At 47.4% G+C, this 144,179-nt stretch overlaps 2 protein-coding genes across 2 annotated transcripts; one reads left to right on the top strand and one right to left on the bottom strand.

Annotated features, from left to right (window-relative positions):
* The first annotated feature begins 50,435 nt into the window (after window positions 1-50,435).
* COQ5 (coenzyme Q5, methyltransferase) lies at window positions 50,436-96,863 on the top strand. Its single transcript, XM_078667692.1, has 7 exons — window positions 50,436-50,675; window positions 72,172-72,321; window positions 72,715-72,939; window positions 74,664-74,770; window positions 84,620-84,708; window positions 86,704-86,815; window positions 96,414-96,863. The coding sequence occupies exons 1-7, from the start codon at window positions 50,513-50,515 to the stop codon at window positions 96,513-96,515; spliced, it is 948 nt and encodes a 315-aa protein (XP_078523818.1). The 5' UTR covers window positions 50,436-50,512; the 3' UTR covers window positions 96,516-96,863.
* Window positions 96,864-134,903: 38,040 nt separating this feature from the next.
* On the bottom strand, window positions 134,904-137,794 carry DYNLL1 (dynein light chain LC8-type 1). The gene is made up of 3 exons (XM_078667691.1): window positions 137,662-137,794; window positions 136,091-136,231; window positions 134,904-135,299 (listed from the first exon to the last, which is right to left on the bottom strand). Exons 2-3 carry the CDS (start codon window positions 136,220-136,222, stop codon window positions 135,162-135,164), a joined length of 270 nt encoding a protein of 89 aa, XP_078523817.1. The 5' UTR covers window positions 136,223-136,231; window positions 137,662-137,794; the 3' UTR covers window positions 134,904-135,161.
* Between the last annotated feature and the right edge of the window lie 6,385 nt (window positions 137,795-144,179).

The raw sequence follows: 144,179 nt of genomic DNA, 5'->3' as shown, positions 1-144,179 counted from the left end.
AATTTTAATTCAGGTTCAATATGATCATGATTTTGCAAGTATAGGAATAATATCTATCCCTGATTTTAGAGTTTTTGCAGCCTATCAATTAACCCCTTTCGTTGCCCAGTGTAGCATATGTTGCAGTAATCATGTGATGCCATCACCCGGGCTTTTCTTAACTCCACTCCGATGTTAGTTCTGAGTAATGGGATGATTAAAGTGTTATTAAAGAGATTAGAAGAGGGGGGGCGTGGCTAAGCACGCAATGGCGACGGACGCTACTAGGTAGAGCTCCGTAAACAGCTCCCCTTCCCTGAGCCGTTTCTCCGGCAATTTTCCCTGTGGCCGCCCGAAATTGGAGGCGGACCCCTCCGGAGCCCACCGCGGCACTCTGGGCGGACTTTCGGTCCCGGACGCCGACGGGGCCGACCCCGACCTCTCCTGCAGCCCTCCTGCGGGACTGAGCGCCACCTGGCCAGCGGAGCGACCAAGGGAGACCGAGGCTTGGGCCTAGCGTGCAGGCCCAAAAGGACTGACTGCACCGCACTGCCAGAGACCCACGGGCCGCCCACTGCCACACCGGGAGACCACACAGGAGGTCCGGAGGCCACCCCGCATTGCTGCGGGACACCTGGGGCGGAACTAGTCGGACTGCGGAACAGGCGCTCCCCGCCCATGCTGCGGCCTCCGCACGCCTGCGGCCCCGGACAGAGGTGAGGCACACCCGGGCCCCCACTTGACACGCCTGCAGCCCCGGACAGAGGTGAGGCGCACCCGGGCCCCCACTTGACACGCCCGCAGCAGCAGGGAGGCGGGGAGCGACCCAGGAGAGTCACGGGGAGTGGCGGGAGCCCCGGCCGGACGGAGGTGGGGCACACCCGGGCCCCCACTTGGCACACCCGCAGCAGCAGGGAGGCGGGGCACGACCCAGGAGAGGCACAGGGAGTGGCGGGAGCCCCGGCAGACAACAGCCCTCCCCCGGGACACCACACCGCAGCCGACGACACCCGGGGGGCCCACCAACCTCCCACAGGCACTGTGGAGTCGACGTGGAGCAGCCGCCCCCAGGCCCGACACTGAGGACTTGAGCCCCCGGCCTGGGAGTCGCGCCGAAGACGGAACGGCTGCCCCCCCCCTATACCGGGGACACACGGGGAGACCCTTGTCACCTCCTGCCTGGAGGAAAACGGGGCGCACGTGGTGGGAAGATCTGGCCTGGAAAGGTGACGCCCAGGCCCCACGGGCGCACTCGCTGCACACGCCGCCCCGGCCTCCACCACTACCGGACCGACGAAGCACAGCCTAGGGGTGGTGGGGCGTGGACCCGCCCGATGGGCCCCCCCCTGGCCGCGACGACGACAGCCCTGCTTGAAGAGGCGACTGCTGGCCTCTGACCCCCCGCCCAGGAGAGAAGCGCTTCCGGAGGTGCCACCACCGAAGTGGGCGACGACCCTGCTGGACAGACACCATCTGCACATGTCCGGGGGAGTGCGGACACGCACCGGGACGGGTGGGGACCCGTCAAAGGGGAAAACAGATAAACTGCTACACAAAATGGCCGCTGACCAATTGGCCGCGAGACTGGACAGCGTGCTGGCGGCAGTGGAACGCATGGAACAATCGCTTCAGCAGACCAGAACCTCTCTTGAGTCCAAAATAGACGGAGTCCCTGTGGACCTGACCCTCCTGCGAGACGACCACAGGAAATTATCCGATCGGACTAAGACCCTGGAAGGCGCAGTGAAGGAGATTGAACCCAAGGCCGCCCAGACGGACAGACAGGTGCAGGATCTCCTGAACAGAGTGGAGTTCCTGGAAGACAGGGCTGAGGACGCGGAAGGGAGGGCGAGACGCAACAACGTCCGACTCGTGGGGGTCCCTGAAAAATGGGAGGGGAACCACCCAGAGCGGCATGTGGAAGACTGGCTCCGGACCCTGCTGCCCGAGGGCTCGCTATCTCCCCATTTCGTTGTGGAACGCGCTCACCGAGTGCCGACAAGGCCCCATGCCACTGGCGCCAACCCGAGACCACTGATCTTCAGGATCTTGAACTATAGAGACAGGGACACGGTGCTGCGGGAAGCTCGACGTCTGGGAGACATACGTATAGAAAATGCGACAATCATGTTCTTTCCAGACTATACCGTCCAAGTCCAACGCCGGAGGCATGACTTCATGGAAGTGAAGCGGAGACTACGCACCGCAGGCCTCAAGTACTCCCTAATTTTTCCCGCCAAGCTGAGAGTGGTGGCGGGGGACAACACCTACTTATTCGGCACCCCCGAGGAGGTCAGTGAGTGGCTTGACGGGGGCACGGACGCAGCACCTAAACACTCCAGTGGAGGTGGGCCGAGACCCAGGCTGCGCGGGCCTCGGCGCCGCCGTAGGCAGAGAACCCAGCAGTCCCAGCACCAGGAGGAAGGGTCGCGCCACTCTCCCCCGGTCGACCAGATGCTCCGGGAACAGCGAGACGCACTCCGGAGGGTTTCCCAGCTGAGTAACCCACCCTCACAAGAGATGGTTTTAGACGACGGCCAAAGGACGCTACCAAGCGATGACGACGAGGCCATCTACGGGATCCCGAACTCACAGATCTCCGTCGACCTGCCTGATGTAACGCCACAAACCTCTGACCTGATTCACTGATTCCGAAGGTGAAGTTTGCGATGGTTAGGCCTTGGGGGGGGGGGCCGGCAGTGGTGGAATGGACGATGGAGTGCGGCTGGCACCTGCTACTGCCGGGGGTGTCTCCCTCCCCCCCCTGCCTGCCGTTTGAACAGTGGACACCTGGAACTGTGAGTACTGCCCTTGTGGCGCGGGTGGTTGATGGGGTGGGTCATGGGGGGGTTGCCCCTCGACATACACCCAACTCTGGTCGACCCCGTGGGCGGGTCTGGGCGAGAGGGGGTTCCTTCCGGCGGAGGCCCGCGGCCCATGGCACAGGACACTCTGCCCCACACCTGCAGAGACTCACACTGCTGAGACCACACACGACCAGAGTACTTTTGAGCACCGGAGCACGGACGGCGGCCGCCGACATCCGGCGCTGCTAGGCTCAGGGAAGGGATATGCTCTCCCTAACTAACTACATATCCTCCTTGCCGAGACTGTGCTCGGCGCACACTGCCCCTTAGACGAGTAAGGTTGTTTCTCTCACTTGAGAGCATGGACGGTGGCACGTTTTGCCACTGCCCTTTTGGTATTTTAGTGGGATACGCCCGCTGTTGGATATTGTTATTCATTGTTTTTCCTCACCCAAATGTCTTCCCGAACATTGTTGAGTGTACTGAGGGGGGGGGATACAGGAGAAATGAGAGAACGGCTGTGGGAGCGCCTGGCGGAGCTGCTGTTCGTAGAACTGTTGGGGGGGAGTGTAGGCTGCCAGCATGACTGCGATAAAGCTGTGTACCTGGAACATTAGAGGCATGCACACACCTGCGCGTAGGTATCAAATATACTCCTACCTGAAGAGACAACATGTGCAGGTCGCACTCCTGCAAGAAACACATCTGAGTGGGGCAGAGGTGGATGCGCTGCGGCGAAGATGGAGGGGACAATTGTATGCCACTGATTACTCCTCGTTTGCCCGCGGAGCGCTATTGTGGGTGAAACCGGGCACTCCCTTCACAATGTCCGAGATACACACAGACCCCGAGGGGAGGTATGTCCTGGTAAAGGGCCGCATGGACGGGCAACCAGTAGTCCTGGCGTCCATATACGCTCCCAACACTGATCAGGGTACCTTCCTGGCGCGCATCTCAGAGAAACTGGCACCTTGGCATGGAGTCCCATGGATACTGGGAGGCGACTATAATATGGTATTGGACCCTGCGAGGGACCGCTCGGTCCCGCCCAGGCCGGAGGCAGCATCCCTGGGGGCCACTAGGGCACTCACGCAGTGGGCAACACAATGGGACCTGAAAGATGCTTGGCGCGCGCACAACCCAGACGCTAGGGTGTATTCATATTACTCAGGGGCACACACGCTACATGTCCGCCTTGACAGGTACATGGTATCAACGGAACTATTGCCGCACGTTACTGACTCCCAATACCTAGGCCGGACACATTCGGACCACAACCCCCACACCCTGCACGTGGCTTGGGACCGCCCGCACCCACCCATCCCTACATGGCGGCTACAGCCTGCTTTGCTATTAGACGGCCCCTTTAGGGACTCCCTGCAGGCCTGCGCAGCGCAATACTTCGATGATAACTCGGGCACAGCGTCCTCCCCGAGAGTGGAGTGGGACGCCTTCAAGGTGGTGGTGCGGGGGCACTGCCTGAGCACTCAGGGAAGCATACAGAAAAAGTTGGAGGCGGAACTGCGCAGGGTGGAGGCGGACTTACTCCGCTGGGAGCAGGAGGCGGTGGGCGGCACGGGAGACCGACTGAGGGAGGCCCGAGCGGAACATGAAGCATTGCTGGAAAGGCTGCGACACGTCAACTTCGCGGCTCACTCGGCACGAGTACACCAATACAGTGACAAGCCCGGGAGGCTATTGGCCTGGCTGGTCAGACAGGAGAACCGCACGGAGCCAGTATCCGCCATCCGCACGGCTGAGGGAGACATAGTGTACACCCAAAATGAGATACATCAAGCGTTTGTGGGGCACTACCAGGCCCTCTACAAATCACAATTACGGGTTTCCACGGCCTACATTGCGGATTACCTTGCGGACATCCCACTGCCTTCCCTCACGGATGCGCAGAAGGGCGCTCTAGGGGCGCCATTCACCCCAGACGAACTGCGCGAGGCAATTTTCGCGTTATCCAATGGCAAATCCCCTGGCCCGGATGGACTGCCAGCCGAATTCTTTAAGGCGTGTTCGGACGTACTGATCCCGGAGATGCTCAAATTGTACAACAACGCAATTGAAGACTCGACGCTCCCGGACTCGCTCAATGAGGCGAACCTGGTCTCACTACTGAAGCCAGGCAGGGACGGTACGCACATGGGGTCTTACAGGCCGTTAGCCATGCTGAACACAGACTATAAAGTCTTCACCTCCCTCCTGGCCCGACGCTTGGCTCTGGAGGTCCAGACCCTGGTGCATGAGGATCAGAATGGCTTCATGCCGGCGAGGAGCACCTCTCGCAACCTGCGTCGCCTCTTCCGGGTTCAGGAAGCGGCCACAACACATTGGCCGAGATCAGGGTGTCTGGTCTTAGACCTGGAAAAGGCCTTTGACTCTGTGGAGTGGCCATACCTAGGGGCGGTGTTGGAAAAATTAGGTATGGGAGATGCCTTCGCGGATATGGTCGGACTGCTCTACCAGAGACCCAGTGTCCGAGTGCGGACGGGCAGGCTCCTGTCAGAGAAGGTCAGGGTGCGCAGAGGCACCCGACAGGGCTGCCCCCTATCGCCCCTCCTTTTCTCTCTGGCCATTGAACCCTTGGCGGCCTTGCTGCGGGACAGAGGAGCGGAGTGGGGGATCCCACTGGCCGATGGAATACACATGGTTTCGCTCTATGCGGATGACCTGCTGCTATATGTGCGGGACCTTACTGAGATGCCCGCCGAGCTGTCGGACATCTTCCAGACCTTTGCGGAGGTCTCGGGCCTCAGGGTCAACTGGACCAAGTCGGGCATATACTCGTTCAGCCCGGACCAGGGGGAATGCGATGTACACCTCGGAGGGACTCGGCTTACATGGTACCCAACCACGTTCAAATACCTTGGGCTACACATTTACAGAGATCCACAACACATACTGGAAGGTAATTTGACGCGTGCCATCTCCTCACTGAGAGCCCAGATGTCCTTCTGGAAGACCTTGCCGTTGAACGTGCCCAGCCGGATAGCACTGTCTAAAATGATAGCACTCCCCAGGCTACTCTACCACTTTGCGAATATCCCAACATATGTCCCCTCGCGGATATTCCGCGACCTGGAAACAATGCTTCGCGGCTTGATCTGGAACACGGGACGCCCGCGCGTGGCCCTGGCTAAGCTATATTTCCCAACAACGGAGGGTGGACTGGCAGTCCCCAACATGGAGCTATATTACCTAGCTGCACAGCTACAATGGGTGACGTACTGGCTTAACGGCACCCACCTTGCCGACACGGCCACCGCGGGTCGCCAATAGACCCACTCCCAGGTGTGCGCCCTGTTCCATCCGTTAACCAAGGGACCTCGCCCCCTACCCCTGCACATGGCTGTGGCCCGCAAGTGCTTTGTCCGTAGCCTGAAGCTGACGCAGGCCGTCAGACCATATGCCCCGGCCGTCCCACTGCTGGGCACCCCCAGGAGGAACGGGATGATAACGCCTCGCAACCTGGAACACTGGACCGCAGCCGGAGTGGAGACCATGGGCGACCTGTATGCTGACGGGGCCCTGCTTCCATTTGCGGAATTGTCGGGGAGCACAGGCCTACCGGCAGGGCAATTCTTGCTCCACGCGTCGGTACTGCGGGCATATACTGACTCCTGGGGGGACATCCAGGAGGAGCCACCGATGCATTATCTAATCCAATACCTGCATGTTATGGGCAGAGGCTCACACATAACACACTGGTTGGCACAGGCGCTTCTCATCCACACACAGAAATCCATACAGCAGATCAGGGACAAATGGGCAACCCACAGAGGGAGGGACTGGACGGATAAGGAGTGGAACCTGGTTCTAGCCGGCCCTGTGAACGTCCCCCGCAACTCCCGCTTCCGCATTATCCAGTTGTACATATTGCACCAGGCTTACTTGACACCAGATAGGATAAATAAGTATTTTGCGATCGACACTGCCGCATGTCCCAGATGTGACTTGCTGGGCGCGGACATCCTACACATGCTCTGGTACTGCCCATCTCTGGCTACATACTGGGGGGAGGTAACATCGCTCCTAACTCACTGCACGGGCCCGGAATTGCCTGACACGTGGGAGGCTTGCATCCTCGGGTTATATAAAAGGACTAAACTGAATAAAACACAAGCCCGGTTCTCGGATCTGGGCCTCATCACAGCCAAGAGACTGCTCACTAGGCACTGGAAACGGCGGGAACCACCCACCACAGCACACTGGTTCGCATCCTTCACCAATTGGGCTAGAGCGGAGGGCACAGCACTTCGCCGGGAGGAAATAGCGGGCCTAAGGCAATTCCCGATCGCGCAGCATTTGATGGCATCCTGGGGTCCTTGCAGGGGGAGGGTGCGATCAGAGGACTCACGTAGAGAAAGCTGTGCTAGACGAGCGCCGAGGGGCGATAGCATAGTAGGAGGCACCGCCATCACCATCGCGCATCGCGCCCCCCCCCCCAGCCCTAGACACCGACCACCGCGCGCGCAGGCCGCAGACACGGACAGCCACCCGCACGAGTGCTCTCCAGCAGATGTCACCTTACCACCCGTCCCCAGCTCCGAACCGTTACACCGCTCCCGTAAGTACACTCCATCCCCCCCTCCCCTTCCCCTTCTATGTTCACATGTTTGAAGTATCGGACTCCAGAGTCACAACTGTAGCCCCAGCACCCCTTCACGCCATGGCGGACAGACGCCATTAGTCGCGCCCCCGACGGCGAGTCCAGGCGCGAACGACATCTGCCACAACAACAGCTGGGCTACCCCACTTGACTGCTACTCGCGCCACTAGCCTGGCAGGCGACAGGCAAGGCACCACGACCCGCTGGAGCGGTCCCAATCCAAGTTTGCGTTTTCTTTGCGCGAGTGCTCCACTGACCCACTAATATACTGCCACACTATCAGTGTTCACTGCACCATACAGAGGGGTCTTACTTTAGCACCGTGCAAGCAGGACAAACACGACGCGGCGCAGCTGCGGAAGCGACACAGGGACATGCCGATACGAACTGTTTTGTTTCGTTTGCTGAACTCATGGTTTAGTTCTAGTAAAATTGTAAAATAAGACGTCACTTATGAAACTGTATAACTACTAAAAGGAAGTGATGTGACTGCAATATCTGAAGTTCAACCTGCCGGCGACATGAGGGGCGCAACAACACGCCCTCCTTTGCAGTCCCTCACCCTCGAGATCTACTGCCTTTTTTGCAGCCGGCCCGCTGGGTTGTAGGCTTGGCTATATGTACTGCACTTTTTTTGAATACTAATAAACGTCTTACAAAAAAAAAAAATAATAATAATTAAAGAGATTAGAAGAGTGGGCATGTGAATATTCGATACTCTCCCCATCACAGTATGGTTTTAGACAAGGTATGGGAACAATAGAGCAATGCGTGAATCTAGATCTTCTAATAGGTAAATACACCTGTGCTAAAGGAGGTAGATTGTATCTTTGCTTTGTATATCCGAGCAGTGCTTTTGATCCAGTTGATTACTCAATTCTCTGGCCAACCTTGCTTACGCTTGGTGTACTTAGATCGACCATTTGTTTTCTCGCTGGGCTGTATCAGAAGCTATCGAGCAAGGTTCGCTTTGGCTCCCAGGGTGAATCCACCATGAATGTTAACGTGAAGAGAGGCATTAGGCAAGGCTGTGTCCTTGCCCCCCTGTTGTTCTCCCTGTTTATTAAAGGAATGGAGAAGGCTCCACAAGTGGTACAAGCAGATGCCCCACGAGTTGCCGGGAACCCTATACCAGTGTTATTATATGCAGATGACTCTGCTTTACTGGGAAGGACCCCAGTGGGCTTACAGCGACTAATGAATACCTTTTGCAATTTTATTCCTGCAAGAAAATTGGTGGTTAATAAACCAAAACCTATACAATGATCTGTGAGGCTAAGTCCAAGAAATGTAGAACTTTTTATATTAATAATATCCCGGTAGCCACTGTTGACACCTTTTGTTACTTTGGTATTACTTTTGCAGGTAATTGGTCATGGTCCCACAAAACCACAAATGTCAGACCCAAGATGAACAGGAGTGCCCACGGGATCTTCAGGTTTTCAGTGAAGTTGGGCATCCAACCCATAAAAGATATGTTAGCTATATACAAGGCTAGAGTAGTTGCTATTGCTACCTATGGGGCTGGTGTGTGGGGGTTTTGTAATAGCAAGGTTCTGCAGATTGAGGAAAATTGTTTTCACAAGCACCTATTATGTTTACCTACCTCTGTTTCCACAGAGTAATGCAGTAATGTATAGGGAGGCAGGGATACAGTACTTAGCTGACCTAATTACACTACACCCCCTGCCACCCTGGCACTCTATGTGGGTCAAAGATGAGACTAGTTCCACCAAGTCAATCATCTTAGACTGCTTGTCCTTGGATATAGCGTTGTGTATTCCCTTGCTAAGCTATATTAATTTTATCTACAGCAGCCTGTTTAAGATGCCAATTCAATCTAACCCCCCCCCCTCCCCGCAGGCAACCACACTTACTAAACTGTCTATTAAAGATAAGTTCATGAATTATAGAAGGGAAGGGTAGTTTGCATGAGATCCGAGGGGGAGAAACCAACTGTCACATTTTACCAATCACTTGTGTTGGAGGAGGGCTGCCACAGCTATTTAACCAGGGTCACAAACACACTGCATCATTTTGTATTAATTAGATTTAGACTAGGTATTGTCCATCATTTAGTTGCTTCTCCCTCTTTGAAATCTTGTCCTCCAGATACGACCCCCTATCCTTGTGATGGTCAGAGCAAGCAAAGCACAATTCACTTCATGCTATTTTGTGATTTGTATTCCAATTTTAGGCGCCACTATGTAAAACCCCTCTTATTAGCGCAAAATATCAGATCGCCCATTGCAGCCCTGAAATTTATGCTTGACCTAGATGATAGCGGGTCTGTATTAATGTTTCACTTTTTATTTTTAAAAGTAATTAAGGTACACAGAAGTTAATGATGTTACAATGAAGCCCCTGTTGAGTAATAACCGTTTTTATGGAATATGGCGGAAAGCCTTTAGTTAATTTTAAGAGCACACTTTTTATATTATTATTATAGATTATAATTGTGTGCAATTGTCTTACTACCATAATCGCTATTATGGTTGTTTATACAAACCGAATAAAGTCTTTTGAACTGAACTGAGTAATGGAATTAATATTCATAGGAAGGAGAGCTGTAGATAGATGCTCTTAATCTTGACCGCTGACAACTCTGAATTGAATATGATTCCCAGATTCTGTACCTTCAGTGTTCAGCATGGTGGTTGGTGCACCAAGACTGGATGGCCATTCACAGCGCATTGAGGTAAATTCTGTTCAGCCCAGCAAATGAACCACTGATTTTGCTTCATTCGTCTAAGGAAACTTACGTTGAGTGCAAAATATGATATAGAAGGTAATGATGCTAGTCTGGTTCAGAAGCTTGTTTTGCAACTGGAAATTCATTTGGGAATTGACAGAGGTCATATGTAGATACACTTGCCACAACTCAATGAACTGTGCTACGAAGTGCACATGGAATTCAAGAACAAGCATGGCAAAGGGGATCTCTCCAGTACTCCATACGCGATGGCATGTAATTGTAATTCTGAAGCTTATAAAGCGCATGATTACACTTACCAGTGTGTCCCCGCGCTGAATAAACCGCTGAGGAACCCGTCCTGGCCTGTTCCTGTGAGGCACCCCCCTGGTGAAGCCAGGCATCCTTAGCGATTAGGGCCGGTGTGGAGACTAAGCAAGCTATTGACCAGAGTTGCAGCGTGGGACCCCATGATTAGAGTAGGCACAGTGCCGAGAATTATCGGGTCCGCGGATATTTGAGCTCAAGACCCTGCAGCGACGGGAATTGAACAATGGTCCCGGGCCAGACCTCTGCATCAGGGTCTGCCGCTCTAATCAGTGAGCCACACTCCTCCACATGTGATGATTCTGTTGACCCAATGCAGGTCAGTTGTGTTTAGTTTGAGACAAAGTATTAAATAACATTTTTTGCAGAACCCTCCGCTCCAGCCCAGCCTGCAAGTCTGCTCAGAAGGATCACATGGTCTAGTTTGTTATATGCTACTGAAAGTTCAAGGAGTATGTAGGAAAGTAGAATCTGCTTTCATGGTCACCCACACTTTTTGCTGGTGTCATTATGTCTTACTGACTAGCCTTTCTTGGATCCTGCTAATCAGGACCCCAGTCTCTGTGCTTCTTCCCTAAATTGAACATGTTGAGTACTTAGCTGCTCCCCGGAGTGGCTACTGATGTACCCCTTGTAAGTCCCTAGTATATGGTACTAAGGTACCCAGGGCATAGGTACACCAGGCATCCCCCATGGGCTGAAGCATCTGTTATGCCATCCATGAGAGACCACTCAGATTGTGACTACAGGCCTGTCATTGCAGCCTGTGTAAGCTGGTGCTTGCACTATTTATGACAGATATCATTTCCTTATTCCTGAGGTCACTGCACTTAAAACCTATAAGTCCCTCCTAAGGCAGGCCTTTCAATCCTGGAGGCAGAGTTCTCAGTAATAAGAGTGAAGGTGCCCCTGCATGAGCAGGACACCCCTACAATCTAATGAGTCCATTCTACCGGGTTGTAAGTGCATCAGTCATTACGATACATAGAGTAGCCATGTGTCATTACGCAATGGCTATCTCTAAAGTGGCCCGAACGAACCCTATCGTGTTTTGTATCAAACATGTTGGAATCATACCTCAACACCGTAAACGGTGTTGGAGGTATGGTTCCATGCACCGTAAAGCTCCTTGAGGAGGCCCTCAGTTTTCTAGAACCAGACAGTGAATTATGGCCGCTCCCAACCAGGGACACGATTCTGCCCTCCTGCTGCTGGTGACCTCCCTATCCTCGTGAGAAGAGGTCGCTCCCCCACGCTGCCTGACCACACCTCGCAGTGCTCGCTCTGGCTGCCTGGGTATCGTAGTGTGACTGCTTACATTCTGCTGATAATAGAAGTATTCACTACGCGCTCGCATTTAGCATTTGCTGATAATAGAAATATTCATCGTGCGCTCGCATTCTGCACTTTGCTAATAATTGAAGTATTCACTGTGCGCTCGCATTTTACATTTTGCTGATAATTGAAGCATTCTTTGTGCGCTTGCATTTGCTAAGTGATTTGCTGATTTAATAACTGCATCGGAGCTCGGACTGGCCGCCTGGTTAGTTGTTTGTTTATGTTGCACGGCCATTTTGTTTGTAGTGCCTCATAGCGAGGCTCCCCAGCACGCACCCCCCTCCCAGCTGCTCCTCCCTCGCCCCTCCCCCTCCTCTATCCGCATATGACAGATGCATTTCCGCGCAGCGATCGCGCCCCGGTGGCGCCGAAGGTGCGCCAAAGGTAAGCCCGTCTGCGCCCGTCCGCGCCTGGCCCGCGCTTAGCGCCGGTCCCCCTGCCCCCCCCCCCATTCCCAGCCCACCAGAGTCACATACGATGCCACAACCCTCCTCACCCTCAACCCCGGGCGCGCCCCACAATGCTGCGAAGCCACCCCAGGACGTACCCACGGTCCTTTCGCCTGCCTCTCCTGCAAGTTCAACTGTTCCAGGACCCTCACCAAACCCACCTCCTCCACACGCAGCCCTGACGCTAACCACCTAAAGTGCATCCTGCTCAACACTCGCTCGGTCCACAGACACGCAACGGAACTCTGGGACCTACTCGACACTGCCTCACCGGACATCGCCTTCCTTACTGAAACCGGGATGAACACGTCATCAGCACCCGACATCGCCATAGCCATACCGGACGGCTACAAGATTACCCGTAAAGACCGCAACAACCAAACAGGAGGAGGAATCGCCATCATCCATAAGAACACCATCAAAGTCACGACCAGCGCCGATGATACTCTTGCAACCGCCGAACATCTCCACTTTCAGATCCACACCGACCCTAGGTCCACACTTAGAGGCACCCTCATCTACAGGCCTCCAGGCACCCGCACTCAATTCAGCGATGACATCACAGACTTCATCAGCCCACATGCCCTCACCTCCGAGAACTACATCGTTTTAGGAGACTTCAACTACCACCTTGAAAACAAACATGACCGCAACACCACCGCCCTTCTGGACAACCTGGCCAATCTCGAGCTCAAACAACTCGTTGACACCCCCACCCATGTAGCCGGACACTTGATCGACCCTATCTTCACCTCCAGCAAGCACATCTCCTTCGATCGCACCACAGCCCTCCACTGGACGGACCACAGCTGTGTTCACTTCAGCTACAAAACCACCCTGACACACAACCGCCCAAAACCCATTCCTCGGAGAAACTGGAACAAAATCACTTCCGACCAACTCCTCACATCACTCAACCAAAACCCTCCCACCTTCTCATTGGACCCAAACCAAGCATCCACCAACCTCAAGCAATGGATCACCCACAGTGCTGACGAATTAGCACCCCTGAAAAAACACCAGATCAAATCAGTCAACAAAAAGGCTCCCTGGTTCAACGATGACCTAAAAAAATCCAAGAAGCTATGCCGCACTCTGGAGAAAACATGGAGAAAAAACCCGACCACAGACAACATGTCCTCCCTTAAGGCAGCCACCCGCAAACACCACCAACTGAATCGATCCGCCAAGAAATCAGCATTCAAAGATCGTCTCGACAACAACTCTCACAACAGCAAGGAACTTTTCAACATCGTCAAAGAATTCACCAACCCCACCGCAGCATCCAACGACATCACTCCATCACAAGAACTCTGCGACGCGCTATCCTCCTTCTTCTACAACAAAATTGCCGACATCCACAACAGCTTCGAGAACACTCCCAGCGTTCAACCCTCCCCACACCCCTCAGATCCAACCCTGCCAACTAACAACCTTAGCGCCTGGAACCCAATCACCACTGAAGACACCATCCGCCTAATGAACTCAATCCACTCTGGCTCGCCAACTGACCCCTGCCCCCACCACATCTTCAACAAAGCGGACTCCATCATCGCACCCCATCTCCGTGATGTCATCAACTGCTCATTCAGATCTGCCACCTTTCCAGATAGCTGGAAACACGCCGAACTCAGCGCCCTCCTGAAAAAACCCACAGCAGACCCCTCTGAACTTAAAAACTACCGGCCCATTTCCCTCCTCCCATTCCCGTCCAAAGTCATCGAGAAAGCCGTCAACAGCCAGCTCGCTGCCTTCCTTGAATCCAACAACTCCCTTGACCCTTCTCAATCCGGATTTCGAGCCAAACACAGCACCGAAACTGCCCTCATTGCAGCTACGGACGACATCCGAACTCTACTGGACAACGGTGAAACAGTGGCCCTCATTCTACTCGACCTCTCCGCCGCTTTCGACCCAGTCTCCCACAGTACCCTTATACAACGCCTCAGCAACATTGGAATACAAGGAAAAGCTTTGGACTGGATCACCTCATTCCTCGCTGGGAGAACTCAAAGAGTCCGACTTCCCCCTTTCAACTCTGAGGCCACCGAAGTCATCTGTGGTGTACCACAAGGATCTTCACTCAGTCCCACCCTCTTCAACGTTTACATGAGTCCACTTGCCTCCTTCGCGCGTCAACATAACCTTAACATCATCTCTTACGCCGACGACACCCAGTTAATCCTTTCCCTCACCAAAGACCCCAACATCGCCAAAACCAATCTTCACGAAGGTATGAAAGAAGTAGCCGAATGGATGAAACATAGCCGCCTAAAACTCAACTCAGACAAAACGGAGGTGCTCATCCTAGGATCTTCCCCCTCCGCATGGGACGACTCTTGGTGGCCTTCCGCTCTGGGAACAGCACCCACACCCACAGACCACGCACGTAACCTTGGCTTCATCCTAGACTCCTCTCTCTCGATGTCCCGACAAGTCAACGCAGTCTCATCCTCTTGCTTCAACGTAGTTTGCACTCTCAAAAAGATCTTCCGTTGGATCCCCCTGGAGACAAGAAAGACTGTCACCCACGCACTGGTCAAAAGTCGACTGGATTACGGCAACACTCTATACGCCGGAATCACAGCAAAATTACAGAAAAAACTCCAACGCTTCCAAAACGCATCAGCAAGACTCATATTAGACATCCCTCACCAAGATCACATCACCGGACACCTAAAAGACCTCCACTGGCTTCCCGTCAACAAAAGAATTACATTCCGCCTTCTCACCCACGCACACAAGGCCCTCTACAATCTAGGACCCGAATGCCTTAACACTCGCCTGTCCTTCTACAAACCCACCCGCCAACTAAGATCGTCCAATCAAGCCCGTGCCGCGGTCCCGCGCATCCGAAAATCCACCATGGGTGGCAGATCCTTCTCCTTCCTTGCCGCCAAGACCTGGAACTCACTCCCTACTCACCTCCGCCTTACTCAAAATCACATCGCCTTCAGAAAAGATCTTAAAACTTGGATATTTGACAAATAATGAACCCCTTCCCCAAGCGCCTTGAGACCCTCTGGGTGAGCAGTGCGCTATACAAATTCCAGAACTTGAACTTGAACTGCTGAGCCAAGATGGAGATAGGGAAGGCAGGACAAGAGGTTTCCTGTCACAGGGAGGTGCGGCCACATCCCAGACAGGACTTAGTGTATCGGAACAGGGTGGGGGCGCTTGCAAGCACCACTAGACAGCTTTCAAGGGCACGTTTGGTGCCCTCCTTGCATACTCCAGTTGAAACCAGTTCAGGAGCCATTGGCTCCTTGCTGTGGTATGAAACTGGACAAAGGACATAGGAGTATCCTCCCTACTGTCCAGCCCCTCCTCTGGGAGGGAACCCCTGAATAGTCCCAACCTTTTCCTTAGGGTACTGAAGGGCTTACCTGTGAGTGGGTCCCTAGATTCGTCGTGAGACAAGATTCAGATCCGAAACCACTTCATCTTCATCCGTCTGGGTACTTTGGACTTCGCTTTGGGAACCAATATTGCAACTGGGAAGACTGCTGCTGCTCCTGGTCTCATCGTCCTGCCAGTCTTCTGCGTCATCTGTGCCTATGCTCCATACAAGTTCTTCTACAGGCCTGTGGACATCCAAGACACTCGAAGGAATCTCCCTTGAAGTGAAGGAATTACTTCCCTGCATCTGCAAGCACCACAACGAAGCTGACCGGTCTGTTGTTCCTGAGCTCCTACGGACTCTGAAAGATTCAGCAACACAGGTGGTGGTTCTGCAACTCTGTTGAGGCCTGCACTGTCTTCACATCAAGTTTGAAGCCAGTATCCCTCGTTGGAACCGCAGGAGTAGTACCCCTGTGCACCACGTCAACTTGCCATTGTAAAGGCTTGTTAACTGTCTTCACCAGAGATCTTCTGGCTCCAAGAAGCTCCAGCCTCAAGAATCTCCTGCAGCCAAGCTTTTTGCCTGCACATCATCCTCTGCACCATGGGCTTCATCCTTTGGTGAGCTGCTAGAGGTCCACTTGCGACTGCTGTGCCTTCAGTCTGTGGGTCCTCTTGAGGGTCTACTTTGGCTCCAGTGGGCTCCCCTGCTTGCTCACAACCTGCTCTGACTTACCTGCTCGTGGTGAGTCACTTGGACCTTGTTGGTCCTGACACTGTACCTTTTTGACAACTACGTTGGTTGCCACGGCTTGTTAGTGCCCCTGCTAGACACTGACCTCCTGGCTCTTACATCTGATATGAGACAGCTCGTGAGCGGCTCCTGGACTTCCACGGCATCGCCTGGTCTGCACAGCTACAACTTCAAGTGCACCGTCAACTCTCCTGCATCCCAGACATCGGTGGGCATTAGTCTCCCGTGCCTCCTAGTCACTCCTAAGTGGCATAGACTCTGTCCCCTCTGCTTGCAGGTAGCTCGTATCTTGAATCCACCTTTGGGTTCCACCGGACTCTTTCACCTTCTTCGCCAGCAGCATCTTCACTGAAGTCATCCATTGTGGCCTACGGTGGTTTCCGACATCACTTTGCACCTATGCACCCGGCTTCCCTGGTGTAGATATCCTGGTTCCTGGGGTATCCATGGATGGGGTGACTCTCCAAACTTCCATCTTCCACTGGGAAGTGTCCTTTAAAACCGCAACCACAACTTACCCATTGACTTGTATTGAGCACAAGGTTGTGTTCCCACTCTGCACACATCCTCCGTGGGGTTCCTGGGTACTTATCTTGGGTGGTTCCTGGGGTCCCCGACTCTTCTAGATCTTCTGGGTCGGATCCTGACTTAAGTCATGGTTCGCATTCCACTATTTTAGTATATGGTTTGGTCTCCCCCTGGAGACCACTGTGTATTTGTGCTACTTACGTGTTCTATTATCAAAGTATAGTTTGTATTGTGATTATATCTCCGGGTTGGAGGTATTGCAATGTGTTAGTGAGTGTTTATATTTTTTTTATAACTATACTGTGTGGTTCTTTATCATTTAATCTACACCATAAGATTAAGTACTGTTAAAACAAGCTGTTTTACACTCCTTCTGGGCTAAGCTTGAAGGCTGCTTTGCACAGCTACCACTTAGAGAGCTTTCTAAGGTTGTCTAAGACCACTAAAATCACTGTATGGGTTGTCTGGATTACTGCAGTGTGCTACACTTACATAAGTGTGCACCTTATACAAAGCCAGCCTCCTACAGAGTACGAGGCTGGTTTTCTATTGCTATCTAAGGACAGCAGAACTTCTTCTTTGAGGTTGTCCGGGGCAGTTTTGCTATCCCCTGCTGGCCTGAACCCAGATTGGTGGTCATGTAAGAGGTTTGGGCAGGGAACGGAATTCCAAAGTGTTGTGGTAATTATAGCACCCCTGCGTATTTACCGTGCCAGATTTCGGAAGGTCACACCTTCCAAAATGTAGCAAGAAAGTGTCAGAAAAATGTCAAATATGCAAACTGTGGCGCATTAAGGACCTTTTCTGCATGGTAAACTCTATTTCCAAATCAAAGTGTGAAATATGGATAAGTACCACACCACGTAAATACTTCACTCCAAGGTAATGGTATTTACAGAGTATGGTAAATAGTTTACTTTTTCCAAACAGATGCCTTGATTATGAGTGCTGCGGAATTGGCTGAGGTATTTACTGCACCCCATAAACATCATTACCCCTGGTGAGGTATTTCCAAGGTGCCGTAAATACCTCCTATAAACGTGGGGGACAACATGCAGAATTAGTGATATTCGCTCCAAATTCGAAATGCATCAGAAATTACCAGGCATTTGAACTATGGTAAACTTAGGCAGGTTTGATCAGATGAAATGAACCTGGACAAAAATATGGGCTGTGGTAATGGCCATATTATTTCTAATAAATAAACAGAGGAAGGGAGGGAGAGTATTACGGAAGGATTCGTACTGCCTGAACTGGTTTACATAAACAAAAGGAATCCACCTAATAATGTCTGGAAGTGTTCCTCACAGTGGTGTGGGAGCACTTAGTGTTTTGTAAAATACCCCTCACACACCAAAAGGACCCTTGGTGTCATGCTTCATCATAGGGGTCTTCGCACCCCTCTAGCGGGATGGGGCGTGCTAAGACCTACGACTACGCGGGAGCACTTTTAGTAAATGACTATGTGGTGCATGTGAGTGTGGTATTTCTATATGTGAGTGGTGGGATTAGTGAAATAATTAAAAAGCACCTGGCTCGTGGGTTTAGGGAACACATTTTATTCACGTCCCTGGGCTGGTACTGTTAAAAGAAGTGAGAAGTGAAGTGCGAGGTGTGGACGTCGTGATTATGGACATCACCTCATGTGTGCGTCGACATGTTTCGGAGACCAAGCTCCTTCTTCAGGACGGGGGCACAACTTCCCCACCTTACTCACGTTTCACTATGTAAAAAATTGTCATTAGGTTCTTTACAAAAAGTTTATCACACCTGTTACCTATGCACCGCTCTATACATTTCGTCAGGTCAACTCTTCAGAACAGGACATAAGGAGTTTGGTGTGGAAAGCGACAAAATTCAAGTTATACCCCATGTTTAGGAAGAATCTCAGGATAGGTACTATTTTCATCCACTAACGTTCAGCCCCGGTGTATTATATTTCACCTGGTGCAATAAATATCATAACTCTATTCAGGGCACTCATAATCATGTGCATTCCTACCCTGATTACATCAGAGCTGGGGTGTTTGAAATGGGGGTCTCTTGTTGGCAATGGCTGTCCACTGTCCAAGTAGGGACCCTTCTTCCTAAGTCAGAATAAGGGGGTTACACCCTTTGATAACCCCTGCTCAACCCTGTGGTAACGTAGCACGAGTAGCTAGGCTTATCTCAGAGGCAGTGTGTAAAGCATTTATGATCATACACAGTAACACAGTGAGGAACACTACAAAGAGACACCATACAAGTAGTTATAAAAAAGAAGTATCTTTATATATAGACTTAACACTAGACCAATTACGGTAAAAAGCCACAATACTGTAAAGTAGGATTAGTCTTAAAATGCGTAAAAATAGTTCAGAGTGTGCAAATTGGTGTTCAGTTCAAGGCAGTGGTCTCTGCGATCCTTTTACTTACAAAGTACCTGGATTTTGTAGTAAAACCAACAAAATGTCGCAAACGAGCTGTAGCGATGATTTTCCTCACGCGAGGCCGGCGATGCGTTGAACCCTTGCCGCAAGGGGGGATGATGCGCTGAGCCTGTTGCGTGTGCGATCTTGTTGCGATGAAAGAAAATGGCGCTCCGCGAGGGAGCGACGTTCCGGGCGTTATGCGAGGAAAATGGGGGACACACGGCACCGCACTGCGATGATCTTGATGCGATGATCTGGGGTTAGCGAGCACTCAAAAAGCCCGCAAACGTGCGATGCGATGATCTTCGGGTGTTAGCGAGCACATTGTGGCCCACAAGCGTGCAATGCGATGGTTTCAGGTTTGAGAGCGCTCGGCAGCAGCGCGGTGATTTTTCTGATGCTCTTCAGCTGCGGCGGCTCGCAAACGGGCGATAGCGACATTTTCAGCACTCTCTTCTCTGGAGTAGAACTAGAGGCCCTGGAACTCACAGGGGCCTCAACTTCAGATAGAAATCCTCGCAGGGTGGAATCAGGAGACTGGTGGGGGAGTCAGATGTGCCTGTGAATCCAGCAGAAGGTTAGCGCTCTTCTAGCCCTTGGGTGATTGCTTTAGCAAAATAAAGTCTCTCAAAAGTCCTTTTCCCTCTTCTACCAAGTCCAGGGGGAACTACTGCAGGCCAATCCAAGAAATAGCACACAAGCACACGGACAGTTCTCTCCTGCAGAGTCCTTCAGTGAAACGGACAGAGGTTCTTCTTGATATCCAGGAGCAATACAAAACTCAGGGGTTTGGGCACAGATATTTATACCCCAAAAGTCTTTGTTGTCAAAAGTCTCTAGTCACTGAACCCAGCCAGAACCAGTTCTGCTCCGACCTGGAGCACTTTGTTTACCAGGCTGCATCCTTCCTTTCAAAAAGAGGGGGTACGCCATCAGACGCACAGTAGGAGGTGGAGCCAGCATTCACCTTGCCAGGCACAGCCCTATTTAGGTCAAGGAGTTACCCCTCCTCAGTACTCAATGCAGATCTCTCTATTCAACCCAGGTCTGATTCAGCCTGCCTTGCCCCTCAGACAGTCAATACACATAACGACAGAGCACACTGGAAGGCTTAGGCAAGAAAATAATCTACTTTCTGAAAGTGGTATTTTCAAACACAGAATATTAAAACCAACTTTGCTAAAAGATGTATTTTATTATTCTGAGCTCAGGCATACTAAACTCGAATTTCTACCATGTTCCCTGAGTCAGTTAGGACTATAAGATGTAATAGTCAGACTGCCCATTCTAGCCTAAAGAGAACAGGTAGCCTTGCAGCAGTGAAAAACAAAATGGAGGGTAATTTACTACCAGGACATGCTACACATATCAAGCCATGTCCTACCTTAGACACACAATGCACCTACTATAGGGGTGACTGACATGATGCCAAGGGAAGGTTCAGGGGCTGGGAAGTGTGGGCACTTCACAGCCAAGATGGCAGTTCTGGACTGCACACAGACACTGCAGTGGCAGGTCTGAGGTACCATTTACAAGCTGCTTCTGTGGGTGGCGCAAACCAGCACTGCAGGCCCACCAGCAGCATTTGGGTTACCAGCCCTGGTCACACACAGACCACACTACTAGGGACTAACAGGTAACTCAATTAAGCCAATCAGGGATATACCAATTCACAGTTACATTTACACAGGGAGCATTCGTGCTGTGGCACTGAATGGCAGTGGCACAGCGCCCAGAGCATCTAATACCAGCAAAAACAGAGGAGACAACAGCGAAACATGGAAGGGAGACCCACGCCAAAGGTGCTAAGTCTAACATGGAGAAGTTATGACCCCTGCACAAGCACCAGTTTCCGCAGGGGTCAGAATTATGAGTTGTATAGAGCTTCTTTCTGCCCTTAACCACTTGCACAGCCAATTGCGTTTGCAAAATATTTTCACCAATTTCCTTTTTTCAGGCTTTATTTCATGTCATTTTTCACTCCATTACTGATCCACACTTTCATTTGCGATAATTCACATCCACATGCAAGGAAATGCCAATTCCCAAATTTCTAATGCTTTTGCTGGGCCGACTCATTACTTTTAAATATGTTGTTTACATTACTAAACAGAATCTCCCCCCTAGTGTCTCTGCCAAGCAGCTCACTCTGCCATTAACGCCTCAAACTTCTTTTCACTCGATGAATAATTGTTCTACTCTGACCCCGACTGCTTCAACCCTCGATATTCTCCTTCATTTGAACAAAAGCCTCCATTTTCACCCATCCTTTTCCTCATCTTGCTTCCCTTCCCTACTCCGCCCTTCACATCGTCATCTCATACCTGCTAACAGGCAGACGTCCTCCTTACGCCATCCCAGGCAAAATCTTTCCTTTTCCTTTTTTCGTCCTTCTTGCTTTAAATTTGGCTATTGTCCCTCCTCTCCAGCAGCCCTCCCCCTCATTTCCTCATAATTATCACCTGCATCCCTTTCAGGACGTTTGGCAGAGACACTAGGGGGGAGATTCTGTTTAGTAATGTAAACAACATATTTAAAAGTAATGAGTCGGTGCGATTTAGAAGAGAGGTGTGTTTTTTAAACATGAGTTTTTTCAAACATGAGCTTTATTTATATAAGTGATTTTAGTGCACATATTTGTGGATGGAACACTAAAGTATGTTAAATTGTCATTTACAGTTTTCCCTGACGAAGGGCCCAAGAGGCCCGAAATGCATTGGACTTCAATAAACTGCTATTGATGAATTTGGCTTCAGTCGTGTTTTTGAAGAGAGGCTCGGATGGCCCAACAAAAGCATTAGAAATTTGGGAATTGGCATTTCCTTGCATGTGGATGTGAATTATCGCAAATGAAAGTGTGGATCAGTAATGGAGTGAAAAATGACATGAAATAAAGCCTGAAAAAAGGAAATTGGTGAAAATATTTTGCAAACGCAATTGGCTGTGCAAGTGGTTAAGGGCAGAAAGTGGTCCTAATATGTTGTTGTTCAGTTTAACCGTGCTTTTTGGGCTGGGCACGACGCCATTTAGCACGCAACGTAACAAATTGAAGGTTTTCAAAAAAATTAATCCATTGGAAGATAATAGAAAGGTGTGCAACCCGCACAAATATGATGTTGTATAGAGCTTACCATATTAAGTGCTTGATTACGAGTTTGGCGGGTGGGAGCTGGCCGTCATGTCACCGCCTCGCTCCCACACCGCCAAACTCCACCATCAACCGCCCGCCAGATTAGGAGTTTTCTGCTGTTCTGGTTGGCGGTGCTCTGATGGCCCAGGCGGTGAGCCTTAGAAAGGCTCTGCAATGGGAACACCAAAGCCTGTTCCTGCATGGACTGGTGCACTCCATGCCGTGCAGGAACTAGGGTTAATGCACACAGAGGGGCACTTCATCTGCCCCCCCCCCCCCCACTGCATGCACCTCCTGGCCTTGAGGCAACAGGGTGCCCTGCAGGACCCCTTAATTTTCTCAGTGCCACAGTTTTCATGGCAGGCTCACCGCCATGAACTCTGTGGCAGTGAGGAAACTCGTATTATGCTTGGTGGTGCCACAGCAGCACCCCCTGCGTATTGCGGGACTCAGACCCCTGCAAGACTGCCTTGGATCATGGCTCCCTGGCGGTAGCAGCGTTCCCATGGTGGAGCTGGAATACTCCAATGCTTTATATCTAGGCATTTCTAAAAAACTTACTGAATGATTGCAAATTGCTCAAAATGCTTCAGCCAGGTTGCCACTTAAGATTCCTAGGCATAGTTTAGTTTTTCTGAAACTTAAGGACCTTCACTGGATACCAATCTCTAAACACATTCAGTTTAAAATGCTATCACATATTCATAGAGTGCTGAACAGGGTTGGCCCTTTAGGTCTACAGAACATTATCTCCTTCTACATTACATCTAGACCTTTGAGGCAAATGAATGTGTTTATTTTGCAAACACCCAGATTCCGTTCTGTTAGAAGAGGGGTCAGTTCTGCTATCTCCCTGGGAGCTAGATTATGGAAGTGACTACTGTTGGCCCTCCATTCGATCATGGGCCATTCTCTTTTTCATAAAGGGCTTAAAACCTGGCTCTTTTATTTTTCCTTCATCTTTCCCCATGAGGCTCTCTGTCTTTGACATTAAATGGATTTTTAATCAAGTAACAGCGCCTAGAAGCCTCTCTTCTAAGAATTATGGAGCTTTATTATTTTATTTTCATTTCAATAAATATCAAATATTTGTTAAATGCTAAGAGATTTTTAGAAAATAATCAGGAAACTAAGAGGGAGATTTAGAAAAAAAATCAGGGAACTTTTTATTTCCAATTGACTTGCATATGAGTGAATGGAATTTTAAGAGGAGACATCTAAAATAACATAATGTTCTGCTAGAAAAATCAGGAGTCTTCTACCTAAATTGGGAACATTAACATGTATGAAAACACAGTGGCATCTGTTTTTTTTCAGCGGTGATAAAGTTCACATCATAAGTACAACACTCATAACCAGGGCCTGTGTCTGGAAATTCAAGGTCAAAAGATTTCCAAATCAATCTAAAGGAGACAAAGAGCATCACAAAAGTTTAAAAAGTAAGAGAGACCATGCAATGACAATTTTCTCTTCCCCCCCTATTTTACCTTTTGTGATCAATAGGTTTGCACCTTTTAGATTGCTTCGGGGATTTGTTGATCCCCAATCCTTGTTGTATGCATTGGTTAGTAGACATGTATGTCACTACTTTTGAGCATAAGATTATATATTTTTTTTTTTCACAACCGTGTTTATTAGAAGTTTAAGCAGATCATATGTACAGTCCTCCAAAATCAGGAGAACACGTCAGTGGTCTACATACAATAGAGTACAGCATAGCTTAAACGTTTAACTGGCCCCCTCCCGCACCCTTGTCCCCCCCAACAACCCTAAAATTCCCCACTACCCACCCCTTATCCCGCCCTAACCCGGTGCACGTGATCACAATCAGCTGCAGTATACATATTAAAGCAAAAATAGGCATCTTGGAGCCACCTAGGCCCGAGGTCCCTATCAGTAGACAGTCCATCATCCATGTCAATGGGGGGCTCCAAGGTCAGGTCTCTGTAGTCTGCCCACCGCTTCCAGATCTTATAATGTTTCCGGGGGCAGCCCCTGGCCTCAAACACTGGCAATTCCAACCCCATGAGGAAATCTAAGCCCGCCCTCCAGGCGCCAAGTGGGGGAGCGCGGTCACTCTTCCATGCCCTCGCCAGGTCCCGCTTGGCCACAACGAGGCCCAGTAGAAGGAGATGACGCTTATAGATGTTACCACCTAATTGATCTAGGATATGAAGAAGACCCAATCTGGGCGTACGAGGAAGATCCCACCCCAGCACCTCCGATAGGCAGTCCCACACCCCATTCCAGAACCGGGCTAGGCCCACACACGACCACACAGTATGCACCAATGTGCCTCTCTCAGTCCCGCAACGCAGGCAGTCTGGGGTAGCAATAAGGCCCGCCTTCCACAGTCTCTCTCTGGTGTAATAGGCCCGATGTAGGTACTTATACTGTATGAACCGTAATCTCACTGCTATTGCCGCCCCACGGGGGGACTCTAGTGCCTCCCTCCAGTCATCTTCATCCAGCGGACCGACATCCACCTCCCAGGAGGCCTTCAACGACATAAGGGAAGAGGAGCAGTGAGTGACCAGCGTCTGGTAAATTTTGGAGACCTTCTTATCCCCCAGATCTCCCATGAAAAGCTTAGCTTCCACGGGGCTAAACTCCGGAAGTCGGTCCAGCCCTACCAGACTCGGCGCAAGAGCATGACGGAGCTGTAGATATTTAAAAAATTGGGTCTTGGGCATGTCAAATTCAGTGCTGAGAGCTTGGAAGGATTTGAGGGTAGTCCCGGTAAGGACATGGCCAAGTGACGAGATCCCTATGGAGTCCCAGCCACCAAACCCCTGCAGCGAGGCCAGCGCAGGGAGCTGTCCGTTATTCCAAAGTGGAGTTTCGGCCGTCAGCCGACCCCACCAGCCCATGCGACGCAGCACTTGTCTCCAAATCAGGAAGACTACCTGAGTAGCCTGCGGCAGTTTCTTCCGCCGCCCGTCCGAATATAAGAGTGTATGAAGCGTGGCATCTCCCATCAGAAAATGCTCTAGGGCGTATGCCGGATCGCCATGTCCACCGTACCACCACTCGTTTAGAACCAACAAATGGGAGGCTTGGTAGTAGGACAAGATGTCCGACGTTGCGAGACCTCAACAGTACGTGGACAAAAAGCAAGTCCGCAGTGCCACTCTGGAAGCGCCCCCAGCCCATAAAAATCGGCCTAGCAATGAATTCACACGACGGAACCACTGCGGGTCCACCCTGTGTGGATGGTTTTGCAGTTGGTATAATAGTCTAGGAGTTGCCACCATCTTGAAAATTGCAGACCTGCCATAAATATTAAGGGGCATGCGCGACCATGTTTTGACGTCTGATTGAACTTTGTCCCACACCGGCTGTATATTACGCTCCCATGCAATTGCAGCAGACTCCGACAGGAAAACTCCCAGATATTTCAGTCCACCAATCGCTACTTGCAGATCCGATGCCCAAGGAGACACCTCGGACCGTCCCCCTAGCACCCAAAGAGTCGATTTGCACGGGTTGAGGTAGAGTCCCGAGACGTCACCAAAAATGCGCAGTATTTCCAAGATTCGAGGGCCTGAACGATCAAGGTCCGTCAAAAAGAAAAGGACATCATCCGCATATAGCGCGATCCTGTCTGAGAGTCCCGCCCCCCCATACAAAGCCACGAAGCTGCACATCAATGCGCACCCATGCAGCCAGTGGCTCCATGACCAATGCAAAGAGATACGGGGACAGGGGGCATCCCTGCCGGGTCCCCCTAGCAACCGGAAATCTCTCCGATATGGCTCCTGAAATACGCACCGAGGCGGTGATGTCCGTGTATAGCAGTCTGACGTATGAGACAAAAACCGGACCCAGATTGAGGCGCGGTAAAAGAGCAAAAAGGTAAGTCCAGCTGACAGAGTCAAACGCTCTGTCGATGTCCGCAAGCAGGAGTGCTGCCCGCTCCCCAGTCGCCCCCATCGCATCCACCGCCACCTGTGCACGTCTGATATTGTGTCTTGTCGCTCTACCCGGCATAAAGCCCGCCTGATCCGGGTGGACCAAGTCCACTATATACGGGAGGAGACGATTCGCCAACGCTTTAGCCAACAATTTGGCTTCAAAATTAATTAGAGATATTGGGCGATACGACTCGTGCCGGTCGGGAGGCCTGCCCGGTTTCTGGAATACTACGATCTCAGCCTGACGCCAGTCCACCGGCAAGCTACCGCACTCCAGCGCTGCTTCCAAAGCCCGCCGATAGTGCGGTCCCAGCTGCAGGTGAAATTTCTTGTAGAATTCACTGGGAAATCCACTTGGTCCGGGCGCCTTACCAGTGTTGAGTTGTCCCAGTGCATCACCCAGTTCCTCCGCTGTCAGGGGAAGGTCTAGGGCCGTCCTGGCTTCATCCGATATCGCCCGTGGGGGAAGGTCAGCTATGAACTTGTCAATTGCCTCCGGTGGGAGACCGTCCCTTGGGGCGTATTGTAACGCATAGTAGCCAGCAAAGCTCGCCGCAAGGGCAGCAGGATCTGTCATGGCAATCCCCTCGCCGTCCGTGAGGCCCGGTAGAGTGATCGGCTGTAGAGTTTGTTGACACAACCGGTGGAGCATGGTGCAGGACTTGTCGCCCCATTGGTAAACCCTGCTCCGCGTGGCCAGCCAGGCTTGTCGAGCCTCGTCCAGTAGGATCGAGGCATAGGATTGCTGCGCCTGCAGGAGCAGTCTTAACGCTACATCGCCATTGTCCTCCCTACACCGATTCTCCAATACTCCCACCTTAGCCGCAGCTGCCACCGTGGCCTCGTGGTGCTTTCGACGGGCGGCAGCACACCAGGCGATATCTACGCCCCTCAGCGTGGGCTTCATGGCCTCCCAGACCGTCACCCTATCTACACCCTCAGTCAAGTTCTCCTGCCAGTATTGGGCTATCGCTCCGCGCATGTATGTCGTATAATCTGTCTGTTGGAGATGCCACGAAGACATCCGCCAACGGAACGGCTGGTGCGACTTGCGCAGCCCGATCCGTACCACGACCGGGGAGTGGTCAGACAGCCCTCGAGGTTGAATCGCGGCCTGCTTCACCCTATCGAGGAAGGCCCCTGGTACAAACACACAGTCCAGCCGGGAGAAGGAGCCATGCACTGCTGATACATACGTGTATTCACGCGTCCTGACATGCAAATGTCTCCAGACGTCCACCCAGCCCAACCCATCAATCATTGCCTTCAGACGTGTAGGGGAGGTTGCCACTGCGGCTCCTTGTAATCTCTGTCTGTCCAGACCCACATCCACTACATCGTTCCAGTCGCCACCTATCACAGCCAAGCAGTCCGGGATCTCGGCCCACAATTCAAACAGGCGCTCTGCCAGGGACCATTGTAGAGGTGGGGGAGCATACACACTGCCAAAAACCACAGGCTCCATACCAATCATACCCTTAACAAACACATATCGACCCTGGGGGTCGAGCCAATGGCGTTCGTGAGTATAAGACAGTCGTCGATGAATGAGGATGGCTACCCCCCTCGATCCCCTGGTAAAACCTGTATGGAACACCTGGGTATATCCAAACCGTTGTAAACTCAGTACCTTCGTCCCCAACATATGCGTCTCCTGTAATAGCATGACATCTGCTGAGTCCCTCTTACCCCAGCGCAGCACTGCCCCACGCTTAATTTTATCCAGCATTCCCCTGACATTCCAACTGAGGATTCGCATGGAGCCACTAGTAGGCGCCTTCTCTTGGAAATCACCCATAGTCTCGATGGGAAAGTCTCTGAAAATCCCAGGACCCAGCCCAAGCGCCCTGTACTCCGGAAATCCTGGCAGCCAAAATCACGTGCATCCCTGTCCAACCACCCCGTGCCCCCCCCTCCCCGCCCACCAACACAACCCCCCCAAGTACCCAACCTCCGCCTATCCCCCCTCCCCCACCCCTATACCTCATGGAACACTGAAGTATCTGTCGCGGCATGAGGAGCTTCAGGCCCAAAACAGAGCGCCCAAAGCCACCCATACCAATGGATCCCACTACTCTCCCCAAATAACAGTACCTCCCCTTAGGGCCCCCCCTCGAACGTGAGAGGACTAGGCCGCCCATGGGTCAGTACCCCGAGCCCCATTGAACTTCATGTGTCCCACCGCTCAAACGGAGCGAGACAGTTCTACAACACTTACAACGCCCCTCCTGTGCCAAGCCATGTCCCAGATCTCACCTCACCAGGCGCCAGGTAATCGATCAGTGAGGCAACCACTCAGGGCCACCAGCATAAACCAGTGACGAAGTGTTGCCTGGGAAGCAAGAAAGAGGCCTCACGGCCCTCAGGTCCCAGTCCCGGATTGAGCAGTATCAGACTGTGCACCATCCAGCGGGCCACCCCCGGATCGGGAGCGTCGCCGTGACCGAGACTTCCTGTGTCTTTTACCCCTGATGGAAGATTCGCTTCTCTCCTGCGACGACCCACGCGATGCTCCGGGGTTCAAGCCCGGCTGGGCATTCGGTCGGATCCTGACCGTCTCATCGGTCCAGCTAAACACTGCCTCTGGGGTATCAAAATAGTGGGTCTTGGATTGGAAGACAACTCGGAGACGAGCCGGGTACAACAGCGAATATTGAATTTTCAGACCACGCAATTTGGCCTTCGCATCCTGAAAGGATCGGCGTTGCTGCTGCACCAGCTTAGTATAGTCTGGGAAAATCATACTCCTGTGACCCTCGAACAGCAGATCCTCCTTGGCTCTCGCTTCTCGGAGTATAGTGTCTCTGTCGTGGAAGTTGAGGATTTTAGCGATGACCGGACGTGGCCGCTCACCCACCGGCGGTTTCTGCATCAGGGCCCTATGGGCGCGCTCCACTACAAAGCAGCGCGACAGGACGTCCGGGGGAAGCCAGCTCTCCAACCAGTGCGTCAGGAACGCATCCATGGACCCCTTCTCACAGTCCTCTGGAAAGCCCACGAAGCGCAGATTGTTCCTTCGCGCTTGCCCTTCCGCATCTTCGACGCGAAGTGCCAGCCCCTTTTGGATCCTGGCCATGTCCTCCACCTTCTTCTTCAGGGCCACTACATCATCTTCCACCCCTGTAATCCGAGTTTCTGTTTCTGTGATGCGAGCAACAGCATTACGGAGGTCCTGGTGCAGCAGCATGACATCGGCTCCAACCGCACCTATCTTGGCATCAAGCATGTCTCTGGATTGTGTAATGGCGGCCATCAGGGCCGCGTTATCCGGACCCGCGCCCTGGCTGCCCCCGGAGGCCCCGGATCCCCCACTGGGTCCAGTGAATTTATCGATCGGTCCTTGCTTGGTGGAACCAGTGCCGCCCCCACCTCTCGTCATGGTTAGCAGGAACTGAGCAGACCGCTCCGCACCCGCGGTGGGCCCTTCCCCAACAGCAATCCAACAGTAGAGTCCACTCGGGGGGCCAAAGGAGACCACCGTCAAAGCCTGGAAGCTGTCTCCAGCGAGCCCCCCCAGATAACGGGCACCGCAGCTAGGTTCCGGGCGGCAAGCCCCGGCAGAAGACGTCCGTCCCCACCAGAAGTGCAAAATAGGTCTGTCTCCTCACTTGCTTAGGGTCTCCAAGGTCTAGGTCCGGACCCCCACCATAACCTGTGAACCAGGGCGCGCACAGTGTAGTCCCAATTCACCGGGAGGCCCAGCCACGTCGGGCCTCTTGGCCCCCCCGTACCCAACTCGGGTCCCAGTGCAGCATATGCAGGGCAGGCACCTGGTTCCTCCAACTGGACAGCACAGACCACCCCTCGGGCCACAAGTCTCTTCACTGCGCCTTATAAGCAGGCCCACCAGAGGGGAGGGGGGGGGGCACTCACAGTTCGTCGTGGGCTATCTGCGGATCGGCTCCCGGTCGCCACCAGGGCAGCAGGCACGTCCCTCCAGGCGCGTATGTGGGCCCCACTGGACAGCACTATATAGCGTCGATCAACCGCTCCATCCAGCACCGCTATATCAGTCCCAGCCTTCCAAATCTGAAGTGGCGCTCGACCCCCCGGCACCCCCGGCTGCACAGTGCTCGCTCCTTTGTCCAGGAGCCAATGAAAATGCTGCCCGGCGGGGATCGTCAAACTCGAGACCCCGGCGTCTCTAGGGTCAGGCAGGCCGCAGTCCCCCTCCGATGTTCCTAGAGCCTGAAGCAGAATCCAGCAGGGATTTCCCCCGTCGCGCCGCTGGTTCCAAGCGGCCCCGGGTCCAGGCAAAGGGAAGCACGCCTCAGGACTCACGCCACCAGCAAAGTCTAGCCCACCGGGCAGTCGGGCCCCAGCTGTGATCCACTCCTTCGGGCTCCCCCTGCACTCGCCCAGCGGTTTCGGGGTACTGCAACCGCCCCACCAACACCAGGGGTGAGCCGCGGCGACCCACCGTCATCCGGGCCCGGGCCAACCCGGGGTCGCGAAACTCGAGGCCCCGGCTGCTCGGGGTTCGCACAGGCCGCAGCGCCTCCACGCCGTCTTGGGGTCGCCTCAATGCACTAGGCCGCTCCACAGGGCCCCACAGTGGTTCCTCCAAGCTCCGGTGTTGCTGTCCCCGGCCGGGGAATCGCCTGACCGGCCCGACCACCGGCCGTCGGCCACCGACCCCGAAAATCGATGTCCCGGCTCCGCCCGTGGACTCCAGGCTGCACCTCGCTGCTGACGATCTCGGGTCACCGGAGCGGCAGAGGGAGCGAGTCGGCACACCGGAGAGATCTGGGTGCCACCAGGAACACTCTCCACACAGGTAGGGCAGTTAGCGGGCTCGGGGGCCAGGATAAATGACAGATTATGTCCGGGCCGGCGGGAGCTCCTCTAAGCTGCGACCGCCATCTTCGCCCTCCAAGCCACGCCCCCAAGATCATATATTTTTGAAGTTCTATGATATGACGAAAAAACAATTATAGGCCATTTAGGGAAACTTTTGGTCCCTTTTGTCAACTAATGTTTGGGTGAGTATGTGATTAAGTCTTTATTTCACTAAATGTCAGTCATGTGAGGTTACATACCACCCTAATGGCTCTTAGAACCATAGGAGCATTTTGGCATCTGAGCTGAACCTTTATGGGCTGGAAGGTGCCCCTCTTCCCCTTTAGAGACTTATCTTTTGAAAGTTGCAAGGGCCCAATATAATTTAAGGGCTACATTTAACATGCATAGTTGGTGACTGGGGGTAGAGGTGATACTGATAATGCTGGTAGTATATGCCAACAACTAGAGAGACAGGGTCTCGAAGAACACTCTCCAACCCCTAATAATATTATGTTACAACAACACGAGAGTGCCTATTGGGATACATAAAAATGCAACAGTGACAATATACTTACTTACTAAAGACTGTGATGTAAATTAACTAGTGTAAAACAGATAAGGTCGGGAAGGCCAGGGAGGAAACTAAGGAAAGAAAAAGTTATTTCTTAAAAGAACCCTCACTCACCCTAGTGGTGACATGCTTCATCATAGGGTTCCCGCGGGAGGGACCGACTGCCCCCCCTGCATGCTACGACGCCTGCAATTGCAGCGGAGCAGGAAAATGTGAAACGTTTTCTTGTGAGACAAAGTGTATTGGTGATAAATGTGCACCCCCTATAAAAATCTTACAGCCGGCGAATTCAGAGCGATACAGAGGTTACAGAATAACCCTGATATCGTGATAAAAAGCGCAGACAAAGGGGGAGGCATAGTCATCCAGGACAAGGTCGCCTACGATCACGAGTGCAGGCGTCTACTGAGCAACAATACCAACTATGTAGTGCTCAGGGAAGACCCCACTGAAAGTTTGAAAGCAGAAATAATTGAGCTGGTTATGACTGCTGAGCATGACGGGAACATCACGAAACAAGAAGCAGAATTCTTGACAGTCTCAGAGGGTAACATTCCATACTTTTATACCCTCCCGAAGACACATAAGGGGATTCTTCCTCCACCAGGAAGACCAATTGTTTCGGGCTTGGGTTCATTACTCGAACCCTTGTCAAAGTATTGTGACTTCTTTCTCAGACCTTTAATAGAGACAACAAGCACTTACATTAAGGATACTAAGAGCTTGTTGGCCCTGCTGGGATCCATTGAGTTACCTGAGGAACCTTGTCTTCTGGCTACACTGGACATCGAGAGCCTCTATACGTGCATACCTCAAGAGGCGACTATTGAGGTGATCTCTCAAACTCTGGAGGCGTGCTCTTGGGATTACAGTACTTCAAAATCCTTTGTCGTGGAATGTGCCAGGCGGCCCTGAAACGAAACTTTTTTCAATATGAGAACACCCTTTTTTTGCAAGCAACTGGTACGTCTATGGGCAGTACATTTGCCCCTAGCGTAGCAGGGTTGTATGTGTTTGATTTTGAAACCACCCATATTCTACCATTGTCTAATCCGTACTTTGCCCATATAATTTTATGGCAAAGATACATAGACGACGTGTTACTCATTTGGAAGGGGGACGATGAGTCTCTTATTTCCTTTTTTGGTTGGGTAAATGAGCGGGATCCACATCTCAGATTCACGCATGGTTTTCATCACTCTGAGGTGGTGTTTCTGGATTTTACCATCCAACGTGTGGGTAACCATTTAAAGACCAAGACTTACTCGAAACCCACCACAAAGAACAATCTGTTGCATTACACAAGCTTCCATCCTCAACCACTCAGGGAGAATTTACCATTCGGACAATACCTCCGCATCAGGAGGAATTGTAGTGATGTCACAGATTTTAAGGAACAATCAGACAAGTTGAGATGCAAACTTCAAGACAGGGGATACCCTCAACATCTTCTGACAAAGAGTTATAAAAGGGCACGCAATCAGAACCGTGAGTCCCTTTTAGAAGACCTCCCTAAAAATAACACCGATAATGTCCCTCTGACCTGCGTTACCACCTTTAATGCAGCCTCCAATATGGTGAGTCGCAGCATTAGAAAACATTGGAGGATCTTGACATCTAATAATCTGAAATGGGAGAAACCTCTGTTTTCTTATAAGAGAGCCAGGAGTCTTAAAGATTCCCTGGTACACACCCGCCCCCAGAAGTTACCAACACACCCCAGAAGTGTTCTAAATGCTTGGGGTTTACCCTCTGTATTGGGTCACTACCCATGCGGGAGTTGTAGTGTGTGCCCTTTCACTACTAGTTCCAAAACATTGGACTTGGAGTCAGGCAAAGTGTGGGAGCAAAGAAATCACACTAATTGCAACACAAGCAACGTAGTGTATCTGATAACCTGTCCTTGTGGTCTCAGATACGTGGGGATGACCAAGAGGATGGTCAAACTCCGTATCTGTGAACACAGGAGCAGCATAAGATGTGGTAAGAACAACACCAAAATGACCACACACTTTGCAGAGAACAGACATTCCCCAGATCAGATCAGCTGAACTGTGATTGAACATGTGCAAAATGGCACGGAAAAAAGACTGTTTGAAAAGGAACAGAGATGGATACATCGTTTGTCGACGCACATTGGGGGTCTTAATGATGATATTCCATGGGGAAGCATTTTAAAATAATGGCCCCTTTTTTGATTAATCATATGGTAATATCATGGTATATGTTTCTTAAGATCTTCCTGCACTGTGGGACTCTGTTACCTTATGGATAGATCGCCCATGATCGAGGGGTTTTTCAACCAGGGTCATTCATAATAGAGGAACGATTGGCTCTTAACCTGGGATTAGTATGACCCCTTTAGTTAACTGTTAGGCTGGTTTAGTGCAAGCGAAATTGCGGAAAAGGGTGGTATTATTCATTACTTATTACCATTACCAGGAAATTAGATGACTGAGTATGGAAGAGAAAAGCAAAAGAATTTTTTTTCACCATAACCGACTATTTACTGATTGGTGGAGTGTGCTGCCTAAGGGAACTACATACCATACACTTCGTTTGGAGAAGTCTCTTTACCGTAATCTGAAGTTATGATTCATTTTAATCCTTAGAATTGATTTTGTCACCCTTGGATACCAGCAGTCCTTTGAGGCACGGGCGCACCAACAGATTGCTCGCATGGACCTAGTTCAATAAAGTTCTGTCAATTGACGGAGGCTGACGTTCTAGTGCTAGCTCCCCGTGAACCGGAAGTGAGTATTCAGTGCCGCCACACGAGCCTCATACACGATGGGTTGTGATCTTATTTTATTTTCCAAATGCCGAACATGAGATTATGCCCAGAATCCTTTTGCTAATATTGCCCAAGAAAAATGTATATTGGTGATCTGACATATAACATTGGGTCTCGTCCTACGAATTTATCAGTCACGTGATCGGGTTGTAAACACGTGACCTAGGATTTCCTGTTAAGAACTGCTGGCGGGTAATGCGCTGGTAAGATCCGGACTGCAGTGACCAGAGCACTAGGTTACTGGCGGCGAGTCGCTGAGCCTGAAGTGAGTGTACAATGCAGCTGCATGAGTTTCTAAGAGGGTTTGGGGTTTGATTTTTTTCATAACCGGCCCTCTATTTTCACTCGTTTTTTTACTCTTTATTCTTCCCTGACCAGTTAGAGCACAGCGTTAAGAATCCGCCGCACTGTCAGTCCATGTGGCGAACCTGTACTACGGGTGATGTGAGTTGGCACCTTTGTATTGAGTTTACGAGATATCTGTCTCCATGGGTCCTCGGGCTCTTATTTAAGGGTACGGGTCCCGCTTTTATGACGGGGTTCCATTGATTTTATTGATGTTCAGTCGACACCTTGATAATTACATGTGCGAATTGCCATAATAGATTCAAGGCTAAAGGTTGACAATGCACAAAAAGTTTGTTTCTCCCTGCATTATCTTAATGTGATCAGTTTTTAAAAATAGAGGAATCGCTGTAAAATTAGCTCGAGTTATTACTATTTAAGTTGGGTTGACAATCTACGTAACTGTTAGGATCCTGAATTCAGGGAGGATAATGGCTATTTCCTACGTTATAAATATGCAGTATATTTATATTTGTGTATATTGTTTCACAGGTAATTTCTCCAGGCTAATTGCAGGAGTATTGACTACGGACAAACCGTGTGTTGTATAAGGAACAAAAATGTTTTCCTTGTATTTTCCTTTTCACATTTGTCTCCACGGAGTGGACACGCCTTAGTGAGTGTGGACCCCCGGGGACTATTTTTTACACTGGTCCTGAAGAAAGCTGAGCAAAAGATGCAACAAACAGCAGAAACATGTCGACCTATTGATACTTGGACACTGTGGTTCTATTAGTAAACCATCACGTGTCCCCACTGTTTTTATTGCGATCGACTGGTCCACTAATAAAGTGTGTTTTGGGCATAGTCGTGACCTTTTAACACGCACATTTATCACCAATACACTTTGTCTCACAAGAAAAAGTTTCACATTTTCCTGCTCCGCTGCAATTGCAGGCGTCGTAGCACACAGGGGGGGCAGTTGGTCCCTCCCGCGGGAACCCTATGATGAAGCATGTCACCACTAGGGTGAGTGAGGGTTCTTTTAAGAAATAACTTTTTTTCTTTCCTTAGTTTCCTCCCTGGCCTTCCCGGCCTTATCTGTTTTACACTAGTTAATTTACATCACAGTCTTTAGTAAGTAGGGATATTGTCACTGTTGCATTTTTATGTATCCCAATAGGCACTCTCGTGTTGTTGTAACAATGCTGGTAGTATGCCAGAAAAAAATGTTGCTGGGTAACCATCTTCGATGCAAGTTGATCTCACTGTAGATAATGAAGCCAACTTTGTTCTGGGGTCGATAGGTTTGCGGTTGATCAAGCTATCCAAAACTATGTTCAAAAGCCAGATTTAGCTCTGTTTGGCCCTGTATTACAACAGATTAAAAACTGTTTTAATTCCTCCCTGAATCCCCACTTAATCACCCCATGGGATCAGAAGATGCTTCTTTTTATGGGAGACAAACCTTAAACCAAGATGGATGACTTGGAAAGGTTAGAAACAGCATGCTTAGATAACCTTTCTAAAGTCCCCCATGTAAAGAAAGAAGCTCTGGCTGACACAGACCGTGTTAGAGATGAGATGAGGGTGAAACAAAAGCCTCAGATGAGGACAATGAAAGATATTGATGCACCGTGCCCAAACAGAAAAGACAGGAAGACTTTGGTGCTGGCAAAGGTCCATCTCATGACCCAGTCCCTTTATCCTCCCTTCGATGGGAAATCTTTGACCACAAGGAGATAGTCCATCCTCATTCTTCTGAATAGACTCTGTCCTCCAAGGTGGCTCTTTATGTTCAGAACAGCCTCACACAGCCCTTTACAAAAAGAGGTCTTATCAGCTCCGATTAGAATGTCCCAGACCATCTATGCAGGAACACGTAGCTCATACACTGGACATTAATCCAAACTTAATGCCATTACAGGGTAAATATATGAATCGCTATAAGAAGAGAATTAACAGACTTCTCAAGGCATTCAGGTCAAGTTCATGGACTTGGTTAGTCCCCGCTCAAAGATTGTAGATCTGGCTTACACCGACCAAGATCAGGGGCCCCCATTGATCCTGATGTGTTAGCCAGTTGGGCCCAGAAGGCAATTCACCAACTGTTCAATGTAAGGGTGCAATATCTGTTGAGAGGTGTAGATCTAGCCTCCTCAGAATTTACCCCAAACTTTGTGATTTGGCTACAAATTGAGTAGGTCAATTAGCAGCAGGTTTCCTTTTCAGAGGCTTTCATCAAGGAGGCTTTAAAGTCTGTCAATACATCCCCTTCCCTAGACAAAGTAAAGGTGGCGCTTGAAAAAGCTTTTCCGACTCACCTTTTTTTCCAGAGCAGGCATAGAGAGGGGGTGCTCTGCTGACTGTCAACCCACACAAGCCTCCTCCTGAAAAAATCCTCTACAAGCAACTTCTTTTCAGGTAAGCTACCAACTTTCTTTACCCTGTAGAGCTTGAGCTTGGAGACAGGAAACAATATTTGATACTTAACTGGATTCAAAGTACACACAATGCATGGGCCCTGAAGATGATCGGAGGATTTCTATCAGAGTTTCATGGAACCCCCTCAACAAATTTTCTTATCCAGGCAGATTATTTTCTCCCAACAAAACAAGGCTTCATTGATCAGGCAATATGTTCATTTAATCAAACATAAGAAATCAGTAAATGTTTCCCTCATCCCTTCATTTCCTTACTGGACAAGAATGGTGGGGGCTATCATCTTTTAACCCAGTTCAAAGAAGTATATTCTTGGATACTTTATCGACATTTCAAGATTGAGGGTATTGTTCTGATAGACCTACCAAGAGAAAGAGACTTCATGGTACTTCTCGATTTCAAAGACGCCTATCTATCAATCTTATTTATTCCACCAAATATGCTGCTACCTCCATTTTCAGTGAAGGGACTTATGAGTTTTTAGCATTACCTTTTCAACTATCCTCTTCCTCATTGGTGTTTCTCAAAGCTAATGAATCCATTAATCACATTTCTGATATAAAGGGGAGGGTATATAATAATTTATCTAAACAACATTCTACTCATGACCAAAGACCCAGACCTCCTAGCAAAACAGTTAGGGTTGACATTTTCTCTTTTGCAAAATTCAGGGTCATCAACAAGGCAAAATCGTACCTGATTCCTTCCAATCAAATGGCATTCCTAGGCTTCGGAATACACCTAATGTCGGCCTCTTTATCTCTGCCATTTCGGAAGATCATATCTACAAACAAAGAGAATTACAAGATGCTTGCAGGGAAAACTTGACCATCACTGGGTTGCGAGGTTAGTGGATCTATTACCCCCTCCTTTTAGGTGCTCTTTACCAGGCCTCTCCACTACAGTTCTTTCCAGTGCCTATGTATCTCCTATGCCAAAATATAAATGGTAAGACAGGTAGGAAATGGTCCAAAGAAGAGCTGGCTTTACACATCACCTGTCTCAACCTTCGTGTTAGCGCTTTTGTGATTCGTACCTTTACACCACAACAGACACATTGCTGCATATTACTTAGAATAGACACATCTCAGTGATGCAGTACAGCAACTGCTTACAAGGGAGGAGATCTCAATTGTTGGAAGAGAATGCAAAGAACTTTTGGCAGTACTGCCTGTTTAGCAACATCGCAGTCTTCGCAGTACATCTGGTGGGCAAAGAGGATAGGGCGACGGACTGGAATTCCGGACTTTTGAGTGAATCCAGTAAATGCAAGCTGAATACATTTTTATTTTCCAGATTCATGGAGATGTGTGGTCTGTGCAAGAAGGATATTTTTGCATCGTGTCTGACCTTTCAGCTACCATTATTTAACAGTTGAAGACTGAAGCTTTTGGCTTTAGTGATGTATACCTTCCTTTCTCTCCTATTTCTATGATCCTGAAGATGACTCTGCAAGTTTTGACAAAGAAAACAGACATAGTACTGATTACTCCCTTATGGAAAACTCCAAGCTGGTTTCCGGTGGTGTTGGAGTTGGTTTACCAACCTTCAATTAATCTTCGATTTTTTCCAACTATTCTCCTGGAACAAGCAGGAAAACAGCATAATCTGGTGTTCACCCATCACCTTCAACTTTTAGTGTGGAGACTTTCTGGAAATGCTGGCAAGTGGCAGGACTTTCAGGTCAAGCCTTCAGCTTCATTGACAATGACCAGCCGGTCAGAGTCAACTCACAAACAATACTGTTGAGCATGGGATAGATGGTCCTGCTAGTGCTTGGGCAAGATTTGGATTCCATGACAGCAGATATCACATTTGTGTTAAATATTATGCTTTCTTTGAAGCAGAGGGTCTTTTATATAAAGCAGTAAACTCTTATTGATCTGATATTTCAGAAGGTCATCTACCCATAGCAAATCACCAATTGGAGAGCACCCATTAGTATATTAGTGATATTCAGAAGGACAAAAGCTGCTTTCAGTCAAGTATCTTATCTGGATTTTTCGAGATAGGCCAAGTTATGCACAGGTAGTTGCTTGCACAAATAGGAGAGAGCTACTTACGATCTGAGAACCTCTCATTCTGATCAAATCCTCATTTTAATTGTTTGCCCTTTTGGCCCTGTTTCATTTCCCATACTGGCCAGATGAATTAAACAGAGTCTCTCAGAAGCAGGAATAAATGTGTCCCTTTTTGGTGCTCATTCACTAAAAGACACTATGCCGTCCAAATCTTACACCCTGCGAACACGTCTTGATGATATAATACACACAGTAGACTTGTCTTCAGTTGTCATGTTAAAGAAACTTTTTTAAACCAGGAAATATTTGTTTTTCCTTTGGCTGTGGAAAGCATTGAACCTGCATAATTGGAACCTGCGGACCTGGCATAGAATAGAAAGTTCCATAACAACTGTGAACAAAATTTTTCAATTATATAAATGACACAGAGATGAGGATAATCCCACCCTGTGCTCTTGTTTAATATGTCAAATGTGCAGCCCTGCCAAGTTTCACAAGTCTGTGCATGACTAACTGCTCAGGGCCAGTTTTTTTCTTTGAATTCTGGGACTTGTAGTCTTGTTTATGCCATTATAAACCCATAACTACAAGCAGGTAATTCAAAGAAAAACAACCATGACCGGACCAGGTCATTATGCATAGACCTGGGAAACCTAGCTGCTATGAATGTTGTCATGTTTATTCTTTATTGATATTCCCACCCAAATTGAATTGATAAATTATGTATTATGTTTATTCTATTTGGTTTCAAATCTGAAGCAGTAGTAAATCATGGAGACATGATAGCTTATATGTTCCTTGCTGCAAGAAGAGGCAGTCTTATCGAAGTCCATACATGTCATCAAACCTGTTCCAGGCGAGAGACTGCTGATTTTTAAACCTAAAAATGTATTTAATTTAGCATTGTCGCACCAGAAAATGTCCTCATTTCACATATATGCCATTAGACCTGATTCAGTCAGGAGGCTCCCATTTTTTAAGCCAAAAATGCTTTACTTTGGTTGTCTCCTGTCTGAAATTGCCTCTGCTTTATTAGAAGTTAATGGGGCAAATACATTACCCAGATTTTTTTTTTTTTAAATCTCCCACTTTCCTCTTCTAAAATGTTGGCGTGCATGATTTTAATAGAAATCAATGGGCAAAATAAATCCCCCTGATTCTTTTTTTAAAACTCCCTGTTATTTTATGTTGATTTGTATAGCACACTAATCACCCAAGAGGGTATTGAGGCACTTGGTTAGGTGTGTGGTCCCCAAGGTGCTTATATGAAGAGCAAGGTCTTAAAGTTCTTGCAGAACTCAAGAAGTGAGAAGGAGGCTCTGTTGTGTTGAGGGAGGTCGTTCCATGTCTGGAGTGCAATGTAGGAGAATGACGACCTCCAGTTTTACTTTTGTAGGTGTCTGGTGGGTTCAAGAAAGTGTATGCTGATGTTCAGGTATTTTGGTCCACTGTTGTGTTTTGACTTTTTAAGTGTGTGTGAGAAGTTTGAATTGGCTGCGCTTGAGAATGGGGAGTCAGTGAAACTTCCTGAGGTGCAGTGTGATTTGGGTGCAGTGTGGTAGTCGAGTATGAGTCTTGCGCCAGTGTTCAGAATGGTCTGGAGACTGTACAGGAGTTGTTTGGAAATTCTGGCATAGCGAGTGTTGCCATAGTCCAACTTGCTGGTAATCAGTGCTATGGTGACAGTCCGTCTGGTGTTCTGAGGCAACCACTTGAAGATCTTTTGCAGCATGAGTAATATCTGGAAGCAGGAGGTGCACACTGCGTTGACTTGAGCCATCATGTTGAGCTCGTTGTCTACTATGATCCCTAGATTTCTTGCATGATCTGTGACTGTTTGTCCTAGCTCTGGCAACCACCAGGTGGGGAGGTCTTGTTCCCAAAGACAGTACTTCCGTCTTGTTGGCGTTGAGCTTCAGGCAGTGGTTCGCATCCCGTCTGCTACCATGGTCATTCAGTTGATGAAGTTGGTTCTAGAGGTGGTTGTCTTGTCTGTCAGAGAGAGGATGAGTTGGGTGTAATCACCGTAGGATATGATTGTGATGTCTTGTGATCGGATGATGTTGGCAAGCAATGTCATGTATATGTTGAAAAGGTTGGGGCTGAGGGACAATCCCTGTGGGACTACGCATATAAGTTTCTTGGTCTCTGATGTGAAGGGTGCAGACTGACCCTTTGGGCTCTTCCTGTGAGGAAGGAACAGATCCATTTAAAAGTGGATCCCCGAATGCCGACTCGAGGAGTTTTCTAATAAGGGTGTTGTGAGAGACAGTGTCAAAGGCCACGGAGAGGTCGAGCAGAATGAGGGCCACTGTTTCTCCTCAGTCTCTCTTTTCCAAATGTTGGCATATAGTATATACGGCTGTCATAGATGCTTATATGACCTGCTGAATTGCAATTTGTTACTAGACTGTGAGGTGTTCTTGGGATTTGTAATGTTTTTACTTTGCATTATTTGAATTGTAGTCTTTTCTGTTCTATTTCAATGTGTTGTTATAAGTTTATATATGAGTGCTGGAAATAGAGTTTAGCATAGCTGCCAAGTTCTCAGTGTGTACATGTGTGGCATTTTTATGTTTGTGGAGTGCCTACGCATGACATTTGTGTCTGTCAGGGGTGGTATATCGATTGGCACTCTATTACAAACATTTATTTTGTGCATTGCAGTAAATTAAGTGTGCATTTGTGGGCATGGTAAAACTAAAAGTACCTTGATTGAATGGGAAAAAACATCATTAGATTAACTATTCACAGGTGTTTTGAACGATACAGCTTCACATTTTTAAGTTGTCTTGTGTCAGATTGCAGCATACTGTTCTCGGCTGGGATGGAGGTCTTCTCTATACCATCTTCTGCTGTAAGTGCACAGCTCTCCTCTGTCAGCTGTTATGAATGCTTTTATTTGTAGCAGGTTCTCACTGGAAAAGTTTACCAGTGAGATCCTGCTACAAATAAAAGCATTCAAGTTGGATAGTTGGCAAAAGCAGGTCCCTCTTACAAGGGTCATCGGTACATATTTTAATTTTACGTCCTGATGATGGTCTTGTGATTTATCTTGATAAGACCGAAACGTCGACCTCCACGTCCATTCCTACACTACTGACATCTTGCGTTCAGTGACTTACCTCTAACCCAGTAGTAGTCATTGTATCCTATGTAACAGTTTGGACTTTGTTCTTATGTACTGTTGGAAAAGTGATTGTATTCCTTGTACATTAGTTTTATTCTTATATCTGATTAAGAACCCTTATGACTTCAATAATAACAATTTTTGATACATAATCTCCCTGTGTTGCTTCTCTTTATTACTTTAGCTAGTGTGGTAGCTACTCGTCATTTTTTGTTCTGTCTCTAACAACTAGACACTTGATTTGAATACAGCAACTGATGTTTACAGTTTGGATCCAAAATTCTTTTCAATAGAGATCCTTAAAGCTGGTAAATAGATCGTAAAATAAATCCCTTGCAGGCAATTTACATTAGATACGTTAGCTGCCCAAGCCCGCAATGGTATATTGGGTTACCCACCCCCTTTCACCCCCTTTAACAAAAGCAGCTGCAGTGTTTTCCAGAAGCACACTCCCCTATCCCCCGCGGCCGGGCCGACACAATTAAAAATTTGCAAACATTCGTGACAAGAATTTTCAATTCTATTAAGGACACGGAGGCGAGGATTATGCTTTCTCGATTTCTTTACTATCAACAGCAGCCAATAGGAACATAGTAAAGAAAAAAGCAACTACAACTCCCATGAGCCCTTAGGCAACCATAGAGACTACATGCTATATAAACTATCATAGAGGACAACACTTCCTCTTTCTTTGTCCAGGAAACATAAACAGTCAAAAGTCATTGAAGAAAGTACCGCCGACCATCCAGAAGGAAAGACCGAAGGCAACTGCAAAGAAGGCCAACAGGAGACAGGCAACCATCCAAAAGCGAAGAGGCCACATCCAGAAACACCGCAGAATCAATATCCAAAGGAGCGGAACAACACTGTAGGAGAGACCATGACGAAGAATCACTTCTGGTCCGAACCTGAAAGAAAAACAGAGCCGTAATACACAACTCCAAAACTCTGGAAAGGTAGCATCACATAGGGTGGGGAAAAAACCAATGCAAGAAAAAACATTGCAGTACATAGCAAAGCAAAGATGCAATATAAACAATGCAGTAGAATACAAATGGGTGGGATAATCCTCGCCTCCGTGTCCTTAATAGAATTGAAAATTCTTGTCACGAATGTTTGCAAATTTTTAATTCTATGGCAGGACAGGAGGCTCAGATTATGCTTGTTTAAAGCTTGTCCACCACAACAGAGGCAATATCCACAATGGGCTTGAAATAATATGTTTTAAACACAGTATCAGAAGACCAATCAGCTGTCTTCACAATGTCTTGCAAACGTACACCAACATGAAAAGCCTTAGAGGCCATGGCACCCCTCGCGGAATGAGCTCCAAAAATGGAGACATCAATTCCTGCCTCTGACATAAGCCAGCGCACCCAACGAGCCAGAGTAGCCGGCGCCACAGGCTTAAAAGGCTTTTGTAAAGCAATCAACAACTGTCCAGACAAATCCTGACGAAAAGGAGCAGTACTCACCTCATAATCTTTTATGCATCGGACCACACACAACTGTGGGTTGTGAGGAAAAGCTGGATAAGTGACAGTAGACAGATTAGTCTTCGTACGTCTGGAAACCGTAAAAGTAACGCCTTCCGGAGAAAAGGAACGGCCCGCGAGATCCAATGCGCGGACGTCCGAGATACGCTTACAAGATACCAAGCATAAAAGCATTGTCAATTTTGCAGATAATTGCTTACGAGACAGAGAAGCGTTGGGAGGCCAGGCTTCCAGAAAACGTAATACAACGGAGACATCCCAAAGAGCCACATACTTCGGACATGGCGGCTTAGCCATCCAAACACCACGAAGCAAAGTAGAGATTAGACGATGTTCTCCAATGGGCTTCCCTTCGACAAAATCATGGCCCGCAGAGAGAGCGGAGCGAAAAGAATTGACAGTCCGGTAAGCAGAACCAGAAGAAGCGACGGAAGCAAGAAAATTAACCACTAAAGAGACATCTGCTGAAGCGGGATCCAGGTCTCGTTCAGAACACCAATCACACCATCGACGCCAAGCTGACGCATAACGCTTGCGCGTGTTGGGGGCCCAAGCCTCTTTGATAAATCTCTCAGCGTCTCCAGATAAGCCAGGGACTTTCCAGCGTTCCCCGAAAGACGCCATGCCACTAGACGGAGCTGGCTCGACAGAATTAGAGGATGAGGATGGAGCAGAGGATCCAACAGCAGGTTCCACTTCGTTAGAAGCAGGAACGGGGTCGAGCAACTCATTTCCAGAAGATCCGGAAACCACGCTTGAGCTCTCCAAAGAGGAGTTATCAGAATGATTTCCGATTGAAATTGCTTCGTTCTGGCCAAGACTCGCGGGATCATCGCGAACGGGGGAAAAGCATAGCAAAGCTGAGGAGGCCAAGTCTGGAGAAAGGCATCCGTGGCAAGAGCCTCCGGATCCGGACGCCAGCTGTAAAACTTGGGCAGTTGAGCATTGAGGCGAGAGGCGAAGAGATCGATCCAAGGCCGACCCCAAAGGCGAGACAGATTCCGAAACGAACGGGGGTGAATCCGCCAGTCGCTGAAGTCCAGCAGATGGCGAGAGTTCCAGTCGGCCACTTGATTCTGGCGACCTGGGAGATACCCTGCAATAAGAGTGATCTTCCTCTGAAGGCAGAAATGCCAGAAATCCTTCGCAATCTCCGCCAACAGTCTCGACCGTGTTCCCCCCAGTTTGTTCACATACCTCACCGCTGAGATGTTGTCCATGCAGAGCAAAATGCAACAGCTGGTGGCCTGAGGAGCAAGGCTGCGGATCGCAAAAGATCCCGCCAGAAGTTCCAGGCAGTTGATGTGAAGGGCTAATTCGTCCTGAGACCAACGGCCGCCCGTCGTCAAGTCTCCGCAACGGGCCCCCCAGCCCCACAGACTCGCATCCGATTCCAACACCAAATCCGGAGTCGAGCCGAACAGGGCTTTCCCGTTCCAGGCCTCCATGTGATGGAGCCACCACAACATCTCCGACTTCGCGTCCTGTGACAGAGGAACAAGGTCGGAATAACTGAGACCCTTCTGCAGGTGCCGGATCTTGAGTCGTTGCAGGGCCCGATAATGTAAGGGTCCTGGAAAAATCGCCTGAATGGAAGAGGCCAAGAGTCCGACAATCCGAGCGATCGACCGCAAAGATACGTTCGGTGTGGACAACAGTAACTTCAATTCCCTCTTGATAGACCTGACCTTCTGGGCAGGCAAGAGAAGTTGGCAAGACACCGAGTCCACAAGGAAACCCAGAAACTCTATCGACTGAGTGGGTTGCAAATGAGATTTCTGAGGATTCACTAGAAATCCGAGAGACTGAAGTAGATCGATTGTCCATGATAAATGGGAACGCAGTTGCAGCGGGCACTGAGCCATCAAAAGAATGTCGTCCAGGTACACTATCAGCCGTACCCCCCGCGCTCGCAGCGATTCCATAACTGGTCTCAGGAGCTTCGTGAAGCACCATGGAGCGGACGATAGGCCGAACGGGAGAACTGTGTATTCGAACCACTCCCCTGACCACTGGAACTGAAGAAAGCGGCGATGAGGCGGAAAGATGGGAACGGACAAGTAAGCGTCCTTCAAATCCAGGCGAACCATCCAGTCGCCCTTGCGAAGAAGATCCCTGAGAAGATGGATGCCCTCCATCTTGAAGTGGCGATAGACCACCCCGTTGTTGAACTCCTTGAGGTTGAGCATAAGGCGAGATCCTCCCCCTTTCTTCTCCACCAGAAACACATTGCTGACGAACCCCTGTGGATGTAGGGTCGTTCGCACAATAGCCCCTTTGAGAAGAAGAGAATCGATTTCCTTGGAGATCACCTCTCGATCTCGTTGGGAAAAAACAAGGGGAAAAGGGACGGGACCCTGAAGGGGTGGGTGATAAAACTCGATGTGGTACCCTTGAACTGTCTGTAATATCCAAGCATCGTTTGAGATTGTGCGCCAATTCTGTAGAAAAAACCGCACCCTGCCCCCCAGAACAACACTGTCGTAAGGAATCAAGTTCACCTGTAGAGGAGAAATCTTGTCGACCTCCTTGGTTTCCACCGTAGCCTCCTTTGTTGCCTTGACCATGACCTTTACGGGAGGGGTAGAAGGTCGTTTTGGAACCGGAATAGGATTGTTGTTGATGCTGACGTTGTCCGCCTCCACTCTGGTGGGACTGTTGGCCACGCTGCTGACCAGAACCTCGGACGAACGAACGTCCCCCAGATCGTCCGGCCTTGGCAAAAACCGGGCGGAACGTCCTGCGCAAGGAAGATTGCGCCTTGTCAAGGCCACTAAAGGTCGCCACGAACTTAGTCAACTCCTTTAAAAAAGGCTGACCAAACAGGAGACCCTGAGCCAGAGCACCTGACTCAGACGTTGCAAGTTCAGACAAACGTGGATCCATTTTCGGCAAGATGGAACGTCTACGTTCGGTGGATAGGGCACAGTTCGCGTTCCCCAGGAGACAGACAGCCCGTTGAGCCCAACCAATAAGTTCATCGGGGTCAATGCCAGACGCCGACCCCTGAGCCTGATAACCCAGATCTAGGATCTTTGTCAGGGGGCCAAGAAGATCCAGCAACTTGTCCTGACACAGGCGCCAAGAGCGGTCAATTCCCTTTTTTGGATCCTTATTAAATTTCTTAAGGTAGGTCAAAATCGTCGGATCGACCTCCGGAGTGTCAGCCAACTTATCCGCCAACTCCGGGCGAGGGCACTCGGAGCGCAACCGAGAACGCACCTCTTGATCGAAAGAATCACGGATGTGGGCTTGGATGTAAACTGCAACCTCTGGAGCAGGGCACCAAATTTTGGAGTTGGGGTGTATGATATCAGAAGGCTCAAAGGTCAAGACCGGTGGATGGGAGGAGGCGTCAACAAAATGTTCTTTGTGTGATTTCTTTGCAGGAGGGGGACCGGAGGGACCTGAAGAAGAAGAAGAGGAGGTATCCTCCGTGTCCGGGGGCGGAGGGTGGGAGTGACTAACCTTAGTAGAGGCAGACAAAGACTTTGCCAGTTTCATAAAGTCCGATCTATGAGGATTCTTGGGCGACTTAGAGGAGTGTCTGGGAGCAGAGGATGGAATCCAACCCTGTTGCTGGGCATAGTCGGTCAAATGGCGTTTCAACGGCCCAATAGCGCGGACTAGCGCGGTATTGACTGAATGTTGAACCCCATGGTCAAGGGCATCGACCAAATCGTACTCAAACGACTCCTCTGGCTCCTCCTCATAATAATACTCCTCAGTGTCAACATAATCAGACATGGTGAAGAAAGTATAATGCACACCACTGAGGAAAATATATAGATACAAATACTAAAGTATATAGATATATATATATATATATATATATGCCCACAAAGAATCAATAAACAAAGGTCAGGTTATAACCCAGCGACCCTGTCAGGGGGGTTGACAGCCCCACGCAAGCCAAAGAGGTAGAGCAAGTACTCGACCAAAAACAACAAAATTCGGATGTGGAGGGACAAGCTTGCGTAGAAAAGACACCCTAGGCAACACCTCTAGAAATTATACAGCCCAAAACCCTTTCGTGAGGTAGAGGGCGTCAGGAGGGGCTCTCCGGCAGGCAGTGGGCAGAGGCACAAGAAGAAAAACGCCGCCTCGCAGCGTGTCCGGGCTCCCTGTCACACGGAGCGTCAACAAATGCCAGCGCGCATGCGCGGTGGCGTGCCTGTAAACCCGGAAAAGGAGCAACGCGCGACACACACGCGCGAGTCCCCGAGCCCCGGTCCCACTCCACAAAGAACCAGACACGGGCACGAAGCGCCCGAACGTCAAGAGAGGCGACACGCGCTCTCAAAGGAAACAAGAAAACAACGTTTTGGCAACCTGAAAGACGCCAGCGGCAGCGCTACAAGCACACGCAAAGCGGCGACAAGTAAGGCATGCATCGAAAAGCGGCGTATACTAACGGTAGCAAAACAAGAGTATATGTGGCAATAAACATGCAAGTAACACACAAGGAATGTAGAAAAACACTTAACTGGCTGCGAAGCAGCAAAGAAAGAGGAAGTGTTGTCCTCTATGATAGTTTATATAGCATGTAGTCTCTATGGTTGCCTAAGGGCTCATGGGAGTTGTAGTTGCTTTTTTCTTTACTATGTTCCTATTGGCTGCTGTTGGTAGTAAAGAAATCGAGAAAGCATAATCTGAGCCTCCTGTCCTGCCATAGAATTGCCTGGGCTGGTTTGGGTTCCAAATCGGCTCTGGATGCAGGGGCCGTGCGTGGTGCATGGCACTACCACTAGTGGTCTGGGCGGGTGCCGTGGCAGTACAGGGGTCAGGATGGAAAAATTATCTGGTCCTGCCTGCTGCGGCCTGTATAGAAAGAATGGAATAAGACAACTTTCCTGCCCCGCCTGCGCCTGAACATCCTGCAGCCTGCTACGTCCGGGCCGAGCTGCTGAGAGTAAAATGTATTTTTGCCATGGTGACTGAGACAATGCATCTCACAGCACCATAGCAATGAGTTAACTGGGGCTGCTTTTGGAGCCTCATTTGATCCCTGTGTCAGGAAGCAGCATGCGTGTCTAATGCATTTTAGTGCAGTGGTGCGTTAGTCTAACTCTGATGTGTGGTACTTGGCAGGGCTGTTTTAGCAAGAAAGAGAACATTCTCGTTCATTACTGCTGTGTAACTCTGGGCAAATCACTTAATCTCCCTGCGACTAAACAAATACATAGTCTAATGGTTGTGTAAGAGCAGAGAGGCGCACACAGTGAAGTCAATAGTATACGGAAGTCCAAAAAGAATTGTAGGTCTTCGGTTCTTATTTGTAAAAGTTTTCTTTATTTTCATGTACAGCGGCACAGCCAACGCGTTTCATTCCCATTCGTGCCTTGGGAATTTCATCAGGGCATGTTTTAGACAGTCTAGTCTGTGCGGTTACTCTCGATATCGTGCTTCTTCAAGAACAGTTTGAAGGGCAGTCACAGTGGGTCACAATGTGTACCTGCAGAATGCTTAATGTTGAAATCCAAGTGGAATGGAGGTCCAAGTTTCCACGAAATATCAGGTCGCTGTCACTATGATAGGTCAATAAAAGTAACAAATCCGGACCCCGTTCTCCGCTGCTCCTCCTCCTGGAATTTTGGCGTCCAAAATTCCAGGAGGAGGAGCAGCGGAGAACGGGGGCCATACCGAAGGCACCGTGGCGTTACTACGCTTCTGCGGACCCCTTTTGAAGCCGGAGACTTCGTTGGGCACTTAGACTCCCTTTCCCCTCTGGAGTTCCCCCGAGGGGTCCGGATTTGTTACTTTTATTGACCTATCATAGTGACAGCGACCTGATATTTCGTGGAAACTTGGACCTCCATTCCACTTGGATTTCAACATTAAGCATTCTGCAGGTACACATTGTGACCCACTGTGACTGCCCTTCAAACTGTTCTTGAAGAAGCACGATATCGAGAGTAACCGCACAGACTAGACTGTCTAAAACATGCCCTGATGAAATTCCCAAGGCACGAATGGGAATGAAACGCGTTGGCTGTGCCGCTGTACATGAAAATAAAGAAAACTTTTACAAATAAGAACCGAAGACCTACAATTCTTTTTGGACTTCCGTATACTATTGACTTCACTGTGTGCGCCTCTCTGCTCTTACACAACCATTGGTCTGATATACATCCTTGGCAGCGGATGGTGAGAGTAGCCGCACCGCCTAATAATTTTGAAACAGACGAAGTGGATGTGCGAAACCTTAGTCAGCTGCTGGTTGCTTCTGTTTATTGTTAAATACATAGTCTAATTAGGATCGATGCTGCACCCTTTTACCTCAAAGGCGTTATTAATATAAACAAAATAACACGTTTTGTATCAATTTCAGGGCATATTCAGTTTGTAAAGGTTTAAAAATTACAATAATTCTGAAAAAACACCTTAAACTCTGCAGTGGCATGGGACACCGTCAGAAATACCAGTTGCAGATATGAGGTTTCTGCACACCATTAGTCTGACAAAATAAATAAATAATGAATCGTTCAAAAATTACTAATAAATACTCGTTCAAGACTAGCAGTGGTTCGCTAATGGTGGTTGTGTGTACTGACTGGAGAGTCAGTTGTGTCGAACAGTTAGCAGCGCGTGCAGCTTTTCCAATAGCCCTAACTGTGCGCGATCCAGATATGATCCCGTTCCAAAATGGCCGCCAACACTCATCTGTCACAGGCTTAAGAGTAAAGGGCAACTTAGAGCAACATGGCGACTTGCATGAATGTTACTCTCTGGAGGCGTCTAGCTTGTCTTTGCCGATCCCGGAGAGTGGTTCAGGTCTCCGTGTGCGATGTCCACAGCAGCCGAGCGGAGGATGAAACCTATTTCGGCTTTGAGAAAGTGTCAGCGGCTGAAAAGAGTGAACAAGGTGAATGCTGTATTATAGAGTGCATGGGTGGCTTTTTAACACAATTGCAGTCAGTGCGATTTTCTAGCACATCTAGCGATTTAGTGACAACGTGGAATAAGTATAAGTAGTGATGGAAATGGAAATTTCCCCTAAAATGGCGGTGAAACGGTGGCAGTAGAAAGGTGGAGGTCTCTCGAGAGAAAGAATCCACGAATACGTTTTTTTCTTAGTAAATTCTGCCCACCCAAGTACGGGCCTCAAGTACTATTATTCCATTTGCGAACAGTGCTGTTTCAAATTGCGTGGTATGTTTTGAGTGCATAGAATGGTATTTTGACAATAGACATATGTATAAATATAGGTCCCGTTCAATAAATACTATCTCACAAGGGGTCGCAGAATTACCTGCTTAAATATTATTCATAGGCATGTCACAGATTGCAACTGTGTGTGATTGGCCGCATTCCCAGGGAGGGTGGCCTGCAAGAGTCAGCAGATCCTCATGTCTGTAATTGTATTTAAATAAAGAAAACTTTTTTTAATGCATGCCATTTTCCTTAAAGGAAACAAGACTGCATTTTTAAAACACTTTCTTATGTTCTAAAAGTTTCAGTGACACTTGGCACCACTGCCATCTCTACCTGAAATGTTTTTCAAGATTAACAAAGGGTCCAAAGGGAACTCCCCTTATCTCTTCTGGATTATTTTGTTGGTTACATTCTGCATTGTAAACCATGGGGTTAAGGTTTCTCCTGGAGAGATCTTTGTGTACCCAGCAAGTTCCAGGATATAGTAGCAGTAAGGTAACTGTAGTTGTTAATGAATTGCTGAAGAGGTCTGGTCTGTGTGCAGTTTAGTGACATTTGTGATTAGCAGAAAACAGCTTATAAGATGTAAATTTGTATGTAAATAGTTCAGTAGATTATTGATCCAGTTGCAGAGATGCTTGTGTTGCCTCTCGGTAAGAAGTTATAATTAAAACTGTGATTTTTACAGTGCATGCATATCTCTTTCATACAGATAATTGGAGTGAAGAAGTAAAAAAAACAAGCATTGAAAATGCAATAGGTCTCGCAATAGAAGAGTTTGACATTTTTCGTTTTGCAAATGGATGAGTGACACCTATAGCATTTGGAATGCAACATGTTTTGTATTTACGTGACTTATATGGCAGCTCTGGTCGTTATGCTACATCTCTAGATAGTTTTATCTTTCGCAAATGTGACACCTATTGTAACACAATATGTGTTGTGAGGGTGAGGGTGAGTGAGGCTGAGGTGTTGAGGGTGAGTGAGGGTGAGGGGTTGAGGGTGAGTGAGGGTGAGTGAGGGTGAGTGAGGGTGAGGGGTTGAGGGAGGGTGAGGGTGAGGCTGAGGGGTTGAGGGTGAGTGAGGGTGAGTGAGGGGTTGAGGGTGAAGGGTTGAGGGTGGGTGAGGGTGACGGGTTGAGGGTGAGTGAGGGTGAGGGGTTGAGGGTGAGGGTGAGTGAGGGTGAGGTGTTGAGGGTGAGTGAGGGTGAGGGAGTGAGGGTGAGTGAGTGTGAGGGGTTGAGGGTGAGTGAGGGTGAGGGTGAGTGAGGGTGAGGGGTTGAGGGTGAGTGAGGGTGAGGCTGAGGCTGAGGGGTTGAGGGTGAGTGAGGGTGAGTGAGAGGTTGAGGGTGAAGGGTTGAGGGTGGGTGAGGGTGAGGGGTTGAGGGTGAGGGGTTGAGGGGTTGAGGGTGAGTGAGGGTGAGGCGTTGAGGGTGAGTGGGTGAGTGTGGGTGAGGGTGAGTGAGGGTGAGGGTGAGTGAGGGTGAGGCGTTGAGGGTGAGTGAGGGTGAGGGTGAGTGAGGGTGAGTGAGGGTGAGGGTGAGTGAGTGAGAGTAAGGGTGAGTGAGGGTGAGTGAGGGTGAGTGAGGGTGGGTGAGAGTGAGGGTGAGTGAGGGTGAGTGAGGGGTTGAGGGTGAGGGGTTGAGGGTGAGTGAGGGGTTGAGGGTGAGGGTGAGTGAGGGTGAGGGGTTGAGGGTGAGTGAGGGGTTGAGGGTAAGTGAGGGTGAGTGAGGGTGAGTGAGGGTGAGTGAGGGTGAGGGGTTGAGGGTGAGGGGTTGAGGGTGAGTGAGGGTGAGTGAGGGTGAGGGGTTGAGGGTGAGTGAGGGTGAGGGGTTGAGGGTGAGTGAGGGCGAGGGGTTGAGGGTGAGTGAGGGTGAGTGAGGGTAAGTGAGGGTGGGTGAGTGAGGGTGAGGGGTTGAGGGTGAGTGAGGGTGAGGGGTTGAGGGTGAGTCAGGGTGAGTGAGGGGTTGAGGGTGAGTGAGGGTGAGTGAGGGGTTGAGGGTGAGTGAGGGGTTGAGGGTGAGTGAGGGTGAGTGAGGGTGAGGGTGAGTGAGGGTGAGTGAGGGTGAGGGTGAGTGAGGGTGAGGGTGAGTGTGGGTGAGGGTGAGGGTGAGTGAGGGTGAGTGAGGGTGAGTGAGGGTGAGTGAGGGTGGGTGAGGGTGAGGGTGGGTGAGTGAGGATGAGGGTGAGTGAGGGTGAGTGAGGGTGGGTGAGGGTGAGTGAGGGGGAGTGAGGGGGAGTGAGGGGGAGTGAGGGTGAGTGAGGGGGAGTGAGGGGGAGTGAGGGGGAGTGAGGGTGGGTGAGGGTGAGGGTGAGTGAGGGTGAGGGGGAGTGAGGGGTTGAGGGTGAGTGAGGGTGAGTGAGGGTGAGGGGTTGAGGGTGAGTGAGGGTGAGGGGTTGAGGGTGAGTGAGGGTGAGGGGTTGAGGGTGAGTGAGGGTGAGTGAGGGTGAGGGGTTGAGGGTAAGTGAGGGTGAGGGTGAGTGAGGGTGAGGGGTTGAGGGTGAGTGAGGGTGAGGGTGAGTGAGGGTGAGGGTGAGTGAGGGTGAGGGGTTGAGGGTGAGTGAGGGTGAGGGGTTGAGGGTGAGTGAGGGTGAGGGGTTGAGGGTGAGGGGTTGAGGGTGAGGGGTTGAGGGTGAGGCATCCTGATTGTGATACAAAAAAACCATAGTGATGTACTAGTGAACGCCACGCACCTGAGTGCACAATGAAACCAGACTGATGTACTAGTGAGAATAATAGGACATGACGGGATGCTGGTAGCGGGCCACATTGAGTTAAGATGGCACTGACCCATGACCAGGTTTTAAGATGGCGGATGAGGGCCCCTTGTTCGGTTCTGCAGGGGTGACGAGTTTAAAACTCCCCACTTCCCTGTTGCTCCAAGGGAGACCTGGTTCACTAAATTCAAAATTGTACCACTATATTACGAGGAAGTTGACAAAAATAACACAAAGAAATATACAAACAGCGTCTTTCAGTGATATCACAGGACAGTCAGACGGCCTGACCTCTGACCCGCGCCCTCCCGGACACGTGGCTCTTGGCTTCATGTTCGTAGCCCGCGGCCGATAAAGAGTTAAAAAAATAAATCAAAATATATATATATGGGCAACACATTGTGTCCAAATGGGTGCCAATGAGTTCCAGATGTGAGAAGCTGCGCTCCCAACCCCTGGCTGCTCCTAAATAAAGGAAAGTATTCCTGCAATTCAGCTGCAGCCGCCGCTGCCAAGAACAACTCCCAGATAGGGTGGGGAGAGTGTTAGGGAACACGGGGGGGGGGGCTGCAGAGACGCGTCTGTGAGTTAAGATGGCACTGACCCATGACCAGGTTTTAAGATGGCGGATGAGGGCCCCTTGTTCGGTTCTGCAGGGGTGACGAGTTTAAAACTCCCCACTTCCCTGTTGTTCCAAGGGAGACCTGGTTCACTAAATTCAAAATTGTACCACTATATTACGAGGAAGTTGACAAAAATAACACAAAGAAATATACAAACAGCGTCTTTCAGTGATATCACAGGACAGTCAGACGGCCTGACCTCTGACCCGCGCCCTCCCGGACACGTGGCTCTTGGCTTCACGTTCGTAGCCCGCGGCCGATAAAGAGTTAAAAAAATAAATCAAAATATATATATATGGGCAACACATTGTGTCCAAATGGGTGCCAATGAGTTCCAGATGTGAGAAGCTGCGCTCCCAACCCCTGGCTGCTCCTAAATAAAGGAAAGTATTCCTGCAATTCAGCTGCAGCCGCCGCTGCCAAGAACAACTCCCAGATAGGGTGGGGAGAGTGTTAGGGAACACGGGGGGGGGGCTGCAGAGACGCGTCTGTGAGTGGAGACAGAGAGAGAACGAGACAGCGGGCAGAATGAGAGTGGAGATAGGTAGAGCATTGGGGGGGGGGGGGGCGAGGGGTGAGGTTAAAAAGCACGTGAGATGTGTGAACCCCTGAAGGGGCTAGGGTAGAAGGGTGTTCTGGGGATATCGGGGTTGGGGGCGGGGGAATCTCGCGGGTGCAAAGTTGAAACTGCATAGCTGTGTGTGTGCAGGGGGAGGCTGAAGTATGGAGTAAGGGTGAGGGGGGGGGTGGGGGGTGTCAGATCCATGGGATAGCGGAGAAGGGAGCGTGAGAACAGGAGCAGAGAGGAAAAGGGGTGAGAAGCATTGCTGGTGAGAAGTTATGGGAAAACACAGGCGGGGGAGGGAAGTGAATGGCAGGGCCCGAGAGTGCAGGAGGGGTCACACAAGTGTGAGAAACAAAGGAACGCAGCTAAAGCTAGAGGCGATCCTGTGTGTGAGAGGAGCGGGTTGTAGTGAATCGTTGACCAACGAGAAGCGGAAAGGAGAGAGAAAAGGAGAGAGAGAAACAGATGGTCGAGAGGAGAGAGAGAACCCGAAGGGAGATGAACTCTACACACAAGGGAGAAGCTTAAGAGAGAGAAATCATTGCAAGATTGGAGGAGGAGAGGGAAACAGGAGACGAGGGAACCTATTATCTCTTATCTCTTTGAGACTCCGATTACCTCTTCAAATTGTAAAACAGACGGAGGGCATTGCTGTGGGGAGGGGGTGTAGGAGAAATGCACACGGCGGGCAGGAGAGGGGGCGGAGCGGGGAGAGCGGCATGTGGGTGTGAAGAAGCCGGGGCCTTTGAAGTGAAGCTAAGCTTCACTTCAAAAGGTGTCGGAGGAATGCGGCTGAGGGAACAGACGGCGATTGCGGCTGAGGGAACTGATGTGCACGCGCTTTTAAGCTCAATGCACATGCGCATTGAGCTTAAAAGTCACGGGCACTGCAAGGAATCGCCACGATTCCTTGCTTGTTAGTTAAAGAGTGGTTAAGCCGCAATAGTCTCGCAAGCTCGATGCGCATGCGCATCGACAGTCGAGACCTAAAAAACGGCCTCAGTATCGTAGTTTCTCTTAACAGACCCTCCATCATTTCGCGGTTTGTTGCGAAATCGTCACTTTTGAAAAAATGCCGCAATTTTAACAAAAGTGCCTGTGAAATCCAGACATGCCCAGTATTTGACTGATATTTGCAGGCACTGCTCGAGATTCAGGTTCAGCCTGGCTCGTCGCACATCTCTCGGTGGACTATCATCACAAATGCGAGTTGTGCTCGGTTTCATGGCCACTATGACAGGTCTGTTTCAGTGCAGTCACAAACAGTATATAGATTGGTTAACAAACTCCGGTCAATTTAAAGAGGAGAAATCTGCCGGCTTTAAAACTTCTAGGCGACCTTGCACAGTTCAGTGTGCTGCCACTTGTCTTCAGTTCAGCAAACAGCATCAGTTAGAAGTGTGACCAATGTGTGCGTCACCAACACACTGAAGGAAACTTTTTTTTTTCTCAAAGACAAACGTACCCTCTAATGATATGTAGCAGCCATTTTCAGGCGAGGAAGGCTTTATGGCTCCATACTGAAATTATATCACAGAGTTGACTTTATACACAAAATAGGATCCATCCCCAGCCTTTAATACACAGCATAAAATATTCAAACATGCACACATACACAAAATGATGAAGAGGTGAGTGGAGACAGGAAGGCTGTAATTCAGCAATTCTGTAGATTCAAGTTCAGCTGCATAGGTGTTCCTTGCCTGGCTATCTGAAGAGCCAATAACTCTGTCATAAAGGGATTCACTGTATTAATCTGAGGGTGCACTTGGTCTACGTCCTACAGAGAACAAGAGAGAGAGAGAGAAAAACTTGTTTATTTAGACCTTGGTCTTTTAACCCCTTCCACACTCATGACGAGCTGGGCTCGTCATGAAGTAGCCTCCTCGCACGCTCATGACGAGCCCAGCTCGTCATGTTGTGTGGGATTTCAGATTTCTCAGCACAGCAGGGGAATATGCTGAGCAGCCAAGTGGTTAAACAGTACAGAACATACACAATCAGGATCAAAAAGAGTACGAACAGACAAAATTCTACAACATCTTAAATAGATAAAATTCAATGCTTGTGATTGGAAAGTTAAAAGAGGATGGTGCCCTCAGAAATGCAACATACAATGCACCCTATTTTTACAGAAATCTCATAATCGCTAACAGAATAAAATTGAAAATTTGCATTTTATAAAACTTTAAAATGACTTAAAAATCAGTGCTCCTCCTTCAAAATCTCCCTTCCAAATTCTTTTACACCCTTCAAAAATGTACCCAATCCAATTGCAATTTCTAACGTGGGCATATCGGTAAGTAAGGAAAAGTATGGACAGAGGTGCACTCGTGTATTCTCTACGTTAACTGGCTGTTTATACACTGTAATCAAGGGGTGCTACACTACAGATTGTGCTGGCTACACAATATATGAAACTAGAGAGTAGTAGTTAAGAAACTACTAGTAGTGTGCACTGTTCACAATGGAAAAGACTGTTTTCCTACATATTCAAAAACTTTTTAATCAAAAATGTGAAGCGATTTGAATACAAAAATAGAACACAGCTTGTTCATTTAGGTGCAATCAATTGTATTAAACCAACATACAATTATATACATGATTCCTGTTCAAATCAAGTTTGGTATCATAGACATTCTCATAATCCTTAGGTCTTCATGTACCAGTGACTAAATAATACTATTAATACATATATGTCCTAAACAACATATATTCAAGAATTGCCAATATAACAGTTCATTATTACATCTCCATTATCTCGAAAAATCATTGGTGTTCTTCAGCATTGCCCAATGCATTTCGGGACCTCTAGGTACCCTTCATCAGGGGCATATTCTCTAAGGTGACACCCTAAAGTGTTGAAGAGATGTCGTTCTTCAGTCTGTGTGGTATCCAAATCATGTGATGTTAATAGTAGATACGAATCAAGACTTCTTCAATGCGTCTAGGTGCCGCTGTTGGAAGTATCAGCATGCACTGAACTTGTAGTTAGTCGTAGTGAGCTGTTTGTGCACTGAACATCTGACAAGATCTTTATGAATTAAATTCCTTGTGTCACGTGACGAAGGGTTTTAGCGCACGCCGTCTTTAAAGTACACTCAGCTGCTATACTGGCCAACTTATCGGCGATAATATCTTTACCGGACTGAACTAGCGCTGCTGTCTCTCCTCCCAATCTTGCCGTCTGCAGTTAACTGTTCATGACTACGACTAACTACAAGTACAGTGCATGCTGATACTTCCAACAGCGGCACCTAGACGCATTGAAGAAGTCTTGATTCGTATCTACTATTAACATCACATGATTTGGATACCACACAGACTGAAGAACGACATCTCTTCAACACTTTAGGGTGTCACCTTAGAGAATATGCCCCTGATGAAGGGTACCTAGAGGTCCCGAAATGCATTGGGCAATGCTGAAGAACACCAATGATTTTTCGAGATAATGGAGATGTAATAATGAACGGTTATATTGGCAATTCTTGAATACATGTTGTTTAGGACATATATGTATTAATAGTATTATTTAGTCACTGGTACATGAAGACCTAAGGATTATGAGAATGTCTATGATACCAAACTTAATTTAACAGGAATCATGTATATAATTGTATGTTGGTTTAATACAATTGATTGCACCTAAATGAACAAGCTGTGTTCTATTTTTGTATTTAAATCGCTTCACATTTTTGATTAAAAGGTTTTTGAAGATGTAGGAAAACAGTCTTTTCCATTGTGAACATATCGGTAAGTAGGCAGATCGCCTGGGCACGTGAGGTTATCTTATGTGATAGGAATATAGGACGTAAAAACAATTTCCTTATATCGTGTACAAATAAGCAATCAAGTAAAATATGCAGCATATCATGTCTTAGGCCACGCCCACAGTTAGTTACCTTCTGGGCCAATCAGAGCAGACTTTAATTTTCCATCTATCTTAAAAGGGTTAACCCCAACCCGGGTTCTAAGAATTTCATGTCTCAGAACTTGGTTGGGCAGTATGTCCAAATACGGGAACCAGCCATCGTTAACCCATGACTTTTTTAACCACTGGACTGATTTTTTCTCTGACATATAAACTAGGTCCTGCGCCTTGGAGAGTGACTGGCCTTGTTCCCTAAGAGTTTTCTTAGTAAAATCGGCTATCAAGGCGTCCTGGGAGAATTTCACATTGACGCCCTGTTACTTTCTGGAGAGTTTTACTCACATCCTTTGCCCAGACAAGATCACTTATTTGGATCTCATCTCTACACCATTGTGAGACCTTTAGTGTCACTCCTGGGTCTTGGCGCTTCCAGAATCTTACCAGGGCCATTTGGGATTGTACAGTCCATGAGGTTAGCCCTAGCTCCATTCTTATTGCTTGAACCATAGTACAGTTCGGTAAGGACAATAGCATTTTTAAGATTTTTCCCTCTTCCTGGTCCCACTCATGTTTACCGCTCAAGTATAACACCTCAGCACCATACAATACTTGGGGGGGGGGGGGGGGGGGGGATCATTGCTCCAAATGCCTTTAACATTGGTTTATGAGTCATGTCACCATATTCTTTGTTAAACCTTTTCAACCCACATGTGGAGGAAAAAGCTTTGGCTCTTTGAGCCTCCAAATGAGTGCGCCATTTTAGCGCACTATCAAACCAGAGGCCTAGATATCTATATTCCTTGACTGCCTCTAGTTTGTCATTACCCAGAAACCAGTTAAAGTTCTTCTTACTCTTTCCAAAACATAAAACCTTTGTTTTTTCCATATTTACAGTCAGAATGTTCCTATCACAATAGCTTTTAAAAACATTTAGTTTCCTTTGAAGTCCTATTTCTGTTTGGTCCAGGATGACTAGGTCTTCAGCATATAGAAGACAAGGCACTTTATGCCCGCTTATTCTAGGGCTTGCGCTTCTTTCTACTTCAAGTGTCGCAGGGAGATCTGCCAGAAAGATTGAAAATAACAGGGGTGCCAAAACGCACCCCTGTCTAAGGCCATTCCCTACCAATATCTTGTGAGTTAGTGACCCATGCGAATCTCTAATAACCTGGGTTCAATTCCCTCTGTGAAGATCTCTCAAGATCATCAATAAGCCATCCGGAATTCCATATCCTGACAGATCCTCCCAGAGTTTATTACGGTCCACAGAGTCAAACGCGGCCCGAAAATCAACGAAGCAGCAGTGGAACTTCCCATTTTGTTCTATTGATTTCCGGGCCAAAGCCCATAGGGCAAAGCAGTGGTCTATTGTAGAATGGCCTTCTTTGAACCCGCCTTGTTCCACTGGAATAATTGCTCTCTCTTCTGCCCAAGTCTTTAACCTACCTAATATGATTTTAGCAAATATTTTTTCTCCAATATCAAGTAGGTTGATAAGTCTATAGTTCCTTGGTGCATTGATGTCCCCTTTTTTGTGGATTGGTCGAATTATCGCACCCTATCAATTGCTTGGAACTATCCCTGATTCTAGGATTACTAAGAACATTTGGGAGAAGAATTTAGCCCACCAAGATGTCCGTGACTTAATTATCAGGGCAGGTAGGTTATCTGGGCCTGAGGCTCTTGTTAAATTTAAGGTTTTTATCGTGTTAGGTACATTTTCTTCTGAGAAGTCTGGTTTTAGGTCATCTACTAGACCTCTCCAGTCCCCTTGTACTTCCTCTTCGGTTTCTCTCCCCGGAGGGTATAGTTCTTTCAAATAATCCTCCCATGCACCCTCAGCTACCACGCAGATCATTGAAGCAGCTGAGGCTTCAGTTACTGAACGGACGAGGTTCCAGAATAATCGTATATTCTTGGATTCTATTGCCTCCAGCAGTTTCCCCCAGCGGTTGTTTTTATGGGCTCTTCTTGTACTATCAAGGAGCATAGTATATTCTTTCTTTAATTTTACAAGATATTCAGCTCTAGATTTATCAAATTTTTTACGCAAACTGCGCTGTTCTCGCCTTAGTTCTCTTTTCTTATTTAAACAGGCTACATTGTACCAACTTCCCTTCCTAACCTGTGTGGTTTGTATACTCTTGGTAATCTTTACGTCTGTTCTAAATTCGACCTTGATACTTTGTACCACTTGGTTTATCTTTTCAATGTACCAGGCCAGATCCAGACCAGCTGCACATCCTAAGACGATGTTATGTTGGAGCCTGGTTAGTTTCTCTATATATTCTTCGGTTAACTGTGTTGTGATGCGCCTGGGATAGTCCATCTGTGGAATAATAACTTTTTCAGCAACTATCTGATGGGAATGTACCAGTTCCAATTCTAGGATATTATGGTCACTATTTTCTATGTGGTTAACCGTAAAGCCCATTATTATGTTAAAGTTCCATGCTGGAATAAAAACATAATCTATGGGACAATTTTGTGTACCTTGTTTAAACATTTTCTTTGCCGGGCGATCTTGTGGAAACCTACCGTTCAGACAAAAAAAAACTTTATTCGCTAAGTAGTTCCCCAAGCTTACATCATTCGTCGAACACAGACATTCAGGAAACTTTGCTTGTATTATGTCATAAGATTCTAAAATATCCTGATACATGAGATCCTGCCGCTTAGGCTTAAGTTTATGATTAAAATCTCCTACAGAGAACAATGCAAGATGAAAGTCTTAGAAGCTTAGGGCCAGATGCAGGTAATTATGTTTTACCGACTCATAAATACCGAATTTTACCGATTCGGTATTTATGAATCGGTAAAATAGAAGCAGGGATATGTAGGTACATCCAGATGTTTTTTTACCGAATCGGTAAAAATCGGTATTTACCGATTCGGTAAATACCGACCGGTAATGCCCATTCATTCCTATGGGCTTTGAAGCCCATAGGAATGAATGGGCATTACCGATTCGGTATTTACCGAATCGGTAAATACCGAATGTCACAAGGGTGCAGGGGGTGTCACTTGGACACCCTCTGGCACCCCCAAAAGAGCCTCGGGTGCCATGTGGCAGGCATACCTGCCCTAAGGGCAGGTCTGCCTGTCATATGGCATAGGTGTGCATGTACACATGTGCATGCACACCGGAATCGGTATTGTACCATCAAATTGAATTTGATGGTAAAATACCGATCCTGTAAGGCTCGTGGGACTCAGAAGAGTCCCACCTACATCTCAAATTTACCGAATCTGTAAAAATACCGATCGGTAAATTTACAGAATCGGTAAATTTACCGAGCGGTAAATTTACCGATTCTGTACACATATGCCCCCTACATCCCAAATTCCATTTACCGGTCGGTAACGGCCGAATTCGGCCGTTACCGACCGGTAAATGCCTACCTACATCTGGCCCCTCGTTCTGATCAATGGGTGAGCGAAACAAAATGCCGCAAAATTGTAGCTAATTTTCCATATTTGTGCCGCTAAATTTCCATTTTTGTGCCGCTAAATTTGCTAATCCATGCCGCTATATCCTGGGGGGGGTGGGGGTCTGTCCTAAGCAGTTGGGAAGTGGCGGCTGATTTTCTTTCTTGCATCAAGGTGTTATTCAGCTAGCTCCCAAGCATGGTGAACGTTGAACAAAAGGAATGCCTATGGTCCTTTACAGGAATTATTTCTGTTTGGCCCATCTGAAACTGAAAATAAGAGACCTCCTCACCCAGGTTGCTGCTCTGGATGTAAAGCAAAAAAAGTAAAGGTCATGCTGAAAGTGTCCCGGTGTTGGCAAATTGCTCTGGGATACATTCAGCAAGTTTCAGTAGGGCAGACCTGAATCTCTGATCCAGATTAATAATAACTGTCACATCCAGCTGGATCCTTTTTATTCTAGACAGGTTTTCCTTTGTATGATGATCCATGTTTTTGTTGAACTCAGGTGTTACATTCTAGTGACAGTTTGTGTATTTTATTATAACATTTATATAAGTCTAACAACCCCTATGGTTGGACGCTGTAGTGCTGGACTAAATGAGTAGACTGCAATATCATGTTGTAGGGTGTATGGTTGGAAGGGGGATGTCTATTTTTTGTTCTTCTGTGGGAAGTGTTTTTATGTCATTCATAATAACCACCAAGGTGGGACTATCCCATTCTGGGAGGCAGTGCTTAGCAGCATGATGGCTGAAGAAGTGTGAGACACAGGGGTACACTTAATGGTTTTCAGCAAGCTTATGATAAGAGTCCACTAAGCTGGTTACCACACAGGGATGTCCATTCTGAGATTTTTGGTTTGTTTATGGTCCTGAGCAGGCACTGATCAAGAGATCTGCTGATAGACTTTGTTACAGTCATCCCATATATGATTATTATGATTATGAAATGTTAAACAAGCATTTGCAAGGCAATAGGTCTCGTATTTATGCAAGTTTGAGCTATTGGCATTGTAAATGACAATGCCTTTTATTTATGTTTTGGTTTTTAAAACAAAAGTAAAATCGTTCGTTATTTACAATGCCAATAGCTTTAATTCGCGTAAATGCAAGGCTGATTGCTTTGCAAATGCTTGTTTAATATTCGTAGTCACGTAATCAGTCTGTACCTAGTGCAAACCTTTTTATATTGGGCCCCATTAAAAGGACGCATTCCAGAACTGGTAACACCCTCATGGGACCTCTAAAAAAGAATGTGTGTCTCCATGAAGCTTAAAAGGATTTTGTCAGATCGGCGCTGCACTGTCTCCAGGCGCCTACTACATTTACTGATTATCCAGTTGCCCGTGTTTACATTTCCCTCAGATGGGAGACATCCTGGAGAAAGACTTGTTTCTTCTTTATCTGTCTGTCCCTTTACACGACAGCAGACCTACCTCCTTCTCTCAGTTTGAGGCAATTCAAGGTCGGCGACAACTGCTTAGGGTAGGATTGTTTTTCACAAAAAGTATGGGAATTGTTTTGGTAAAATAAAAGCTTGAAAATATCCTTTCACGTAGCTCGCGTTAATTTTTACCTACTTATACAGTGTCATGAATGCTGACACGGGTGACACTGATACATTGACACAGTGACCGTGACATGGACTAGAAAACACTGACATTGTCTTCAGAACATTTGCACAGAGATATTGACACTAGGACATGGTGATACTAACAAAGGTCCGTGGTCATCAAAACACTCCGCTCATCCTCTCGCTCACGAAGAATCCCGAAGACACCAGACTCTGCTTCCAAGAAGGAATGAAGAATGTGGCAGCTTGGATGAAAGCTAGCTGCTTGAAGCTTAACTCAGAGAAGACCGAGGTCCTCATCCTCGGGCCCTGCACCACCGCCTGGGACAACAACTGGTGGCCCTCCCCCATCGGGAGCCCACCCACCCCTACAGACCTTGCCCGGAACCTCAGCATCATCCTCGACTCCTCCCTCTCCATGAACCGCCAGATCAACGCCGTGGCCTCCACCAGTTTCAACTGCCTTCACATCCTCCATAAGACCTTCAAATGGATCCCCTCCGACTACAGAAGGACTGTCACCCACGTACTCATAACCAGCAGACTTGACTACGGCAACACCCTCTAAGCCAGAATCAACAGAACTCTTCTACACAAACTCCAAACCATCCAGAACGCTGCAGCCAGACTCTACCTCGGGACTCCGCGTCATGAGCACATGACTCAACACCTACGCGACCTCCACTGGCTCTCCATCGAGAAGAGGGTCACCTTCAAACTCATCACCCATGCCTACAAAGCCCTCCACATCGGACCCAAATACCTCAACGAGAGGGTATCCTTCCACGTACCCGAGAGGAACCTTTGCTCTACCGACCTCGCTCTGGCAGAGGTCCACCGCATCCACAGAAACAAAACCGGAGGGAGAGCATTCTCCCACATCGCAGCAAGGACCTGGAACGAGCTCCCTGTGAACATCAGACGCTCTCCGACCCTGCACACGTTCAGGAAGGACCTCAAGACCTGGCTTTTCGACTGATCCGGAGCCGCCTCCCTCCCCCAGCGCCTTGAGACCCTCACGGGTGAATAGCGCGCTGTCTAAACCCCTGTTTGATTGATTGAAATGTAGTATTCTGGTCAGTTTTGTAGAACAGATCAATTGTGAAGTTATATGGTGTCTAGATTATGAGTATTGTGCCCAATTCTAGAGCAACAATCTTGCAAGTTGTGGCCATTTTTGAAGGCTATATCAAAAGCATTGTGTCCAATTCTGAACACTGCATCTGGGGTGATGTCAGTTTGTTGAGGCCACCACATCTGTTGTATTGTGTCCAGTGTGGAAGCCACATATGGAGAACTGTGGCTTCTGTGCTCGAAGCCACCTCCACAAAAGTGTGTCCAATTCTTGATGCCTCATCTGCAGTAATGCACCTAACTTTAGAAGCAACGTATTTCATATTGTGTTGAATACTGGGGCTACATCTGAAATGTTGCAGCATAGTTCACCCTGAAAAGCGACCAATGCCTTCCAGAAAAAAATGTGATTTGTGGTCTCTTGGATGTTTACCTACCAGATGTCACTCCTCCCCAATGAGGTGGACCAACCAGGGAGTGGAGTCGGCCATGCAGAGTTCTAGAACCTCTTGTTTCAGCCGAAGGCCTATCACTGGATTAAAGTCCCCCCGATAATTAACATTTCAGTGGGGGCCACCAAAACAAGTTCAGTCAGGGCTTGTAGCATGCTCTCGGTTAGTGTAGGTGGGACATATATACTTATAATTGCCCTGGGGCAGCCTACTTGTAGACCGGAAACCATCCAGTCTATTCAAACCTCAGTCACAACCACAGGGAATTGTCTTTTTATTGAAGCGATGCTGCTCTAAAGCCCCTTGTGAAACCAGAGTGATTTACTCTGGTAAAATCGTATCAGATCATATGATCCAGCTTTGTGTGTGTGTGTGTGTGTGTTCCTGTCATGTCTATCATATCCCCGATATGTTGAAACAAAAACCAACCATCTCCAACTCCCCTATACTTACAACCATGAAGCATCTGAACCCCTTGAAAATCAACACGCTGACCTCCAACGTGGGTTAGCCGCCTACCCAGCTGCTTGGTTCCAGCAACGGCTCCTACGCTAAGGCACTGCTTCAACTGCTAGCTCCATACAAAAATTACAAGGATAATAACGTTCTGTTATTATCATTTTATTTTTAGTATTGAGCTTGCAGTTGAAGCCAGGTTAGGTCTGGGCGGCGCCGGGCTCCCTGACTCTGAGTGAGGAGGAGTGATGGCTGCCCCTTAAGTGCGCCTGACGGTTTTGATGGCCGTCTTAGGCTGGCCAAACCGTCATGCGCACTTTGCAAGTTCTCCATAGTCTGTATTGTACAGCCTGGGAGAACATGCACGGTCTCCCAGTTTCTTTCTGAGCGCCGAACCACGGCACTCAGACCAATCGCAACGCTGCTGTAAGGCAGCGTCGTGATTGGCTAGGGGATTCTGGGAGGCTGTGTGCTCAATGGTTAGAGCGGCAGACCCTGATGCAGAGGTCTGGCCCGGGACCAGGGTTCAATTCCTGCCTCGGCAGCTCTTGGACTCAATCTCCCCGGACCTGATAATTCTCGCCTCAGTGCCTAGTCTAATCATGGGTCCCACTCTGTGACTCTGGGCAATAGCTTGCTTAATCTCCACAACGGCCCCAGCAGCACTTGGATGCCGGGCTTCACCTTGGGGGTGCCCAGGAGTGGACATTTCACTTGGAAAAGCCAGGAAGGGTTCCACAGCGGTATGAGTGCAGCGTCGGGACGCCCCGTCGCGTGGGCAGCCGTGCGCTTTACAAATACAAACACACATTTACATTTACATTCCTGCTGTAGAGGAGAGGTCGCAGCTCGCGGCACCCAGGTAAGTGTTCACTTGATTTCCACTTGATCTCTGTCCCACGCAAATAAATATGACTTTCCTTGGTGCAGTACTGTGAGTTTACCTAGGTATAATACATATATTGAAGCCTGTAAATATTTGAAAATCCAATAAAATTATATAAAAAATATTGGTGTTTGCTTCTAGTGTGTGTGTGTGTGTGTGTGTGTGAGAGAGAGAGAGAGTTTGTAGCCAATTATCCACCTGTTATCCTCACTGTTTCATGCACCTGTTGCTGATCTCGAAGTAATTTTCTGTGTGTTCCTTTCACCTTGTATTGATTGGTTTCAGGATACTTACTGTCCTTTCACTTCTCTCTCCTATGTCCTCACTCCACTGTCTTCCTCTCTTGCCCAAGCTATAGAGCACTCTTTGCCAAAGATTGTAAGGCCAATGGAATGCTGTTGAACTGAGTATAGTTTTTGTTCATTTTCCTTATGCACATCACATATCTGTATTATATGTGCTTACCAGTTGCGCTATTCATTTTTTTAATATTAACTTTTGCAGTATAACATAGATATAATCCGTGGGTGCTTATCCCAGTGCTATAAATTACTGTAAAAGTTGTACATATACATTGCTACCACAGTCAATAAATGGTTAACCTTCTGTTTATAAGTATGACTTTTAACCACACTGGGAAGCCTGGGTGGGTGGAGTTGTGCTATATAATAGGGCAGGGCATAAATAAACATTTGAGGAAGTTGGAGGTGTCCCAGAGGTCTGGAGGAAGTGTTAAAGAGTGCTGCTGGTAACCAAAGTGTGGAATCTTTAATTCAGCAATGTGGATCTTAGTTCCCACACCGGTTGACATGGTTGATTCTTGGCTGGCCAATGCTCAGGATGGTTACAGGGCATTAAGAAAGTCAAGAATATGGAGTGAATCACGTTGCAGCCAGCATTCCAGATAAGCTACAGATATTAGAGTGTTTAATTCCCTACTTTGGTAAGTTGAGAATAAATTTGTTATAGGAGGTATAAATGCATTGATCGTTTCAGATTGAAAGTATTTTTTTCTGTTCTACATGTTTCTTTGTAGCTGTTAATTCATGTGAACAAAAAGGTGTTTTAAAAAAAATGGTTTTAATAATAGTTTTTCAATCGCATTAAACAACATATGTTAAAGCTGCATGAACATTGAAAAACTGCAGTCCTAGACATTTCAATCATTAGCAATGTATAGAGCGTCTCTCACTTTGTATTGAATCATTGCAATTTCCGTCACCATCCTCCTTCAACTGATTTATCCTGCAAGTCTTCCCTTCCCTCCCCCAATAGTGCCTCAAGGAGACCTATTATTGGGTGGATCCAATAGTTTAGTAAGCATCTGCAGAACATACAGACAGCTGCTGAACTTAGCCCTATCTCCGCCCGACAGACCACACCCGCAACCTCCGCATCATCTTGGACAGCCAACTCTCAATGAAGAAACAGGTAGACCAGTCCAATCCGCCTGCTTCTTCACCCTACAAATGCCCCCCAAGATATACAGGTGGGTCCCAGTCAACACCAGAAGGATTGCCATGCTGGCCCTTATCACCAGCATACTGGACTATGGGAACGCACTCCATGTAGGAATCACAACACGTCTCCTGAAGAGACTACAGACAATACAAAACTGTGCTGCAAGATTCATACTCCACCTTCCCAAATGGACCCATATCACAACCTTCTTCAGGAGGATGCACTGGCTCCTGATCCAGAGGAGGCGTCAGCTCAAGATACTGTCCCAAGCATTTAAAGCCCTGCACAACGAAGGACCAGCATACATCAAGAAATGCATTACCTTCCACCAACCAACTAGACACCTTTGATCTGCCTCCCTCTTCCTCGCAAACACCCTCCGGATCTGCCGTACCAACAGCAGAGGACGCTCCAACTCACACCTGGCGGCCAAAGCTTGGAACAACCTCCCCCCCTACACCTCAGGACCTCCCCATCTCTCCCCAATTCAGGAATTGACTCAAGAGCTGGCTGTTGGAATGAACAAGTCACCATGAAGCGGTTAGCAACTTCAGAACCTTGAGACCCTCGCGAGGGATTTGCCTCTCTTTATAAATCATTGATTGATTGATTGCCAGAGAATTTTGAAATGGCATGTTGCTGCTGATATCAATGATCTAGACAAATCAGAAAGCCAGTACGGTCAAAGTTTTATTTCTCTGTTATTCCTTATATTTTTGATTTTACGGCTAATTGCCTGATTACTTGGGGTAGAATGGGCATGCCAGTAAGCTGCTTGTATGGTGGTCTGGCCACTCAGTACAGAAGAGGTACAAGGTGCCCATACCTAGTGGTATGTTCTAAGGTGGTATTAAAAGGGCCATAAAGCAATTAAAGCGTATTATATCGAGAGATTTCATAGAGCACTGACATGGCAAGACTAAAGGGTTAATAAGAGCAAAAATAACAGCACAGGAAACTGAGGTAAGACTTCCAAGAGGCCAGAGGGCACTGATGGAGTCTGTGAGTTGAGGCGTAGGGCACTGGGTGTGTTCAAAGTCACAAACCACTCAGATGTTTTAAGTATGTGCTTTTTTCTGTGCTAAATCATCAATGATTTTGTTATTTTGTGACAAGCAGCCTTTAGAATGGAATGATCATTTAAGAATTCTAGAGCAGCCTTTGTTGTGATAGCCAAAAACAATAAAAATATATTTAAAACAAAGAATTCTAGAACAACAAACTGCTGGAGCCTAAGAGTCTGATTCATCTGGATTGTTACAGACTGACTGTTGGAGCCTAAGAGTCTCATTCACCAGATTGTTACAGACTGACTACTGGAGCCTAAGAGTTTCATTCATCCAGGTTGTTACAGACTGACTGTTGGAGCCTAAGAGTCTCATTCACCAGATTGTTACAGACCGACTGCTGGAGCCTAAGAGTCTCATTCACCAGATTGTTACAGACTGAATGCCGAAACCTCAAGAGTCTAATTCATCAGATTGTTACAGGCTGACTTCTAGAGCCTTACAGTCTCATTCACCAGATTGTTACAGACTGACTGCCGGAGCCCTAAGAGTTTCATTCATCCAGGTTGTTACAGACTGACTGTTGGAGCCTAAGAGTCTCATTCACCAGATTGTTACAGACCGACTGCTGGAGCCTAAGAGTCTCATTCATCAGATTGTTACAGACTGACTTCCGAAACCTTAAGAGTCTCATTCACCAGATTGTTACAGACTGAATGCCGAAACCTCAAGAGTCTAATTCATCAGATTGTTACAGGCTGACTTCTAGAGCCTTACAGTCTCATTCACCAGATTGTTACAGACTGACTGCTGGAGCCTAAGAGTCTCATTCACCAGTTTGTTACAGACTGACTGCTGGAGGCTAAGAGTCTCATTCATCCAGATTGTTACAGACTGACTGCTGGAGCCTAAGAGTTTCATTCATCCAGATTGTTACAGACTGACTGCTGGAGCCTAAGAGTCTCATTCACCAGATTGTTACAGACTGACTGCTGGAGCTTTAGAGTCTCATTCATCCAGATTGTTACAGACGGACAGATTTCGATGAATTGTTCTTTCCATAGTTGAAGGCCATTCAGTGCAGATTGGTTGGGTCCTGAAGGTGATGCTGAAGTAGTGTGGTCTCTCGATCCTAGGGTGGATTAGGATGGATTGTGTTATCTTGGGGTCTTTGTGACTCCCTCCTCCTGCCATCCCCCCACTGGTGCAGTCTTTGTCCTGCAGCATCCTCTCACTGTTACACCTAGGCAGGATATTGACCATTGGTCAATCTATTCGTTTTCACCACTGGACCGGGTTGTCATTATGAAATGTCTCCTGTCTTTAAAAGGATTAACTTTTTACTCCGCTTCTCAGAAATAACTCCTCATGTTACCATATGTTGTTTGTTCAGTAGTGCCTGTCATCTGCCCCCTGCCTCTGTTCCGCTTTGGGTTTGAAGCACCGGGACACTCCTCAGAGTAGCTGAGCGCTATATAAAACTCACCATAACATAACATAACATAGCATAACATATCCAAATGCTTAAAGTACCCCTATGACAGCAGCTGTGGCATATCTGATGTTTCATACAACAGAGCCTCATACCACTTGGTCTTTAACGACTGGATGTCCAGCCATGCTGTGACCTAGCCTTCACCACGAGTTGGGTCATGGGGGGGGGATAACTCCCCCCTCCATTACGTTTATGGGGTGGTGCTGTATCCTGTGGGAATTACCACTCTTCACCTAAATTATATCCTGCTCCTGAAAAGAAAGCCTGCACTCTATAAAATGGAACACAAGCCTGCGGGAGAGACTCTTCTGTCGGTCTGCACCCACTAGACACAGGTGTCCACTCTTAAGGGCTTCACCTGCTGGGATGTGATTGTCAGTCAGCTCAAGGATGTGACCTCACAGTTGCTGAGTGTGTCCTTTTCAGATTTGCAATACAAATTTGATTTATACAGATCCCAATGTTTTCGATACTTGCAGCTCCGGCATGTCATCATGCCATATTTGAGAGATGCAGGAGAAATAGCTCATTTAAGCCAATCTTAAGATGGGAATTGTTGGAAGCAATGTTTCCAAGCTTTGTGAGCCACTTTTTAATAATACCCATGACACTTTCCACCAGAGACTATCATTGGAAGAGGATTTTGGCAGTTTGGAGTCATGCCCTGATGGCTTATAGGGAGGTTGCCATCTCCACCCGCTATTGCTTGGTTCGGTTTATATATTTACATAGTCTACTACACCAGAGAATAATTATGGGGTATGGGCTGGAACTTTTCCCCCACCTGCCTCTGATGTCATTGAGAGTAGGCCACATTCTTGCACGTGACCTGGAGATATCCTGTGATCCAAAACTGCGTTGAGGTGTTTGCCTCACTGTCCAGGATGTTTTGATGAGCACTAACACCTTCCGAAAACTGGCCTAGGACAGGCCATTGCTCAAAGTGACATTGCACAACATTGGAGCCAGAAGATTCTCCGTCCATTCAGGGATTGGTTAGAGGTGTGAAGAAAACCAACTAGGAGGCATGGGGTGCCCTCAGAAACTGGCTAGGATATGGAAGCCGTGCCAGGAACTATTACCCGCGGATTACTGAGGCGGGCATGGATGTGAGGCTGAATAGAGTGGGGTATGGTACCATCTTTGAGGCTGGTGGTGGGGGGATGGTCTTCTCTCCACCGGTCCTACATATATCTTACTCCATTTGACTACCGATCTCTAGGTTATATCTGACCCGCTTAGAACTACATCCAACATGTTGCTTGACTACTATTGTATGAACTGGTTGTTATTGTTCCATAGGACTGAAAAATGCCTAAAAATATATATATTAAAAAAGAGATGCTCAAAATGGATTGTAGAATAAAAGCAGTGTGTTGCTTAAGCAGGACGATCCGATGCAGTGATACCTGTAGGGAAAGTTCTGTCATGTATCTGGTGGCAAGATGACAAAGGCTTAAAGGGAACCTTAGAGGGGATGCAGTATGAGTAACCGTCATGGGAGGTTGTTTCAGTAGTCAAGAATTGTCAACTGGCCTATACCTAACAGTACATCGATCTAAATAAGCAATGCGGTGGTGTCACTTTCTCTTCAGTTTACCAGGTGTTTGAAAGAGTGGCCAAGACATACGATCTAATGAATGATGCTATGACCCTGGGCGTGCACCGGCTCTGGAAAGACTACCTGCTCCACAAGATGAATCCTTATCCTGGAACACAGCTCTTGGATGTGGCTGGAGGAACTGGTATGGTTCATTTTCTGTCACTTTTATTCTTTCTTTTGTCTTTATGTTGCCTATCTGCTCTCTTGAGTCTTGACCTCTTACCCTACTGGCTCTTTATTTGCACAAAATGTATTGCCTCGTAAACCTCATTTTATATCTTTGCTATGTCCATTTTTTATCCACAAGCCTTCTGTTTGTTTAGCTGCAAGTTATCGAGTTATTGACCTTTCACCTTTCCTGGGTCAGATCTACAGAACAGGGTAACTAAAGGAGCCAGACTCCTGTCCCTGCGATCTGCTGCCCGAAGAAGGACATCTGGGAGATTTGCCCCCTCTGTAAACATTTTTGGATGCCCAATCGTATTTCCTTATTTGTGAATGTCTTTGGTGTACCGTTTTGTATTTCTTTCCCCAGGTGACATCGCTGTTCGCTTCATTAATTATGTGCGCGCCCAGCGGGACCGCCAGCTCCGACGGCAGCTTAAGTCGAAGCAAGATTTGTCCTGGCAGGAAATTGCTGACCGCTACCAACAGGGTGACACCGGCTCCTTGGGCGGCTCCCAAGCTGTGATCTGCGACATAAACAAAGAAATGTTGAAAGTCGGAAAGCGGAAAGCACTTGACCTCGGTACCTCTGAGGGTGAGCCATACTGATACTGTTCTACGTTGGCCATGAAATGCAACCAAACCTTCTTGTGGTGATAGGCCTTTTATTTGTCCACTCATGTTGAGTTAACAATATTTGTTAAGAAACAAGTTGGGATGTGGCGCTCAGTGTGTCATAGTCAGTGAATTTCAGGCAATCTGAAAAATGTGGATACATTTGACTTTTTAGTCTTCTTACATAGGCGTGCTTGTTTAAGGCATTGCCCCAAAATTATTGTGTATAGCAATTTCTCCATAATTCTATGAAATGAACTTTAGCTTTTTGCTTTGAAAGCCATTTAGAACTTTTTAGTCATATGTTTAGTATCCAGATAGTTATCATGCTTTATCGGTGTTACCCATCAATAATGTTTGCTATTGTTCTTGGCACCCAGTACATGTTTAACTAAGGTCAAAGGCTGTGAGCTTTACCAAGCTGTGAGATATTGAACAGAAGGCAAACAAAACAGGATTACCTGATGTTAGGGTGTTAGTCATATTCCAAAGCTAGTTCCGTAGTGAATAATGCGACTATTGAAGGGTGGCCGTATGCTGTGAAGATGTGAGATGTCCTTTGCAAGGGTATAGTTGTGCGTGGCGGGAGTTACGGTGTGTGTTCAGAAAGACAAATAAGTGAATACAAAATATAAAGCACCATTGTAAGCAAGATTGAAGGACAGAGAGTGAGTGTGGGTGAAGAAAAGCATAGGTTCTTAGTTAGGTAATACTAAAAAAAGCTTGCATACCACACAAGGGAATTGATGAACATTTCAACAAAAAAGAGCAAAGGTATTAAGTTGTCACATGTGAGGCTAAGGTGCAGTGAAGTTCGGAATTACAGGTCTTGGCTACAGAGGATGCTCAGTATCAGATTTCCAACACACAGGCCAAGGATTGTTCATGGGGAGGTTGTGAACACGAGCCCTAGAACTCAAGTACTGGCTGCAGGCCAAGCCCCACATTCAGCCCTGCATATACCCCCGAAAACCGTGCACTACAGGGGCCGGATGGAAGCAACGGCCCTTCCTCCATCCGCTAATGTTCCTTTTATTTTATTTATTTATTTATTTATTCAAAGTTTTATATAGCGCGAACAAGATCCTTACAGATATCAGAGCGCTTCACAAAGACAGGACAGGGGCAGTAGGAATGAACAGAGATAGTGGGAGCAGTATAATAGTCACTAACATGGTAGGATAATAATAACATACATAAAACATATCAATATACAATCAGGTAAACAAGTAATATAAGACGGCACAAGTCATTGATCCCACTACAGAGGTGTTCAGGTACACCTTGGGTGTGTGGGTGGCTTATACCAATGTCCTAGTATATCGAGAACACTGAGTGGGGGCATCGGGAGAGTGAACAGTTTTAAAACAGTGTAGTTGAAATAATTGTATGGTTTAGGTAGTGCAACTGTAACATTTGTTAAAAAAACATGTGGGTTTGAATTAAAGAAATTCAATGAAAAAATAAATCTTCCTAAAGTTGTGTTTCCAAATAAAAAACTACAAATCATAAGCCATGACTTACACCCTGTCAGGGATTCCATACCTGATATGGGTTTGTCATTAACTTACATAACCCTTAAAAAGGGCTGTACATTTGATGGTGTTACGTTTGATTTTCTACCTTGTGTTTGAATAAAGCATTTTGATAGTGCCAAAGGTTGGTAGAGTAACAAATATATTACTTTTTTCCTTCAATGGGCAGGCTTGTCCTGGGTGGTAGGAAATGCAGAAGAACTTCCATTCATGGATGATAAATTTGACTTCTACACAGTTGCCTTCGGCATCCGGAACGTAACACACATTGAGCAGGTAGGGAGGCAATCTGGAGAAGTGTGCATTTTATCACATATACATATAAAGTGCTTTATAAATTGATATAGAGTTTAAAAACCTTTATATATGATTAGTTATTTTCACCCCCCTTTAACCTACCCATCTAAATGTGTCCCTTATGTCCTGGAAAAGTCTTTGCAGTTGGTTGTACCATTAAGAGGCCAAGGCCCTACTACACACAGCCTTCACACTATGCACAGCTCTTCATGGAGAGCTCACACCCTCCAGACAATCAAACCCCATTAGGTTGCCAAGCCCCTGCTGCTCACAGCCATCGCCCTGTGCACAGCATTTCACTGAGAGCCACTACCTACACAGCCTTTGTCCAAAGATCAACTGCATAGAGAGCCCACACCCTCCACACACCAGCCCCGTTAGGATGCCAAGTATTGTGTAGAAGCTTACACTCATTAGCACTATAGAAGCTATACTTTCCTCTAGTCGTAGCTCACTGAATACCTTTCAGAGTCAGAAGCGTATCACAAACTGTCACTCATTGGATGACGTCATCAGGGATGTAATCAATCATGTCATTAGTGATGTACAATGTGAGGTAATAAGCATTGCATGGCGAGGCGCAAGTTATAGTTCGCTCAGTAAACTATAACTGGTGCGCTTAAGTGTTATTTTTTTTTAGTTCACAATGGTATATTAACTGACATTGTCACCTTACCTTTAACCCCACTTTATCCTTTGTTTTTTATATCTTGTCCAAGACAGCACGTGCATTGTTGCTTGCAAGAGCTTTTTTTAAGGGCTTAAAGCCCACCCATTACTTACCATTGGATGGCTTTATCGCTTATAGGTCATTGCATCTCGTTTCATTTTACCTTCGTGTGTTTGTCCTATCGATGAACCAAGTACTGATTGATTTCTTTATAGCGCTCCTCCCATGGTCATACTCTGATAGAGAAGTTTTTTTTCTCCCTCCAACTGCGTTGCTTGTTGCCCCGAACCCCCCTCTTTCCCCCCTTTGCTTGACCACGTTTCCAGCACACTTGAAGTCTTGCCATTATCAGTCGATGACTGTGTTCCTGGGAATCCAGGCGTTCCACGCCAAGCAACAAGGACTGGCATGCAGAGATGTCTGGAGCCTACTAGTGCACTGCTCTGCAGCTGAAAGGATCGTAAGACTGGGGCAGAAGCTGATCGTTTCACACATCTACCTCACAAAGGCACACTCCTGACATGATGTGACTGATTCTGCCAGACTGGCCTTCGATGGCCTCAGCCTTGACAAGAGACTGGCTGCCTCAGCAATACAGGCCTTTCACAGGCCCAAGTGTGACGTGATGTGACCCACTCATCCCCCATGATAACAGCCTTTCACTATCTTCAACGTGACATTTGACCAACTCTGACCAGCCCTGCCGGTCTTTCACAGGCAGTAGCTTCACTTTGACACACTCTACCCTGGTCTTAATAGTCTTTCAGAGGCATGCAATCCACTTTTCATCAGACCTCTGCGTTATTCATTGGCATCAGGCTGACAGGACACCGACTGTGCCTCCAACCATATGTAGACAGCAGCTGGAAATGTGACAAATTGTCCACGTCTATCTGCCTTTCACAGACGCTGTCTTGCCATTTGACTAACTCTGCTCCAGACCCAGAGGTCTTTCAGAAAATGGTTGACTTTCCATTATCCTTGCCTGTTTTTTTTTTACTGGCTCCAGCTGGGCGTGATACTCTCTTCCCTAACCTTACCGTAATTTACAGCCATTGCCATGACACCGACTGACTATGCCCCTAATCTACATACCTTCAACAGGTGCCTCCTTGACATGTGACTGACTGCACCGTCCTACCTATGTATCTCTCATTGCCACAAGAATGTGTACCGACTGACTTTCCAAAGCCTTACAGGCTCTTCAGAAGAACACACCGGGCTAGCAACTGAGTCGCCACTATCCCTGTACTCCTTAAACTGGCACCAACAGGCAGTGCTGGAAAGTAGGTGGATCCCTCCGGATCCCAGTTCTGGCAACTTTTTCTGGGCCAGATCTGGGATCCAACCAACCATCGGAAAAATGCTGAATTTGTCCTGGTGTCAATTTCCAACATCGGGGCTCAATTCAGCAGCACCCTCACAGGTCTGCTTTCTGTTCGGAGCAGCAATGTGGGGGCAGCAAGGGGGCCATCTTATTTTCACTTCCAGGTGGGCCCAAAACAAAGGTCTGATTTTAGGCCTGATTTAAAGAGCCATTAGCCCTTCTTTTGTTGAAGTAGCATCCCGACTGGAAGCCGTCTGGACCCAACAACTAGACATTAAAGCAGTGGAAGGAAACAAAAGCACACAGCTTCTTACTTCACAAGTACTTTAGAGAAACTGACTGTTCAACCCCTATGTAAGAGGTGCTTATGTTCTGTAAGAAAGCTAGATGTCTCTGTGTGGAGGAGTAATTAAACAATTAATGATTGATATGCCACCTACTGTTTTAAAAAATATATATTTTATGGCTCCAGTCATCCCAGTGTAGGGAGTCAGAACTTTACAATCACACACAGACACAGTAAATGATACAAGTGTGTAAAGCAACGTGCAGGAAATGTTACATAACACATTAAGGGCTATAAGGCGTAGGAATCACATCATTCAGATGTATAGACCTTATATGTCAAGAGTGACTGGTTAGAAGAAACACAAGTTGAGGATATAAAATGTAATGCAGTCATACGGGATGTCTATACTAACAAAACTTTATTACTTCCCAAATAATCATCCTCTGCAATTTTAGAATAAAAACAGAATGAAAAGAAAACGACAAGAATCTACAATCATTACTTACAGTTCTCATGCAGTTCCTTCTGCTTGATGCAGTTAAATAGATCACTGGGCTATATGAGGATTGCAACTTATGAAATTGCATTAGCCTGCTTACCTATCTACATAAAATATAAATCTGTGTACTCTATATGTTCTAAGATGTGCTTTGCAGCGGGCACATTAACCCTGTACGCTACTTTATGAGTGAATACTGTGACTGGATAAAACGCAGAACTCTGCATTAACTTCCAGAATTATCTTACCGCCATGATAATGCCCTCAAAATTGCTGAGCACTTAAAGAATTATGCAGCAGGTGCCTTAACCCTGTAAGATACTTTCAAATGCAGCCTCTTTGTAACCGATTAAGTAAGCTACAACAGGTTTAATTGTACAGTTGTCCTTGTTGCTAATTTCTTTGTTGCAGTTTTTTTAACATAAATGTTTAAGCTGACTGTCAGACTCGGTGTTTCAAGCTCTGCTCCATGTGACTCCACCCCATTTCCTCTGCCACACCTTGACTTCCAATGTACAGGTTCCGGGAGTAAATGTTCTCTAATTCCAGGACTGCAAACAGGAGGTCACTGACTAGGCCCCAGTGCAACCAGCCTTGGACAGGTCCAGTCTGTTGAGATCTCCCCACATTTCTGCGTCCCTAAGGTCATGTGCCCTTCACTGACTCTGAGGAAGTGTCACACTTGAGCCTTGGATGCAAATTCCAGAAACTGTCTTGTACTCTACTCCTTGAGTCAAAGGGTCCTTAAAACACATTTCTGGCAAGCTGAGCGGCACCTCCCATGACTTGCCTTTGTTTTATTTAGTGAAAATGTATATTAAAATATATATATAATCGTGCCTTGCCCAACACCGCCACCCCTCCTTTTAACTCCGTTTGACTGCATGCAGCCACGTTAAACAGGAAGGAATAGTAATACAGAGTCAAAGGGCCTGGTTTTGATGTCGGTCAGACCACCACCGACAGGCCATCGGTCCGACCACCGCATTACAATGTAGGCGGTCAGACCGCAGCGGTTGGGGGGGGGAAAGACCTCTGCCTCCGACAGGATCATCTGATCCTGATTGGGCGGCGGTTGGAATCCCAATCCCAAATTGAGGTGGTGACGGAGCAGGCACCAACGTTGGAATAAGGTATTTATTTCCGACAGCCTTTTCATGTCAGAAAGACTGGCATGGAAAGCCTGATGGAAACGGACTTTGGAGCCCCCAAACAGGGCCCTGTCCATCGTGGGCCACTGTAAAGTGAACCAGGGGGCACTTGTAGTGCCCCCACACACCTGCATGCACCACATGGTGCAGGGTACACAGTGCATAGAAGTGCAGGAAGAGCCCCTTTGCACAGCGGCTTTTACTGGGCTGCAGTACAAGTAGCTGTGGAAAGGAGCACTTTCCGACTGCTAGCATGGCAGTCCTATTCAAATGTGGCGGTTGGACCACCACATGCTTGTCGGGTGGTCTCCTGACTGCTGCAATAGCGGATGGTCGTCTGACAGACCGCCATAGTGATAACCCCCAAAGTTTAGGGGGAGATGCAGACAGTTGGAACACAATGTTACTATACAGCTTTGGATTTGGGGTTAAAAAGAATTGCGGTTAAAGCGAGGCAGTAAGTTGGAGAGGTGCTAAGTGGGGCACAGTTGGGTAGGAGGAATGACCATCTATCCTTGGGTAGAGAAATATCACAGAAGTCACTACATAAAACACAATGAAGCCTCTAGATAAGAATGAAAAGGGAATGAACAACTAAAGGCGCACACTAAGTGTTATGTTCCCGGGTTAGGCCCAGGTAGCGAAGCATATACGACAATGTTAGATTTGTTTCTCTGAAACTACTTCGTTTACACATCTAGCTTCGCACAACATTATCATGATGCCTCAAACATCATGTACAGGGCCTCTTCAGGCACTACGTACAAATGTTTTTCAATCTTCATCCACCGGGTGACAGAGCTATCTACATGTCCATACCATTGCTAATCTACAACGTATATCGCAAGGCTACTTTCTTTTATAAATAATGAGCATCCCAATCGATTAACAGATGAGGCCCTTCAGCTGACACCGAGGGTCCCTGCGGGCTGAGACTTTACCGCGCAGTGGTCTGACATCTCTTGAGGGGTGTCCAGTTCGTAATGGTAATGGGGTTGGATTGTCCCATGGGGAGATTTTTGGCTCCACGCTTACACTCTAGGTGCACTTAGAGTAGGGTATGCATAGTAGGAGTATGCCTGATTACTGCCTTGTTTATATGCTTGCATATCATACAAACTGTTTTAGCACCATGGTAAAACTGTATCCACTATTTACACTTTTGGTGCTTGTAATCACTTTCATCTGCTTCTGTCTACTGATTATCGCAACACATGTATTCTATACAAGAATACATTTGGTTCAAGAAATGTATTGAAAACGTCCCACTGTGTATTCTGTATATGAGCACTAGTGAGCACAAGTGAATGGGCGAAAAGTTCTGATCTGTTTCCACGATCCCTGAGGGGGTCAGGGTTGTCATATTCGGTGGTTGCCGGAAACCATTTGCTCCCTGGTAAGGTTAGGGGGGCTTGTGGTGGCACTGTGAGCTAGCTGGTCTCTAGGCCAGCATATCCTGCGGCGGGTGCTCTAAATCAGTCCAGGCACCTCACCAAAGTTTATGTTGTCCAAACAAATGCGCATGTCCTGCGGATTAGTTGGAACTACACAATATATGAAGCCTAAATCAGATACAGGAACTACCAACCGATAAGCACATAACTAATAATTTGGGGTCTTAAATAACCACAACAAAGTTTCGCGATATTACAGGAGATAAAAAGGGGAGACACGTATGCATAAGAAATACATTTTCTAGTAGAGGACCAAAAGAGGCTTCAATTGTGCTGATTCCTTATCTAGCACCTGGCCTCAGCCAGCAGGTGGATATTGTTGAATGGGCAGTAAGAACAGCTCTAGTTATCTTTTGCTTCAATCTGTACCAAATGTGGGGGAGGAAGAATTTCTAGGGTCAGCACTACCAAAGATGGCAGAGAAAGCCATGGGTCCACTTGGTTAGCAGGGGATTTCAATGACGTCATGAACACAGAAATGGATAGGATCAAATAGATCCTACAGACGTTCAGGAGGGAAAAAGACTAATGCAGTACTTGGGCTTGATGGATAGCTGGAGACATAAGCACCCATTTTTGTACGGCTACTCAAACTACTCACATTACTCCCATGTTAGTTGGCTACAGGAAGCAGAACGGGGACCAATTGCATTCTCTAATCACTGATGGCATCCTACACATCTCTGGGATGAACAGTGACATCCGGGCTAGAACCATGGTTTGGAAACCTAATGACTGCTTACTCAAAGACCTGATAATAATGCTGAGAATTGAGGAAGACTTTAGGAAGCTGAACACCTTAAGGGAGTACAGGTGTCCACAACAATGAGGTGGAATGTACTTAAAGCAGTAATTAGGGGATTACTTATATCTGGAAGCAAAGCTGACAAGATGCAAATAATTCTATTTGTTGTCCGGAACGACCATTAAGTAAAACTCAATCACAGCTAACTTGGCGGAAGGTTATAGAAATATGAGCCAAGATTAAAATTATATAAATGAAAAAGGTGGTGTGTGGTGGCACTTAAAATATATTATGTGAGTTCAATAAATAGGAGCACTGGCCAGCAGACTTCGGGCTGCAAGGGTGCACAATATACCATAGAAATTCAAGGATAGGGAGGCCGTTGGGTTGCCTTGGAAGAAGAGAAGCCGGACGAGTTAAGGAATTCTGTGAAAAGCTGTGTAGAAAAGAGGAATCCAGGTCACAAACAAGGAGACTAACTGGAAGCTGACCCCTACCTACAGCGGAAGATTGAGGCTGCAAGTAGTAAAAGCGCAAGGAGCAAACAAGCCCTTTGCTATGTTTTAGAAAACATTTGCTCTGAGGGCGTGGTCTGCTGTCAGACATGCATGGCGTCCGGGTTGGATTGGGATGCAATATAGTTTTGTGTAAGTGCTCAAACTAATCTTGATGTGCTGTGGGGGTGGAGGGGAGGTACCTCATTCCCTTTGTCTTAGAACCTAACGAATAACTGTGGAATTTGTGGCAAAGACTGAATAAAAGCCTCTCTGTGAGGATTCATTTTGAGTTTGGTTCGTCATTAATAAAACTTGTTTGTCAACTGTTCTGTCAGGGACATTGTGCTGCAATATTACTCTGGCAGAGACATTTCAAGGTAACCTGAATAGTGAAAATACTGAGTAGCCTTGATTAGGGGTCAGAAATGTCAATGAGGTTTGGAATATTGGATTAGCCAATCTGCCACAACCAACCTTTTGTGATGAGTATTGTTAGACCTGGCCTCTTTTGGCGTAGTTTGCCCTGTCTTTTTGCTTCTGAGCTCCGGTTTTTGACTGTGTACAGAATTTTGTTTTTCCTGGCTTTAGGAACCTGGGCACATCACCACTACTGACCAGTGCCAAAGTGCAAGTGCTCTGTACCTACAACCTGATGGTAATTAGTTCCTCCATGGTTGGCATATTTGATTTACTTGTAAGTCCCAAGTACGGTGCACCGTGTGTGCCCAGGGCCTGTAACTCGAATGATACTAGTGGACCTGCAGCACTGATTGCGCCACCCACATGAGTAGCCTCGCAAACCTGTCTCAGGCCTGCCACTGCAGCTCCTGTGTGTGCACCCACTTGCCAGGCCAAACCTTCCCTTTTTATTATATGTAAGGCACCCCTAAGGTAGCCCTCGGTAGACCCATCAGTGAGTTTCACATGTCCTAGTAGTGAAAAACTGCTAAATTTGCTTTTCACTACAGCAGAGTCTGTCTCTCTCAGAGGTTTGCATTGGAGATGACTGGTAACATCGTACCAGTGTCTTTTCTAATTGGGAGTAGATAAAAATTGGGGTTTGGTGTCTCTGGATTCACAATTTTCAAAACACATCTTTTAGTGAAGGTGGGTTTTAGATTGCAGGTCTGAAAAGGGCACTTTTAGAAAGTCTACATTTTCGTACTTAACCATTCTGTGCCTCTGCCTGTCCCTGGAATACACGTCTGGGTTGGATGACAGTTGGGCTTTGTGAATTCACTCTAGACAGTTGCACACAAAGGAAGCTGAGGTATGCCCTGCATATCCTGATGGCCCATCACCAGGCTGATGAGCCTTCCTGAGCAAGAGTGGTGGGAGGAGCAGACACTTGCACCTGAATAGGGCTGTGTCTTTCCCCACACAAAGAAGTCTTCCCTCCCAGTAGTGTGTCTGGAGCCAGGCCCAGGAAAGACAGGGTCTGGTGCCCTACATAGACAGTTCTTTGAAGTCTCCTTACTTCAGAGGTTAGAAGGGGTATAATTACTGGACATCTGACACCACATACTTAGAACACTTCTGGACTGAGGACATTCTGCCAGGAAGAAGAGCCGTTGGGCTGCCAGGAGAGGCTGCCACTTTGCCAATTGATTTGCTGTGTTGGCCTCCTGCCTGCTGCTTCTCTTCCTGGGAGTGAGTGGACTGTACTGTGCTCTCTACATCCTGCATTTTAAAGTTTCTCCAAAGGCTTGAGTTGAGCTTGCCTCCTGTTGAAAGTCTCGGGGCCATTAAAGACTTCACCCATAGCACCTGGGCTCATTTGCAGAGAGCCCTACTTGCTAAGTGGTGCCAACTCCAGATCCTGGGCCCTTGGAAGTGAGTTTCCCTGCTACAAGAAGAAACTGACGCTGAGCGACTTCGGAACCAGAGCCTTTCTGCAACTTTGACGCGGGCTACTGGCTGCACAGATTCTGTGGTCCTGCTCTACACAACGACCGCGATTTACACTGCAGGCTCTAACTATGCCGCAGCGCATCCGAAGAGCCGCCAGTTTGGGAGTCCCGAACACCGCACCACCGACGTCCTTGATGCACCACTCTGACTCACATGCCGCAACTGTGGCCCAGTGATTCGACTTCGGTGCGAAACAGAGACCTCGTGGCTTGACCAACGACTTCATCATCGATACTGCACAGCAGTAAGGAACGGGGGTATTGCACCTGTAACAGATGCCTCACCTCTCCTGCACCTTGCATCATCGTTGATTTTTGACACAGCCAAGATACTGTACTGGGGTCTGTGTGGCTCCTGTATCCGGCCGGCTCCCTCTCAGTGAGACTGTCCCAGTCAAGCGTGACCCGATAGCCCTAGTCGGAACTATGGTTTTCTAAGAACTATAACTTTATGTAATATGTAAAACTCATAACTTGATTTGTGTATGTTGGATTTTTGCCATTTTGGTCTTGTTATACTCAGATAAATATTGCCTGTTTTTCTAAACTGGTGTGGAGTACTTTTGTGGTGTGGGTGTGTGTGTACACAAATACTTTACACATTGCCTCTGAGGATGAGCCTAACTGCTTTTGCCCAAGCTACCAAGGGGGTGAGCATGGGTTATTTTGAGTGTGTTGCTTACTTACTCTGACTAGAGAGAGGGTTCCTTCTTGGACAGGGTGCAAACCACTGCCAATTAGAGATCCAGTTTCTAACAAGTACGTCTTCTCATCTCAACTGTTGCATGAATGTGAGCAATTCAATGTACATGGTGGCATAAAGAATGGGTTTACTATGTTTACACGAAACAACCAATTTTCCAATATATATTGAAAATTCTTGAGCCACATCTAACTAAAACCTTTCACTGGGAAATTAATTGATGCTTTACACCGGTTACAGCATTTGAGAGGGATTACAATTTGCTGTTGTGTAGTTAGGCTGGTTTCATTGGTATTCATTCTAGATCTAGAGTGTGTGGTTCGCTCAGACCAGAGTCCAGCAAAATGTATTTCACCATTCCGTAACTGTGCACGACTGTAACACTCAACTAAGTAATGTTTTTAACTTTATTATTGTATTCCCTGATGATGCATCTATTCATTCATGGTGTTGTCACTGCAAAGTTAGAAGCATAAGACATCACAGTTGATCTGTACCAAAGACCAGCAAATGAGAGCATTGTGATAACCATATGATTGCACCCGGGCACCATAAGCCAGAAGTCTCTCTTTCCCTCCCTCAGGCACTTCAAGAGGCATATCGTGTGCTAAAACCCGGAGGGCAATTTCTGTGTATGGAGTTCAGCAGTGTGACTAACCCTCTTACATCCAGGTTTGTAGGGCTTGATTGTGGTTTTTCCTAAAATGTTAAAATGGATTTTATGTATTTATTTATTTTGAAAGTTTTATATAGCGCGGACAAGATCTTTGCAGATATCAGAGCGCTTTACAAAGAAGGGGTAGATGAGGGAGCATAGTCAAACAGGTAAGTCAGTAACGCTAGCAGTACAAATAGGTGGGGGCAAAGCCAATCATATAGATCAATAATACAGTTCATACAAATAAGCAAAGCTTATTTGTATGAACTGTATTGATTCTTGTAAATGCTGGTAGAAGTTTGTAAACCATTACAGTAACAGGAAGAAGAATGTTGGAAGAAATGTTTGCATGTCATTTCAGTGCTGGGGCGCCCTGTGAAAAGATCGACCTGTTATACTGAAAACTGAAAGGGCGATGTGTATGGTATTTGTCTTCTGTAAGCTTTGTCCTTTGTGTGATGTTGTGTTACTCGTGTTGTTAACTATGGTACCATGCCTGATCTCACAGAGAATGTTAGCTGGGTTCTGGAAAGCTGAGGGGGTGAGCACTGAAGGCAAAGCAGTGGATGAGGGAAGAGTCCAGAGCTTTACCCACCGACATTGCCAGCTGTTTAGAAGAATAAAGCTTTGACACTCTTTCTAGATTGGTGGTGGTTTTCTTGAAGATGTTATTTGCATGCACTACAGGGACACACAATTAAATATCTGGAAGAGAAGTTGCTGTCTGTGTTCTGTAAAGGAATTCACGCTCTAGGGTTTGGTTCAGGCTAATTAGAGGAAATAAAGGTGTTGACAACAATAAACTTGTATGAAAAAGATGGAAGGGCTAAAGGCTTCTTAAAAGTCTGAAGTACAAAAATAGTGGTATTCCTGGTGTGGTCGACCTGTGGGAAGGTGATGTAGGGACGGGTGTTAGTTGTTTATTTATTAGAAGTTTTATACATAGTGAACAAGATCTAATGAGTGACCGAGTACTTTACTATGAATCTTTTAGAAAAAACAGTAGAGGCTATCCAATAATCTGTCATATATACTGCAGCAGGTGGCATACAGTGATTAACAGGCAGCAGCATCAAATATTTTCTGGAGCAAAAAGCAGAAGCTGGGCTGTTGGTTTGCAGGCAAAGCTCAAGCTTTGTGTATATTGGTTGGTACAGAGCAGGGTAGACCAGGTCAAAGTGGTGGGGAAATTGAAGCAGAAATTCCAAAGATCAGAGCGTATCCCATAAGTTCACAACAGTGGCCTGTTGTTCTTGAAGAGTGGAGAATTTGGGGGTCGTCAGAATCGGAGTAGAAAGTTGGCAAGGCTGAAGATACAGGTTGAAGAACGGAAACCTGCAGAGTGAGGTAGTAAGTTTGGATATGTACGAGAGGAGGAAAATCCTTAGGGTCCTGGTCGGGAGTATTTCTCATGGATAGCATAAGCAGGGGTGAGGCTGGGGAGGTTCATTCAGGACCTGGTCTTCCATACTCTGGGTCCTAGGACGGGGTTAGGGTAGCAGAGTGTGGGAGGCGTAAGAGAGGATGATGTGTAAGGAGGTTTCTGACCTCTGCCTTGAGGATGAGTAGGGAAAAGGGAGGGAGGTGGTTGTGAGGGGTGATTTTTTCGGATGAATCTACCAAATTTCCCCCGGCACATTGTGAAGCAGAATTGCTGTCATCCAAGTAATCTCTCACAGTCCTTAGTCACACTACCCCTCTTCCTTCTTCCAAGCTGAGCCCTTTCTGTCTAAGTTAATTGATGACATTGCTAGTAAATACCTTTCTGCTGCCCCAAACTTTCGGTGCACCAGCTTTCTTTTCTCAAACCCTGTAGATTTAGAGGATGTTGCACAATCTTCATTTTGTTTGCTAATGTCTTACTCCCTATGTTATGTAACTTTTGTACTTCTCCGCAAAGTTGGAACGAGAGATGGAAGTTAGTCTAATAATGGGGAGGATCAGTTCTGCACCAGCTACTCGAGGTTCTCCCAATAATCAGTTTTTTCCTTTGTCATTGCTGTCCCCAGGCTTTATGATTTGTACAGTTTTCAAGTGATACCGGTTATTGGCGAGGTGATCGCTGGGGACTGGAAGTCGTACCAGTACCTCGTGGAAAGCATCCGACGCTTCCCGGCCCAGGTATATTGTCTTGCTTTGATTGGGGAACTGGTGCCAAGGCGAATGCTGTAGACCCAGATTGTTTATTGCATCTTCTGCATGTAGTCCTACAACAAGCTAGGATTATGTGATTTAGACTGCAAGTACAGAAACAAATGTCGACATTTGTGAGACAATCTGTTTATCCCCCAGCGTGTTTTTTCTTTCAATAGGGTTTTAGCAAACTTGCAAGTGTCCATGCATCATTAGTGCCTTGACTCTACCAGGAAATAACATGCTAATAACAATAATACCGTTTCACAATTTGGTTTTTGATGGGATCAGTGCTTCATTTGTAAATAAATAAGTGCCAGGGTCCTTGCCATGGGGCCATTATACCTGTGTTTTGGAGGTGAAATGTTTGTCCTCCTGATGTCAGAACAGAGAATGTGAATTCTGCATATCTGGGCATTTTATGCCACTAAAATAGCTGTAAGCATTTGTTTAGTTTTTTAACCCATCGATTATGATTTTGCAGTGCATTGTAATACCAATGATACTTCTTGCTTCCATTTTTCTGCATATATTTGCATATTATACATGAGAATTACGGATATCCACATATTTTTAATTTTTGCAATATTGTACAATATTTATATTGGAACCACTGTCAGTAATGCTGTTGAGCTTACAGTTCACTGTATTTCCTTAGATCGCATACTCAATCAGTAAAGGCTTTGCATTAATGAACTATATATAGTTTACCATTTTGAACATCTTTTACATATGGATGCCTGCTTTGCCTTCTCTGCAGGCACTTTTTTCCCCACAACCACCCTGTGGCATTGTAAGCTGACAGTTAAAGGGCTTTTGCTGCAAAGGGTTGTGCCTACTTTTCCTAGGAACAAATTACCAAAAAATGTGTCATTGACCCCAAAATATTATGTCATAGACCTCGTACAGTAGTAATTCCACACCTCTGTTTGATGGATGCTGTGAAGAAGTCTGTGCCCGCATAGAAGATGCATCCCGTCCTCCAACATCTGCCACTGTGATCATGCATTTTAAACCACATGGAGGCATTTTCAAGTTGATATGAAGATCTCTGATGCTATTCAGTAAGGAAAACTAAGATGTTATCAGGAAAGTTGCATTGGCACCTAGACATTTTATTTATTTATTTGTTAACAATTTATAGAGCGCGCAAATACCCAAGGGTGCCTCGGCGCTACGGACTGTAAAGTATAGCGGGAAGGCTTTTATTGCTCGAATAGCCAAGTTTTCACTTGATTCCTAAAAGATAATAGTGTTAGGCTGGTCTTAATTTGTACGGGGAGCAGGTTCCAAAGTTTAGCCATTGCCACTACAAATCTTCTGTTGCCCCAGTTAACTTTGTTTGTTCTGGGAAAGATAAGAAGGTTGGCGGCCACGGAGCATAAGGCTCAGCTAGGCGCATATGCTCAAAGCTTTTTTCAGATATTCAGGCCCTGTACCATGAACTGCTTTATAAGCAATGCATAGCGCCTTAAATTTAGTTCTGCTTTTTATGGGCAGCCAATGGAGTTGGCGCCTAACATTAGAAATTGGCTTAAACTTTGGAGTGCCTGACAATATCAGCACATTTTCTTGTGCATTAATTATGCTGAGTTTTTCCAGCACTCATCGGGAGATAGGGTAGCAATTTTTTTATCTTCCTTAGAACGTAAAAGGACGAAGAAGCCACCGCATTGACATGCTGTTTAAAAGTGAGGCTCTCGTCAAACATGACACCTAAGTTTCTGGCCTGCTTAACAGGAGTAGGGAGTAATCCCAATTCCTCTGGCCACCATGTCAGAGACCTTCCCGGAGTTAGGTTGCCAAAAACCATTACCTCTGTCTTGTCCGAATTTAATTTAAGGCAATTGTTTGCCATCCATGAGCTGATGGCCAGCATGCCATCATGAAAGCCTGCCGCCACTGCCTCCCCGTCTTTATGCACCGCTAGCACAAGTTGTGTGTCATCAGCATAGGACGTGAGACCCATTCCAAAAGTCTTGATTACTCGTGCTAATTCCGTCACATATATATTAAACCGGGTCGGGCTCAGCGACGATCCCTGCGGGACACCACGGGGAAGAGCAAAGACTGATGAGTTATAGTCACCCATGCTGACTGACTGAGTCCGTTCGGAGAGAAAAGAAGACAGAAGGGCCTTGGCCTTTCGTCCGACACCCAAAGCTGAGACACGGTTGATCAAAGTGACATGATCAACCATGTCAAAAGCTGCTGATAAATCCAGAAGCACCAGGACTGCGGCACCTCCTCTGTCTAGCACCATTCTGACTTCATCTGATGCTTTGATAAGAGCGGTCTCCATGCCATCTCCTTTCCTAAAGCCGAATTGGGTGTCATCTAACCATTTGTTCTCTTCTATAAACTGCGTTAACTGGGTATTCATAATTGTTTCAAAGAGCTTCGCTGGAAAAGGTAAACGTGCGATTGGTCTGTAGTTTTCAGTTTTTCCTGGGTCAAGTTAACTTTTCTTTCGCAATAGTGGAATAATGGCCTTTTTCCATATTGGCGGGTAGGTGCCTGAGCAGAACATGGCATTGCAGATGCTCATTAAATTAGTGCTTATCAGGTCCGAAATCGTTTTTAAGACTGAGGAGGGGCATGGGTCAGAAGGGGATCCTGATTTGATTGTCTTAATCAAATCATTGACCAGTTCCACCGACACTGGTCTAAATTCTATACAACTGAGGGACTCTCCAACCATGTTATTGTCATCTAACTGGTTCAAGTCCTCTATAGGTGTGTTAAAAATTTAATTAGATATGGCCCACCTTGTCTTGGAAAAAACTGGCTAATGAATCACAAAGTGATTGGGAGGCTTCTTTGATAGTAATGACGACTGGCCCTGACAATGTGGAAACAACATGAAACAGTTGTTTAGTGGAGTTTTGTACTGTTTCTATTGTTCTGGTTTAGTAGTTACTTTTTTCTACAATTATAAGACGTTTATACTTTAACAGGGCTGCTTTATAGCATGTTTTCTCCAAGTCGTTGTATTCTTGACGCCAGCGTCTTCCCTGATTCCTGCAGTCTTGCTTCTATAATCTAAGCGCCTCGGTAAACCATGGCGATGAAGGAGTCCTCCTGTTTTTGGAGACTGTCTTATAGGGTACCAATTTGCTAAATGCATTTTGGAGCCATTCCGTATAATTAGTTGTGGCTAATTCCGGGTCTAACGTAACCTCTGGTTGAGAATCTACAACATTTTGTCTAAGATGGATTTGATTGATGCTACTCCAGGCTCTGAATTGTTCAGAGGGAATGGGATTGGTCTGCATAGAGACAGGCTGTAATATCCTGATGTCAAATAGTATGGCACAATGGTCCGACCAGGTCAGAGGGAGAACCATTCTTATTGAAATGTGATCACTATTTGTGAAAAGGCCATCTAATGTGTGCCCGGCTAGGTGAGTGGGAGTTTTCACTTTTTCAGAAAATCCTAAGGCCTCTAAATTAGAGATGAGAGCTGCTGAGTCTCTGTCTAGGAGAGCTTCCAAATGGAAGTTGAAATCCCCCAAAATTGTGAAGTTGGATTTGGTTGCAACCGAATCCAATAAATTACTTATTACTGACGGGAAGTTTCCCCTGGGGCCTGGTGGACGATATTATAGGATTCCTTTGAAAGACTGATGTTTACAGAGTAATATATTAAAACTAAGTGCCTCTCAGGCCTCAGTAGTGACCACCTCTGTCCTGGCTGAAAACTCATCTCGATGGATGATTGCCAATCCCCCTCCTTTCTTCAAAGTTCTATCACATCTATGCGTAGAATAACCATCAGGAGTTGCAATACAGAAATCTGGGCCAGCAGAGGAATCAGCCCTTGTTTGCGTAATGAATAGTAAATCAAGATCATAATTATCCAACAAATCTGCAATGTCATATTGATGTTTAGGGAGAGAATGTGCATTGATCAAAGCAGAGTGAATGTTATCCTTCTTCTTAAAGGTTTTTGAATTTATAATACTATTTCTCTGATCAGCAGGATGTATAGGTGCCTTGTCATAGGCCTCTAACCTGAACCCACAGATGAGGCATCAATCTGTCTCTCTACTAAAAGAGATCTCCAGATTAAAATAAGGGCAGACCCACTTGTCATAGCTAACATTACTTTGAATGATCCTTAGTTGCTTGCTCGATTATGATCTAGCCTTCCTTTGTTCCTCTACTTACTTTGATTGTCCTAGAACAGGGGTCCTGGCCCTAGGCTCGGTCCAGGCGCGGACGGGCGCAGATGGGCTTGCCTTTGGCGTGCCCACTGCGCAACGGCGCCATATTGGCAATCAATAGAGTAAGAGGCATGAAGCCTGTCCAAAGGAGAGGCCAACCACTAGAGCGCCTACCTCTATACTGCCGTAAGGGAGGATGCAAAGGGAAAGCCTCCGCTCCTCTCCTCCACTCAAACAGCTACAAGGTAGCTGTGGTGGACCGGGAGAGAGAGCCGGAGCACGATTGCAAGTGAGTGGCAATATCCGAATACAATTTTAAAACGGTAAAACCAGCATTTCAATCAGTTAAAAAAACGAGATCTAAAATAGCAGCAATATTGGGTTTCATTCAAAATAGCAGCGATATTGGGATTCAGGACCTAACACAGGAAATTAGTTATAAGTAGCGCAAAGCCAGCAGCTCTAACCTTATAATGCCCACAAAAAAAACATGCTAGAAAAGTTCATTAGAAGTGACTAGATTTAAGCACAACTGTGATTATTTCATGATTATCGTAATAATTTACTCTCAATTTAGATGCTCCACGGGTTATATTATTTGATAATGGCACGTACAGGACACAAAGAATGGTTTAATAGAGTATATTTTGTCTGTTCGGAAAAATAATCATTATCTAAAAGAAGAATTGCAAAATATGCATGTTTATTCCTGCAAAATTGATGTTCTTTCGGAACTGATATTCGTGGATTTTGTACATAGAAATGTAAGGAAGCAAAGAGATTGATTTAATAAAATGTTGAACAATGAATAAAGATAGGACTACGAAATTAGGCCCAGTAGAAGCGAACCATGAAGGAAAATGATCTCTTAAGAGACACTTGCCAGTCAAATTGCATGAGTATGATAGTTATGTAAAATGCTAGCAATGTATTGTCAACCTCTGTTTATGTTGTGATGTGAATGTTAAGTGTTTTAGGATTTCAGACTGTAGAAAGTACATATGCTTTTGAATGGTGCCATCTAGGAAAGCCCGGTGTTTGAAGTGTTGAGAGGTCTAGTGGTTAGAATGAGGCACTGTATAAAGAGTTAATAAACTTTTGGGTATTAATCAGCAATTGTGTTCTGGCTTTCAGTTTTCCTAAAGCCAATACTGAGTGTGTGTGTTCTGTCTATGACAAAGGCAGAGCTTGCCATCCCTCTTCTGACTCTCATGGCTTTTACTGTCTAGAGGAAAAAATGCGTCTGCTGGAGCAATGAGTTGAGGTTTTTCGGTGGCATCCACTACAGCAGTTTTAAGTGAGAACAAGAGATTTTGTAGATGCTGCCATTGTCATAGGGTTTACTGACACACATTTAAAGTCTGTCCTGTTGTAACCCGTGTGCCAGGAGGCCTGGCAATAGCTCTAGTTTTTGAGACATATATCTAAAATGGGAATTTTCATATAGAATAATTGCCTGTTTGGTGAGTTCAGCCCCTGCTCCCATCTCCTGCTGTAACATGAGTGGCTCATGGATAACTGCCTCAAACCTTTACAACATAAGTCTTATTCCTCTAGAAACATGGGCAGGAGCCATTGGGTGCGGCCCTATGATTTGAAAACTCAACGAGGTCTCAGCCTCCAAGAAGGGAGACAAAGCACATTCAAGTTCAAGTTCGGGCATTTATATAGCGCACTACTCACCCAGAGGGTCTCAAGGCGCTTGGGGGAGGGGTTCAATTATTTGTCGAATAGCCAGGTTTTAAGTTCTTTCCTGAAGGAGATGTGGTTTTGAGTAAGGCGGAGGTGAGTTGGGAGTGAGTTCCAGGTCTTGGCAGCCAGGAAGGAGAAGGATCTGCCACCCATGGTGGATTTTCGGATGCGCGGGACTGCGGCGAGGGCTTGATTGGACGATCTTAGTTGGCGGGTGGGTTTGTAGAAGGACAGTCGAGTGTTGAGGCATTCGGGTCCTAGATTGTAGAGGGCCTTGTGTGCGTGGGTGAGAAGACGGAACGTAATTCTTTTGTTGACGGGAAGCCAGTGGAGGTCTTTTAGGTGTCCGGTGATGTGATCTTGGCGAGGGATGTCCAATATGAGTCTCGCTGATGCGTTTTGGATGCGTTGGAGTTTTTTCTGTAATTTTGCTGTGATTCCGGCGTATAGTGTGTTACCATAATCCAGTCGACTCGTGACCAGTGCGTGGGTGACAATCTTTCTTGTCTCGAGGGGGATCCAGCGGAAGATCTTTTTGAGAATGCGAAGTACGTTGAAGCAGGAGGATGAGACTGCGTTGACTTGTCTGGACATCGAGAGAGAGGAGTCTAGGATGAAGCCAAGGTTACGTGCGTGGTCTGTGGGTGTGGGTGCTGTGCCCAGAGCGGAAGGCCACCAAGAGTCGTCCCAGGCAGAGGGGGAAGATCCTAGGATGAGCACCTCCATTTTGTCTGAGTTGAGTTTTAGGCGGCTATGTTTCATCCATTCGGCTACTTCTTTCATACCTTCGTGAAGATTGTTTTTGGCGGTGTTAGGGTCTTTGGTGAGGGAAAGGATTAATTGGGTGTCGTCGGCGTAAGAGATGATGTTGAGGTTGTGTTGGCGCGCGATGGGACTCATGTAAACGTTGAAGAGGGTGGGACTGAGTGATGATCCTTGTGGAACTCCACAGATGACTTCAGTGGCCTCTGAGTTGAATGGGGGAAGTCGGACTCTTTGAGTTCTTCCGGCGAGGAACGAGATGATCCAGCCCAAGGCTTTTCCTTGTATGCCGATGTTGCTGAGGCGTTGTATAAGGGTGCTGTGGCAGACTGTGTCGAAAGCGGCGGAGAGGTCGAGTAGAATGAGGGCCGCTGTTTCTCCGTTATCCAGTAGTGTTCGGATGTCGTCTGTCGCTGCAATGAGGGCAGTTTCGGTGCTGTGTTTGGCTCGAAACCCGGATTGGGATGGATCGAGGGAGTTGTTGGATTCAAGGAAGGCGGCGAGTTGGCTGTTGACGGCTTTCTCAATGACTTTGGCCGGGAATGGGAGGAGGGATATGGGTCGGTAGTTTTTAAGTTCAGAGGGGTCTGCTGTGGGTTTCTTCAAGAGGGCGCTGAGTTCGGCGTGTTTCCAGCTTTCTGGGAAGGTGGCAGAGTTGAACGAGCAGTTGATGACATCACGGAGATGGGGTGCGATGATGGAGTCAGCTTTGTTGAAGATGTGGTGGGGGCAGGGGTCGGTTGGTGAGCCGGAGTGGATTGAGTTCATTAGGCGGATGGTGTCTTCAGTGGTGATAGGGTTCCAGGCGCTAAGGTTGTTAGTTGGCGGAGTAAGATCTGAGGGGGGTCGGGAAGGTTGATCGCTGGGAGTATTCTCGAAGCTGTTGTGGATGTTGGCAATTTTGTTGTAGAAGAAGGAGGATAACGCATCGCAAAGGTCTTGGGAGGGAGTGATGTCGTTAGATGCAGCGGTGGGGTTGGTGAATTCTTTGACGATGTTGAAAAGTTCCTTGCTGTTGTGAGTGTTGTTGTCGAGACGGTCCTTGAATGCTGATTTCTTGGCGGATCGAATCAGTTGGTGGTGTTTGCGGGTGGCTGCCTTGAGGGTGGCCATGTTGTCGGAGGTTGGGTATTTTCTCCATGTTTTCTCCAGGGTGCGGCATAGCTTCTTGGATTTTTTAAGGTCATCATTGAACCAGGGAGCCTTTTTGCTGGTCGATTTGATCTGGAGCTTTTTCAGGGGTGCTAATTCGTCAGCACTGTGGGTGATCCATTGCTTGAGATTGGTGGCCGCTTGGTTTGGGTCCAATGAGAGGGTGGGAGGGTTTTGGTTGAGTGATGTGTGGAGTTGGTCGGAGGTGATTTTGTTCCAGTTTCTCCGAGGAATAGGTTGTGGGCGGTTGTGGGACAGGGTGGTTTTGTAGCTGAAGTGAACACAGCTGTGGTCCGTCCAGTGGAGAGCTGTGGTGCGATCGAAGGAAATGTGCTTGCTGGAGGTGAAGATAGGGTCGAGCGTGTGTCCGGCTACATGGGTGGGGGTGTCAACAAGTTGTTTGAGTCCGAGATTGGCCAGGTTGTCCAGAAGGGTGGAGGTGTTGCTGTCGTGTTTGTTTTCAAGGTGGTAGTTGAGGTCTCCTAAAAGAATGTAGTTCTCGGAGGCGAGGGCATGTGGGCTGACGAAGTCAGTGATGTCATCGCTGAATTGAGTGCGTGTTCCTGGAGGCCTGTAGATGACGGTGCCTCTAAGTGTGGTCCTAGGGTCGGTGTGGATCTGAAAGTGGAGATGTTCGGCTGTTGAAAGATTATCGTCGGAGCTGGTCGTGATTTTGATGGTGTTCCTATGGATGATGGCGATGCCTCCTCCTGTTTGATTGGTGCGGTCTTTTCGGAGAATCTTGTAAGCGTCCGGTATGGCTATGGCGATGTCGGGTGCTGATGATGTGTTCATCCATGTTTCTGTAAGGAAGGCGATGTCCGGTGACGCAGTGTCTAGTAGGTCCCAGAGTTCAGTTGCGTGTCTGTGGACCGAGCGGGTGTTAAGCAGGATGCACTTCAGGCGGGTAGAGTCGGAGCTGTGTATGGAGGAAGTGGATTTGGTGAGGGTCCTGATGCAGGTGAACCTGCAGAGGAGGCAGACAAATGGGCCGTGGGTACGTCCTGGGGTGGCTTCGCAGCATTGTGGTGTGCGTCCGGGGTTGAGGGCGAGGAGAGTTGCGGCATCATACGTAACTCTAGTGGGGTGGGTATTGCGAGGACCAGGGGGTCTGGCCCTGGGCGCGGTCCAGGCGCGGACGGGCGTAGACGGGCTTACCTTTGGCGCACCTTCGGCGCGCATGGGGCGCTTCCGCTGCGCGTAAACGCTGCGCGCGGGAACATCTGTCATATATGGATGGTGGAGTGGGCGGGGGCGAGGGAGGGTCAGCTGGGAGGCGGGGCGGGCTGTGGGGGGCGGGCTCTGAGGCACCACAACAATCAGTAAGATGGCGGCAGAGAAACAAAAACGAAACCGGAGGCAGGCACAGACAAACAACAATGGCTCCACTCCACTCCAAAGCAGGCAATGCACAGTCAACTCAGCGGCACAGATCGCGCAACAGCTGCAAGAGCGCGACTCAAAGCGCCGTATCAAATCACCCCAAAAACGCTACAAAAGTCCTAGATGTTTTGTCAAGGCACTCGCACTACAGCGCTATGCTATGGTCGAGGCCGTAGTGATGCTGATACAAATTGAGCAAGATTGCAGTGTACAATACCAATTAGGAGCTGGGGGCAAAGGGAGCGACCGCCTTCAGCAAGCGTCGGGCCGGTCATTGGATGGTAAAGTTCACAAACTCTAAAAGGGCTAAGGCACAAATTCTGTCTGAGATGACAGCTCATTAACCAAATGTTGAACCTTTCCTGTCTTTTAGGTACAAGTGGCCTAGTATTTATCTCTTCAATTCATCTCTAACATTTTTTTTGTTTCAGGAGGAGTTTAAGGAAATGATTGAAGATGCTGGATTCCATAAAGTCACTTACAGCAATCTTACTTCCGGAGTGGTTGCCATTCACTCTGGCTTCAAACTTTAATTGGAACATTATGGCACAATTCTGCCCGTCTCTTTCCCAAGGATGTGTGTGAAAATCAGGAAGCTCTTAAAGTGCAGAGGTGCTCTTGCAGTGCATTCGACCTACTGAAGACAAACTGCCCAAGTTAAGTTCTATATGGCTGTGGTAAAGATTTCAGTTCTATACCTTCAAGAACTAGATTATTGAACTTTCAGCATACGTGGAATTCTGAATGCAGAGCCAAGTGAAAAAGCACAAGGTGCCTTTCTAGTTCTGTAGACTTTTCCATAGTCGCCTTACTGTTCCGGTTTCACATTATGAGCTGGAACCTAATGGGACAAGAATCTTGGAAATAAAAGTGTCCTCTAATTTAATGTCTGCAGTACATATATACAAAGGTTTGGCATAGCCATTGGAAGAGACATTGAAACTGAAAGGTCTATGCTGATGCCAGCCTAACCTGGGGTGCTTAAATAAAAGGTTACTGTGTCCATTATTGCAGTTCTAGGTTACAGACATTTTGCTATATGCTTAGAAGCAGAGTCCATAGCGTAGGGTGCCTCATTGCTTTTATCTCCATGATCATGTGGCTTTTTCCTGGAAAGAATCGTTTTGTTTGTATTTTATGAACTTGTACTTTAAATGCTGTTCATGTGCTTTGGGACAGTAGCTTTGCACTGGTGTCTGGGAGAAGATGTTTGATCATGCTGTTCAGAGAGGTTGCCTTTTTTTTTGGGAGTTCCACTTTGTGGAATGGTTAAACAGTTGAGCTACTTGACGACAATTGAATTAGATACTCGCATTGAATAGTTCCTGCAGCAGAACTTCATAACACTTGGGAGTATAATAATCCACATTTGTATAGCGCACAATCACCCGTTAGGGACTCTAGGCGCTGGGGGTCGTCGGGAAGATTAAGCAAGCTATTGCCCAGAGTCGCATGGTGCTGGGCTAACCTGCCGCCGGAGCCGGGGATCGAACCCTGATCCCCAGATTCCAGCGTCAGTCGCCCTGGCCGCGGCGCCACACCTCTCCCTCGTATGAAATCACTCGGATCTCTAGAGCACGACCTATCAAGGTGAGTACTATGCAGAGGTGCACTGCTACTCCTCTCTGGTCCACTCATGCACTGCTTCATAGTAACTACTGTGTGTGGATTGCTGACTAGAAAAATACTAGGTGTATTCAGCCAAAAAAGGTACAGTATTGCCAAAGAGATAATTTGTGTACAGTGAGAGATGCTCCGTCACTTTGTGGTGGGCACAAACTGATAAACTACCATCTGAGATACATGCTCTGAAGTTGTGAATAAATGTAAAACTTGTCAAGGGACTTTCAAATCAATTAATTTTGTGTAAACAGAGTTGCCAACCTTCACAAAATAAATGCACAAATCTGTATTTATGTTTATTTGACCTACTTGTGACCAAAAACAAAAAAGACACTTGTTTCTCAGTAAGTGAAGAAAGAGATAATACGGGTAAGCAGTGACACGTCTGAACAAGCAAACCCAAGTACTTTTTTTTAGAATCTATGTAGAAAGCTCCGAGGATGAGGCAAAAACACAGTAAAGTTTCTAAAAGCATGTAAAACCGGCCAGCAATCAAACAAACCTATGGTGTATAGCATTTCCCATCACTGATCCTGCTATGCACATTGAAAGCACTGCAGACAATATTAGCCTTTGTGCCTGTAGTGAACAACAGTACATTTTAAAGCAAAAATCTCAATTTATATATTTTGTTGTAAAATCCGCTGGGAAAAGTACTTCCTTGTTAAGGAAGAAGTAATAGATATGCGTTGAAGATTACCATTTACGTTAAATACAAAAATAATTGTACATGTGAAACAGAAACACCGCAACAGTTGAAGAATGGAAGTTCAGGTGGTGCAGAAATTAGCAACTAACAAAACCTTTATTATAAAAACAGCTGGTAGGTGAAGTTTAATTTTGTATGATACAGAAAATTTTGCAACGTATGCTGATTAATGCCGAAAAAACTGTCAGTACACTTCCCGCCTCAAGATTTATTACGATTCAGTTCTGCAATGAGATCAACCGTAAACAATATAAGTACACATAAGTAATACATACTTAAAAAACTTAGGTTAAAGAAATGCGTTACTTACCTGTAACTGCAGTTATCCAGTATTGGTGTCTTTCATAGATTCACATGCCTGAATCATTCCCCGTCGTCGAGACGGGAGTCTCCGGTACATAGAAAAGTAATGTCCTATAGACATATATAGAGAAAAATAGGCCTAAAGGCCTCGCCTTAGTAGCCTATCTATGTCCTTTTGTAAAAAGGACCAAACTCCAGAAGGTAGCCAATCAGCTATCACCTCCCTCTAGGACCTTCCTGTCAGGAGCCTCAGTCTCTCAGATTTTCGTACGCACCAAGCTAGGTAGGCGTAATACTGTTGGAGATATAAGTGAGTCCTTCCAGGGGAGGCGGGAGGGTTGCATGTGAATCTATGAAAGACACCAATACTGGATAACTGCAGTTACAGGTAAGTAACGCATTTCTTATCCAGTATTATGGGTGTCTTTCATAGATTCACATGCCTGAATCAGAGTAGCAAGCAATACATTATGCACATTTCTGATGGAACAGCATATACCAGTCTGTAGATAATACCTATCATGCGACTATGAGCCATCAAGAAATAACAAGAAAGAAGTAAATAAATGTGCATACCAGCGAAGGATGGTGGGAAGAAGGAAGGCTCACCTCATTGGAATAGATGGCGAAGCACAGCCTGGCCCACTGCTGCATCCTGCATCAGTTCCGTATCCAGGCAGTAGTGCCTGGTGAAGGTATGCGGCGACCTCCACGTCGCTGCTCTGCAAATGTCCAGTATCGGCACCCCAGCGAACAGTGCAGCCGATGTGGACACAGCTCTTGTAGAATGAGCTCTTACTTGGGAGTGCAAAGGCCGTCCGGCTCTGTCGTGACAAAAGGCAATTGCCGAAGATATCCATCTTGAAATACTGTGTTTGGAAAGCGGCATGCCTTTCCTTGGTCTACTAAAAGCGATGAATAGCTGATTAGTTTTCCTGAACTGTTTTGTCTTGTCAAGGTAAAATTTAAGACACCTCTTCAGGTCCAAAGAGTGCAGAGTTCTTTCAGCTGCAGTGCAGGGATTTGGGAAGAATGATCGGAGGACTACAGGCTCATTTAAATGGAAGTCCGACGGGACTTTGGGAATAAACAGAGGATTAGTTCTTAAAACCACTCTGTCTTCCTTAAACTGCATGAAGGGACTTTGCATGGAAAGAGCCTGTAGTTCACTGACCCTTCTTGCTGAGGTCAGTGCCAGTAGGAGGGCTGTTTTCCAGGAGATGTATTTGATGTCTGCCCTGTGAATGGGTTCGAAAGGGTGTTTCATCAATTGGTTGAGGACCACATTGAGATGCCATGTTGGTGGAACCCTCTGTGGTCGAGGAAAGGATCTGTAGAGTCCTTTAAGGAACTGTTTTATTAACCTGTGAACCGTGAAATCGCCGCCAAAAAAACGTGCGCGAGGCCCGACTGTGCCAGGTGTATCAGGTATGGTAGTAGCTGCTCCGGAGTAGCCTGAAAGGGATGTAGATTTTTGTCCTTACACCAGATGCAAAAGCATTTCCACTTTATGGAATAGGTTTTGTTTGTGCTCTCCGCTCTTGCCTTCGCGAGGACTTCTTTGCACTCCTGCGGGATGTCTAGCTGGCAGAACTCTCGGTACTCGGGAGCCAAGCCGATAACCTGAGTGATTTCAGATTCGGGTGCTGTACTTGGCCGTTGGACATCGTGAGCAGGGATGGATGTTGAGACAGACGGATTGGTGGGTGAAGTGAGAGGCGATGGAGGTCCGTGAACCAATGCTGCCTCGGCCAGAACGGGGCAATCAGAATCAGAGTGCAGTGCTCTGTCTTCATCTTTCTGAGGACTCTTGGTATCCGAGGGAACGGCGGAAAGGCGTACGCAAATACGTTGCGCCAGGCGATGGAAAATGCATTTCCGAGGGACCTTAACTGGGGATGCCAACTTGCGAAGTTGCAGCATTTGGCGTTCTCCCTGGTGGCAAAAAGGTCGATCTGCGGTGTCCCCCATTCTGAAAAGATGTCATCGAGCACCTCTTGGTCGAGCTCCCATTCGTGGGACATAGATCTCTGTCTGCTGAGAGCATCTGCTATGACGTTGTCCTTGCCTGGGACATACTCCGCTTTTAACGTGATACTGTGGATCACAAGCCAGTTCCAGAGTTTCTGCGATTTGTGAGATAGTGTGAGCGAACGCGTTCCTCCCTGCTTGTTCAAGTAGTGCATCGTCGTAGTGTTGTCGGTCCTGACGAGCACTGAGGAGTTCTTGATGCGCGGTAGGAAAGCCTGCAGAGCTAGAAAAACTGCCCTCCGCTCTAGGAGGTTGATATGGAGCTGCTTTTCCTGGTCCGTCCACTTGCCGCTGATCTGCAATTCCTGGAGGACCGCTCTCCATCCCTCTAGAGAGGCGTCTGTTGTTACCACATGTGGGGCTGCAGGAAGCAGGAATGGTAGCCCTTGTGAGAGGTTTTTGAGCGACCTCCACCAGAGTAAGGCCTTGGTCATTTGTTGAGTTAACACAATGCGATCCTCGAAAGAACCTGTGCTTTGAGTCCATTGCCTGGTCAGGGTCTCCTGTAGTGGGCGCATTCTGAGCCGACAGTGGGGAATAAGCAGGATACACGAGGACATCATCCCTAAGAGGGACTTGAACGTTCGGACCAGTAAGGTTTTCTTTGATGCTACTGCGGTAGCCAGAGTGATAAGCTTGAGCTTTCTCTCCTGAGACGGGAATGCTTTTGAGCATTCCGTATCCAATGTCGCCCCAAGAAAGGTAAGAACTCGGGAGGGCTGTAGAGTAGACTTCTCGTGATTGAGCGTCAGGCCCAGGTGTTGGAAAAGATTGAGACAGGCGCTGGAGGACTTGGCTGCGCCTTTCATAGATGGTGCTTTCACCAGCTAGTCGTCCAGATATGGGAAGACCTGGTGTCCATGCTGTCGTAGGAAAGCCGCCACTGGAGAGAAGCACTTGGTGAATATCCGAGGTGCCGACTTGAGGCCAAATGGGAGGATGCAGAATTGATAGTGTTGACTCGCCACTGCGTATCTGAGGAATTTCCTGTGGCCTTTGTGAATAGGGATGTGGTAATATGCGTCTTGCAGATCTAAAGACGTCATAAAGTCCCCTTCCTCCAGTAATCCCAGAATCTCCTGGATCGTAACCATGCGGAACGATTGACTCTTCAAGAATGCGTTGAGTGCCCTGAGATCTAAGATGGGCCTCCATTTCTTCCCTTTCTTTTGTATCAGAAAGAACCGGGAAAAAAAACCCTTTCCTCTGTGAGCTGATGGTACTCGTTCTATTGCTCCTTTCCTCAACATAGAAGAGACCTCTTGAAGGAGTAATCGTAAATTCCTGTGCTGCATTTTGCGAGGAGGAGTTGTCGGGGGAATTGTTTTGAATTCCAATGAATGACCGAATTGGATCAATTGGAGCACCCACCGATCTGTTGTCATTTCAATTCAATTTCAATCTTTATTTCGATCGATTGATCATAAAAGACGTACAAATCATGTCAAAACATTAAAACCCTTTAGTAAACATTTCATTATTCTAAAATACAGTATAAATTAAAATTCTACATTAAGAACAGTTGGGGTTATTCAATCGAGAAAGATTGTTATGGGTCTCCTCCCCCCTTTATCAGTCTATCACGGACACGCCACATTGCTGTTAGAAATTTGGCCATGGCAAAGACAATCAATGGGGACAGGTCAGTTTTTAAGACTCTGTAAGCAGGTAACAATGTTGTAAATCCCATATTTTTAAGGACCGGTACCAGCCAACGCTTCCTGCTTTTCCAGTATACGCCACAGATGAAGACCACATGGACCTCATTCTCCTCAGATTGGGCACAAATGGGACATGTCCCTGATCCAGCATTCCCCGACCATGTTCTTGTAAAAGATCTTAGGGGGAGAGTCCCATACCGCCACTGTAAAAATAACTTCCTAGTCTGAGGCGGAGTTATATCATTCAGTACAACTTCTAAACTATAGGAGACTTTTATTCTGGTGAACTGTGATGATAAGGTTCCCTCTCGTATGCCCTCCAGAGCCCGCACGAGCATATGATCATGGTATGCTCTGGTCAGCGTTTCCCTTGAGATTCTTGCACAGGCATTTTCCGGGTCTGACCACAATTCTGGCATGTTTAAAATTCCACAGGTCCTCTTGATGTACATTAACCAAGGTATTTTTGGGGCACAGGGCAGCATTAGGAATTCCTGGAGCTCAGTTCTATAGCTGACAAGATCTTGGCTACTCCAGAGGCGGCGCCAAAAGGTTAGCGGTTTAAGGCCGAGGTCCTCGGTGATGGGTCTCACGCCTAGGTCCAGTCTAAGTGGTAGTAGTGGCGTACTTTAAGGGAAGGTTTGTCAACTGCCTAAGAAATTTGTTTTCAGTAATTAAAAGGCATTGTGGTTGGGAGTGGCCCCAAAGCTCGCCCCCATAGGTGACAGCCCCCCTTGCCTGGGCTTTGTAAATCTGCAATGCTGGGCCTAGTGGGCGGAATAATGACTTACTAGCTATTCTCAGGATACCCCCCGCCTTCTGGGATAATTCCATGTCAGCTTTTATCTGGTGTGCCCCCCATGTTAGATGTTGATTCAATGTAATCCCCAAATACTCGAAAGTATACACCCTTTCTAGGTTTGTCATACCTAGCGTGGGATTAGGGCGATTAGAGGGCAAGGGGTTCAGGATCATGAACTTAGTTTTTTGGGGGTTTACTTCGAGTCCCCTGACAACACAGAAATCCAGAAGGCCATCCAACACTCGCTGGATGCCCATTGGCGATCTTGAGAGCAGCAGGGTGTCATCCACAAACATTATTGCGGGCACCCTGCTGCCGCACAACTTCGGGGCATCAATGTTAGGAACCCTACGCAGGTGCTCAATCACCCCGTTCACAAAGAGGCAGAACAGGGTCGGTGCGAGCACACATCCCTGTCTCACCCCTCTGCGAACGGGGAATCGTTCTGTTAATTTACCGCTTCTCCCACACCTGACTCGTGCGAAGTTGTTGTGATGTAGTTTCGTCAAGATCGCCAATATATCTTCCGGGACGCCCATCTCTGCCATAACCTTCCACAGTTTGGATCTGGGGACCAGGTCGAACGCTGCGCGCAGATCCACGAAAACCGTGTATAATGCGCAGCCCTCGACCAATGCTGTCCTCCAGTACATCAGATTCAATCTGAATATTTGATCCACTGTGGATACCCCCTCCTAAATCCCGCCTGATACGGGCTCAGTATCTCTTTTTCCTCTAACCAATTCTGTAGTCTGTCCAACATCAGCCTACCGAAAAGCTTCTGCGATACGTCGATAAGGCTGATGGGACGAAAGTTGGCAGGAAGCAGTGGCGAACCCTTTTTAAATATTGGGACCACCTCAGCTCCCCGCCAAGTATCTGGGACCTCCATCCCACCCAAGATCGCATTGAATATCACCATAAGATAGGGTGCCCAGATCCCTGGCTCCTGCTTATAAAGATCCCCTGGTACCCCGTCTAGACCTGGTGCTTTGCCTGATGCCAAACCTGCAATGGCCACCCTCACTCCTTTTTCCGTGAAGGGTTCACCTCCTATGGTGCTCAGTGGAGTATAGGGACCATCTCTCATAGCCTCTTCCTCTAGTCCATATAGGGATTGAAAATGGTTTTGCCACACACTTGGTGCGATATTTGGCTCAATTGCCGAGGGAAGATCTTCAGAGCCATGGGTAACTATACGCCAAAATTTACGGGGGTCTCTGGTAGCTAATGCACCAGAGAGTTCCTCCCAATAATCTTGATCCCATTCGGCCTTGGCATTTGCCAGAAGTTTCTTATATGCCCGTCTCCTAGTGTGGATTTCCTCCCTGCTTTGGCCCGTCTTAACAGCAAGGAGAAGGTCTCGCTTAGAATTCCTGCATGTGACATTGTACCAACTCTTTTTGTATGTACCTAAAGTTCTACCTGCTCCCTTTTGGAATAAAAATGATTCCAGTGTGTTTATTAAATCTTCATGTATTTGGCCCAAATAATTTTGGTTTTCCCCATTGCTATTTTCTTCCCCATATGCGAAAGCCATTCCCAACAGGGGTATTATTTTGTTATAAAGCCTGGGCAACTTATCGCTACCTGAGAGTAGATTTTCCCACCTCACTCTCCTTCGATTATTCTCAAGGAGCAGCCCAGACTTTACTCTTTCTTCGTCTTGTCCCATGTCCTCATTTCCCGGCAGTGCATATTCAAGTTCCAGGGCATTGTGGTCGCTGTCGATTCTATCTATTATCTTAAAATCGGCGACTCGTGCCCAAGATGACAGTTGGACTAGGACATAGTCCAATCGGGACTCACTTCCTACCTTATTGAAGGTACATTTACTAGGGGTGTCCGATTTAGTACGCCTATTACATGCCCTAAGGCAATAGTTAAGTGTAAGGGCGGTTATCTGTAGGGCGAGCGGAGTCCATGCCCTCGGTGATGGTGACTCCGGAGCCGGTACCAACCATCTTATGTCCTCCTCTAGGGTGGGGCCATCAAGTAAGCCAGGGAGCGGCTGGTAATGGGAGTTCAAGTCCCCTCCAACCAGATAGTGGGACTCCCTCGGCAATTGGCTCAGAAAGGTGGAGAGTTCCTCGATCGTGGACGATACCCTTGTTAATGGTACTGGTCTTGAATAGATATTTATTAATATCAATTTGTCCGAATTTGGCCATTCCGGCAAAACCGCCAATATATCGTCAGAGTCTACAATCAAGGAGTTAGCCTTGCAGCCCAAATGGGTGGCTACCCAGATAGCCAACCCTCCTGATGGTCGGCCACGCCACCCCATTTTGCAGGTTTCGAAAATACTGCAAACCCCTGACAGGGATATTCTTCTCTAGCCCAGGTTTCCTGGAACAAGCAGATACTTTTTGATTTAATAAAGGCAACCCATTCATCGCAATCCACTTTGTTACCCAACCCAGCAACATTCCATGAAATCAGGGTCAGTGAGGGTGGGATTTTTTGTTGTTGGAGGCTATGGTTCGTCACATTTACAGGTGAATTTGCCATTTGTTGGTCTAGCCCTCCCCCATCGCCTATCTGTCCAGTCGTGCTACTACCAGGGTGAACTGCTGCATGATCTATCTATGAATACTTGCCGATGTGCAAGGTCATCTATTGGGGGGTTGGTTCCCTCTCACGATGTGTCCCATGATGTCATTTCCCACCTCATTCGCCTCTGTGAGTTCTGGTTGTGGCTCCCCATTAATTTCCCTTATGAATTGTCAATCGACTGTATGAATTGTCAATCGACTGTATGAATTGTCAATCGACTGACCTGATCTGTTGTAATTGATCTCCAATTGTCGAGGAAGTGTGTCAGTTTTCCTCCAAGTTTGAAAAAATGAGATCGTGGACGGGCTGGCTGCTGGAAAAGGTCATTGGCGTCCGCCAGTAGGTTTCCTCTGGTTTTTTCCCCTGTAGTTGGACTTTCCATACGAGGTCTGGCGACCTTGTTGCTGCTGACGCTGTTGGTATTGCGATCGGCCTTGATTATAGGAGTATGAGGATTTGTTTTGGTAAGATCCTCTGTAAGAGGATTGACCTCTTCCCCTGCTCCCTCGAAAGGACTGGCTCCGAAACTGTAGTGTGCCAAGCGCCCTTGCCGTGTCTGTGTCTTTTTTGATCGTTTGTAGGGCCTTGTCGATTTTCTCCCCAAAGAGGTGTTGGCCATCGTAAGGCATGTCTAGTACCTTAGTTTGGACCTTTTGGCGAAAGGATAGCTGGAACCTCCTGAGGCACAGCCGGGAGTAGAGCTTGCTCGCGTTTCGTTTTTACTGTGTGTTAATTTGATTTTAAAAGTAACTCACCACCCCACTTGGCACCCGATCTACTTGGTGCAGGCATCCTCGCACAGCGGATCTAGCGCTGACGCGGGAGAGTCTTTCTGTCTCTCTTGCCGCCATTCTCCAAGCCTCGCCACAAGACACGCCCACTTGTTTGGCCATGCCCCCCGCACCAGGTACTTAAGGCGCGCTGAATACCATTGTCGCATTAGATAGCTGGAACCTCCTGAGGAACAGCCGGGAGTAGAGCTTGATCGCGTTTCGTTTTTACTGTGTGTTAATTTGATTTTAAAAGTAACTCACCACCCCACTTGGCACCCGATCTACTTGGTGCAGGCATCCCCGCACAGTGGATCTAGCGCTGACGCGGGAGAGTCTCTCTGTCTCTCTTGCCGCCATTCTCCAAGCCTAGCCACAAGACACGCCCACTTGTTTGGCCACGCTCCCCCCACACCCTCTCACCGCCCTAATAAGTATGTGCATCTCCCGGAAGCGCAGCGGACAAGCGCAGCGGGCGCGATGTTTGCGCGCCAAAGGCGCGCTTAAGGCAAGCGCGTCTGCGCTCGTCCGCGCCGAGTCCGGGCCTAGGGCCATACCCCCTACATCTCAATCTCAAAAGACCAGGCAATATAGCGCTGAAACTCTCCACAGTATTAGGCCCCCAGACTTGGACTGCTCCCTGCATTTCTACCACGCAGAAGACATTCCACATACCTGCCCAAAATGTAAATCAATCCTTAAACCTAAGCAGGTCCAAGAATTGACACACGAGTACTGTATGTTTATGTTAAACTGCAGATCCTTGCCTAAACACAGGGCGGAAATTGCCCTGCTGTTAGAAGAACGCATGCCAGACGTAGTATTCCACGGAAACGTGGCTTGCCACAGACTCCGACCCAGCCCTAGTAACAGCCCTCCCTCCAGGCTTCCAAATTACTCGGCAGGACCGACCTGAGGGGAGAGGAGGAGGCCTAGCAATCATCTATAAAGAACAGTTCCACTGCCGAGTTACTCCAGAAACAATCCCTGATTGTGAGAGCTTAGCCTTTAGTCTGGAACTCTCTCCTAACAACTGCTTCTCAGGAACACTAATCTATCGCCCCCCAGGCCCTCCTAAGCAGTTCCACAATCTTCTTTCTTCGATTGTGTCTGAACGCGTTAGCACTACATCTAACTTCACTCTGTTAGGTGATCTCAACCTTCATTTCGACTCTGCGCTGAATCATACAGTTACTACGCTTGTAGATGACCTAGCTGCCTTGCAATTAATTCAACATGTCAAGACCCCAACTCACGTCAAGGGCCACTTGCTGGACCCTGTGTTCAGCAACTGTGTAGACCTTGTAGCAGGACTACCAATTCCCCTCCCATGGACGAATCATTTACTGGTACCTTTCACCTGGACCACGCTTAAGCCTCCACCCACTAGACCCACGACAAGACACGCCAGATCCTGGTCGCGCCTCCCAGTCGACGAATGGACCATTAAGCTCGCCAGCAACCAACCCCTCCACAATGAGGATCCTTGTCGAGCCAATCAGGCTTATGAAGATTGGATCACACAAACCCTTGAAGCCACTCTCCCTAAGAGTAAAATTACGCTGAAACGCTCCCATAAAACCGCCCACTGGTACTCAGAGGCTCTCAGGGAAAAGAAACGCCAATGCAGAAAAACAGAAAGACAATGGCGTCTAGACTATTCTTTGGAGGCAAAAATTCGATACCGAGACTCAATCAATGACTACAAAGCAGAAGTCAAAGCTGCCCAATCTGTATACTTCTCTAACAGAATTATTCTAGCCAAATCCAAACCCAAAGAAATTTTTCAAATCCTGAAAAAACTTACCAAACCTCCACCATCTAGCCTGCACGAGGCAAAATCAACAGCCCACTGTAATGACGTAGCAGAATTTTTCCACCAAAAAGTCAATAAAATCTACTCATCCTTTTCCTCTCTAGCTACCGCCCCTTTAGCTCGGATCAATACAAAGCTGGCAGACACCCCACTAGATCCTCCACCTATACTGGACCACTTTCCCCTTTTAGATCTTGAATCCTTAGAGTCCGTGGCTCGTAAGGTAAAATCTGGATCCCCGGACGATCCGGCTCCGCCAGATGTCATAATGTCAGCCTCCCAGATCACCTTGCCAACCATAATGGACCTCCTGAACCTATCCATCACCTCTAGCACTGTCCCTCCCGTTTGGAAACGGGCCATGGTCCGAGCCCTGTTAAAGAAACCCAGTCTGGATCCCTCAGATTTTAGTAACTACCGGCCTATCTCCCTGCTCCCCTGGTTGAGTAAAATCCTGGAGAGATACATCAATCTCCAACTGGTGAATTTCCTGGAAAACAACCAACTGTTAGACCCCACCCAGACGGGTTTTAGACCCAAACACGGAACTGAGTCCGCCCTCCTTGTAGTCACCGAGGAATCCAGAAAAATCCTAGATCAAGGAGGATCAGTGGCAGTGATCCTCCTTGACCTTAGCGCGGCATTCGATACGGTCAGCCAAAACATCCTGCTGAATCGTCTGTCCAGTGTCGGAATAATGGCTAAAGCCTGGCTTTGGTTCGAGTCCTTCTTGAGGGACAGATCCTTTCAAGTATTCGATGGTGAGTCAGTGTCCACTAGCAGACCATTGAGGTGTGTGGTCCCACAAGGCTCCTCTTTAAGCCCTGCGCTTTTCAACATCTATATGAGGCCACTGGCTGAGGTTGTTCGTCCATTTGGGGTTAAGATTATATCTTGCGTGGACGACACCCAGCTGGTGGTCTCATTGGCGCAGGAGGCCGACATGCCAATGTCAGGCGGCCTTAGAAAGTGTTTAAAGGAGGTAAAGAGCTGGATGTCCTTATCATCCCTTAAGCTCAATGGGGACAAAACGGAGCTGATGCTCCTGGGCCCCTCTAACCCCGTTTTTTTTTTCCTACTCTCTGTGGCCCCCCTGCCTAGGCACCCCTCCAGCACCCAAGGACAACATCAAGAGCCTCGGGGTGTGGCTGGATAGGACCCTTTCATTTAACATCCAGGCTACAAAACTTTCGGCTACCTGCTTTGGCCTTCTCAGGATGTTAAAGAAAATTCTCCCCCTTCTACCCATGGAGGCTAAGCAGGTAGCCATCCAGGGTTTGATACAGTCCCGCCTGGACTTCAACAACGTCCTCTATCTTGGTGCGCCAGAGTACACCCTGCGTAGACTTCAGACAGTGCAGAACTTTGCGGCTCGCACACTGCTACAGCTTCCACGCAGACAATCAGCCAAAGCCAGTCTGATCAGCCTGCATTGGCTACCAGTGCGTCAGAGAATCATTTTCAAGGCCATGTGCATCGCCCACCAGGCCTTCTGGGACACAGGTCCTATGATCACCCGTGACCTAGTCAATCACTATCAACCCTGCAGAAGCCTTCGATCGAGCCAGGCCTTTATGGCTATTGCTCCGAGAATAAAAAAGACAAGGTCGGGCGGCAGGACATTCACCTATAATGCCTCCAGGACCTGGAATACACTCCCCCTCCATCTCAGAGCTAACCCCAACCTTTCTTTATTCCGAAAACAGTTAAAGACATTCCTATTCAACCTCCCTCAGTACTTCTCTGTTAGCAACTCTGCCAGACCTCCTCTGTTGGTTCCTAGCGCTTGGACGCCCCCGGGCAGCAATCGCGCTCTATAAATTTACTTTTCATTTCATTCAAGGATGTAGCTTTAAGCCACCCCTGCCTTCGCAAGACCGCAGCCCCTGCCAGCTGTCTGAAACCGGTCATTGCAACATCCATCGCACAGTCAATAAGTTCCGATGCTGATGTTTGGCCTTCTTTAAGAAGTGATTGAACCTCCTCTTTCACGGTATCTGGGAGTTCCGCCAGATACGGAGCAATATCCTCCCACAATTGCCTGTTGTAGCGGCCCAGTAGCGCAATGGAATTAGCTACTTTCACAGTCATGGCCGACGCGGTGGAAAAGCGTTTGCCAATACTGTCCAGTTTCCTGCCCTCCTTTTTTTGGTGGAGCTGACAATGGAGATGACGGATTCCTAGAATTTTTCTGTGCTGCATGGGTAACCACAGAATCTGGCTTGGAATGACCAGTAAGGCAGGCTGGCGCCGTTGTTGGTGCCTTATATTTCTTGTCCAGCCTTGGTACCACTGCTGAGACTGAGGCTGGTGTCTGCATCAGCTGTTTTCCCTGCTCCCATATGTGGTCAATGATAGGAATTGATCTGGTTGTTTTCTTAACCGGGTCTTTAAAATCATACAAGAAACAGTCTGTTTCATGAGATTCTATCGCCATATGGAATCTCTTGGCCGCCCTCTCCACTAAGTTATGAATCCGCCAATATCCACTGGCGGTGAGTCTGAGGTAGTGGGCTCAGGTGTGGCAGGAGATGGAGCGATGTAGTCCTCATCATCTCCATGGTCAGACTGGTCATCTCGGACCTCTCCATCCTCCGGTTCTTCGACTTCCTCGTCAGAAGATGGGATATCCTGCACTGGCTCTCTTTCCTGACGAATCACTAAAGGTGATGGTCAAGGCCTTGAAGATGGCGTCGGTCCAGATGTAGCTGGATTTGCCCTCATTGATGGAGCAGAGGATTCAGGAAATCGCTGCTTGTAGTCTTGAATCAAGAAGTGCAAGTCTGAAACAATAGACACTGGAAGGCATACCATAGGCGTGACTTGCGTCTGGACATGTGAATGTACAGTCTCTTCTGTAAATTCCACTTCATCCCCTTCCTCATCAGTGGTTTGGCACTTTACTATTAGGTCTGAAGGACTGGTAGCCTGGTCGTACATATCCTCGTCAGATTCCTCGTCCTGCAGTAGGCGAGCTGGGTGCAACTTTTGCACCCTACTGGGAGACGTTAAGTCTGGTGTAATTGACTTTATTGTGCCCTTTTTTCCTAGAGGGGTTTGATGCAACCCGTCTGCTGGTGTTAATGGCCCAGTCGTCGATGGCGGGATCGTAGACGGCTGAATGGCAGCTGACGACGGAGAAATTAGCTCAGATTGCTTCCATGGTGTCGACGATGACGGTGTCGTCGTCGACTGCATATCAATGGTCGTCGTTGGTGCCTTCGTCGACGGTGCCTTCGTCGACGGTGCCTCCGTCGACGGTGCCTCCGTCGACGGTGCCTTCGTCGACGGTGCCTTCGTCGACGGTACCTTCGTCGACGGTACCTTCGTCGACGGTACCTTCGTCGACGGTACCTTCGTCGACGGTGCACTCGTCGACGGTGACTTCATCGTCGTCGATGTCTTAGTCGACGGCACGCTCGTCGACGAGATTTTCTGTGACGACGGCGTAGGCGTCGACGGTTTCGGCTTCGTCGTCGACACTGTTGTCGTCAATCTTAATTGTCGTCGATGGCTTTTTAATGAGGATAATCGACGACACAGGCTTACCCGCCGTCGACGATGGAGTAGTCGTCGTCGTCGAAGAGGCCGACGACGCCGTCGACACCGCCGTCGAAACATATACTGGAGACACAGTCTTCTTCTGCGCTGAGGAAAGCGTCGACGAAGCCGTCGTCGTCGACGGCGCAGGTTTCCTGAGGCAGGAACCTCCTTGTCAGACGTTGTGGATTTTGCCTCAGAAGACTTTTTGACAGCCTTTTTAGGAGGAACGTCTGTAGGGCTAGGGGAAGCAACCCTTGGCCTCTTCAAGGATAATTTAGAGGAAACAGAAGCTATCTCACCGTCCTCTGAAGACTCCAGGTTGTCTCTGGTTTTCAGCCTGTTCAACCAGAGTAGTAGTCGTCCTTCTCTGTCTTTTAGAGTTTTTGTAGAGAATGTTCTACAAATTCTACATTCTTTTGGAGTATGATCCGGATAAAGACAGTATAAGCAGGTTTCATGCTTATCATCAATATGGAGCCGCCTCTTACCACAAGAAGAGCAAGCTCTGAAGAGACCCTTCTTCTGTTGATCAGCCATGGTCGAATTATGAAGAAAAATATCCAATTTCTGTGAAGAAAAGAGTTGAAATAAGGAAACCTGAGGAGAACTCGGGTGGAGACTCCCTAGCACAACGTGCGGTGGAAAATCTGAGAGACTGAGGCTCCTGACAGGAAGGTCCTAGAGGGAGGTGATAGCTGATTGGCTACCTTCTGGAGTTTGGTCCTTTTTACAAAAGGACATAGATAGGCTACTAAGGCGAGGCCTTTAGGCCTATTTTTCTCTATATATGTCTATAGGACATTACTTTTCTATGTACCGGAGACTCCCGTCTCGACGACGGGGAATGATTCAGGCATGTGAATCTATGAAAGACACCCATAATACTGGATAACTTGTCTTTTCATGCAGAATACAAGAAACATAAAACACAGCTGAACATTGCATCATTATCCGAGAAACACAAATATTTAGAACCACATTGTCTATGAGCGGAGTTGTCACCCAAATATCTCCTTAATCTTCTACAGTTTACAGTAGGTTTGTCCCGGACTCCCAGGTCCAATTACGCCTATTCCACCAGTCACTACCCCACAAGGGGGAGGCCGGGGAAAAGTGGAGTGGGGTGGCAACTGCCACCTCTCAGTGGCTGCACTTCGTTCCCGTACCCACTCTCATCTAAGGTGGCTCCATTTCCACCTCAGGCGCCAACCATTGTTTAAAAAACTTCTAATAATGTTAAAACATAATTTCATTTACAGGATTAAAAAATGAGCCGCCTCTTTTGTTTCACGTACCCCATATTTAAAAAACAAGGGTTTCAAAAAAAGGCATTGCTTAAAGTGCAAAGTAGGGCAAGTAAAAAGCACAAGGAGATGGCTTTGCTACGATTTCTTGCATAAGTGACAAAATCTCTCCTCAGGAGGTAAGCCGACCCATGCTCCATGCACCAATAACCATTTTTTCTGTAAAGTATTCAGGCGGGACAACATATAAAAACAGCTGACTCCATGATCTAAGCTCCAAGTTAAATAAGGGTGTGGCTGGTATGCAATGCATGAGGAATCTCCAACATTAATCATCTTCCCTTCTTTACAGGACAGCATGTCTGAATTCATAGAACTACCCCGAATCCGGATTTTTTTAAAGTTTTCAATTTGAAGACTGGACATCTCCATCGAACTAACCTTACTCAAATTAAAGTGCAGAAGCACTTGATTACTTTTTTAGAAAGTGTTCACTTTCTTGTGTTTGAAGACTTCTGTTTGTAAGAGGCCTTTTATAGTATTCTTGTTACTATGCAAGAGCAGAGGGCCCGAGTATAGAATTGCAGTCAGCCACATTGTACATGATTGAGAACACTCTTGGCAAATATTTTCCCAATGGAATTAAGCAATGTTATCTGCCTCTAATTACTTAGTTGACCGATAAGGCCTTTCTTATGGAGTGGGAGGAGAATACTTACCATCCTCTAAGTGGGAACAGCGCCAGATAAGTAACAAAACTTAAGAAGTAACTTGACCATAAATCTTCTAACTTTATTCATCGTGATGGGTATTTGGTCTGGACCCTTAGCACCTGACGCTCTGGCACAATGTATAATTGTAGGAAGCTGGCTCTGTATATTCTATACCAAAGTGAGGCATAGTGTGCACAAAGTCCAGTGGAACCCAGAAGGTAGGCAGAGGTAAATTAGATAGCACCTCACTATTTGTGGTAGTGTGGTCGAGCAGTAAGGCTTTATCAGAGGACCGTGTTAAGCATTTGTTGTACACACTCCATCAGCAAATGAGTTCACACACTCAAAAACTGAACTTCAGAGCAATTGTTTTTGTATCAAAATAGTCTGTTATTTTATTTCCTGGAACCAAGCAAGCCTTGGAACGTATAGCTAAATGGATAGAGTTTGCTAATATAAATACAAATGATAAATGTAAATATGCTAAGTGTGGAATGATAGCTGCAGATATTTTACATATGTTTGTTACTTGCCCAGATTTGGCAGTTTTCTGGAATGAGATACGAGATATTATAGCTGATCGTCTAAGCATTGATCTTTACTTAACAGAGAAAGAGATTATGCTTGGTTATAAGGCAGCTGTACCTCTTAGACTGAGATCTCTAATATCAATTATGCTTGTAACTGCACGCCTTTGTGTTGCCCGTGCTTGGATATCTAAAACTCCTCCTAGTACTTTTGAATGGTGGGCAGCATTAAGGGATATTTTAGAAAAAGAGATGGCTAAAGCTAAGGGCAGAGGCATACGGTCAATGAAGAAGTTCTATCGAAGTTGGGGACCTTTGATAGATTAAGTAAGGAAGAGTATATACTTTTGTAATTTTTCTTTATACTCTATCTATTTACTTATTGATTTAAAGTATAATGGCATCTTCTTTTGTTCCTGCTGTTTATTTACTTATCTATGTATGACTATGTTTCATGTATTCTGATGATATGATTGCTTTGTTATTACAATGCTTACTCTCCCAAAAATATACAGTTGTGAAAGGAAATGAAAGGTATTTAGAAAGCGCATGGCTACCCATAGGGGTCCCAGCACTAAGAACCGACACGGAGGAGGCAGAAGAGCTAAGGAAACAGAAAGGTCTTCAGTTGTTTACGGAAATCCAGATGATTGGGAACTATGTGAAGATGTGGTGCCAGAGAATTCCAGAGTTTAGAGGTATTATTATAGAAGAGCCGTCCACCGCTTCTGGCCTTCTTGATCCTAGGGACCTCGCAAGATGCAGTTTGTCTGACCGAAGTTTCCTATTCGCTTTGTAAGGACGGAGCATGGCTGAGTTGATAGGAGGCCCGATCCCTTGCATAAATTTCTGTGATATGCACAGGGCCTTGAATCTGATGCGTTCCTGCACTGGAAGCCAGTGAAGGGAGCGGAGTGCTGGTTTCGCCGATTGTCTGTTGGTGGCTCCCGTCAGAAGTCTGGTGGTGCTGTTTTGAACAGACTAATTTGGAGACTAGTGTAGTGGGGGAACCCAGATATAGTACATTCCCGTAGTCCAGCCTGGAGAGTATACGTGATAGGAACAGTACCTTTTTTGCTTGAGGGGAAAGGAGTGGGATGACTTTGCGGGCCATTCTAAGCAGGCCAAAGCAGATAGCTGCTGTCTTCCTGGCCTGTGTCCTAAAGTTCAAATCCTGATCCAACCAGATGCGAGAAAGTGCCATCTTTCTTGCTTTGGTATGCCCCCACTTTTTTCTGCCTGCTGATGTGCTTTGACTGAGTGTGTCCTGGGCTCCTGCCAACCAGGTACCCAGGGCCTGTGTTCCTTCCCTAAAACTGTATTGAAACTAAAACCCAATTGGCATCTCTGGCCACCTGTCAGCCCCTAGTAAATGGTACCTATGGTGACCAGAGAAGACCCCTAAGGTCTGCAGCACTTATTGTGCCACCCTTAGGGGACCTGTACCGGGGCACCCACACACTACATTTGCAGACTGAGTGCCTAAGTACAGAACTAAACAAAGAGTCAACATGGCGCACATCCCTGTGTGCCATGCCCACAAACACACTGCCCTGGCATACTTCAGTCACCCCTCTAGCTGGGTGCCCTATGCCAGTGGTGTGGGCACAGGTGCATGAGCCCGGTGCCCCTACAGTACCCAGAGCCATTCCTGGGCACTGTAAGTGCAGTGATGCCATTAAGAGTATATGGTGCTGGGAGGTCGACATAACGAACTCCACAACACCATAATGGCTACCCTGAAGACTGACAAGTTTGGTATCAAACTTCTCAGCACATTAAATCCACACTGATGCCAGTGTGGGATTTAATGAAACATGCACCACAGAGGGCAGCTTAGAGATGCCCCCTGAAACCTAACCACAATCCACGTCTGGACTGAGATGCTGCCTAGGCTGCCACACAGCAGACATGTTGCTGGACCCCTGGGTGGAGAGCCCCCCGCTCTCCTGGGCCTACAACAATGCACATCCTGGGCGAAGTGCTAGGTCTCCTCCCCCAGGATGGGCAGGGGGAAGCTTCAAAGGCCTGCCGCCTCTGTGAGCTTCTCTAGACCATTTGCTGTACCCAGCAACTGGTCCCCACCAGTCCTGATCCCCCACTCTGGCAGGAAGACTGGCGAGAAAAACTAAGTCAGGAAGGGGGGTGTGCCAGCCTGTACCAACCCCACCCCTCAGGTGGGGGAGACGAGGTGAAGCACGACCCCGGGCTCTGGCCATCTTGAAGATGGGGAGCCCTGCCCAATCACAGCTAGGCTCCTGCCCCCCTCCCACAGAAGAAGAGCAGGCTAAGGGGTGTACCCACCCAAGGACAGAGACATATTGGTCTCTGCCCTTGCCCTACCTGTAACGCCCCTAGATTCAGTATTTAGGGGCTCCCTGAACCTTCCTTCCTCAGATCCCGATACGAAAAGAAGAAAGAAGATCAAGAGGAAAAAGACCCGCCGTGCAGCTGCTAACAACAGGACGACCACAACTGACTTGGCCCCAGCCTTATCTGCCTGTCGATCCTGGAACCTGCTCCTGCCCAAACTCCGGCGACTTCAGCGGACAGCAACCTTGGGACACCCAGGGGACCTGCCTGCCTTGAACCTCTTAAAGACTGGGACTTCCATCAGCAGAGGCTCTGCTGCAACAACACCCCTGGTGCCAGCCAGGAAGCTCCGGACCAGCCCACTCTGCACCCGCCCAGCCCAGCCCGTGCCCAAGTGATCCAAGACCACGAGGACGTCCCCCCGGCGAACTTAAGTCCAGTGCCCAAAGACCCTCCTCTACGAACCAGATCACGCCTGCAGACTCAGAACCAGGGGCCCCTCCAACCGCGACCAGCTGAGGGTAAGCTTTCCCGACACCTAAAGACACCCCTGCACCCTACAGCCCCCTGTGCCTTCCTTTGGGGTACCTACCTGTGTCCCAAGATCCCAACTTATCTCTCGAAGTGGTGGTCGCCCCTGAAGAGTCTCCGTCCCCGAGCCTGCAGCCTTTGTTCGCTTGTGACCTTCCCCATTGAACAACATTGAGCGCCCGACGGCTCAAAAGCACCCTGCACCCAGCCGCCCGAGTGCCGCTGCCCGTGCCACCTTTGCCCTATCCTACTAACTCATTTGCCCTGAGCAATTGACCAGGAGCTCAGCTCCCACAGCCGCATGGCCTGCTAGCCAGCAGCCACCAACCGAATGCCCTCTGGTGTGGCTCACTGGTTAGAGGCGGCAGACCCGGAAGCAGAGGTTGGCACGGGACCAGGGTTCGATTCCCGACGCGGCAGGGTCTTGGGCCAAGGTCAGCGGACTCGATAATTCTCTCGTCTCGGTGCCTACTCTAACCATGGGTCCCACTCAGCAACTCTGGGCAATAGCTTGCTTAATCTCCACTAACGGCCCCATCAGCGCCGGGGATGCTTGTCTTCACCTTGGAGATGCCCAGGAGGCACCATCTCACAGGGAAAGCCAGGATGGGTTCCCCAGCGGTATACAGCGCCGGGACGCCCCTTTGCTGGGGCAGCTGTGCGCTTTACAAGTATACGACATTTAACATTGGATAACATTGGGCCTACTACCTCTGCACCCGGCCGCCCCTGTGCCGCTGAGGGTGAACCAACTGTACCTACCTGACCCTGGGGGACCCCTGAGTCTATGCCCAGAACCTTAACTTCACCAGCCGAGTACTCACCTGGAAATCAGTAACTCACTTGCCTGCCATTGGATAACATTGACTGGTTTGACTCGAAAAATCTTCTACGTGCCAACTTTTGAAAACTTGAAATATTCCTATAAAATCAGCCGAGTAACGAATTCCGAAGTACTCACCTGTGATCAGGAGAGAAGCCAATACTGTACCATGTAGCCCAGTATTGAGCCACAAAAGTAATCCGAACCGGGTTTACCTTTAATCTGTATTTTCTCTATTGGAATCCATTGTCTGCTTTTCTATGAAATTTCTTCTAAGTGCCTACTTTTGAAAACTTTAAATATTCTTTAAAAATAATACGAAATACTGAAACGTAATTACTTACCTGTTTTAAGTTGAGACCTCAGTGCTGGACACAGGAGCCCAGTACTGGATTACAAAAGTAACGAGATCGTACTTTACCTGCAACCTGAATTTTCTCCCATTGGATAACATTGCCAGATTTCTGTTGAAAAGTTTCTACGTGGCTTGGACGGCAGGGAGAATGACCGCCTAGCTTGTCTTCGCGCTACACGGGACCCAGAATTACGATGAAAAAGATGTGATTCAGGCTCCAAAATCAGGCGGAAAACGTGTTTTCAGCGACCGCAACACCTCCCGCACCGGATGCAACTGCGAGAATCATCCGCTATCCTGCTACAACGTCCAGACTGAGGTTTTGAGTTTCGGACGGAGACGCGAGGCTCGGCCACCATCTTGACTCCGCGGAACTCGGCCGTTAGCAGCAGGGTCTCCAGCCGCTACCACATACGAAAACAACCTGAGGTGAGCGCATCCGACATGGTTAAGCAGTGACTTTCACCCCCGTTATACCGGCAGCAAAATCGGAGCCACTAGAGTGCCTTAAAAGTATCCGCCCGCGATTTTGCCTGACCTCAAGATGGCGGACAATGAAGACATGGCGAGTTAATATACAGCGTCTCACCCGAGTTAACTGTGTGTGCCCTACTGCCCAGCACAGCGCCTAGCTCATGTGAAGCCCTCGCCTACACAGACCTCGAGACACAGAGCCATACCAGCCTTGCGCCTACACTGAAAGCTCACGCTCTATAATTGTAACCCGAAGGGCGAGGAAATGGCCGCCTAATCTGACTGCGCACCACACATCAGCTCGAACATAGCGAGGTGCAGTATGAACCGCGGAACGAGCCCATAACAACTTTGGCAAGCAAGACCTTATACACCACGAGAGCTGCTTGGCATTACTTTTACCCCGGGTGAGGCTGCTGCACGACCAATAGCTCTAGGGAGTAGTGTGCTGCAATTAAAGTTCCCGACAGAGCACCTCCTGCATAGAAGTGAGCACTTCCCTGCTCAAATGACTTTCAGCGCCCATATGTGTTGCTTTTCTCTTCTGGGGCAGGACGAGGTGATCTGCGCCTCGAACATAGGTACATGAGCCAACAGTACTCTGAATGACATATGCCATTTATTGCAGCATCGTCTGTTACCCTGTCAGGGACACCAACACCAACAGCATTAACAACCCAAATCACCTGCCCTGAGTTGCCAGATGGTGGAACACACCAATGCTGCATGAATATGGTGTAACTAAGATCGCAGGCTAGGGCTGTCTTTCAATTGTAGGTACAACCACTGGGTTTTCGGAAGATCTCTGAGCATGTGGTATCTGGAATCAAACACACCTACACCCTTTCTCCCTTAACGCTAACCACTAATACTAGCGACCTACTACAACATAAGAACATAAGAACTAATCCAACACGGCGTGTGTGATCAACACTGCGTGCTGTGATCTTCAAAGGCGACTAGTAGTGTATTCCCAGCCGGCGAATACAAACCAGATCCATCAATCGGTCCGCATAAACCTCAAAACAATGGCGGATAGAGACTCCAAAAACACCAAGAAGGTGCGTCCAGAAACTTCCGTCTCAGACTCACCTATTAAGAACAGGGGTGATGTTGCTAGCACTCTAGACATGATCCTGAAGAAATTGGCGGACGTACATGACCTGGCCAAGTCAACTAAAAGTAACACCGACGCGATGCAGCTTGAACTAACCGCGATCAGAGCTGACATGAACTCCTTATCACTCCGCCAAGACGAAGCAGAGCAGAGAATTAGCGATATTGAAGACAAGTTACTAATGGCGCTAAAATCACACAGCAGCTACAAGCTACCACCACCGATCTCAAACGCCAAGTCTCAGAATTGGAGGATCGCAACAGGAGGGGAAACGTGCGAATCTTTGGAGTTCCAGAAAATGCAGAAAAGGACGCTGACTCGTGTATATCCTTCCTGGAAGCATGGATCCCATCAGTTACGGGGATACAGTTCCAACATGGTTTGAAGCTGGACAGAGCCCATAGAGTGCCGACCTTCCCACAATGCTCGTCGAGAGGCCCCCGTCCACTCATATGCAAACCACTCAGATTCCAGCACACGGAAGATATACTAAGATATGCTAGGAAACACCACGACATCGTATGGGAAGGGAACAGAATCACATTTACCCAGGATTACTCCAGAGAAACGGTGTAGATACGGAAAGGCTTCCTATCGCTTAGAGAAAAACTGCGAGCAAAGGATATTCAGTTCTCATTTGCAGGACCTGCGAAGTTCAAGATCTCAGACCATGGTCGTTCGCACCTCTTCACTAACCCGTATGACTTATCACACTACCTCAGTGTCAAACCACAACAAGAAATTGACACGTCTGGGGTTCAATCTAACAAAAGGAAAACAGATGCACAAGAAAAAGGCAGTTAGGTCTAGACCTAGCCGCCATTATTCGAAATCTTTCATCAGGCATGCCTAACTAGTGAATATGCTATGTGTACACTGCTCCATCCTGACCAAGTATCTCACTAACTTTCAGAGGCTGGACTTAGCCCCAGTGATCGAACACTTTAATTATGGTCTGGAATAACCTACGCCTCACTTACGCTGTGCCCAGGTAATATGTTAGGAGTCTATCTTAAATTCTCTCGATATCTTCTTCTGGGGGATTTTAATATTCATATGGATGCGGTGGATTTACCGGAAACGATCGGCTTGGCAGAAGTCTTTTCGTTGGCGCATCTTACACAATGGGTGAACTTCCCCACCCATGCAGCTGGCCCTTGGTTAGATTTGGTCTGTTCTAACTTTCAGATCACTATGTCACCCCCTAGGAGGGTCATTTGGTCGGACCACGCCTTAATTCTGTTTACCTGGCCCATAAATTCAAAAGGGCCGAAGGAACTATCTGCCTCTCAAGCCCACGCCCAGCGAATAAATCTGTCTACCTTTTCGGACTCCCTTATGTCTAACCGGCCGACCCTGCCATTAAATCTTGATTCTGCGGTGGAATCATTTAACGCTTGGGTTGAACAAAGTGCCGTTTTACATACTAATAAGGGTGGTTGCAGGCGGACGAGGTCGTCTCCCTCCAAACCCTGGTTCTCCCATGCTCTTAGAGAACTCAAATCAGGGTGCAAAAAGCTGGAGCGTGCCTGGCGCCTTGAGTTCTGTCCTGAACTTAAGTGCAAGCTGCGGAGGGCGCAGAAGGTATATTATGCTGAAATCAAGGCTGCTAAAAGTAGCTATTTTTCAGGAAGGATTGAGAAGGCGGACAACAATGGCAGAGAAGTCTCTGCCATTGTTCAGAGCTTCCTCTCTCCTTGTGCTGCCTCCCCAGTTCTTCCGGCATCTGATCTGTGTGTTGTGAGGAACTGTCATGTTTCTTTGATAATAAGATCGCTAAAATTCAAGAGGAGCTTTTAAACTCCGGTGGTCCCTCTCAGCTTTCACCACCTATCACTGATCTGGGTGCGAAGCAACCTGTCAGCCAATTTTTCACCTTTGAGCCAGCCCAGCAAGCTGATGTGCAGGCCATTCTGGAGGCGCTAAAGTCTGGTTCACCCTCTGACCCGTGCCCTGCTAGGGTTCTGGGGGGAGCGGCCAGCCTGGTGTATCAGGAGGTTACCCAGGTTGTTAACCTGTCTTTAGCTTCTGCCTCAGTACCTCTCTGTTGGAAACAGGCGAAACTTCTTCCTTTGCTGAAGAAACCCGGCCTAGACCCCCTGGCTACTTCCAGCTATCGTCCGATATCGCTGCTCCCGGCACTAGCGAAAGTGTGTGAAAAAATCGTTTTTAGACAACTAAATAGTTTCATTGAATCTTCTCATGCCCTGCACCCGGCTCAATCGGGGTTCAGGGCTGCTTTTAGCACTGAGACGGCTCTGGTGGAAGTCTCAGAGGCCATTAGGGAGTGTCTCGACGGAGGCGGCAGAGCGGTCCTGGTTTTGCTGGACTTATCTGCCGCCTTTGATACGGTTCCCCATGCCCAGCTGTTGACAAGGTTGGCAGAGGTGGGGCTGTCGGGTGCGGTTCTGGCCTGGCTGTCTTCGTTTCTGTCTGAGCGGTCGCAGCAGGTATGGATGCCCCCATTTGCCTCATCATCCAAGAAGCTCACCACTGGGGTACCACAGGGCTCGACGCTAAGCCCTCTGCTGTTCAACGTTTATATGACCCCGCTGATCTACCTGGCTGAGCAGTGGGGAGCCAAAATAATGTCATACGCCGATGACACGCAGTTGTTGTTTACCTGGCCTAAGGACTGCTTAGACGCTCAGCCTGTCTGTTCTTGTCTGACCAATGTTTTCCGATGGCTTGTCTCAGCTCAGCTCAAATGCAATGAGGACAAGTCTGAGCTATTATTTTATGGCAATTTTCCAGCCAATCTTAGGGATCTTATTTGGCCGACTGATTCTGCATGTCCTAGCTATCACGGAGGCCCGGCCAAAAACCTGGGGTCTGGTTTGGACAGGATCTTAAGTTTGAAGCTCATCTAAAAAAACTTACTGCGACCCTTAAGTCACTCAAGAGGTTCCTTCCACTTCTCCACAGGGAGGCGAAGGAGACTGTTTTGCGTGCTTTGATCCTGGCAAGGCTCGACTATGCCAATGCTCTCTACAGTGGTCTCCCTAAATACCTTATAAATCGAATGCAGATCATTCAGAATGCGGCCGTGCGACTTCTGTTCCATCTTCCACGGAGAACTAGTGCACGTGCCCATCTTCGAGAGCTCCACTGGCTCCCAGTGGCACATCGCATTCTGTTCAAATCATTGGTTCTGGCCTTTCGGGCCTTGCATCAGCAAGGCCCACAATATCTGCGCAAGAGGTTTACCTTTTACACGCCTCACCGTGCTCTTCGATCGGCCAATCTCCGTCTGATGTCTATGCCCAAAGTCAGATATGCAAGACTGGGTGGTCAGTCAATTTCTGTCCAAACAGCACGGTCCTGGAATGCCTTGCCGCTTTCCCTGAGAGCATCAGCTACATTAGCGGGATTCAAGAAAGGGTTAAAAACCCATCTCTTTAATCTCAGCATTTAGTTCTTTGTTTCTTTCTTTCTGGATTTGGTCTGTTTAGTGCTTACATATCGCGCCAGGATACTCTGTAGTAGCAGAGCGCGTAATAAAATACTTTATAACATAACATAACATATTGGCCTACTCCCTTGAGAGTGGGTCCCAGCTCTATTCTGGTTTATCTGCAGTGCGCAGCTGGCTTGAGCTTCCCACTGCTAAATGTGATGTGAGGTTAAATTACTATGAGATTAAGTTAATATGTACTTGTTTCACGTCCCTCAGGCAAACGTCTTATACTATGTGGTTGCACACAGTCTCACGCCATATTGACTCATATAAAAATCTCTAGACTCTACAAGTTTTTCTAAATACCTAAAGGTACCTCCACAAGACCGGTTCTACTCTCATCAGTTATATTTGCTGTTCGCTAATATGAGAGTTTCTTTAATTAGAAGCTCAGTGATTCTTACTCAATTTTCTTTAGTTTAGTTATTACGCCGCTTTTCATTAAACAAAATCTACTGTTCTAAGTTATTGATATAGTGAGATAGTGACGTTATATAAAGGTTGCTTCACCTATAAATGTTAAACTAAACGTTATCAGAATGTTTTTCACACAAATGTTGTCCAAATGTTTCATATATGTCCCTGTGTGAGCGTCAACAGCACTGCCGTCGCAGCTCTTCAGTTCGAGTTTTGGGGAGGGATGGAGGGCAGGGAGGGAGCTTCTGAGGGGGGAGGGTGTGACAAAGAGGGACTGACTAAGGCGGGGGGGGGTGGGTGTCAGTAGGTTTGTAAAAACGGATGTTTCAGGTCAATCTCAGCTATGTACTTTATCTGACCTATTCTTTACTCTTCTTTCTTCCCTTTCTTTCTTTCTCTTTTCCTCTCATACCTTCATAGATTCCTCTTACTAACTAAATACTCTCCATCACCACGATGCATGCCACGTATTCCAGGTCGTTACTCGGCACCCATCGATGACAATTACAGTATTTGTAAACGCTATGCATCTATGTGTACGGAGACACACTCTATGACTCATGACCACGTTATACTAAATCTATACCCATGGCTTCCGATAAGAACTTAGCAACTTCTCTACATATTGTTTCACTAAACGTTAAGGGGCTTAATCACCCAGTCAAGCGCAAAAAAATTCTAGATTACTTGGCCAAGACTAAAGGAGACATAATTCTCATGCAAGAAACTAAATTATCTCAGACTGACTGTGAGAAGTTGGCCTGATGTGCAGTGCTCACTATTCTAGTGATCACTATATATCAGTCCAAACAACCCTTATTGATGATTGGTTGTAAGTCAACCTTATAGACCAGCTATCCTAGTAGCATGGATACGAGCAGTCTAAGGCTAAGACTCTAGAGGGCGTGTTAAGCCAGCTGTTTTACCATCACATTACCCCTTGAACACCCAGTGAAAGGACACCACACAAGTGTTATGAAAATAAACAGTGTATTTATTAGAATCACAACAACCCTGTACTCTTTATGAGGACAGGGTGCTAGGCACACAACAAAACTCTTATGAAAATACTTAAGTTAGCACGTTATACACAAATGCCCGAGGGGCACGAAAAACCATATACTCTAAAAGTGGAATGCGAATTACTAGCAGGTAAGTAACAGTACTAATAGGCTTTGGGATCGCTAGGCCTTGACTAGGGAATTGTTAGATTACTACTAGGAGGCCCAGGGGACTCGGGTGCAGTGTGTGCACTCTCACGCGGGATGCGGGACAAAGTCTATGGAAGCTAGAATTCACAAAGTTAGTGTTCACGGGCGAACCCGACCTGGTAGGGAGAAAACGACAGTGGATCCTGACCCTTGAATAGTGAGGCTATGCTGGGACACCGAAGTGCCGAAGTTACCTAGCCCAGGGGCTGCAGCTGCATAGGTCTGAAAAGACGTCGGGAATCCTCGTGCCGGACCAGGAGCCTGGAAGGAAGAAGTTGCTGGCAGGCGACCAGTGAAGAAAAGTTCGATGGATCCAAGCCTGGATCAAGGAAGAAGGAAACCTGAAAGCAGAGGGGACCAAGTTCTTGAATCACTAGTGATTAAGTGGGTACCAGGATGGCACCGGGCGAAGTCACCGCAGTCGGGTGAGTGGGCGCTGCTGGGCTCTGCAGTCTCTCGGACCAGGAGGCGTTGTCGGCGACCAGGATGGAGGTGCGAGCTGTCCCACGAAGGTTCTTGCTGTCGACGTCGCTGGACCCAGGATTGGGCAACAAGTCTTGGCAAATGCAAGGCCCACGCGGTGGACCTAAAATGGCGTCTCAGCCGGACCAGGAGGGTCCAGGGTACTTCTCCGATGGAGGGAAGCAAGGGCCAGTCTGGAGCAACCAGACCAGCAGCAGTGTTGTCGTCGGGCGTCGTTCGGAAGGCCACAAGCCAGCGGGCTATTAGCCAAACAACGCGGTGAGCAGAAAAAAGCAGAAGGGCCCCACGCCGATCGTGGAGATGCTGGGGGGCTGCTCTTCGGTGCTGGAGCTGCTCAGGGTGGGGGCTTCTCGGACCCCAAAGCACTCACCAGGAAGGTACTCGGTGGGCTTGCTGTGCAGAAGTCGTGCAGTCTTGGCGATGGCCGGTCCCTCGAGGTCTCGTCGCACCCACGGTTCTCAGCTGTGCTGTAGAGGTGGGTAGAGGTCAGAGGTGCAAGGGAAGCCGGGTCTCGTCGAGCTGGGCAGTCGGATTCCGGAGGAAGGACGTGCAGCAGACCGCAGTGTTCTTAGATGGTGCCTGCGGATGCAGGGTGACTACTCCTTAGCCACAAGGGAGAAATCTTAGGAAGAAGTCTTGAGTTCCTTTCGTAGAAAGTAGTTTCAGGATTCAAAGATGATCTGATTTGGAAGGGGGCCAGTCTCTACCTTTATCTTGGAAAAGGGGGCTGGCACGCGACTAAGTCCTGCCCTAGGGGTGGGACCAGGAGGGGGGTGGTTACACCCACTTCCTTGGCGGGCTTTTCCCCAGCACAGGGTCTGGAGTGTCCCTGGAACTGGTTTGAGCCAGCCTATGCACAGTGAGCACCGGGGTGCCACGTGCAGTCACCTTCCTCTGAAGCCCTGCCTACCTACAATACACAAAACCCTGTCTGGGACGGTGCTGGCACCGCCCCTGGCAGGAAACCCTTTGTCCTTATCTCCTAGCAGCAGGAGGGCAGACTTGTGTCTCGGTGGCAGCATCCATTTTGTGGATGCTAAGGCTTTGTCTGACTTTTAACCGGGTTATAGGTTACATGCATGTCGTGTCCCTCTAGAAGGGTGGAATGCTAACCCCGTCGCCAGAATTGGCGAGGGGTTAGTATTCCAATTCGTATGACACCTTACTCGACATGTTTTGATAAAGCGATACCAGAGTTGGCATTTAACCGCGAGGATTATAACGCACTTAAGAGTATATGGTATGCGATATCATGGAAACGGCTAAGGGATAGATCCCGAAAGCCGCAGACAGGCTCAGCTCATGCCAGAGCACCATCTCACACGATTCCAAGCACTCTGCCTTCAGGATTGTTAAGGCCTGCCATAGGAGTGACTGATAGGAGATCTGTGTGTCCATTTTAGGGTTAGATATAGGTATACTATATCTAAAGCAAAGGGTGAGTACACCACCTTGCCCCAGCTGTCGTGCAGCCAGTTGTGTCAGTTTTAGTTAGTCAATCCAGGGGTGGCATAATACATGCTTCAGCCCCTGGGAGACTTCTGGGTGCACCTCAGCCCTGGGTACAGGGACTTGGAGAGGGCCCAGTGCCAATTCAGTACCTGAGTACAATTTGGATAGAGAGAACAGCTAGGCTGTGGGTCTGATTAGCAGGCCCACAGCCAGGGAAAGTCGTAAACCAGTGCAGCAAAAAGCAAAAATCTGGGTGATCATAGGATTGCAGACCCTACTCTCCTACACTGACGCTGACAACCTTAAACAAAACTGGATCTCGCAGACACTTTGCTCCCCTTTGACCCAAAAGAAAAGACGGGTGATTACCCTGATTGCTAAAAAATCCAATTTAGCCCTGATATCACACTCAACAGACTCCGAAGGTAGGCTGAGTATTGCACACCTACAAAGAGACGAGGACCATATCTATATAGCAAATATCTATGGCCCTAATACTGACATGCCGGAATTTTGGGAATATGTAGCGAAAGAACTTGAGAATATTCCACAAGACGAGCTCATAGTGGTTGGGGGAGATCTTAATCTACCACTAGATCCCTTGCTAGACAGGCAATCCAAGAGTATATACCACCCCCACGCGCACATGAAGCATTGAAGAGAACATGTTCCAAGTTCCACCTTCATGACTCATGGCGCCTCCAACACCCGGATGGCCGTGACTATACTTTCTACTCCCCTCCCCACAACTCCTATTCAAGAATAGATTACTTATTGATATCTGACGGACATACACACCTCATCGACGAAACGGTCATAGCCCCCATATTGGTGTCAGATCATGCAGCTATCCATATGAAATTGGCAGGCTCACATTCACTTATCCCTCCCAGACGGTGGCGCTTCAACGATGAGATTTTATCAGTGCCAGAGTACAAGAAAAACATAGAACAATGCATAGAAGAATACTTCCAGATAAACTCACAGCCAGAAACGGATCCCGCCTTAGTATGAGACGCGTTTAAGGCCACTTTAAGGGGTACGCTGATAGGTATCAGGGCTCGTATGAATAAAGATTTAAATTCCGAACTGGACTCTTTAGAGAAAACAATCAAGCAGCTAGAGTTGCAACACTCCCTTGATCTGAATAATAAAGCTACCATCGACCGTTTGACTAATCTGAAATACAAATACAACGCCACCCTTAGTAAAAGGGCAGGAGTATGGATTAATAAATTCAAGGCCTTAAGGCTATGTGCGGGTAACAAAGCAAGGAAACTCCTCGCTTCCTATCTTAAACACAAAAGGAAGCAATTCCATATAGCATCTATTAGGGACCAATCCAATAACACCAAAACCAAACAGAAGGACATTCTCCACACATTCCAGTCCTTTTACGAGCATCTCTACAAGAATAACAACCAATTCAACATGGAAGAATGTAAGAACTATCTAAACTCAATCCAACTCCCACGCTTATCCGACCCTGACAAAACAAAACTTGAGGCACCATTGACCATATCAGAAATTTCGAAAGCAGTTAAAACATTGAAAAACAATAAAGCTCCGGGGCCTGACGGCTTCACGGCCAATTTTTATAAGACCTTTGAGGAACAACTTAACCCACGTCTCCTCAAACTGTTCCAATCCTTTTCAACATCAAACAAAACCACCCCCACAATGAGTGAAGCAACAATAATAGTGATACCTAAAGAGGGTAAGGACCCTTTACTCCCTAAGAACTATAGGCCGATATCCCTCATAAACCTGGACTGCAAGATCTACGCGAAAGCCTTAGCAGGTCGACTAAACGCTGTTCTACCATCCTTAATAAATAACTCACAGGTGGGGTTCCTGAAACACCTCCTTTCTAACGACAACACGAGACTCCTATGCCATGTTCTGGAGAAGTCAAAAATATCGAATGCCCCCGCAGTTGCAATCACCCTGGACGCGGGGAAGGCATTTGATAGGGTGTCGTGGCCCTTCCTCCGTCAATGCATGCGCATTTTCAACATGGGTGACACTTTTATCGACATGGTCATGTCATTGTATGCCTCCCCCTCAGCAAGAATTGCCATTAACAGTTCGCTTTCAGAATAATTCCATCTTGAACAAGGCACCAGACAGGGTTGTCCCTTATCCCCCGCTCTATTCCTTCTAGCACTGGAACCTCTCCTCCGCGACATACAACAGAATGCAGATATTAGTGGTATCACCTTCGGAGATAAAAGTATTAAATTTGCTGCTTACGCAGACGATATCCTGATAGTCACTGAGAATCCTGAAACCTCTATAGCCGCACTGATGAACTCGATAGAATCCTATGCGAAGCAGTCAGGCTATAAATTGAATCGCGATAAATCTGAGGTAAAACCCCTCAATGTATTCACTAATAAGGAATCCTTAGGTACATCAGGATTAGTCTGGCAAAAAAATCACATTAAATACCTAGGTATAGAATTTGGAAGTTCCATATTAGAGACCCTCCAACACAACGAAAAACTCACTCTAGAGAAAATAAAAACTCAACTAGACGGATGGTCGCCCCGATTCATCACTTGGTGGGGCAGACTAGAGACCATCAAGATGATGATTACACCACTAGTAAACTATCTAATTACCATGCTCCCTTTGATGCTATCCCAAGACTTTCATAATAGGTTAGACAAAATGATTAACAATTTCATTTGGAAAGGGAAAAAAGCACGTATCAGCCTGCAAAAACTGAGATTAGATAAATCCATCGGTGGAGTCAATCTCCCAGATTTTAAGAGGTATCAAATAGCCTTTCTAGCGAAGCAGGGATCCTATTGGCTGTCCCCCCCCCCCAGTGGACTATACACCGGTGTGGCTGGACATCGAAAAAGCGCTCCTGGATGGCATTCCCCCCATCTCGATCTTATCAATGAATGCGAATCAACTCCTGTGCTCTAAATCCATATTCACTAACACCAAAATAGCTTTACTAAGAATATATAAACTGCTAGAATCATCGATAAGAAAATCTAGGTGGGAGGTGATTTGGAAAAACCCCTCAATCACTTACAAAAATAAACCATTATTCAACCCAACCTGGATTGAGAAAGGAATTATTTTCCCCCACCAGCTCTATGATAACGGCTACCCTCTGCCCTTTACAAAGATCCAATCGAACTTTTGGATAGTTAGTTCCGACTTTTACATTTTCCTTAACATCAAAACTGCTTACAAAGGCGGGATTGACACCCAAACAACCGGCTCTTCCATCATTCCTCTCCTCCCTAAATAAAATCGGCCACCAGGTTTCGAGGCTGTACAAACTGTTGAGCCCACAATCATCCATGCTAAATACCAAAACAACACAGTTCTGGTCGTCAATCGCCTCCTTCCCCATCTCAGAGCTGGAGTGGTCCGCGGCGTGGAAATCTTGCATGAGCCATAAAATTAGCCCTACATTATCACAAGCCAAATTCTGGCTCATGCATAAAGTCTTCTGGACACCGTCCCGCCTATACGCACAAAAACTCAGCCCTGACGCTTTTTGCTGGAACTGCAAGAGGGCTGAAGGAGACCTCGACCACCTCATCCTCCAATGCGACTGCATCGCAACGCTCTAGGATAAAGTATTTGACTTCATCCACAAAGTACTTAATATTTCACCTGCCAAAGATCTCCCATACCTTGTTTTTGGCTTTACAAAGGAGACCCAAATCTCAGAAATTGACAGGGCCCTCCTAGACCTCCTCCTCACGGTGGCCGTGATAGTCATTCTAAACAATTGGAAAAACACAAAAAAGGCAAGCTTTGCCTGTTGGCTAAACTGGGTGATTAACCTACGAGGGGCTGATAACATCACTTTACAAAACACACCAGGACGCCCTTCGCAAAGGAAACTTTGGAACTCACTGGATATATACTTCAAAACCCATAAACCTCCATGATTACCCATACCCTGTACTGCTTTGCCGTATCGTGGTGTCTCACCTTACTTCTCACATCTTATATCGTGTATTTTCCCCTTTACCTCTTACACCTATCCTTTGCTCTCGCTATTCTGCTCTTTTTCCTCCTATCTACTTCATTTCCTATTGAATTCTATCATCTCAGGTGCCTGGCATAGAAAGGTTTCACGGCTGATTGCCACAATTCCATAGACCGTCTCCCATCGCCATGAACACCAACGAGGGACCCATAGCCTCTATGCGGAGATTCACGCTATATCCTCTTTGAATACTGTATAATGACATGTACTGATCATATGTACATGGCTACTTCTGATTTGTATGCTACTAATCCCTGAAATTTCCAATAAAAAAATTTGAAATCGAAAAGTTTCTACGTGTGAACTTTTAAAATAGCTTTATATTCCTGAAAAATCACTGCAACCACTGAAACGTTTTTACTAAATTGTTTTCAGCTTAGCCCCAGGACTGAATCTAGGATCCAGTCCTGGAATTACCAAAGTAATCTATAAAGTAATCAACTGTGTTTACATAGAATAACCCATTGAGCTCAATGCTAAATTGTGTGTAGAATTGTGTTGCCTACTACAACGCCTGCACCTATTGTGTTTGCAAAGTCTATTGCCTTTCTGCAAAGTACTCACCTGAGACCTCTCCTATTGAGAACAGTATATTTTGATACTTGTTGGTTCTAAAAATAAAATCACGAGTCACTGGATCTTGGGTCAGGATCGCCGGGGAGACCTCCTCTTGGTGTTCGGCCACTCAAACTTCGGCCGTGGGCGTTTGGTGCAGAGTGGTGAAAACTTGCGGAGCTGGAGTCTGTTTGAACAAACCCGGTGTTCACGGGAGTCAGTCTTTGGGATTGAAGGCAGGCAAGTCCTTCGGGTTTCTTGAAGTTGCTGGCTGCAGGACACACCAGGATTTCACTGGAGCAAGTTCGAGGTGGGACAGGCCAGTAGGGCTGAGGCTAACTCAGTAGGTGTCCTCTTCCTGTTAGCCCCATCTGCAAGATGGTGGGGATTGAGTTGTGCTTCACCTCGCCCGCCTGAGAGGTGGAGTTGGCAGAGGTGGGCACACCTCTCTTTCTCACTTGTTTTTCATGCCCAAAGTGGGGGGTCAGAACCAGTGGGGAACTAGTTGCTGAAAGCAGCAAGTGGCCTGGGGAAGCTCACAAAGGTGGCAAGCCTTTGATGCACCCCCTTTGTGGTCCCTGCCACCATGGGGGAGGAGGCATGGCACCTCGTCCCAGGAAGTGCATTGTTTCAGGCCCCCGAGAGCAGCAGGCTCTCGACCCAGGGTCCAGAAACATGTCTGGTGGTGGCAGCTGAGAGCCGCCACTCAGCCTGGACACTAGTGATGTTCTTTTTTCAGGGGTCATCTCTAAGATGCCCTCTGCGTGCATGATTCATTAAATCCACACTGGCATCAGTGTGGGTTTAATGTGTTGAGAAGTTTGGTATCTACGGGAATCTAGGTCCCTAACAACTAACAGTTGGGTCAACATTTCATCACTCAGCTTGTGAGCACATGATAAAAGTATTAGAAACATATTAACGTATGTTAACACACCCACGCTAAAGGCCTTACTTCATCGCCGGATTGCTCCTGGTCCAGGACCCAAAGAGCTGCCTATATGAGATAATCCTATGGGTAACTGTTCAATATAAGGAGTTGTAACAGAGGGTTGATTGATTGAAATTGTGTTTCAGTAGGTGGTTTAACTTAAATACCCGCACTCCCCAGAAGTTAATATATTGGGTTAACAATGACACTGATCACCCTTAGATAGTCCGGTTTCTGCCTTCATATGTAAATATGGCCCTTCCCACATTCCCTAATCCAACAACTTGTGTGTACAACGCATATAGACTCTCTAAAAGAACACTAGTAGTCACATATGTGTTGCTGGAACACCAGAACAGTAAGTAACCTGTAACAATACAAGCCAGAGGTAGCAAGCATAGGTAATTAAGATCTAAAGTTAACGCCAGACCATGTGGCTTTATCAATGCTTGTTGGCATGACCCTGCTCTCTGTTGCCTATCAAAATGTTTGTTTCAGAGGAGAAGGCGACAAGTGAACAATGATATTCGCTGTTTTAGAGAAAAGGGGATTATTAATCGCACCATGACTAGCCCCGGCACCCATTCAATGTCCATGGGTTGCACAAGTCACACCTGGAATAGTGTTGTCCTCGCCTTGCTTTACCAGGTGCGAGATTGAGTACTTACTGCAGCGGCTTGTGGCCAATTCACTTTTGGCAGCAGCTATGGTGGCCATAGAGAACTAGTGCAAACATGGTATCTGCTCAGTCGTCAGTCATTTTAGGCATTGTGTGACAACGCTGTGACTGTCCGAAGTTTGTGCCAGTAGGTGTCACTATATATTCCGATAACATTTGCTCATGAAGACATGTAATTAGCCATTATTACCACAACAGAGGAAATGCAATAAAAAAAAAAAAAGTTTAAAGTTTCTGCTTTTTACCAACAAGTTTGGTCATCTTGAGTGACATTTAATTCGTTTTGCCTGTGACCCAATAGCTTTTTGTAATGCTGTGGTCCCAAAAAGTGCGATGACACTGCCAGAAGCAGTTTCATCATTCCATTATTTATCGATCTAAGATACTGGGTGCTATTTGGATCAGTAAAAAGTAACTGTTTTTAGGCACACAAGTGCCAAAAAAGATGGGGACAGCAGTGCATGAGGAGACATACAATGTACGGGAAAAAAAACAGCACCGGGGAGGCAACAGGGGTGTGGTTGGGGTTCCCATGAGAGCTACTCGGGGGAGGGGGGGTTGAGTTTGGTGCAGGCGAGTAACAGTTGGAACGTACATGTGGTACAGGTGGTAGTGATTGGTAAATTGTTTCAGGGGACGGACAAACGAGGACCAGATCAGTTAGACTGTAGCTGTGCTCTGGCTTGCTAGCCGATACTCCGTTTCCCCAGCATTCCCGGCGTTCGGAGACTATAACCAAAAGCATCCATCTCGGCCCAGCCTTTTAGGACTTTAAAGTACACACCGAGTCATCAACATGACCATACGACCACCATCACCAAGCTACTTGGATTTCCCCTTGGAAGACACATGCAGCTAGAAGGGGGACGGGGACACAAAGTCTGTGACTTTTCCAATAGAGTGTTCTCAGAGCAATGGGTACTGCATGTCGTCAGTCGAGGTTTAGCTCTTCATTTTAGAAGTCTTAAGTCCGTTCCTCTTGGTTTTGCTTAGACTTCAGAACATGAGCCCCATCTTAACCAAAGCAGAAGTAAGTTGCATGCATCCTCAAGACCCCTACTTAGGGGGTCTCGAGTGACAAATGCACTAGTGATGCCGCAGTTTAAGAACTGCGACATCTCAACCCCCTCACCCAAGCAGTCCTCAAATTTCCATCAGAGCAGAGCCAGCACTGCACTGGCAGGTTCTCACGCGAGCAATGTCAAAACAGCCTGAAATTCCTTCAGAACATAGCAACGGTGGACAATTGTTACATCGGAAAGAAATAACCAGATTGGTGATATTGCCAGTGGTTCCCAGTGACAGCCGTACGCTTTCCAACCTACATGCAAACCCATTGCTGCCAGGAACTAGAAGTGTCTACCCTCCCCCGCCCGCCCAATAGTACACGTGCCATATCCAGTCTTTTAGAGCTCATTTTAAGTACTGGGCTTCAAAACAGGGGTTCCAACTTTTAACACGATTGCCTAGAATATTAACCTAAGCGGGTTGCCTACTCCTCGATAAGGACGTTATAGGCCACGTGTATCCCTTATTAATTACCACTTTCAGTTATGAACTTGGGTCAATTAAAAATATAATGCAACTAGCATGAGGAGTGGGTAATGAAAGTTTGCACCAAACTTTTACTACTCTGTAATTTTAAATATAATCATGCCGTGCCAGTAAAGAACGAGTACTTTCTCCATAAGTAGAGCAGCGTGACCACAGCAACATTCGTATGAAGATCAGACGTTGCTTAGAGTAAAGTGTAACACGAATACATTGAAATTCAGCCCGATACCATAAAAGCCCATTGAAATAACGAGATATGAAAAAGGAACATTTATTGAAAGAACATTTTGAAAATAAATACAAATGTAAGCTTTCTTCAAGATCTTCACGGCTCGTGAAACAGTATGCACACCAGGTTCCATAGTCCATCACATAAGGACATACATCGAAAGGGGAGCAAAAGACAGAGGGATTGTTCCCATGGCAAGGCTATGCCCCATCTCAGGCATTTGGAATCATTTCAAAGTCTGTATTTGGGTTTTTGCTCATCAGTTCATACTCCACTCTAGCCAGATTTGAAGAGAAGGATAGCAACTTGGCCCAGGTAGAAATAGATGAAGTGTTTCGTCTCGTGCGTCACGTAGCTGCCGAAGTTTCTACCAACAATGCAGTGCCAAGTTGGGTTGTACTTCTTGTCAAACTCCTAAAAGAAAAAAAAAACTGCTTAGTTCGAAATTCAAGTTTGTAAGACCTCACACGTTCTCACTGACCGAGTGAATTAGCACTAGACTGGAGCACATTAATTAAGTGTTCATTGAATAATTCCCATCGTGTGCCACTAAACTGCTTACACACTGAACTTACCCTCGCGAATTGATTTGACTTTAATAGTACAGTAGGGCAGTAAGGTTAATTCATGCACCCCATAATCCATAGTTCACCATAAGTGACTTCATGCTGCCCAACATACTGTTTAACCCGCCCCTCTTTCCCTCCACCCTCAAATGAAATGTACTTTTAGTGGCCAATATATTTAGTACTAGCCCCCACAATAACTCGCAAATTTAACTGGAGATGGAACAATCCTCCGAGTTTGTTGAATTAGATATCGAACTATGGTCACGAGGCTTTTGTAGATTAATAGCCAGGCTCTGGTTGGTATAACTCATTATGTGCGTATGGTCTTGTAAAACAGATGTGCCAGATACCCGAGAAATCCAATAATGACATAACATAGTATAGATACAAATGAAAGGCCCATTCAAATAACGGGTCAACGGGAAAACATTCTGTATCCAGGCAACAGATCCGGCGGCAAACGCAGAGGCTCCGCTGAAAGGGGCACTGACGTTAGAGCATTTGTCACGTCAGGAGAAGCATAGTAAAACGCACGATGCTGTAGAGACTACAGAAGCGCTAGTTTGGATAAAAATAGCACATCTACTCTGTGGAACACCATTTGGGAATTCTAGCTATGGATTATGTTAAATATACCTTTTTTATGTGGGCTGCAATGTCTTTCTCAATGTTGTACTTCTCCAAGGCCTGCGTGGCACATTCCACTGAATCCTGCTGCATCTCCTCGGACATGTCAGCATTTTTGATGACTGCTTTTCTCTCAGACATGTTTGACACCTAAGGGCAAAACAAAGGTACAGTTGAAACATGCCGGCGTCACTGCATAAACGTATGCTGAAAACCAGGTCTACATTCGCTTTTCTAGTTACTGTACTTTAAATACATTTATGTATTAACTATTGAAAACAATACTGCGAAAAGAGTAACTTTGACCGTCCCCCACACACAGATTAAGAACCTATGTAGAACTGCGAGGAATACTAAAGTTAACGCGGTGAATTATCACTTGGCAACAGTTTGAGTTTGAGATTTCAATTATCAATGATATGCATTCTGAATAGACTAAAAACCCAAATTAAATGAATTCACGTTTGTTTACCAATTAAACGCAGAGACGGCTCGGATGTGCCAGAACTGCGCCATGCGGACAATAAAAATATCCCCATTAGGAGGCCGGTGTGTGGGCTCTGCTTCATCTCCGCCCCCAAGCACCGCCATGCCTAATTAGGAGGGGTCTGTCAGCCAGCTTGTCAGCATGGCGTACTATCTGCTGCGCAGCTGGCGGCCCGGCTGCGCCTTTTGCCGCTCCTGCACGAGGCTGGCAGCAATCTGCATGGGCCGCACCGGGCTAGCGGCGGTCGGCAGGTCTGAACCCCGTAGCCAAGCCGATGAGCAGCCAGACCACCAGCCATCTTCTCGCCACCCCCTTTCTGCAAGTTGTGCATGGCTCTGTACCCACTTTCCCCAGGGGTCACACTCTTCCCGGCTGTTTTCCGTCTGCCCCAAGGTCTCGTACCTCTAAACGGTCGTGTATTCATTAAAATACAACTGATCTTCCCCTATAGTCCGAGCGCCTAAAAGATGGAGTACGGGTCACGCAGAGTACCCCAGGATGATGCCTCCCGGTCCTGCCCCTCCCGAGTCTAACATCTGCCTACGGGGTTGCACCACATAGCGCTTTTTTGCTTCAATTTCATCCTCATGCACCCCCCTTGCCACTTTCTCAAGCCCTCACTCTTCCCTCCCGCCCCGCTTTCCCTATATGGGCGTCCCCCATGCACCTGGATTTTAAAGGACACCCTTTACCCTCCCCCCCGTTTATTTCTTACGCCTATCAATACGGCAAGATCTCGCCCCATGCTCCGGAACCCATAACCGCCTTATGTTTTGGGCTTCACCCAGGTCCTCCATGCTCTTGGGAAAATCCCACCCGAGTGTCACGCCCCCATTACAGGAGTGTCGCACCAGACCGCCCGGTACGACTCTACTCTCGCGCCCCTGTGCAGCCCCGGCAAGTTTAAACAGGGTCGCGGGTCCCCAACGGATTCGGAGGGACGCGCCCCTCTCATTTCCCCTCAATCACAGCTCTCCCTGGAGGTCTGGATCGTTCCACACGCGCCCTAACCGATCTCCGGCAACCGGCCCACATCTAACGCTGTCAGCCGCGGCCTCTCTGCCGCACATCTCTCGCCTGCGGCATCCCTCACCTGGCTCTTCTCCCAGCTGCAGTCCACTTGTCCTTTCTCTCGATCCCGCGCGGAGTGAGCGTGCCTCTACCCCCGCGCCTCTCCTAGTACTTTCCTCCCCCGCTCGTCCAACCTCTTGGGATTGTCCATTGGTTGGCGCCTTAGCTCGCGCTGCCTCTGATTGGCGGAGCTGCCGCTGTTCTCCCGGCTCTTACGATCGCATTTTATTTCAGACCACAATGCACAGCGACAGTGGCGTCCTTCTCCATGGGGACGAGGAGAGGGTGTGACTGGACTTTGTTCCCTTGGCTACCCAAGGAAGGGTCAGGAGTGGTCAAGGCCTAGACGGTTTTGCGGCCCTTTATACTTCTTAGAATGAAACTCAGAAATGTCACTCAGTTTGCACGTAGCACCATAATGTATGGAACAATAAAAATATACATTATTTCATGTATGGTAATTATGATAATCTGCACGAATCATATATAGGGCCTTTAGAGTTTGGCGGATGGTGTACTTGTCCCCTCAAGTGATGGACTAACCTGTCCACCAAACTGACGGTCCTGCCCACTCTACTTAGAGTCAGGTAGGTCCTCATGTTTTTGCCCACGTTGCCCCTCATTGGTTTCGCTGGCAGAAACATTTCCTCAACAGCCTGACGGATTCAGTACAAGTACGGCACAATGTCCGCACTATTTAAAGTGGTCAGTTTGATGTACTATTTTCCATTCGGGGCAGTGAGTGAAGACATGGTGGTCCCAAACAGAGCAAGCATTGGCATAGCCAATAGGTCTCGCATTTGGGACTTCATAATTTTTTAGTTATGCTTTACATTATCGTGGGTGAAAGCTAAAAGATGTATTAGGCATATGATAGAACTGCATTGAGAAGTACGTATTTAATGTGTTATGTTGTATAACTGAACTGCAGGATACAGATGAACAATATTAATAACAGGGTAGCAAATTAAACTGCCAGTGAATTGAACACAATTGGTGCACATAGAGAGACATGCAACAAATACTCCATCACTGAAATACATGCTCAAAGAGCTACACATGATACACTGCGTCACTCAAACCAAAACTTAGAAATTATCATTAGTACAAAGAAACATTCACACAACACTGATACAGGTACACCAACACACAACATAACTGAGACACACACACACACACACACACACACACATACACACACACTCGTCATTGACACACAGCTACACAATACAGTGCTACTCAAACCGATAAAACAATACACTTACAGCACAACTGATCGTAACACACAATAACAGAACTTGCATGATATTATACAGAGCAATAACACAGGCACAGCATCACCAACAGACACACAACACAGTGCATTACACACAACCACACAGTTACAGACCAGAACTCAACAAAACAGCCACTTTGATACAAACACACCTGCACACTCACTATATAGCTGACAATGACACAAACTGCACACAGAGCAGAACCAAGGAAAACAAGCACACTTATATAAACCACAAAAGACCCAGGCACAAAACACAAGTAGCATCACTGACAGTAACGCAATCGCCATTCATAAGTCTTCACTGACAGCAACAGACACACCAAAGTATCACAGACTGCAACACTAAAAAAACACACACAGCATTCCCTATCATTAACACACACGCACAGTAACATACATACTAGCGCACATATATTGCTGCGAAGACACAGACTCACACAGGCAGCAACAAGCCAAATACTTTACTGCCAGCGCTAGGAACCCGGGCATAATTTAAATACCCATTCACAGCATCACTGAATAGCACAGACATCCATCAACACACACACACACGGCATCATTGGCAATAACAGCGACACATTCAGGCACGCTGCTGCAACTAAAGCCACAAAGAAGCACAAATACCCCACAATACACCTCCTAACATACATCACTGCTAATTGCACAGGAGCGTTCCTTCCAGTAACACACACATACAGTAGCAATGGCAGTTACTACAAATCAGTCCAACACCATTACGATTACTTGCCACACTTACATGTATATGTACATACCAACACCTGCACAGCATCATTGACAGTAACACGCACACCAACACTCGAAGCACCTCAAATAGAGACACACTTGGGCAGCAACCCATGTCCGCCGTACGATAAACTCATAATAAAACATGTAATGGCAGAAGAAGAAAACATGACAACACGTGCTGACACGCTTGAGTAGATAAGCAGGTAGGCACCGGAAGGCAAACGTGTGCACCGGAAGGCAAACGTGTGCATGAGGCAGCGCACACACGCGTCCCTTGTACTGCACTCACATGGCAACCACACACAGCCTCACGCAGACATCGCAATAACTACACTGCGTGCAACCATAAAGAAGCGCGCAGATTCAGGTGTACAATATGACAGGTGCACAGTGAGTGAAACCCCAATCCTCATTTCAGTCGCAGTTGAAAGTGAAAACCCCCAAATATCACTATTCAACTCAAAGCAAAGAGAATTCCCCAGTGAGGCGCAATCCGCTTCCAAACACAATCATGTGTTCAAGTCCACCCCGCACCCAGAGCCAGAATAAATCCCTTACTCCGCCAGAAAGGTAGACCTCCCGTGGCCCCTACACCAATCATCCTCTTCAGAGACGCCCAGAAGCGAAGAAAGTGCAGAGGATGAATTACTCACGCGGCGGTGGCGGCGAAAGTTACAAACTGCCGCACCTTGTGTGTTTGTGTGTGTCGATGAAAAAGGCAGCAACAGCGTTGTAGAAGCAGCCGAGGGCAAGAGACTGCACGCTGGTCAAAGAAAAAGGCTGTTTATAAGGGGAAACACAAAGCAGCTCGAGTCAATGAGGGAGATGCTGCAAGAGGGGGACAGAAACTGCGTGGGAGGCAAGCGCAGCCACGCTAATTATAAACAGATGGCCCCTGCGCTTGAAGTCCTGTGAAGTACTCGGTTGCGGTTTTAAACAAGGGCAGCCACGCTAATGAGAAACAGATGGCCCCTGCACGCTGCTGCTCGCTCTGTGCAAGGTGGATGCCAGCACAAGCACGAGTGTTTAAAAAGGGCAGACCAATTCCAAAAGGTCATCTCCTAGAGCAGCGCATGCGCAGGCGAGACCTAATAAAAGAAAAATTAACCCCACACCCTGGGAGACAGCTCCCAAAGTGTCAGGTTGATAGGTATTTATTTTTATCAAAACAGACTCTGATGTTGTGAAAGTGTAATGCAACACTAGACTCAGTATTGATGGCAGCGAAAGTGCCCGCTACACTATTAAGATCAACCCCCATTTTTTGCTGTCAGGCATTCTGATATATAGACCTCCGGGGGCGGACAGCCAATTTATAAAAGCTCTCTTGGAGACAGTCTGCTCCCTGGTAGCAGGTGTCGCCAGTTTTACCATCTTTGGGGACCTTAACATTAATTTTGACCTGTGCAATGATAATAAAATTAATAGCTTGCTCACTGACCTAGCGGCCTTCCAGCTATGCCAATTAGTACGAGGTCCAACTCATAAAGGGGGTCACCTTTTGGACCCCATTTTTACTAATCTGGAGGAAGCAGTTGCAAAAGCACCCATACCCATGACATGGACTGATCATATGTTGGTTATTATGTCCCTACCCAGCCCTAACATTCCCACCCCAGGGCCAATACATAAAATTTATAAACGTCCCTGGAGGAAACTGCGACTAGAGGACCTTCATGCCATGCTTAAAGCACATCCCTTTATGGATAATGAAGACACTGACCAGGCATATGAACATTTTTGTAACTGGATTAATCAGGCTCTGGACACCCTTATCCCGGCAAACTGGACTAAAGCCCGTGCGCAGGAGTCCAAGCCATGGTTCAACGAGGAGCTTTTAGCTCTAAAAAAAGAATGCAAAATCGCCGAACGTAAGTGGCGAAGGGCATATGTACCAGAGCTGAAAAATCTATATGTTGGCATCCAAAAAAAGTATCACAGACAGATTTGTAGAACCCGGGCTGCATACTACACCAGCGAGATAAATGGTAGCCCAAATCCTTCTAAGATTATTTTTAAAATTCTTAAGGAGTTAACTGCAAAAAAAGCGGCGACTAACGCTACCAGTTCTCACACATTGTGTGATAACTTGGCGTCCTTTTTTGTTGATAAAATCACTAAAATTTATAGTTCTTTCTCTGCCACACCCACTCTTACTCTGCCTACAAACCGCCCAGCACATGAACTCAGGACCATACCAGAGGTGGATCGTGAGGAATTTCTTAGACTTTGCTCCAAAGTTAAATCTGGTTCCCCAGCAGACCCATTAAAACCGGAACATTTTAGAGAGGCTGCCCCATTGGTCCTTGACCCATTAAGAACTCTGATCAATTCTTCGTTTACTACATCTACAATACCTGCCAGATGGAAGCAGGCCTGGGTGTCCCCCATAATTAAAAAACCAACCTTGGACCCCATTAGGCCTGAGAATTATAGACCTATCTCGTTGCTTCCATGGCCTACAAAGATTGCGGAGTCCTACGTCAATGATGTTTTGACGCAACATCTCCAGTCGCATAACATTCTGGATGCTTCCCAGCACGGTTTCCGTGCTGGACACAGCACGGAAACCGCCCTTCTCAGTGTGACAGAACACCTCCGGACAATTTTGGACTCCGGGCAGACGGCAGCACTGATTTTATTAGATCTCAGTGCTGCCTTCGATACGGTGTCACACGAGGTCCTGCTACATAGACTGGAAACGTCAGGAATTGTGGGACAAGCCCTGGCATGGTTCAAAGCTTTTTTGACCGGGAGATCTTTGCGGGTCTCCACCCCACCCTTTCTGTCTAAAGAATGTAGCATCGAGCAAGGCGTACCCCAGGGCTCCGCACTCAGCCCGACACTCTTCAATCTGTATGTCCAACCACTGGCTGAGGTCGCCAAACGGTGGGACCTATCTATAGTCTCATACGCGGACGACACTCAGCTGGTGGTGTTGCTGAGTGACGAAGCCAGGGTAAAAGCGCACAAGTTCAAACAGGGCCTTACTGCAATAACATCTTGGCTGACGACGAACTATCTTCAGCTTCATGCTGATAAAATGGAGGTGTTGGTAGTCGGAAAAAATGCTGCAGCTTGGAGTGAGGACTGGTGGCCAGATACTCTCGGCAACCTTCCAGAACCTAAAAAGGAAGTTAAAAACCTAGGAGTTTGGTTTGACTCCTCACTAAGTTTTGTGGTCCACACTAAGAAAACTGCCGCTATGTGTTTTGGACTCTTGCGTAATCTGAGGCCAATACTAACATTTTTTGATCCGCCTACGTGTCAGCTTGTGGTACAGTCTACAATCCTTTCAAGACTGGACTACGCAAGTTCTCTGTTTCTGGGAACTAACCAGACGGAGAAGGCTCGTTTACAACGCGTCCAAAACGCAGCAGCTCGTGCTTTGACTGGACTCCCCCGGTTTAAATCAGTATCTGATACACTCTCAAAGCTACACTGGCTTCCTATCGAAAAAAGAATCCACTTCAAGACTTTGCGTCTCGCTTTTAAGATTCTGAAAATGGACTCTCCCCCTATGCTCTGCCCTTTGATGACAAGGTATTCCCCTCGAAGAGCTCTTAGATCGATGGGACAGTGTCTGGCAGTGGTTCCTCGGGTTAAGCTAGCTCTGACGGGAGGACGTTCCTTCCGCTATCTGGCTGCAAACCTTTGGAACACTCTTCCATTACAGTTCCGTAATCTAAATGATCTTCTGGCTTTTAGAAAGGCCATTAAGACACACCTTTTCTGTCAGTAACTGGTCTTGCTGTGCTCTCTCTGTTTGCTGTGTTTGCTCTCTCTCTTCTGATCAAGCGCCGGGACGCCCCTTTGCTGGGGCAGCCGCACGCTATATAAGAAAGCATAACATAACATAACATAACATAACATCTGTACCTGGCTTTTGGATTTTTTTAGAAAAACAAAAAAGTTTGCGGAGGATCCTTTCAAACATGGCGGCTGCTCAGTAAAATTTCAGTTCTTTCAGGGGAGTTACTTTACAGCGGCAACTTTGAAGGCACAGTGATCTCTGGCATGGTGGTGGAGATCTCTAAATATGGCGGAGGATAGTCTACCAGAGTTCCAGAGACCACCGTATGGCCCAATTTTCACACAATGCAACAGTGTTTTCCTGACTTTTTAACTTACCACAGTACGCTTTATTTGACTGTAGGTAGAACAACCTAATAATACCAGCTTTACATCCGTTCTCACTGAAAAATATTGCAATTGCAAGAGATCTTCCTTGAAGTGCATATGAAGTAATCTAGCATGTCAAACTCATACCTAATGATTTTAACCTACATATGGAATTGCATGTCAACGTCTCAGTAGTACTGAGATGACATGCAATTTATTTATGTGAGTGTCGATACCATCTGACTGTCGATACCATCTGTGGAGTTACCTTTCCTTAGTTGAAGTCTTAAACCCAATGAAATGAAGTGCTGATACTTTGTGTCTTTGTGTTTGCTCAAGTAATAGCAGGCTTCAAAGCCCACATTAAGGGGTCCTCCTTACACAATGATGGA

This window comes from Lissotriton helveticus, chromosome 11 (genome assembly GCF_964261635.1).
Source record: "Lissotriton helveticus chromosome 11, aLisHel1.1, whole genome shotgun sequence".
NCBI lineage: Eukaryota > Metazoa > Chordata > Amphibia > Caudata > Salamandridae > Lissotriton > Lissotriton helveticus.
Note: the sequence above shows the minus strand (reverse complement) of the source record. Positions and strands in the feature narration are given on the sequence as shown.

Bases quoted from the DNA above. Each gene is read 5' to 3' on its own strand.
- COQ5 (XM_078667692.1), top strand. From the start codon at position 50,513: ATGGCGACTTGCATGAATGTTACTCTCTGGAGGCGTCTAGCTTGTCTT. The intron at 72,322-72,714 runs GTATGGTTCATT...TTCTTTCCCCAG, and splicing joins GGATGTGGCTGGAGGAACTG to GTGACATCGCTGTTCGCTTC. The intron at 72,940-74,663 runs GTGAGCCATACT...TTCAATGGGCAG, and splicing joins TGACCTCGGTACCTCTGAGG to GCTTGTCCTGGGTGGTAGGA.
- DYNLL1 (XM_078667691.1), bottom strand. From the start codon at position 136,222: ATGTCTGAGAGAAAAGCAGTCATCAAAAATGCTGACATGTCCGAGGAG. The intron at 135,300-136,090 runs GTATATTTAACA...TTTTTCTTTTAG, and splicing joins TTGCAGCCCACATAAAAAAG to GAGTTTGACAAGAAGTACAA.